At 37.4% G+C, this 127,332-nt stretch overlaps 3 protein-coding genes across 10 annotated transcripts in view; all 3 read left to right on the top strand.

Moving 5' to 3' along the window:
* Positions 1-8,322: 8,322 nt before the first annotated feature.
* USP45 (ubiquitin specific peptidase 45) lies at positions 8,323-78,850 on the top strand (the record flags this gene model as incomplete). Of its 6 annotated transcripts, none has more annotated exons than XM_079716814.1 (17): positions 8,323-8,422; positions 19,397-19,566; positions 20,835-20,938; positions 24,791-24,891; positions 37,364-37,503; positions 37,895-37,990; positions 43,592-43,722; positions 50,940-51,027; positions 63,517-63,598; positions 65,494-65,585; positions 67,276-67,332; positions 68,101-68,244; positions 69,550-70,222; positions 71,845-71,942; positions 75,041-75,127; positions 77,986-78,139; positions 78,720-78,850. In XM_079716814.1, the coding sequence occupies 17 exons, from the start codon at positions 8,323-8,325 to the stop codon at positions 78,848-78,850; spliced, it is 2,448 nt and encodes an 815-aa protein (XP_079572940.1). The 6 variants fall into 6 exon arrangements, with proteins under 6 accessions (XP_079572940.1, XP_079572939.1, XP_079572941.1 ...); XM_079716813.1 differs by having other exon boundaries at positions 19,394-19,566; XM_079716815.1 differs by lacking the exon at positions 68,101-68,244 and having other exon boundaries at positions 19,394-19,566.
* Positions 78,851-89,271: 10,421 nt separating this feature from the next.
* On the top strand, positions 89,272-114,355 carry PNISR (PNN interacting serine and arginine rich protein; the record flags this gene model as incomplete). 3 transcript variants are annotated; one of them, XM_079716329.1, is made up of 11 exons in its annotated part: positions 98,220-98,322; positions 99,772-99,960; positions 101,336-101,559; positions 103,229-103,400; positions 104,764-104,954; positions 107,827-107,964; positions 109,122-109,221; positions 109,948-110,001; positions 111,076-111,246; positions 112,694-113,780; positions 114,027-114,355. In XM_079716329.1, the coding sequence occupies exons 1-11, from the start codon at positions 98,235-98,237 to the stop codon at positions 114,055-114,057; spliced, it is 2,445 nt and encodes an 814-aa protein (XP_079572455.1). In that variant the 5' UTR covers positions 98,220-98,234. The 3 variants fall into 3 exon arrangements, with proteins under 3 accessions (XP_079572457.1, XP_079572456.1, XP_079572455.1); XM_079716330.1 differs by lacking the exons at positions 112,694-113,780; positions 114,027-114,355 and having other exon boundaries at positions 98,204-98,322; positions 109,935-110,001; XM_079716331.1 differs by lacking the exons at positions 103,229-103,400; positions 104,764-104,954; positions 107,827-107,964; ... (3 more) ...; positions 112,694-113,780; positions 114,027-114,355 and adding an exon at positions 89,272-89,327 and having other exon boundaries at positions 98,204-98,322; positions 101,336-101,583.
* Positions 114,356-118,305: 3,950 nt separating this feature from the next.
* The window catches only part of COQ3 (coenzyme Q3, methyltransferase), a gene marked incomplete at its 5' end in the record, with an annotated part of 23,197 nt that continues 14,170 nt past the window's right edge, over positions 118,306-127,332 (top strand). The window contains one exon of the mRNA XM_079716582.1: positions 118,306-118,414. Coding sequence (XP_079572708.1) covers positions 118,306-118,414 — 109 coding nt within the window. The remainder of the gene's footprint in view (positions 118,415-127,332) is intronic.

The following is a 127,332-nucleotide window of genomic DNA, read 5'->3' as shown; positions in this document are numbered from 1 at the left end:
TAATCTCATGCTGCCATCTTTTCCCCACAACATGATGATATTTGACTATATTTGATGATAACTCAGGTCCAACTAATTTATAAAATGTGTTAGTTTCCAATTGCTACTATACCACAAACTTATTGACTTAAAACAACACAAATTTATTATGTACAGTTTTGAAGGTCAGAAGTCACTAGGCTAAAATTAAGGTGTCAGCAAGCCTGTGTTCCTTCTGAAGGCTGTAGGGGAGAATTTCTGTACTTACCTTTTCCATCTAGGAGAGGCTGCCTGCATTCCTTGGCTATTGGTCCGTTTCCCCATCTTCAAAGCCAACAGTTTGGCATCTTCAGATCTCTAATTCCAACCTCTGCTTGTGCTGTCACATCCTGTTCTCTTCCTCTCACCCTTCTGCCTCCCTTTCATAAGGACCTTTGTGATTACACTGGGACCACTGGGATAATCCTGATTTAATCATATGCACAAAATCCTTTTGCCATGTAAGGTAACATATTCATAGGTTCCAGGAATTAGAACACCTTGGTGTGTGGTTGTGGAGGGAGCATATTCAGCCTACAGCATATAAAGTTTCTTATTACCTTGTTTTTACTTTATTCTCAACTTAGTTCATTACCTTATTTTTAATTTATTCTCAATTTGGTTCCCAAGGATAATGAAAGCCATATTTAACTGCAAATGGATTCACAGTGAAATTTTTAAAAATTAGTTTCCAAATGGCATTATTAAAGAATGTGTTCAAGGGATAATTTCATTAAGCATGCACTTTTAAATTATTCAGCTTTCAATAATTTAATAATTAATAAAACGACTTCAGATTTCTATAACAATGACAACATTTACAGTTATGTTTTCCAAGTCATTTGAAGTTTAACCATAGTCTCTGTGTAATCTACTTTGTGGATTGACTTTGAACTAAGATGTCATTAAATATTGTAGATTCATGTACTCTCTGTGGTATCCATATCATAAACCACAGGTAGTATGGACACAGATATGGAAACAATGTACTTGGCCTCAATGAATCACATTTAATCTAATTTACACTTTTGCAAGAGCACATATTACTGAACAATTCTTTTCAAGTGTTCATGACTGATTATTTGAGAAATATTTTTCTGTAGGATTTCTTATTCTGAAAAGATGAATATGTCCTCCTATAACTAGCACAGTGCCAAACTTGGTTTATTTAAGAGGGCTTAGAGCAAAAAGATCTTGTCAAACAGGAGCACTGATCATTGCTCCTTGGACAAATGTCCAAGTTCTTCCTTCAGAGTCAGTGTGGCCGAGGGAAGTAAGGCTTGAAGTGGAATGAAAGGCAGAGAAATAATGTAATGTTTTCTGGGAAAGGTCTACTAGTGCTGAGTTGATATGAGTCATTAATTCTCAAACAACTCATTTTATTTTTCACCACAATGCAAGAGAAAGACAATTGGAAAGGAGAGGATTTTTAAGAGACTTGAGATTTTTCCCATTTCTTTCTAAATCCACATCAAGCCCCCAGATTTTAGACAGATCAAATGAAGAATTAGGAAATGTATTGCCTTTCATGCAACGTTTTTTCCAAAAGTTTATCAAAACTTGAACATCTTTTTTTTTAAATTAATTTATTTAATTTATTTATTTTTGGCTGTGTTGGGTCTTCGTTGCTGTGCGCGGGCTTTCTCTAGTTGTGGCGAGTGGGGGCTACTGTTCGTTGCATTGCGTGGGCTTCTCATTGCGGTGGCTCCTCTTGTTGCAGAGCACGGGCTCTAGGCGCGTGGGCTACAGCAGTTGTGGCTCACGGACTCAGTAGTTGTGGCGCACAGGCTTAGTTGCTCCGCGGCATGTGGGATCTTCCCGGACCAGGGCTCGAATCCGTGTTCCCTGCATTGGCAGGGGGATTCTTAACCACTGTGCCACCAGGGAAGCCCTTGAGCATCTGCTGACTCAGCACTTTCACCGCTAATAGTTTATCTACTGAAAATATCTGCACAAGTAGGCAAAGATAAATGTACACTAACAGGGAACTGATTGGGAAAAAATGATACATCCATTCACTGGAGTTCTGAGCAACAAGTAAAAAGAATGAGGCTGGTGTGGAGATATGTCCAAGATATACGATCAAGTGAAAAAAAAATCAAGTTGTAGAATAGAAAATAGACCGTAATCTAACCTGTGTTCTCTTTTAACAAATGGTAATCATATAAAAATGTAGTACAAAGGCATATTGTATGTGCAAAGACAATTCCTGAAACTATACACAAGAAACAGAAAATAGAGGAGAGGAAATGTTACCTCTGAGGAAAGCAAATGGGAATGAGGGAAGGAGGAAAAGGTGAGGAACTTTATGTGAAACTTTCATATATTACTTTTATAATAAAGAATGTATCTTTTAAAATACATGCTAAAAACTTAATATATGTATAGCTTAGCAAAGTATTCCATACATTTTCAGACAGAACAATGACGGTAAAATTAAGATACTTCACATTATTTGAAATGTATACAGAGCTGACCTTAAGCACATTTATATTTCTATTTGATGTTTTGTCATAATGTCTTTGCAATAGCACTAAAAACATACTTACTAGGTACTATTTAAAAATAATTTCCTGGGATGTGGGAACAGATGTATATGTATGACTGATTCACTTTGTTATAAAGCAGAAACTAATAAAATAATAATAATAATAATAATTTCCTTCCTTTGAAGAATCCATCAAATAGGAATCCAAGGCTCTTTCCATAAGGCCACACCTGTCCCCTGGCTGAAGAACTGTGAAAGATTACAAGAATCGTAGAGTTTATCTGTAACTAGTGTTGATGTCTGCAATATCATTCAAACAAAGTATTTTTCAACCAATTACTAAACATATGCAAAGTGCAAACCACTTTAACGGGTAATCGAGCTTCGAAGAGGTCTAGGTATAGGTCAAGAAATTTTCTAATAAAGAAGTGAAGGAATTCCCTGGTGGTGCAGTGGTTAAGAATCCACCTGCCAATGCAGGGGACACAGGCTCAAGCCCTGGTCCGGGAAGATCCCACATGACGGGGAACAACTAAGCCCATGTGCCACAACTACTGAGCCTGTGCTCTAGAGCCCGAGCTCCGCAACAAAGAGAAGCCACCGCAATGAGAAGCCCGTGCACCACAAGGAAGAGTAGTCCCCGCTCGCCACAACTAGAGAAAGCCGGAGCGCAGCAACGAAGACCCAATGCAGCCAAAATAAATAAATAAAAATAAATTTTAAAAAAATTTTTAAAAGTGAGAACGACAGGTAAGACGACAATAATGAGAAAAAACAAGACAATATATGATGTCTGATGTGATTTTATTGCACAGAAGAATGTGACGGCGAGAAGTCGGAGGCTGTGCGGGCACGCTGTCCAGCAACAAGTGGGACTTAATCCTGACTCCAAGAACACCCCAGCTGCGCTAACTCCAGGCCACTATCAGGATCCAATTAACAGTCTACTTACCATTTTTCTAAGATTAGCCGGGGCCTACCTATTCCTGCACACTTACAGGACGCAGGCGCGACGCGAGCCGGCCCCTGTCCACGCCCAACTCCGGGTGCGCGGCCACGCGAGGGGCGGACCCAATCCCCCTCCCACCGAACGTGGGGGCGGGCACACGAGGCCCCGCCCCTGCCAGCGGGAGGGGCGGGCGCGCAGGCGCAGTCTCTTCCGGTTGTAGAGGCGGCCGCCGGGCCTGGCAGGGTGAGTTGGGGCTCGGTGCTGGGGTTGCCGCAGTTTCTCCGTCTTCGTTTCCGCAAACCCGGGCCCTTGTGGCTTGACTGACCTAGGAAAGAACGCCCCCCGCCCCTCCCACGCTCCCTCGCCTTCCCGATCCTTGGGGACTCCAGGCGGTCACCGAGGGCCGCGTGAGCGTGGCCGGGCTGGCCGGGTGGCCGGGCGGCGGCGGGAGGAGCCGGCGAGGTGGGGCGGGAGAGGGGCCGCCTCACCTTGACCAGGGTCGCGGCGACCCAGCACCCTTCCGGCCTCCTTTCCGCGCTCATCCTCACGGCGCATTTTCTCTTCAGAAACTTGGGATGTTTTTGTTAGAGACCAGAGGACGAGTCTTACTGCGGGTGTCTGGCAGCATCGTGTAGTATGAGGAACCCTGGAGGTGGACTGCCTGGGTCCAAATCTCCATCCACAGCTTACTGGCTCCTGGCTTCTGCAAGTCACCTAACTACTGTGTGTCTCAGTTTTAAGTATAAAATGGGAGAAATAATAGTCACCTATCTCATAAGGTGGTTGGTGGTTGGGAGGATGAAGTGGGTTAGTCTCTCTTCAGTGCTGAGAACCGAGTGCGATGCACAAAAAAGTCTGTAAGTGCTGGTCATCTTTTTGAGCCTCTAAAAAAGAGAGTTTTGTCTCCCCTCCCCCGGCATCCCCGCCGAAAATAATCGCCCAAGGGTAGGGAAAAAAAGATTTTTTTCTTTTTTGAGAATATGGGCTTTTGTATGCACGGCCTTTTAAAAAAATTAAACATTTGTAAACAGTTGCACATCGTACATTAGAGAAAAGACAGGTGTAGGTAAACGCGGAAGTTGAAAACGAAAGTTTTGTTTGGGAAACCACGTGAGAAAAATGGCCAGAATTTGTGCTGAAAACACTTAACATAGCATGCCTGAGACTGCTGTCCTTAGAAAGGTTAGCCCTTGCTTGGCATCTGGGAACAACATGTTTTATGTTGTAGGGTACGGTTTATGCAGAAGTTTCTAGCCCCCCTAAAAATCTGCACCAGTGAGTCTGTAATGGGCTTCCCTGAGCAGAAACATTTCATAGACATTACTGGATTTTACTTACTGGGGGAAGAGTGTGGTGACCCCTCTTGGGAGGGAGAGAATGGTAAGGAAACCTGCACTTGGATTCCTCTAGACTTCACCTGTGTCTTTTTCATTATGATCAAGCTGTACGTCCATACTACATTGCTGTAATAAGTGTTAGGCATGAATACAACTATATGCTGGGTTTTGTGAGTCCTTATAGTAAATCTCCAAATGAGAGGGTGGTCTCGGAACTCCCCAGACACAATATTGATGATAGACAGTATTTGAAGCTCCAATAATCGGACTTTAATTTTGTCTCTTTTTGCCTGAACGGGGAATTGAAGAAGAAAGCTATACAGATAAGTGGCTGCTAAATAGTGGGTTACCATCCAAAATAACTCTGTATGTTTAGACATAGTACATGTGTCAGAAAAATCACTGGAAATTGACTCTACATTGCCAAGTTAAGTATGAGTCAGTGTTTTTGAAAAAAGGCATAGGTGTTTTATAGATTCTAGGTCAGCTACCTGGTTCTTTTGGTTATTCTGCCAGTATTAGCTGTGTGTTAATGCTCATCTTTATCAAGAGTTTACCTGTGCAGAGGGTGTAAAAATATGACCAGTTTCTCATGGGCCATTTTTCTTGGATTCTCTTAGTTACGCCTATCTCTTTCCAAGACATCAAGTTAAAATAGTTGGTGGTAAGTTTGTAAATTGGGGGGTAGAAAGATCCGATTTGCTATTTGATGACATCTCTTTTCTCTCAATCAAGTAGAAGACCAGATGATAATTTGGAGGAGTAGGGAGAGGAGGAGTTGGAGGTTTGGGAGAGTGAAAAGGATTTCAGAAGGCTGTGTGAGTATATAAGTGAGTTGGCCAGAAGGTATAGTAGATAATGGGGTGTCTTGATCCGTTTGCGGTTATGATTATGAATTTAGTGGACCCAATCTCCCTTCTTACAAGACTTTCTCCAGCCTGATTGGATGCATTCATGGAGAAAGTGGTTAACTGGATTTGTCTAGGATTGGGGTTCTGTTAGAGGGGTGGTGTGGTAAGTCATTAAGGCTGTGCACACATATTCTGTTCTTTCTGGGTACATGTTAAGGTTGTACTCTTTGTACATTACCCCCCCGTGCCCCTCCCCCTTTTGTCTGTTTGAAGTTAAATGTGGCCATATGACTTGCTTTGGCCAGTAAAATACACTTGCAAGTGAAACTTTAAGAACCAGCACTCGATTTGCCACTTCCCTTTCTCCCTTCCCTGCTACAGTGATCATGGAAGCACTTGTTGAGATGCAGCCTCTTGTCAGCCTGGGCACTAAAGGAGTATTGGAGTGGCTGATGAAGCAAGCCGGCAAAACTTGAAGTTGTGATCAGAATACTTGAATTAGTGATTTTGCAAGGTGGAACTGTAGGGATAAGTGGATGAGGCAGTCTGGAGGGTGAAGGCAGTCAGAAATGAAGTGGTCAAGGAACTTGGAGACCTTCTGCATCTCTGTAACCCCTAAGGCCTTAATTTATTGCAGCCTTGTTCAATAGTGATGATCCTTGGACTTAAGGAAATGGCTCTTAAAATGGTAAACTCAAAAGCTTCCTTATGTGGAACATAGTATGACTAAATCAGGATTCAGAATTTGTTATTGAATGGAAAGATTCTTCCACCTTGATCAATGAAAGCAAATAAACAACCACAAAAATTACAGTATAGCTTAGCCATGGAGTAGCATGGTATTAGGTAGGATTTAGGATATAGTGGTTTAAAAAAATGCATTAACTTGTATCTAAAATCTTTAGAATTAACTTTGAGTTTTTAAGAAATAGAAGGGATTTCTTAAAAATATATTTAGAAGAGCTTCCCTGGTGGCACGTGGTTAAGAATCTGCCTGCCAATGTAGGGGACACGGGTTTGAGCCCTGATCCGGGAAGATCCCACATGCTGCGGAGCGTGGAGCAACTAAGCCCACGCGCCACAACTACTGAACCTGCACTCTAGAGCCAGTGTGCCACAACTACTGAGCCCGTGTGCCACAACTACTGAAGCCCGTATGCTTAGAGCCCGTGTTCCACAACAAGAGAAACCACCGCAATGAGAAACCCGCACACCGCAACAGAGTAGCCCCCGCTCGCCACAACTAGAGAAAGCCCGCGCACAGCAACAAAGACCCACCACAGCCAAAAAAAAAGTTTTCCTTGTGATAAACCATAATGGAAAAGAATATAAAAAAGAATATATATATATATATATATATATATATATATATATATATACGCACATATATATATATGTCTCTGAATCACTTTGCTATCCACATTTTAACAAGATCTCCAGTTTGACTCAGGCACTGGCCTGATCTCTTAAAAAAAGCCGGTGTCTTAGGAAAGTAAGACAGTATTAGTTCTCCATTTCTTATGGGAAGAACAGTTGTAGATTAAAAGATACTGACTGACATAACCAGTACAAAGTGCAAACCTTGATTAAATCCTTATTCAAAAAACCAGTACAGATGATACTTTGGGTCAGCTGAAGAAATTAGAATATGATAGGATATGAGATGATATTAAGGAATTACTGTTAATTTTCTTAGAAGTGATAATGATAGGACTGTATAGGAGAATCTCCTTAAGGCAGTGGTCCCCAGCCTTTTTGGCAGCAGGGACCGGTTTCGTGGAAGACAGTTTTTCCATGGGAAGAGGGGGGATGGTTTAGGCGGTAATGCGAGCGAGGGGGAGCGGCAGATGAAGCTCCGTTCGTTTGCCCCCCACTCACCTCCTGCTCTGTGGCCCGATTCCTAACAGGCCGCGGACCGTTAGCAGCCCAGGGGTTGGGGACCCCCGCCTTAAGGGATATATGCTCTCTGCAACTTACTTTTAAATAGTTCAGCAAAAACAAACAAACAAACATACATATATAGATATGTCTATATACACATTGATATTTAGATAAAACCAATAGGGCAAGATATTCAAGATGTGGAATCTAGATAGTATATGGGTGTTCATTATCCTGTTCTTGTAACTTCCTTGGAAGTTTAAAATTTTTCATAATAAAAAAGTGAGGGAAAAACTCACAAAAAATGCAAGAGCTTAAAAAGATAGGAAATGTATTTCTCTTTCAGTAGTCCAGTGCTGGGCCGCCCAATGCAGGGCCGCTCAGTGCAGGTAGGGCGGCCCTGCTGTGCTTGGCACTAGGCCTCCACCCCTGGCCCGTTACGGCTCTTCCAGCTCCGCCTGTCTTCTAGCTGGTGAAACGAGAGAAAGGGCAAGGGAAGCACAGGAACCAGAAGCAGCGTACACCTCAGGTTTTTTGTATTCACCTGGACATCATACATGTAGGGAACCGTTGGTAAAAGTCAAATGGAGTTTGACTTTTTGTATAAAAAAAGTTTATTGGTTTAATAAAGATTTCTTTGGTTTCAGCTGGTGCTCCCTTCTTCCTCCTCTGTTAATTTACTAGGCCCATTAAACTTGAAGTCATTTCCATTTTAATATGCGTTAAGTAAAATACATAAAGTTTTACTTTTGAGGATTAACGTGTATTTTTACCCCCAAACTTTTCAGTAAGTAACAGATGCGGGTGAAAGAGCCATCCAAAGCTTTACCTGAGAAAGCCAAAAGAAGTAAAAGGCCTACCATACCTCATGATGAAGACTCTTCAGATGACATTGCTGGTAAATTATCATGTCTGGCATCCTGAATAGTGTTGCAGAAGAGAAATAATAATATATGTTTTTAATGACCATTTTCTGCATGAACTTTAAAATCAGCTTGTCTAGATCCTGTGGGCATTTTTTTTTTTTATTTTTTTTTTTATTTTTTTTTTTTTTTTATATTAGTTTCTGCTTTATAACAAAGTGAATCAGTCATACATATACATCTGTTCCCACATCCCCTCCCTCATGCATCTCCCTCCCTCCCACCCTCCCCATCCCACCCCTCCAGGCGGTCACAAAGCACCGAGCTGATCTCCCTGTGCTCTGCGGCTGCTTCCCACTATCTATCTACCTTACGTTTGGTAGTGTATATATGTCCATGCCTCTCTTTCCCTTTGTCACAGCTTACCCTTCCCCTTCCCCATATCCTCAAGTCCATTCTCAAGTAGGTCTGTGTCTTTATTCCCGTTTTACCCCTAGGTTCTTCATGACATTTTTTTTTTTTAATTCCATATATATGTGTTAGCATACGGTATTTGTCTTTCTCTTTCTGACTTACTTCACTCTGTATGACAGACTCTAGGTCTATCCACCTCATTACAAATAGCTCAGTTTCGTTTCTTTTTATGGCTGAGTAATATTCCATTGTATATATGTGCCACATCTTCTTTATCCATTCATCCGATGATGGACACTTAGGTTGTTTCCAGCTCCGGGCTATTGTGAATAGAGCTGCAATGAACATTTTGGTACATGTCTCTTTTTGAATTATGGTTTTCTCAGGGTATATGCCTAGTAGTGGGATTGCTGGGTCATATGGTAGTTCTATTTTTAGTTTTTTAAGGAACCTCCATACTGTTCTCCATAGTGGCTGTACCAATTCACATTCCCACCAGCAGTGCAAGAGTGTTCCCTTTTCTCCACACCCTCTCCAGCATTTATTGTTTCTAGATTTCTTGATGATGGCCATTCTGACTGGTGTGAGATGATATCTCATTGTAGTTTTGATTTGCATTTCTCTAATGATTAATGATGTTGAGCATTCTTTCATGTGTTTGTTGGCAGTCTGTATATCTTCTTTGGAGAAATGCCTATTTAAGTCTTCTGCCCATTTTTGGATTGGGTTGTTTGTTTTTTTGCTATTGAGCTGCATGAGCTGTTTATAAATTTTGGAGATTAATCCTTTGTCAGTTGCTTCATTTGCAAATATTTTCTCCCATTCTGAGGGTTGTCTTTTGGTCTTGTTTATGGTTTCCTTTGCTGTGCAAAAGCTTTGAAGTTTCATTAGGTCCCATTTGTTTATCTTTGTTTTTATTTCCATTTCTCTAGGAGGTGGGTCCAAAAGGATCTTGCTGTGATTTATGTCATAGAGTGTTCTACCTATGTTTTCCTCTAAGAGTTTGATAGTTTCTGGCCTTACATTTAGGTCTTTAATCCATTTTGAGCTTATTTTTGTGTATGGGGTTAGGGAATGATCTAATCTCATACTTTTACATGTCCCTGTCCAGTTTTCCCAGCACCACTTATTGAAGAGGCTGTCCTTTCTCCACTGTACATTCCTGCCTCCTTTATCAAAGATAAGTTGGCCATATGTGCGTGGGTTTATCTCTGGGCTTTCTATCCTGATCCACTGATCTATCTTTCTGTTTTTATGCCAGTACCACACTGTCTTAATTACTGTAGCTTTGTAGTATAGTCTGAAGTCAGGCAGCCTGATTCCTCCAGCTCCGTTTTTCGTTCTCAAGATTGCTTTGGCTATTCGGGGTCTTTTGTTTTTCCAAACAAATTTTGAAATTTTTTGTTCTACTTCTGTGAAAAATGCCAGTGGTAGTTTGATAGGGATTGCATTGAATCTGTAGATTGCTTTGGGTAGTAGAGTCATTTTCACAATATTGATTCTTCCAATCCAGGAGCATGGTATATCTCTCCATCTATTTATATCATCTTTAATTTCTTTCATCAGTGTCTTATAATTTTCTGCATACAGGTCTTTTGTCTCCTTAGGTAGGTTTATTCCTAGATATTTTATTCTTTTTGTTGCAATGGTAAATGGGAGTGTTTTCTTGATTTCATTTTCAGATTTTTCATCATTAGTGTACAGGAATGCCAGAGATTTCTGTGCATTAATTTTGTATCCTGCTACTTTACCAAATTCATTGATTAGCTCTAGTAGTTTTTCGGTAGCATCTTTAGGATTCTCTATGTATAGTATCATGTCATCTGCAAACAGTGACAGCTTTATTTCTTCTTTTCCAATTTGGATTCCTTTTATTTCCTTTTCTTCTCTGATTGCTGTGGCTAAAACTTCCAAAACTATGTTGAATAAGAGTGGTGAGAGTGGGCAGCCTTGTCTTGTTCCTGATCTTAGTGGAAATGGTTTCAGTTTTTCACCGTTGAGGATGATGCTGGCTGTGGGTTTGTCATATATGGCCTTTATTATGTTGAGGAAAGTTCCCTCTATGCCTACTTTCTGCAGGGTTTTTATCATAAATGGGTGTTGAATTTTGTCGAAAGCTTTCTCTGCATCTATTGAGATGATCATATGGTTTTTCTCCTTCAACTTGTTAATATGGTGTATCACATTGATTGATTTGCGTATATTGAAGAATCCTTGCATTCCTGGAATAAACCCCACTTGATCATGGTGTATGATCCTTTTAATGTGCTGTTGGATTCTGTTTGCTAGTATTTTGTTGAGGATTTTTGCATCTATGTTCATCAGTGATATTGGCCTGTAGTTTTCTTTCTTTGTGACATCCTTGCCTGGTTTTGGTATCAAGGTGATGGTGGCCTCGTAGAATGAGTTTGGGAGTGTTCCTTCCTCTGATATTATTTGGAAGAGTTTGAGAAGGATGGGTGTTAGCTCTTCTCTAAATGTTTGATAGAATTCGCCTGTGAAGCCATCTGGTCCTGGGCTTTTGTTTGATGGAAGATTTTTAATCACAGTTTCAATTTCAGTGCTTGTGATTGGTCTATTCATATTTTCTATTTCTTCCTGAGTCAGTCTTGGTAGGTTGTGCATTTCTAAGAATTTGTCCATTTCTTCCAGGTTGTCCATTTTATTGGCATAGAGTTGCTTATAGTAATCTCTCATGATCTTTTGTATTTCTGCAGTGTCAGTTGTTACTTCTCCTTTTTCATTTCTAATTCTACTGATTTGAGTCTTCTCCCTTCTTTTCTTGATGAGTCTGGCTAATGGTTTGTCAATTTTGTTTATCTTCTCAAAGAACCAGCTTTTAGTTTGGTTGATCTTTGCTATCGTTTCCTTCATTTCTTTTTCATTTATTTCTGATCTGATCTTTATGATTTCTTTCCTTCTGCTAACTTTGGGGGTTTTTTGTTCTTCTTTCTCTAATTGCTTTAGGTGCAGGGTCAGGTTGTTTACTCGAAATGTTTCCTGTTTCTTAAGGTGGGATTGTATTGCTATAAACTTCCCCCTTAGAACTGCTTTTGCTGCGTCCCATAGGTTTTGGGTCGTCGTGTCTCCATTGTCATTTGTTTCTAAGTATTTCTTAATTTCCTCTTTGATTTCTTCAGTGATCACTTCATTATTGAGTAGTGTATTGTTTAGCCTCCATGTGTTTGTATTTTTTACAGATCTTTTCCTGTAATTGATGTCTAGTCTCATAGCATTGTGGTCGGAAAAGATACTTGATACAATTTCAATTTTCTTAAATTTACCAAGGCTTGATTTGTGACCCAAGATATGATCTATCCTGGAGAATGTTCCATGAGCACTTGAGAAAAATGTGTATTCTGTTGTTTTTGGGTGGAATGTCCTATAAATATCAATTAAGTCCATCTTGTTTAATGTATCATTTAAAGCTTGTGTTTCCTTATTTATTTTCATTTTGGATGATCTGTCCATTGGTGAAAGTGGGGTGTTAAAGTCCCCTACTATGATTGTGTTACTGTCGATTTCCCCTTTTATGGCTGTTAGTATTTGCCTTATGTATTGAGGTGCTCCTATGTTGGGTGCATAAATATTTACAATTGTTATATCTTCTTCTTGGATCGATCCCTTTATCGTTATGTAGTGTCCTTCTTTGTCTCTTCTAATAGTCTTTATTTTAAAGTCTATTTTGTCTGATATAAGAATTGCTACTCCAGCTTTCTTTTGATTTCCATTTGCATGGAATATCTTTTCCCATCCCCTTACTTTCAATCTGTATGTGTCTCTAGGTCTGAAGTGGGTCTCTTGTAGACAGCATATATATGGGTCTTGTTTTTGTATCCATTCAGCCACTCTGTGTCTTTTGGTGGGAGCATTTAGTCCATTTACATTTAAGGTAATTATTGATATGTATGTTCCTATTCCCATTTCCTTAATGGCTTTGGGTTCGTTATTGTAGGTATAGTCCTTCTGTTGTGTTTCTTGCCTAGAGAAGTTCCTTTAGCATTTGTTGTAAAGCTGGTTTGGTGGTGCTGAACTCTCTCAGCTTTTGCTTGTCTGTAAACGTTTTAATTTCTCCATCAAATCTGAATGAGATCCTTGCTGGGTAGAGTAATCTTGGTTGCAGGTTTCTCTCCTTCATCACTTTAATTATGTCCTGCCACTCCCTTCTGGCTTGTAGAGTTTCTGCTGAGATATCAGCTGTTATTCTGATGGGGATTCCCTTGTGTGTTATTTGTTGTTTTTCCCTTGCTGCTTTTAATATGATTTCTTTGTGTTTAATTTTTGACAGTTTGATTAATATGTGTCTTGGCGTATTTCTTCTTGGATTTATTCTGTATGGGACTCTCTGTGCCTCCTGGACTTGATTAACTATTTCCTTTCCCATATTAGGGAAGTTTTCAACTATAATCTCTTCAAATATTTTCTCAGTCCCTTTCTTTTTCTCTTCTTCTTCTGGAACCCCTATAATTCGAATGTTGGTGCGTTTAATGTTGTCCCAGAGGTCTCTGAGACTGTCCTCTGTTCTTTTCATTCTTTTTTCTTTATTTTTCTCTGCATCAGTTATTTCCACTATTTTATCTTCCACCTCACTTATCCGTTCTTCTGCCTCAGTTATTCTGCTATTGATCCCATCTAGAGTATTTTTCATTTCATTTATTGTGTTTTTAATCGATGCTTGATTCATCTTTAGTTCTTCTAGGTCCTTGTTAACTGTTTCTTGCATATTGTCTATTCTATTTCCAAGATTTTGGATCTGGGAAATAGAATCTTGGATCAGCTTTACTATCATTATTCTGAATTCTTTTTCAGGTAGACTGCCTATTACCTCTTCATTTGTTAGGTCTGGTAGGTTTTTATCTTGCTCCTTCACCTGCTGTGTGTTTTTCTGCTTTCTCATTTTGCTTATGTTACTGTGTTTGGGGTCTCCTTTTTGCAGGCTGCAGATTCGTAGTTCCCGTTGTTTTTGGTGTCTGTCCCCCGTGGCTAAGGTTGTTTCAGTAGGTTGTGTAGGCTTCCTGGTGGGGGGGACTAATGCCTGTGTTCTGGTGGTTGAAGCTCGATCTTGTCTTTCTGGTGGACAGGTCCACGTCTGGTGGTGTGTTTTGGGGTGCCTGTGGCCTTATTATGTTTTTAGGTATCCTCTCTGCTAATGGGTGGGGTTGTGTTCCTGCCTTGCTAGTTGCTTGGCATAGGGTGACCAGCACTGTAGCTTGCTGGTCGTTGACTGAAGCTGGGTGCTGGTGTTGAGATGGAGATCCCTGGGAGATTTTTGCTGCTTGATATTATGTGGAGCTGGGAGGTCTCTTGTGGACCCGTGTCCTGAAGTTGGCTCTCCCACTTCAGAGGCACAGCACTAACTCCTGGCTGCAGCACCAAGAGCCTTTCATCCACCCGGCTCAGAATAACAGTGAGAAAAAGTAGAAAGAAATAATTAGTAGAAGAAAGAAAGAGAGATTGAAAGAAAGGAAGAAGGGAAGTAAGTAAGGAAGGAAGGAAGAAAGAAAGAAAGGAGGGAGGGAGGAAGGATGGAAAGAAAGGAAAGAAAGGAGGGAGGGAGGGAGGAATGAAAGCAAAAGGAAGAGTGAATGGAAGAAGCGAGGGAGGGAGGGAGGAAGGAAAGAAAGAAAGAAAGACAGAAGGGAGGGAGGGAGGGAGGAAGGAAAGAAAAAGAAAGTGGAAAGAAGAAGGGTGGGAGGGAGGGAGGGATGGAGGAAAGAAAAAGAAAGAAGGAAAGGAGGAGCGGAGGGAGGGAGGGAGGAAGGGAAGGGAGGAAAAAAAGAAAGAGCAGGTAAAGTAAAATAGAATAAAGTATGAAATATAGTAGCGTTATTAAAATTAAAAAGTAATTATTGAAAAAGAACACGGACCGAAAGAACCCTGGGACATATGGTGGAAGCAAAGCTATACAGAGAGAATCTTACACAGAAGATTACACATACACATTCACAAAAAGAGAGCAGGGGGAAAAATCAAAAATCTTGCTCTCCAAGTCCACCTCCTCGATTTGGGATAATTCGTTGTAAAAAGAGGAAAAGGGCGAAAAGTCTGAAATCTTGCTAAGTCCACCTCCTTAATTTGAGATAATTCGTTGTAAAAAGAGGGAAAAAAAAGGGGGGAAAGTCTTAAATCTTGTCCTCAAGGTCCACTTCCTCAATTTGGGATGATTCGCTGTCCATTCATGCACTCCACAGACGCAGGGCACATCAAATGGACCGTGGAGCTTTAATCCGCTGCCTCGGAGGCTGCACAGAGAGATTTCCCTGTCTCTGCTCTCACAGCTCCCGGGTCTCAGCCTTGGACCTGGCCCCGCCTCTGCGCGTAGGTCGCCGGAGGGCGTCCGTTCTTCGCTCAGACAGGACGGGTTTAAAGGAGCCGCTGATTCGGGGGCTCTGGCTCACTCAGGCAGAGGGGAGGGAGGGGAATGCCCTCTCCTCGCGCACCAGGCAACAAAAGGGAAAAAAGTCTCTTGCCTCTCCGGTAGCTCCAGACCCTTTCCCCGGACTCCCTCCGGGCTAGCACTAACCCCTTCAGGGTCTCTTCCTGCCGCCAGCCCCAGACCTCTCCCTGCGCTCCGACTGAAAGCCGATACCCGAGCCTCAGCTCCCAGCCCCGCCCGCCCTGGCGGCCGAGCAGACAAGTCTCTCGGGCTGGTGTGTGCCTGAGGGCACCGATCCTCTGTGCCAAAATCTCTCTGCTTTGCCTTCCACACCCCTGTTGCTGTGCTCTCCTCCGCTACTCCGAAGCTTTCCCCCTCCGCCACCTGCAGTCTCCGCCCTCGAAGGGGCTTGTAGTGTGTAGAAACCTTCCCTCCTTCACGGCTCCCTCCCACTGGTGCAGGTCCCGTCCATATCCTATTGTCTCTGTTTATTCTTTTTTTCTTTTGACCTACCCAGGTATGTGGGGAGTTTCTTGCCTTTTGGGGGTGTCTGAGGTCTTCTGTCAGCGTTCAGTAGGTGTTCTGTTGGAGTTGTTCCACGTGTAGATGAATTTCTGATGTATCTGTGGGGAGGAAGGTGATCTCCGCGTCTTACTCTTCCGCCATCTTCCTCCGGCTCCCTGTGGGCATTTTTATTGAGATTTTGTTTATTTTATATTTGACTTAGAATTGGCATCTTGTTGTTGTTGTTTGTTTCTCCTGGCTGTGAAAACCAAGCCCTCAAGCCAGTGAGGTTGGCAGATGACCCTGGGGAACTGCTAGCTTCCTGGCTTGCTTTTCTTTTTAACCTCATGTCTTGGGTTTTAGCTTCTTAGGATTTTCCTTACTGACCTACCAGTTCAGTTCTCCATTAAAAAAGAGGTTTTTAATATATTATTTCCATTTTTAAGTGTTTTTTAACTTGGATAATGTTTCAGGATAGATTGCTGTATTGAAGGAAGTCTGAATTATGTCTTTAAATATTTGTTCTATTCTGTTAATAAGTTTTCTTCAGGGATTCTTATTATTCTTACGTTAACTCTCTTTTGCCTATCTTCCATAGTTATCATTTTTTCTCAAATCCTCTAAAACTCCTATTTCCTTTTCGCTTTGCGTGCTGTTTTCGTTTTTATTTTTTACTGTGTGTTCAGCAGTGTTGCTTTCACCTTACACTCTTTTAGATTTTGCATTCTTTTGTGGTTTTATTTATTTATTTTTTTATCCTAAACTCTGCTAGTCACTTCCTATTGCCCTGCCACCTGAGCCTAAAGTGTTTGCTTCTTTTTTTGTGTTTTTATTGCATGGCAGCGATTGCTCTGCCATTTTTCCTTTTCCTTCCTTCCTTTTTCTTATATTATCTTAGGGTAGAATTTGTGGCTTTGATTTTCTTTGATATAGGGTTGATTTTCTTGGGCTAGTTCGTTTTAGAATATTTGTGTAAGAAGGAGGGCCAGAGCTCTGTTGAGACCTAACTGTTGGATTTGAGCTCATATAGGCTTTACTTCTTTCCAGCCACCAGGATTATGCAGCCCTGGGTTTTTTTTTTTTTTTTTTTTTTTTTGGTGGTACACGGGCTTCTCACTGTTGTGGCCTCTCCTGTTGCGGAGCACAGGCTCCGGACGCGCAGGCTCATCGGCCATGGCTCACGGGCCTAGCCGCTCCGCGGCATGTGGGATCTTCCCGGACGGGAGCACGAACCCGTGTCCCCTGCATCGGCAGGCGGACTCTCAACCACTGCGCCACCAGGGAAGCCCAGCCCTGGGTTTTTTTTTCCAGAATCCAAATGATCTCTTCTTTCCAACTGCCATAGAGATAAGGCTGTTCCCTGCAGTTATGGCTTGCTTTTTTCTTTTCACTTAGTGAATGAGAAATCCCCTTCTTTCGATTCTTCTCAAAACAATATTGGATATAGGGGTGCTCCTGCCACTGTTTTTGCAGCACAGAGATTTAGGTTTTGTTCTATGTCTGCAAAGCATGCCTTGTTCTCTGTGAAATCTACTGCTGCAGTGTTCTCTCTGCTTCCTTCTGTGCGCACCCCTGTTTGATCTCTGCTGCTTTGAGGTGGGAGGCTTTCCCCTTAATTTGTGACTTGGGGCTTCAGCTGTCTCCCGGTTTCTCTGAAAATGAACTCTGTATTTTTGTTTTCTGTTCTTTTTGCCCTTGGATAGTTTTGGGGAGGAGAAAGGGGAAGTGTTAATTTTATGGCACCATTTGCAAACTGGAAGACTCCTTGTAAAATTTTTATTAATATTTAAAGTAAAAAATATGGAGATTTTGATTATTGTTTTTGATTTGTTAATGTGAAACAACTCTAGGCTTTCACACATTTTTATATTTTTATTTAGGAATCTCTAGAGGACCTATTTGCCAAATGAAATTTAGACAATTATATGATTAAATGAATTGCAGAAAACTGAGGAAATTTACTTATTAAAGTAGAAGGATATTTTTCACATTTTTCCCCCACAAAAGATAGTGAATGCTGTTTAAACACTGGTTAGCTTTTGTAGGAAAACCTCAGACTTTTTAATTTACTTATAAGAAGTATATATGGTTGAGATATTTAAAAGCTAATAGATTTAATTTAGGGGTCTAGAAGCTTTTTTATCTTGAATTCACTTATCTCTGAATTCATTAACAGTTTCAGTTTCATAAGTCTGAATTGTAGAATCAGAGAATGGTTAAGTTTTACTCTGGCGAGATCCCACGCCAGAGATGATATAGAAGGTGTGTGGAATGATTTTTCCCTTAGAATTTTAAATTATAAAAACTCAAAGCAATGACATTTGGTAAACCATTTCTAGGTCCTGTACTTGTGTGGTCATTTTTGTTGGTCTTGCCCTGAACAGCCCTTTCTTTAATGGCATGCATCCTTGCTTTTCAAACATAGGACTTCAGAATTACTCCTTTTATGTCTATTCTTATAACTTACTCTTGGTATAAAATTAGAAGTTTTAATCTTTTATCGATTTACATATTATTTTTGTTGAAACTATTTATTATAAGTAATTTGTCAGGAATCACATTCTTTATCTTAAGAATGAAGTGGAACTAATGCCTAGTCCCTAGTTAACCAGTAGGTGAAAAGGAATGCTTTGCATTCAGAAAGGGAAGTGGAGAAAGTTGAAATGTGCATACTCCTTTTGTTTCCCTCTTCAAGGTATTCAGTCTCTGCTTGTGTTGTTTGGTTTTGGCAGATAGCTGTAGATTTCGTGTTTGGGATGTTTGAGGGTTAGAAATTGAAGTGTTCAGGTATTTGGGAGGAATGGAAGTGTTATTGAGCCCTTGAGAGAAGAATATAGTTATTTGATAAATTAAAAACATATTTGCTCATTTTGGCCATTTGTCTCCACACAGCGCACGCAGTAAGAATCTGTTATAAAGGATAATGAAGGACCATGCAAAATCATTTGTTATTTGGGAATAGTCATTAAGGAGAATTCTGATAATTCTTGCTCCTGCAAATTATGCCTTTGTTTGTTCTCCTCTTTTCTTTCTCGCAACAATGGTGAAAATAGTATCATAGCAGAGCTAGCCCATGGGAAGACTTTACTTGTGTATCTTAGTGAAAGAAAATACATTCAAAATGCTTGATACATGGTAGCTGCTCAATAAATAATTTTCTTATTTATTAAACTTTTAATTTTTGAATTAATCTTAGATTTACAGGAAGATATAACATGTATACAAGGAGGTCCCATGCAACCTTCATCCAGTCTCTCCTGTTGTAACATCTTGTATTTCTGTAGCACAGTATCAAAACCAGGAAACTGACATCGGTACAATCCTTAGAGCTTATTCAGGTTTCACCAGATATACATGCACTTGTGTGTGTGTATATGTGTATGCAGTTTAATTACATGTGTAGCTTTCTATAACCACCAGTCAAGATACTTGATTACAGTTTCACCACCTTGAGTGCTAGTTATTTATAGCCACACCACTGCTCCCCATCTAAAGCCCCTGGCAACTGCTAATCTGTTCTCCAACTCTATAATTTTGTTATTTCACAAATGTTTTGTAAATGGAATCATGCAGTATGTATCCTTCTAAGTTATTTTGTTTTTTGAATCTCTGTGCTTTTTAGTTATAGCATTTTAATATTGTTGACTTTTGCTTGCTAATGGTATCACTTTGGTTTAGCAAAGAAAATGTTCAAATTTTTTGTCTTATTCAGTAGGTTTCACTTGCCAACATGTAAGTCATGCTATCAGTGTGAATCATGTGAAAAAAGCAATAGTTGAGAATCTGTGGTCAGTTTGCTTGGAATGTTTAAAAGAAAGAAAATTCTATGATGGACAGCCAGTACTTACTTCTGATATTTGGTTGTGCCTCAAGTGTGGTTTTCAGGTGAGAAAAGTCTCTTTTATGTGAGAGTTTGTCTTGAATATTTTCCTTAAATCTTACTGTGAGCTCTGACTGTTGGTAATGCTTAGAACTTAAGATTAACTTATTCTGTGTTTAGATAGAACTCTCCAAGGCCGAGCTTAGAAATGTTTAAGGTAAAATAAAATGTATGTATGTTCAGAAATTAATCATGTGTGGTTTATAAATACTTCGAAAGGGAATCCAGCCCACTTGCAGTAGTTCTCATATGTGGCCCTGCCTTTACCTATTTGTATTTACTTAGGAAATGGATCCAAGTTTTTGGGTTTTTAAAAAATCCTTTTGGATTCATTTTTTTCTCTATGAAAAGTGATTATTCTATCTTTTCTTTCTTTTTTTTTTTTGCAAAGTAATTTCTCTTGAGAGCTTAGAAGCTATTGGTATCTTTTTTTTTTTTAAATTGGAGTATAGTTGTTTTACAATGTTGTAGAACCTATTGATATCTTTAATAAAGGATTTTTTAAATAAAATTAAAAGTATATATATATTTTTTAGAATAAGAGGCATCTTTATTATCTCACATAGAAAGCCAGAAGTAGGGCCACTTAAAGTTAGTTGCTTCAATGAACATTCAAAAGAACATTAAAAACTGAGATTTCTTCCATTTTTCTGCTGTGCCATCCTCAGTTTCATGGTTTCAGGATGGTAAAAGATGTTTCATGCACTCACTGTGTATCACACAGCAACCCTCAAAGGCCAGAAAGAGGTCAAAAAGTACCTCCCTTCCCTGTGTTCTTTTTTAAAATACGTACAACTTTTCTAGAAACATCCATGAGACTGCCCCTCATGGGACATTGACTGGCATTGAATCTCATTTCTTTACTTACCTGGTGATGGAAGTTACTGTGATTGGTCTGAGTCTCACTAGTTTTCAGTGGAGTTGGGTGGAGGTGTGTAGGGTATTAGGAAATGTGTGTATAGGGGAGGGGCACTACTGGCCTGTGAGGATGCTCAGTGTCCCACCATGCATCAGACAGAGAGCGTGGACACTTTTAAATGGTATGGAAATTAACTTGGCTCATGACTGTTTTACTATGTAACAAGAAGCAAGTTAGCCTCTTTGCAAGAAATTGAATTTAATGAGAATCCTATTGTTTTCTGAAACTTTTCCCTCCTGCTTGAAACTAAAAACAAAACAAAACTTCTAGTGTGTTTGAGTATGATTTAAGTTTTGATTAATTTGAAATAAACTTGTATGTAAATCATACAAAGAGTGTTCTGTTCATCTTTAGGGATGTGGTAAAAACTCAGAAAGCCAGCATTCATTGAAGCACTTCACGAGTTGGAGAGCAGAGTTTCACTGTATTATAATTAGTCTGAGCACATGGATCATTTGGTAAGTTAGATTTCGTTAGTACTGGTGTTCACTATAAAAACTGTCTTTGAGTTTTATAAGGTACGATATTTAAAGATGATATACCAGCTTATACTTTTTAGCCTAAACACAACCTATGGAATCATTTAAGAAAATTAACATTATCCATGAATATAAAATTTAAGTAAAAAATTTAGTCATCCCTGTAGTTTTTTTTAACACTTTCTTTGTACAATAAAGAAAATTGTTGCTAGTTGACTTTTTGGTAACGAACTTGCTAAATTAGAATGTCAGGGTTCTAGCGGAGGAAGGTACTTCAAGCAGTCAAGCCGGTTGGCCATTCTCTGCAGGGGACAAGGAAAGCCTAGGCATAGATAGTTTGTAAAAACTTCTCAGGGGATTCTACTACTTAACCCTGGTTGGGATAGATAGTTTGTAAAAACTTCTCAGGGGATTCTACTACTTAACCCTGGTTGGGAACTAAGTCCAGTTCCCTCATTTTATGTGTTAGGACACTGAGTATCATTTATTTACCTTTTTGTGGTTACAAAGTAAAGATCCAGGCACTAAAACAAGTCTTTTGATTCTTTAGTCCCTTACCAGCATACCACACTGCTTCAGTGGTTTAACTGGACACTGTATTGAAAAGCTTTTCCTATATTTTACAGCAAAATTTTTCTCATGAATTTATAGACTCCTAGGGTTATTCAGATGAATTTTCAGGAGTTTTCAAGTTTTAAGACAAAAATATTTTAACTTTGTGCTTCATTTCAGGGTTCTAAAATTAATATAAGGATATTTTGGTTTGTAGGAGAGACCATCATCCTATAATTTAATTCAGCCACAGGGTTGGACGCCTGCTGCATTTGTGTTTTGTTATTGGAAGTAATAAAATTGGGGTGAATGAGGAAAGAATTGCTAGAACTTAATATGTAAATGAAGCATTGGAGCCAAGGGAGAGGGGTATGATCCCACAGTGTGGCGGCTCAATAAACATTTCTCTGTAGTCTGAATAGAGCAGTGGTCTGCAACGATAGGGTGTATCAGAATCACTGGGAGGCTTGTTGGAATAGCTTGCTGGGTCTCAGGCTTAGAGATTCTGATTTACTAGTTCTGGGGTAGGGCCTGAGAAATTGGATTTCTAACAAGTTCCCACGTGTTGCCAGTGCTGCTGGCCTGGGACCATAGTTTGAGGACCACTGAAGTAGAAAAAGATGGTGGGAGAATTGAGTGGCACCTGGTAAAATAGGTTCATCTCAAGTGAATCTGAATTGGAACATCTGTTGTAGCTCTTAGGACCCCAATTATGGTATGAATCATGATTTAATTTCAGCAAAAAAGCCTTACCTAGCATAATCAATTAGGGTTGTTTTAATTTAATTGTTTTTAAAATTTTATTTTATATTTAATTGTAATTTTGCTTTTATAGTTATATAGAGTTACAAGGATGGTGAATTTATTGAGTTTTGTGAGATGGATTTGTGAGATTTATATTATACTGAAAATAATTTTAAGTCACGTTTGGGGATCCATAGAATTACTTCTCTTTCAAAGAAAGAAATTCAGGTTTGTCACATGCATTTATAGAAATTTAAAGGTTGTGACTATTTTCTTTTTCCCATCTAATTCTTAAATCTTAAAAAGTTTAACAATATCAGTAGAAAACTTCACTAATCTGGATTAGAGAAGGCCAGCTGGAACTAGAGGAAAAACCTGAAAAACCTGAAAAAAAGAAAGGAATATTGTAGATTTGATAATTTAATCACAACTAACAAAGTGTTGCTGGATAGTGGATTTAATGCTGCTTAAACAGATAATTATTAGTATAATAGTACAGCTGCTTCTTACCTCTGACTTCACATCAGAATCACACAGGTGGAATTTGAAAAACCCATAGGTACCAGTGGTCCTCTATTAAATCAGGGCTTCTGTATTTTTAAGTTCCATAGGTGATTCTTATGCCTAACCAGGGTTTAGAGGCACTGATTTAACACTTAGAGATAATATGTAAATGTGTGCTTTTAAATCATTCAAAAGTTTGTTGAAAGGTTTAATATTTCCCTTGTACTCTTATTCTATTACTGATTTGTGATCCCTGTGTCTGTTTCCCACCCTTAAAAAGAAAATATTACACTTCTATAAAGCTATTTATTTTAAAATGATAATACTTTTCTGATTGTTGTGAGGAATCAAACCAGAAAATGCATGTAAAGTTCTTAGAACAGTGCATGGCACATAGTAGGTGCTCAATTATTATTTTGGTTATTTCTAATGGAAACAGGTAGAATTAAATTACCTTGAGCTCTCCTCTTTTCTCCAAATTCGCTGACATTGTGCAGTTTTTATTTACTTTTTTTTTGTACTCTTAAAGTTACAATATATTTAATAACAAGTAAAAATTAAGTCTTAATCTCAGTAAAAATTTGACATTTCAATATTTTTCAAATGAGCAATTGTATTTTTATTATTTTTGCCAATCATTACATCACAAAATATTGAACATCTATTATAATGGAAGCCTGATAACTGTAATTGCTTAAATTCCATCATGATCCATTGGAAAGGTTGCTTTGGGAATGTTTTTTGTGACTCGATTCCTTCACAGATTTATCTATGTATCTGTGTATTTCTGTGTGCAAAGTGATAGAGTGAACACTCAGTAACCATTTGAATTTTGAGCGCTGTTTAGAAAAGGGACCCAAACCTAGTTTACAGCCATTGATTCCAGGACCACTAATAGTTATAAGCAAGAAGATTGTGAATATGTAAGGTCATGTTGGTATAATGCATTACATTTATAAAACACTTTCAATATGGTCAAACACTGTTCTCATTGGATCTCATTAAGATGAGAATAGATAGAAGAAACCTTTATTAACTCTATGCACTAATGAGGAAACTTAGTGGAGGGTAGTTTTCTGAAAAGGAATGTGCTTTTCAAAATCTCTTCTCTAACCCCCTCTTCACAAATAAACTCCAAACAAAATAAAACACCTCATCCAGTCTTCCCTGTCTCTGTATGTGGAACCTCCATCGCTTAAGTATTCAAGCCAGGAGCCTGGCAGTTGTTTTCTCCCCCTTTTTATCTTATTTTATTTTTCAACCTTTTAACAAAAGTAAACATATGGTATAATGAATTCCTCTATATCCACCACCCAGCTTTAAACACTATCTGCTCACAGGATATCTTGTTTCATCTAGACCAGGATTTCTCAGTCTCAATACTATTGTCATTTGGGTTGATAATTCTTTGTTGTGAGGGGGACTGTCCTGTGAGGGGACAGGATTAGCTCTGGCCTCTAACCACTGGGTGCCAGTAGCAGCTTTCCCAGTTGTGACAACCAAAAATATTTCACAACTCTGCCAAATGTCCCCCGGGGGACGAAACTGCTCCTGTTTGAGAATCACTGATATACCCACATCAGCTTCTCCCTTTCCTCTTCCTTATCTTTTATATCCAATTCGTTAACTGCTTCTACCTGAAAATATATGTCTGTTCATTTCTCTCCAGATCCACTGCATCTGCCCTGATCTCTCTCTATTCCTGATGCCATCCAATCTGACATTAGTCAGAGTGATGTTTTCAAAATGTAAATTGGATCTTATTACTCGCCTGCTTATAAGCCTCTCATGGCACTCCGTTACACTTAGGATAAACCACCAAAACTCTAATTTGAATGCTAAGGCTCTGTATGAACTGCCCCCTGCTTATTTCTGTAGACTTATTTACCTCATTTCTCTTGCCTCACCCTAAGTATCCCCCTTACCCCATGACTTAAAGACAAAAGTGGATAAATACCAACTTTATTACCTGATGTGCAAAATTATTGAAGATGCTTTCATAATATTTGCTTACATTTTATATTTTTTCAGGTGTTATGAGTGCGATGAAAAATTATCGACACATTGTAATAAGAAGGTTTTGGCTCAGATAGTTGATTTTCTCCAGAAACATGTTTCTAAAACACAAACAAGTAAGTTAACAGCAGTTGCTAAAGAAATTTGTATTAAAGTATGATATTTCATTTATTTTATTTTTTAATTAAAAAAATTTTTTTTGTGGTACGTGGGCCTCTCACTGTTGTGGCCTCTCCCGTTGCGGAGCACAGGCTCCGGACGCGCAGCCTCAGTGGCCATGGCTCACGGGCCCAGCCGCTCCGCGGCATGTGGTATCTTCCCGGACCGGGGCATGAACCCGTGTCCCCTGCATTGGCAGGCGGACTCTCACCACTGCGCCACCAGGGAAGCCCCTAAAGTATGATATTTTATAATTCTTATAAAGAGATAATAAATTCATAAAGAGTACTTTGGATTTTACTGTGACCTCTCAGTACGAGTGCCATGAATTCTTAAGTAGCAGTTTTGTGATGTTATCTTGTGTTGTATTTACATAACTAATAATGAGAAGCTGGAGAGGATAGTAACTGGATTGTGGGCTTTTGAATCAAACAATGCTGAATTTGAATTTAGGTTCCACCTAAATTACCTACTGTCTGTGTGACTTTGACTCCTTAGTTTCCTTATGTAAAAAATTAGTACGATAATTCTATCAAGTGGGAATGTTGTGAAGCTTAGGTATGTTTTCTAAAGATTTAGAAATAATGTGTGTAAAAATACTTGCGTAGTCCCCGACACATTTATGAAATGATATCTGTTATTTGTTACATCATTGGAATACTGTTCTGACACTAACTACCTGGAATTAGGCTAACCTTGCAGATTAAGGGCTCAGTTCCCCCAAAAGATTGCCCTCACTTCAGACACCATTCTCAAGCTAGGGGTTCTCAGGATCCTCCCCCCCATTTCCGACCAACTGGTTACAGGGGTTCCCACTGTCCTCTTAATTCAATAATTTGCTAGAATGACTCAGAAAACACTGGAAAGTGCTATACTTACAATTCCAGTTTCATTATAGCAACAATAACAAAAAGAAATAGAAATCAGGACCAGTCAAAAGAAAAGACATGTAAGGTGAGATCTGGGAAGGTACCAAACATGAAACTTTTCTGTCTTCTTCCTGTGGGGTCAGGATGCATCAACGTCTCAGCACATTGATGTGTAACAATACACACAGACTGTTGTTAACCAAGGAAGCTCACTGGAGTTTTGGTGTCTAGCGTTTTTATTAGGGTTTCATTGCATAGGCATGGTTGATTGAATCATTGGCCACATGATGTAACTCAGTGTCCAGGATCCCAACCCTCTAATCACACGTTTGGTCTTTCTGGCATGGCTGGCTCCCATCCTGAGTCATCTCATTAGCATACATTGTCTAAGGTCCCACAATGAATTAAAAAATACTTTGTTAACATAAACTAACAAGCGTGGTCTGAGGGGCCCACCATGAGTAAAACAGACACTCCTGTCACTCTGGAAATCCAAGGATTTAGAGGGGGCTTCTCAGGAACCTGGGACAAAAGGCAGCCAAATCCTTTATTATACAATAATAACGTATTATATATTGTACTTTGTTGTCTAACATATAAGCAGTATATAATACACATTAATATAAATTACAAATATATAGGGAAGGAGTTTCTTCATTCAAAAATATTAAGTGCCTACCACATGCCATGCTTTATGCTTTATTTGATTTGCAGTGGTAAAACAAAAATAGTTTTTATGTTGCCTTCATGAAGTTTAGAGTATAGTGGGAGAGACAGACAGAAACATAACACATATGTAACTTGTGATAAGTGCTACAAAGGAAAAGAACAGATTGCAGTGATAAGTAATAATCTCATGGTCATAGTGATCAAGAAAGGCCAATATGGCTGGAGTGTGGTTTGCTGGGAGAAAGCAGAATGTGGTAAAGTTAAGATGTATGTGGGCAGGTCATGAAGGATACTGTAAGGAATTCCATAAATAATACCCCTTGGTATTTTAGAAGTAAGTTTTTTGGGATAGTAATGTTTTTATAAGATACTTTACAAATCAAATATGAAAGTTGCTATTGAGGTTTGTAAGAATGCTGGATATGATTATGTAGCTATTTTAAATGATAATCATGAAGATTGTATAAATGTAAAAATGTCTGTATATGGTAATTCAAAAAGACTATGAAACTGTATATATTGTGTTCAAATGGCAGGATGAGAGTGATTTAAATGGAGCCTTTTTATATTTTGCATTAAGTAAAAATAACTACTGAGAGGAAAGCCTGTACCTGTACCTTAAACATGTTTTTAAGGTATACAGTGCCTGGGCTAATTTCACGTCTGATACATCTAATTCAGCTTCTCTGCTCAGTGAATCTCAACTTTTGTTCCCAGTAGCCCTTTAGACTTTTAAAAAATTATTGAGGACTTAAAGAGCTTTGGTTAGGTAGGGTATATCTATTAATATTTATCATATTAGAAATTAAATATAAAAAATTAGAATATTTATTAATTTACTGAAAAATAGCTGTAATTCCATTACATGTTAACACAAATAACATATTTTTAGAAAAGATAACGGTTTCCAAAACAACACAAACCTAATGAGTGGCATTGTTTTACATTTTTCCAAATCTCTTGAATGTCTGGCTTAATAGAAACAGCTGGATTCTCATATCTACTTCTGCATTCAGTCTGTTCTGATATCACATGGCCTGCAGCCTCTGTAAAACTGCATTGTATAATTGAGAATGAATGAAAGTAAGAAAACCAAATAACATCTTGGGCTTATTATGAAAATACCTTGGAGCTTAAGGACACCCAAAAGGGGGGGCTTGTCTTCAGATACAATTTGAGAACTGCTAAACTAGCACATTTCTGTCTTTATAATTTCTGTCTTCAGTCTTTCTTGCCCTGAGGCTCAGCTCAGATCCTACTTCAGTGACACATTCCCAGTCCTTTGTTTTATCTCTTCTATGTAGCATACTTTAGAATCTTAACACTTGATTTTGTGGTGTTCAGCTTTCATATGTATCTGTGTCTTGTTTATAAAACTGTACATGCCTTGAGGATTGTACCCTGGCTTATATTCTTTTTGATTCTCATATGACTAGGTAGTAAATACTGCTGAATTGAACTGAACTAGCACGTGAGCAGTTTTTACTGAGGAAGTAGATACGCTTTGCATTTTCACCAAAACACCCCTGAATATTATCAAATTATTTTATTTATTCATTCAGTCTATTAATATACTTGAGTTTCTACCTTGTGCCAGACACTGTGCTAGATATTGGAGATACGGTGGTGAATGAGACAGATCTATTTCTCAGTTCCTGCCATTATTGATCTTTTGGTTAGTGAGGGCTATTGACAAATCACAATTATAATTGCTGTTTAAATAGTGCTGTGAGGAGCAAGAACAGGGGACTGTGAGAGCACTTTGGAGTAGTATCTAATCTGGACTAGAGGATCCAGGAAAGCTTTATTGAGAGGAAGAGATTTCTAAGCTGGAATCTGAAGGATAGCTAGATGTTAGGTAGGCAGAGAGGGAAGGGGTGTGTGCTCCAGGCAGAGGAGATAGCTCATTGATGAGGGAGCCTGATACGTTCAGGGGATTGTACAGAGCTGCAGGGTTGAGTTTTGTGATGATGGGTGGGGGTGGGGGTGAGAGGTGAGACTCTGGAGGTAAGTAGAAGCAGTTATTGAAGGGCCTTGTAAGTTTAGAGTGTATCCTGGAGGCAATGAAGAGCCACTTATAGGTTCTAAGAGGAGAAGTGGATGATCAGTTTTGTACTTTAGAAAGATCACTTACTGTACTATGGAGATACACAGGAATGCCTTAATATGTATACCTGCCCATTCATATGTCAATATCAATTTATTATATGACCAAATAAAGATTTCTAAGGCTAATGGTTAACTAGGAGTTAGTGGAATTTTGAGAACAAACATATGAGGTAATTCTTATTTGGTTCCAAAGTAGACAAGTAGTGGGATAGCAAGTTTTTCCTTTTTACTCTTTAAAGATTAAACTTCTTTTCAGCTGTAGAAATGGGCAAATTACATTAATGCTACATGACTGGTTTAGGTAATTGCATTAAACAGTTGAGGGAATCCCAGTGCTGGTTCCCAGAAGAATGCTTACAGCTGTGTAGATGCCACATCTGATGCTAGGATTTGCTTTAAAAAAAATAATCTCTCCACACTCTCCCCCTCAAACATATATAAGAAAACTAAAAACAACAAATAAAATCCCCATATAATGAAAAGGTCATATAACACAAGATTGAAAAAGAGCAAGAAAACTTTCTTGTGAGACCCACCCAGAAATATGTATTGTTAAAAGTGGGCCAATATTCTCTGAAGGGCTTATTTCTCACTTTGGTAGTCTAGTAAATGTCATGTAAGTGTTCTACAAACACTTACAGAATACGGGAATTCCTGTTGAAATTATATCATTGAATATTGGTTTGCTATGTATGAACTAGACAGATGATAGATAATCCCACATTCTTTTCTAAACCAATAAATTTGGCCCATAATTTTAATACTGGTGGGATGCCATTTTCAAAGAACTTAAAGAGAGCATAAAATATTATATTCTGTTAAATTCATTGAGCTTATGCTCTTGGTATAAAAAGACATGTTATGTTGGTTCTTTTGGTTTTATTAAGTATAAGTTTGCTGTATCTTTTTTTTTTTTTTTTCGCGGTACGCGGGCCTCTCACTGTTGTGGCCTCTCCCGTTGCGGAGCACAGGCTCCGGATGCGCAGGCTCAGCGGCCATGGCTCATGGGCCCAGCCGCTCCGCGGCATGTGGGATCTTCCTGGACCGGGGCACGAACCCGTGTATCGGCAGGCGGACTCTCAACCACTGCTCCGCCAGGGAAGCCCTGCTGTATGTTTTTGAAATAAGAAAGTATGGTACATTTGGGATCTGAAATAATGTATCTGAGAATAAATAATATTGACTCTTCTACAGTAACAATTTGTAATGTAACACTTTGACTTTTCTTTATAAAGTAATACATTTTGTTCTACTATAAAGTGACAGTCCATATGCCTAAGAAATTTGCATTTTCATAAATAAGTACTAAAAATAGTTATTTCCATATATAAAAGGGGTTAGGGACAAAAAATGTTGAACACTTCAAAAACAATTTGTTTTACCTGTATGGATGTAAATCTGTGGTTCCTCATCTGAACTACAGAACACAGAGTTACTTGAATGACTGTTCTCTCAGTTCTCCCCAAAATGGCACTAACTTGTGGATATATATAGGGAGAAGTTAATTGGATACAGTGGGTACCTATGGCATTAGGGCTTAATTTTTTTTGAGGAACCCTTTGAGAAGGGCTACTATAAACTTTAATAAAACTGTAAATTCACACACCAAAGACATCCAGCAATTGATTACATCCAGCTTTTGCTTAAAAGAAGTGGTCTTTTCTTTCATATCACTACTAGCATTTCATTAGTGTCTTAACTTGTCACACTTATCAACCTTATCATCCACTGTTATACAGACAGATAGCAGATCCTAATGGTTAAGTGTGTGGATTCTGAACCCAGACTACCTGGCTTTAAATCTACTCCCTACAAATAGCTGTGTGCCTTCGTTTGATCATCATCTTTACAGTGGGGAAAGTTACCAGAGGAGATGATGCTCTCAGACTTTTTCTTTAAATAAGCAAACTGCAAAATAAGTTTGCTTTCCCTGTGCCTATGAGAAACTTGGGATGCACCAGTGTTCCGTTTCTGGTTTAACCAAGGCAATTCACAAATATTTATACCTTTGAAAAAAGAGAGACATTTAACATTACTTGGCAACAAATCCACAATTGGTTGTTTTCAGTTTTCTCCAAGATGAGCAAAGCTGCATCTCTGTGTACTTCTTCTTACGTTTCTGTAGGTTAAATTTTTTGGAATTTCTGGCCAATTTATAAACACATCTTAAATTTTGATTACTGTTGTTTAGCTGCCCTCCAGAAAGATTATACAGAGAGTATAGTTGACAAGAATACTTGTTTTTCCATGTTTAACTTTGTTTATAGTTTTTAGGGTTTTTCGTTTGGTTTTGGGGGGGCAGTAATGAAGTTTTTAGTGTCATTGTTGCCAAGTCCATCAGTCTTTTCTGTAATGGTTTTTTAGCCTTTGGGGTCATGCTTTGAAAGTTTTTTGTACTCCACGTTTATAAAGATATTCACCCACAGTTTTCTGGTACATTCAGGGTTTTTTTAAATTTATAACTTAATATCTTTAAACTTGGTTTAAAAAAATAATTAGAGGATCTTTATGTTGGAGTCGTTTTTATGGTAGAAAAATTTGAGGTACTTAAGGTTACTTTTTAGATATTAAATAGCCTTAGTCTTAGCCAAGTGTGGAAACAGTGGTTTTTTTCTCTTTATTTTGGCTTTGCTGGTGCTTCAGCCAGTTTTCTGTCTTATAAGACTTGAGTTATGTACAAAGCCCATCAGGTCTGCTCAATTAACCAGCTACTCTTTGAGTACTCAGATTATAGGCTTAAAGGTAAATGACAGAGATATAAAAGACCTATAAAAAATTTATCTAGAATGCCTGAAGTTTCCTCTTAATGTTCTTTGCATTCTGGGGTCTATGTTATTTTATTACATAAGTGCAATACCTGATGACAGTGTTGGTAATATAAAGGAGATAAGGTGAGATAATGATATATATATTTATATATTTTATTATAAATATCTTACATAGATAATATTTATATATGTGATATATATTATTGATAGCCTTCTAACCCCGAAATTCTGTGAAGATTCTTTTTAATTACAGACATTTCATGGGTTCAGGTAAAACTTGAGGAAAACAAAACAAATGATCAAAATTTTGTATAGTTTATCTTTTTTGTTATCGCTGTAGCAGCTTTGTCCTTTTAATTATATCACACTTCAAAACATCTTGAAGTTCAGTCCTTAGTGCATTCATTCTGTGTTTGTAAAGGAAGAGTTCTTAAAGTGACTATGATCTAAAATCACTGCCATATTGAGAAAGCTTTGTTGTCTCTGAAGACAAAATGATCAAAAATTATTCTTCATTGGAAGTAACAAATTGCATTTTATTAAAACACATACCTGTTTGTAGGTCAGATAATTGAGAGACTGATTCAAACATGCTTGTTTTAAACTAGAATCTTAAAACTCTCAGCCGACAGTTTCTTAGTGAGCAAATGTACATAAGTACTTAGTTTCTAAAAGTTTTACCAAGGTGTTATCATGAATTTAAGGCTTAATATCTCTATGCTGTTCACTATATGTCCTTATACTCTAGTCATAAATCATAGGCAATTAATTATAAATAATTACAGATAGTGGTTCATATAGTACCTGGTACACAGTGGACATTTGATAAATCCATTTTATTTGAGTTGTTAAATTTTATAAACATGCTACTTAGTATTAATAAAATGAAAAACTTGCACTTTAAGATACATATAAATAGTTCTTAGAAAATGTCATTCTATTTTCTAGTTATATTATCTGATCTATTAATATTCAAGTCTAATAGCATAATTAATTTTGAGCATATTCTCACAGACTTAATACATGTAAAAGTCAACAAACAGACTCTTGCCACTTGTGTGAAGTGTCTATTTAACCATGAAATAAACTATTTTTATTGCCATTGCCCCGTGGATATGCTCTTTCTGGCAGTGCTGTCCATATTTGGTGGCTATATGCATGGAGAGCCAGGTGGTGCTGAAAAGCATCGCACAGTGAAGCGTGGATATATCTAGGTTTGACATTTGTCATCCCTTACTGCTGAAGGGAAGGGTAAAATCTGTTTTTCCATATGCTTATGCTTTTTTTTGCCTGCAGTTTTGACCAGATGGTCTTATGAACATTGTTTACTTTAGGATGCTATCCCAGATGTTTTGAAAACTGATGGGTAAATGTGGTACACAGATACGTAAATCATTTGCATGTTATGGTTTAAAAAATGCTATTTGGTCTTATAAGACTAAAATATAATTTATTTCTGGAAGTATTTTTCCAAGTGAATAATAAATATATATTTATGATATATATTATATATCTATATATAGTTAATATAATCTATATAGTTTATTTTCCCCAACCACTCTGTTTTCATATTAATAAGCTAAAAATATTATGGCAGCATTTATTAAGGATGTTAACGAAAGGAAATACTTTTGAGAAGGCATATTTGTTTGTGGTTGCATATACTCGAATCTGTAAGAATCTTTCCTGCTAGTTTTTGTAATTCTTCTCATTGTGCATAAATCACTGAAGAGAAATTACCTGGCAAAATGACAGTGGATTTATAATCAAAAGATTATCATTACAACTTTGGTCAAATCACTTAACCTGTTGGAAACTGAGTTTTGTTAACGTAAAATCAGAGTAACAGCCTTGCCCCAAAAGATGGAGCACTGCTTGGATTTAATTACTCTTTCATCTTAAATCTCTTAAAAATCACTGTGGGCTTCCCTGGTGGCACAGTGGTTGAGAGTCCGCCTGCCGATGCAGGGGACACGGGTTCGTGTCCCGGTTCAGGAAGATCCCACATGCCGCGGAGCGGCTGGGCCCGTGGGCCATGGCCGCCGAGCCTGTGCATCCGGAGCCTGTGCTCCGCAACGGGAGAGGCCACAACAGTGAGAGGCCCGCGTACAGCAAAAAAAAAAAAATCACTGTGAAACTATCTAGTGGCAACAGCTATAATGTGAGCCTGAAACCGGCTAATTCTGGGCTTTAGTTAGAATCTCAGATATAATTAAGAGGTGGATTGCTGTCATTTGCAGACCCAGCCAGGATCTGTACGGGGCTTCCTCTTGTTTGTGTAGTGCTTCTTACGCACTGGCTGGCTTTTTTCATTTGCTTTTACATCCCCTTGTAGGTTTGAATACTGTCTGGCCTTTTCCTGCTTTTCCTTTTTTCTGTGCCTGGACTCTGCACCTCAGTGACCTTCTCCATTGATTGTACCAGCCTTTGTCCCCAAGCTCTGTAATGGGGTTTAATTTTTATCACTTATTTTAATATCTGGAGGACAGGAGAAGACATCTATTTTGCTAGTTCTTTTCTATGTTAACTCAGAATTCTAGGGTTGGGCGTTAAAAACATCTCTTCATTATCTAGACAACAGATACCCAGTAACAACCAATAATGTTTAAAGAATAAACAAACAGGGGGCTTCCCTGGTGGCACAGTGGTTAAGTCCGCCTGCCGATGCAGGGGACACAGGTTCGTGCCCCAGTCCGGGAGGATCCCACATGCTGCAGAGCGGCTGGGCCTGTGAGCCATGGCCGCTGGGCCTGCTCATCCAGAGCCTGTGCTCCGTGGCGGGAGAGGCCACAACAGTGAGAGGCCCGCGTACCACAAAAAAAAAAAAAAAAAAAAACAGGAATAAAGGGGAAAAACAGGTGATAGAGTTTATGATAAAATATTGCATCACAGGGGGCTTCCCTGGTGGCGCAGTGGTTGAGAGTCCGCCTGCCGATGCAGGGGACACGGGTTCGTGCCCCGGTCTGGGAAGATCCCACATGCCGCGGAGCGGCTGGGCCCGTGAGCCATGGCCGCTGGGCCTGTGCGTCCGGAGCCTGTGCTCCGCAACGGGAGAGGCCACAACAGTGAGAGGCCCACATAACGCAAAAAAAAAAAAAAAAAAAAAAAAAAAAAATATTGCATCACAGGATAAAAGTTAAGAGTTGAAAGAAAATTTTTTTCCTTGTAATAGATTTGCTTAATGAAAGAAACATCTGAGAAACCACCAATTTATTTCTCTCAATGAGAGGTTTCCACGTGTCAGAAAGAAAAGCCAGGATCATGAAAACCACAAAGTCAATATAAAAGGCAAAACTCATATTAGCAATTCAGAAAATCCAGTTAGAAATGAGATAAACTTGAGGGGAACACCCCCAGAAAATATAGGAAATGATTAAAGAGAGAAAAGTGAGAGCAGATAAACAGGGGACATGAAGGATAGTTCATGAAGGTATGGATTTTGGCACAAATAACAATTTCGGGGGCCTCTCTGGACTGTTTTTCACACTCTTAAATAGTGCTTAGCATTCCAGGTGCTTTGCAAAGCAAATATAACTCATTTGGGGCTTCCCTGGTGGCACAGTGGTTAAGAATCCACCTGCCGGGCTTCCCTGGTGGCGCAGCAGTTGAGAGTCCACCTGCCGATGCAGGCGACGCGGGTTCGTGCCCCGGTCCGGGAAGATCCCACATGCCGCAGAGCGGCTAGGCCTGTGAGCCATAGCCACTGAGCCTGCGCGTCTGGAGCCTGTGCTCCGCAACGGGAGAGGCCACAGCAGTGAGAGGCCCGCGTACCGCAAAAAAAAAAAAAAAAAAAAAAAAAAGAATCCACCTGCTAATGCAGGGGACACAGGTTTGAGCCCTGGTCTGGGAAGATCCCACATGCCTCAGAGCAGCTAAGCCCGTGCACCACAACTACTGAGCCCACGTGCCAAAACTACTGAAGCCTGTGCGCCTAGAGCCCATGCTCTGCAAGAAGAGAAGCCACCGCAATGAGAAGCCCACGCACTGCAGCAAAGAGTAGCCCCTGCTCGCCGCAACTGGAGAAAGCCCGCATGCAGCAACGAAGACCCAATGCAGCCAAAAATTAAAAAATAAATTAATTAATTAATTTAAAAAAATTTAGCTCATGTAATCCTTATGAAAACCGTATGAGGGCTTCCCTGGTGGCGCAGTGGTTAAGAATCCACCTGCCTAAATAAGACCAAAAGACAACCCTTAGAATGGGAGAAAATATTTGCAAATGAAGCAACTGACAAAGGATTAATCTCCAAAATTTATAAGCAGCTCATGCAGCTCAATAACAAAAAAACAAACAACCCAATCCAAAAATGGGCAGAAGACCTAAATAGACATTTCTCCACAGAAGATATACAGACTGCCAACAAACACATGAAAGGATGTTCAACATCTTTACTCATTAGAGAAATGCAAATCAAAACTACAATGAGATATCATCTCACACCAGTCAGAATGGCCATCATCAAAAAATGTAGAAACAATAAATGCTGGAGAGGGTGTGGAAAAAAGGGAACACTCTTGCACTGCTGGTGGGAATGTGAATTGGTACAGCCACTATGGAGAACAGTATGGAGGTTCCTTAAAAAACTACAAATAGAACTACCATATGACCCAGCAATCCCACTACTGGGCATATACCCTGAGAAAACCATAATTCAAAAAGAGTCATGTACCAAAATGTTCATAGCAGCCCTATTTACAATAGCCCGGAGATGGAAACAACCTAAGTGTCCATCATCGGATGAATGGATAAAGAAGATGTGGCACATATATACAATGGAATATTACTCAGCCATAAAAAGAAACGAAATTGAGCTATTTGTAATGAGGTGGATGGACCTAGAGTCTGTCATACAGAGTGAAGTAAGTCAGAAAGAGAAAGACAAATACTGTATGCGGACACATATATATGGAATTTAAGAAAAAAAATGTCATGAAGAACATAGGGGTAAGACAGGAATAAAGACACAGACCTACTAGAGAATGGACTTGAGGATATGGGGAGGGGGAAGGGTAAGCTGTGACAAAGCGAGACAGAGGCATGGACATATATACACTACCAAACGTAAGGTAGATAGCTAGTGGGAAGCAGCCGCATAGCACAGGGAGATCAGCTCGGTGCTTTGTGACTGCCTGGAGGGGTGGGATAGGGAGGGTGGGAGGGAGACGCAAGAGGGAGGGGATATGGGAACATATGTATATGTATAACTGATTAAATTTGTTTTAAAGCAGAAACTAACACACCATTGTTAAGAAATTATACTCCAATAAAGATGTGAAAAAAATAAAAATAAAAAAAAGAATCCACCTGCCAATGCAGGGGACACGGGTTCGAGCCCTGGTCCGGGAAGATCTTCTTTTTATTAGTTGGCATTCTCTTGTAAGGAAAAGTTTTTTCTTTTATCCTCACTTAAAAAATCTATTATCAGGTCAGACTCATTCTCATTTTGTTCAGTGAATAGTAATTTATCAGTGCCCTTCTTTATTTTGATATTCAAATTGTTCCAGGGTGGACCACTGGGAACCTGTTTAAAATGACGCCTGTGTGGTTTGACGTACCGTTTTTTTTTTTTTTTTGAGCACTTCCTTATTTTCTGGCACAACAAAAATGTTATAGGCTCATTTGCCTCTTTTGCTGCCCCAGGTTTAGAATCAGCCTTTCCTTCAAGGCGTCTTCATTCCTTTTAGTGGCAATAGTGTTTAGAAACCAAGATCTGGTCTTTCCTACTTTTTTTTTTTTTTCACTTCATTTAAAAATATTTTATTTTTAAATTCATCTGGAATTTATTCTACAATGTGGTTTGAGATACGGATGTGTATATTAAGATTAATTAAAATTAACTGCTTTAGCAGTAGGATACAAAACAGGAGATACTTATTTGCATTTGTATTCTTGCCCTTCAGGAACATTGATTCAGAGGAAAATCTTATTTATTTTTAAATAATACATTTAAATTATGTCAAATGATATGTATTTAATTCTAAATCTCGTGTCCATTATGTTTTCTCTAACTTAGATGCATTTTCTAGAATCATAAAACTTTATGAAGAAAAATGTGAAACAGGTGATAAAAAGGGAAGAAAAGACAGCAGTGTAACATCTGTAAAAGGAATTACAAATTTAGGAAATACTTGCTTTTTTAATGCAGTCATGCAGGTAAGAGCCATGAGAAAGCTTTGTAAAATGTAAAAGTTTATATTAATTAATTTCTGTTTATTGGCACACCTGTGGACTGTCACATGACTGCTAAATGTTCGTCTAGAAGTCTGTCTGTTTTCTTTTTGATTGGTTAGGCTATCTTTAGCCATTGTCATACACATACATACACCTTTTTTTCCACAGTGCTTCTGAAAGATCTCTGTATTTTACCATGGCTCTGTCAGTAGTAGTGACATTTATTAAATGTTAAATGCATTCAATTAAATTTTCTAAAACTTAAAAGTATTTTTGCTAGGCCAGATGATATTTGAAGCTTTGGGAGAGTATTCTGTAAAATCAGAGGCATAGTATAACTGAATCAGAAGATGTTGCTTTTGTTTTCTTTCAGAATTTGGCACAGTCTTACATTCTTACTGAACTGATGAATGAGATCCAGGAACATGGTACAAAACTCAAGATTGTTCCTTCCTCAGACTCTCCACTGGTGAGAAGTACAATTAGCTGGATAATAGCTCTGTTTAGATAAGCCAGTGATGTTGCCAAAACCTGTTGCCAAAACCTATCTTTCTTATTTCTCACAACTATCAATTGAGATGGTAGTCAGAGAATTTGAAAAAATAATTCAAAAGCATTTTGTGAAAATAAACGATAAGATTTAAAACTTCTAGGGCTTCCCTGGTGGCGCAGTGGTTGAGAGTCTGCCTGCCGATTCAGGGGATGCGGGTTCGTGCCCTGGTCCGGGAAGATCCCACATGCCGCGGAGCGGCTAGGCCCATGAGCCATGGCCGCTGAGCCTGCGCGTCCGGAGCCTGTGCTCCGCAACGGGAGAGGCCACAACAGTGAGAGGCCCGCAAAAAACAAACAAACAAACAAAAAACTTCTAAAGTCATAGCTTTAAGGTATGTTATAGTTCAAACATATCATGGGTCAGACAGCACAAAAAATGTTGAGGCAGCTTTCAAACAGATATACTAGAATAGACAAATGGTTTTGCCTTTGTTGAATGAAGTGTCTAGGATTCCTGTTTTGTAGTTACTGGTGACAACTACTTAAATGCAGCATTTTTGTTCTTTAAAGGTAGATTTAATTTTAATAGTGACCATCTAAAGGTTTTTTGGAGCCTAATTTGATACTGGGTTTTTAAACTAATGAGAAAGGGGAAAAAGGCAGCCTTTGACATTCAGAAGCTAGCCTGACACCCACAGTTTGGCCATGTTATTCAAACAATCTCACAGAATACCAGATTCGAGCTAGGTTACTCCAAGCCTGTTACAATGAGACAGAACAAGGCCACTTCATAATTTTCTCTGAACACAAACTCTACCACTTAGAAAATCCCAAACACCCTCTTTTGGCCTAAATGAGTCAATGTGACTTTTTTTTTTTAACTAGTTACAGCTTTATCCTCATTCTAGCCTCCTTTTATTGAGATATCCAATTGTAGAAATACCCTCACTTTCTGACAGCATCCAATTGAGAGCAGACCTCTGCTTCCTTAGATTAACTTCTTCCCTAAATCACCCAACTAAAGCCCAAATTCTACATCAGTTCTTTTTTTTTTTTTTTATTATTCTTTGCGGTACGCGGGCCTCTCACTGTTGTGGCCTCTCCTGTTGCGGAGCACAGGCTCTGGATGCGCAGGCTCAGCGGCCATGGCTCATGGGCCCAACCGCTCCGCAGGATGTGGGATCTTCCCGGAGTGGGGCACGAACCCGTGTCCCCTGCATCAGCAGGCGGACTCTCAACCACTGCGCCACCAAGGAAGCCCTACATCAGTTCTTTTGAATACCCTCTGAGAGACACTCCATGGTTCCCCATTGTGTGTGTTCTCCCTCAGTGGAACAAGTAATAAACCCACCTTGTTCAACTACAGATGTGTTCCTGGTGGTCTTGGGCTGGAGGGCATTTACACTAATAGTTATGATTTCAGTTAGCAATTGATTTGTGTGTGTGTGTTTTAGAGGAACAGAGAGTGAATGTATAGCTCATGATCTGGCTTTTGAAATACTTAAGAAAGAGGAGTTCTAAAAATTCTTAGCCCAGTGTAGTAATCTTAGATTTTTCTTCCAAGGAGGCAATTTTTAAAGGCAATATTGTTGTATTTTTTTGTTGAAAAGGCAGTCTGTAAACTCATTGCCTGTTCAGCCTCTTAAAGTTTTTATGTTAGAGCCCAGTGCCCTCTTCTAGATTGTAGTGAGATAGTGAAGACTACTTTACTAAATGGAAGTTAATGCTAGTCATTTGAAAAGATTTCTTATTAACTGTGATTGGATGTTAGGTTTAAGTATTTCACATGTGGAGCTGTGAAATTACTATATATGGCAGTCATATTATAGCTGATCACTGTAGGTTTGTATCATTCTAAGAGGGAAATTTTCAATCTTAGGTCTTGTTTTTTTAGGACATACAGCGGACCTGGGCTGTGGGACTATCAGTGTAGATCACTACTCTTTCAGTCACCAGTTTTATTTGATCCTTCGTAATCTGTATGCCTTTTCTTTCTTTTCCTTACTTTATTGTGCTGGCGCGAGCCACCAGTAACATGTTGAATAGAAGTAATGAGAGCAGGCATCCTTGCTTTAATCCCAAAATTAGGGGAAAAACACTCAGCCCTTCATTATAAAGAGTAGGTACAGGGACTTCCCTGGCGGTCCAGTGGTTAAAACTCTGCACTTCCAATGCAGGGGGCATGGGTTCTATCCTTGGTTGGGGAACTAAGATCCTGCATGGTGAGGCCAAAAAAAGAGAAAAGAGTAGGTACAAAATAAGCTACAAGTTATATTGTACAACATGGGGAATATAGCCAATCTTTTATAATAACTATAAATGGTGTATAACTTTTAAAAATTATGAATAATAATATTGTACACCTGTAACTTATGTAATATTGTACACCAATATACTTCAATTAAAAAAAAAGGATTTAAGACTAGACACTGCACTGAAAAAAAAGAATGAACTTAACTGTAGGTTTTTCACAGGTGTTCTTTATAAGGTTGAGGACATTCCCTTCTATTCCTGGTTTTCTGAGCATTTCATCATGAATGGATGTTGAATTTTGTAAAGTGCTTTTCCAGCATCTACTGAGATTATCTTATAGTTTTTCTTCTTTATTCTCTGTTAATGTGGTAAATTACATTGATTGATTTTCAAATGTTAAACCTATCTTGTATTCCTGGGACAAACCCCTGTTAGTTATGATGTATTCTTCTTCTGTGTTGCTGGATTCAATTTGTTAATATTTATATGAATATCAGCAGTGTGCTTACTTTTTTTTTTAACTTCCTTATTGGAGTATAATTGCTGTACAATGTTGTGTTAGTTTCTGCTGTATAACAAAGTGAATCAGCTATACATATACATATATCCCCATATCCCCTCCCTCTTGCATCTCCCTCCCACCCTCCCTATCCCACCCCTCTAGTTGGTCACAAAGCACCGAGCTCATCTCCCTGTGCTATGCACTAGCTATCTATTTTACATTTGGTAGTGTATATATGCCAGTGCTACTCTCTCACTTGGTGAGCTTCCCCTTCCCCCTCCCCATGTCCTCAAGTCCATTCTCTACATCTGTGTCTTTATTCCTGTCCTGTCCCTAGGTTCATCAGAACCTTTTTTTTTTTTTTTACGTTCCATATATATGTGTTAGCATACGGTGTTTGTTTTTCTCTTTCTGACTTACTTCACTCTGTATGACAGACTCTAGGTCCATCCACCTCACTACAAATAGCTCAATTTCGTTTCTTTTTATGGCTGAGTAATATTCCATTGTATATATGTGCCACATCTTCTTTATCCATTCATCTGTTGATGGACACTTAGGTTGCTTACATGTCCTGGCTATTGTAAATAGAGCTGCAATGAACATTGTGGTACATGACTCTTTTTGAATTATAGTTTTCTCACGGTATATGCCCAGTAGTGGGATTGCTGGGTCATATGGTAGTTCTAATTTTAGTTTTTTAAGGAACTTCCATACTGTTCTCCATAGTGGCTGTGTCAGTTTACATTCCCACCAACAGTGCAATAGGGTTCCCTTTTCTCCACACCCTCTCCAGCATTTATTGTTTGTAGATTTTTTGATGATGGCCATTCTGACCGGTGTGAGGTAATACCTCCTTGCAGTTTTGATTTGCATTTCTCTGATGATTAGTGATGTTGAGTATCCTTTCATGTGTTTGTTGGCAATCTGTATATCTTCTTTGGAGAAATGTCTGTTTAGGTCTTCTGCCCATTTTTTGATTGGGTTGTTTGTTTTTTTGATATTGAGCTGCATGAGCTGCTTGTGTATTTTGGAGATTAATCCTTTGTCACTTGCTTCATTTGCAAATATTTTCTCCCATTCTGAGGGTTGTCTTTTGGTCTTGTTTATGGTTTCCTTTGCTGTGCAAAAGCTTTGAAGTTTCATTAGGTCCCATTTGTTTATTTTTGTTTTTATTTCCATTTCTCTAGGAGGTGGGTCAAAAAGGATCTTGCTGTGATTTATGTCATAGAGTGTTCTGCCCATGTTTTCCTCTAAGAGTTTCATAGTGTCTGGCCTTACATTTAGGTCTTTAATCCATTTTGAGTTTATTTTTGTGTATGGTGTTAGGGAGTGCTCTAATTTCATTCTTTTACATATCGCTGTCCAGTTTTCCCAGCACCACTTATTGAAGAGGCTGTCTTTTCTCCACTGTATATTCTTGCCTCCTTTACCAAAAATAAGGTGACCATATGTGCGTGGGTTTATCTCTGGGCAGCAGTGTGCTTACTTTTAAAAAACTTTTTATTAAAGTATTCACACAGAGGAGTGTACATTAGAAATGTAGAGTTGATGAATTTTCACAAACTGAATACACTGAACTGAAACTAACCAACATTTTTCTCAAGAAACAGAGCATTACCAGCAGCTAGAAGCCCCCTTCAGGTTGCCTTCCATTCCCTGCTTTCCTGCCTCACAAGGATAGCCACTAACCTGGTTTCTAAAGGGCAGATTAGTTTTGCCTGTTTTAATATTATATATAAATGAAGTTATACAATATGGACTCCTTTACATTTGGCTTCTGTCAACATGTTAGTGAGATTCACCCATGTTGCATTCTCATCAATAAACTTGCTTTTGTTTTCAAAATTTAAGTATACTTTTAAAAACAGGTTATTTACTCACTCAGTTCTGAAGTTTTTAAACTGTCTCAGAATACTTAAGTTGGGAGCAGGGGATACTGCACCTTAGTGCTTGAGCTTTGAAACTGCCTTAGATTTTACTTTTGACCCTCGAGGTAGCTTTCAATTTACTGAACATTGCAGAAATACTTATGATATTCAAAAGCTATAGAAAATTATAGCCTGTCTTTTCTGTGGTTTTAGCCAGATGGCTGATTTTTAAGGATAGTTGGTATGAAATATATATGTAATTTGTATTTCATGAGTATATAAATGAGACAACATATGTGATAGTTGTCTTAGAAGATAACATTCTATAGTGTCTGAGGATTATATTTGGGATCTGCTTTTTATTCATTGTCTGTAAGGAGAGGGGTTACTAGCAAGGATAATATTTTAGAAGATAAAACTTGGTGGGGAAAAAATTCTAGAATAAAGAGTGTTGCTCCTTCACACAGTTGTAGCTGCTTTTGTCAAACTGTATGTCTCTCTCCTTTAAAAGAGGGAGATAGTGTACCAATTTGTGACTTAATTTCTCATTCCTATTTTGTTAGTAAAATATTTGGGGAAAAGAAGAGTATGGGGTTTTGCTCATAAATATAATTTATGATTATTTGTGAATTTGTACAAATATCAAGTCGAGTAATTTTATTTTAGGAGAGCACATTAAGGGACAGTTACAAGCAACAAAAGATTGGTTTTTCACTCTTAAGCTAATAGCTTTATTAAGTAAAGGGCAGAGGATATGAAAATACCTGTATTTTTCAAGGTAAGGCATTTACTTTCATTTTTTATATATTCATCTTATATACGAGGGAATAAAGCTTCTTAATACACTTGAGGTGATTTAGTCATCATTTAAACAGAGTGTAACTTAGATTTTTAAAAATATTTTATTTAAAAATTGTGTATTTCTGACATAGAGTTGATCATGTTTTTAAAGGACCCATTAGTGGTGGAACTTTCAAGCCCTGGACCATTGACCTCAGCCTTGTTCCTGTTTCTTCACAGCATGAAGGAGACTGAAAGAGGACCACTTTCTCCCAAAGTTCTTTTTAATCAGCTTTGTCAGAAGTGGGTACATCTACATTCTTAGTATAAATAATCATGAGTTACAAAACACTAATGTGTTTATCACTTAATATGAGTAGTTTGACTCTGACTGTGACATGGCTGTTATTGCCTAGACTACCAAGAGAAAGAACTAACATTCGTTTAGTTGCAGCTGTGTGCCTTATCTAAATTATATCTCATAATACTCTGAAGAAGTGATTGTTTATCCCCATTTTATATATAAGGAAACTGAGACCCCCCAGAAGTTGAGTAGCTTACCTTGTTTCATGGTGACAAAAATAGGGTTTAAATAGATATCTGTCCTGACTCAGAAGCCCATGATGTAATACCATAAAGTGAGAAAATTATAGAATTATAAAATCTAAAAGTGCTATAATAAATCATCTAACCTAGTTTTCTTATTTTTAAAAATGAGCTTTGAGGCATGCAGAATTTAAGTAAATTTCCCAAGATATTTAAAAACAAAATCCTTGTGTGCCTAGAAATAAACACATGTCATAAGGGACCTGACATTCATTTATTCCTTTATAGAAATTTGAGATCTTACTTTGTGTCAAGTAGTTGCTAGAATCCAGGGGTACACAACTTATAATTTATTAAAAACAGACCCTTTCAGGAGCTCATAAACTAGTCCAGTCCACAATTAGTAAAATATGTAGAAACAAAATTCTTTAAATGTGAACTTGCATTTTTGTATATCTCCAGGTTTTAAAATTTCATTTTAATTTAAGCTAGTTACCTAAGCCATGGTATTGTATTATATTTTACTGCATTTTATTTTATCTCATAGTATTGTACCAATGTTAATTTTCTTTTTTTAAAAAGTTTATTGTGGAAAGAACACAACATGAGATCTACCCTCTTAAAAAAATTTCAAGTGTACAATGTACTATTGTTGACTGTAGGTACACTGTTGAACAGCAGATCTCTAGAGCTTATTCATCTTGCTTGACTAAAACTTGTTCATTAATTAGTAACTCCTCTTTTCCCCTCCCCCCTTTCTAGGTACCTCATATAATTGGAATCATGCACTATGTGTCTTATTGTAACTGACTTATTTCACTTAACATAATGTCCCATGGTATTTTAAATGTAGTCCAAAATATGGAGGGTTTATTATATGTTTCATTTGGTTGCCAGGTGCTGTTTTTTCAAAGCCTGAAGAACAAAAAAAGCCTTTAAAAGTCTCAGAGACATGGGTGCCTCATAGAGTTAAAAAGTTTTTAGGACATTATATACTTTAGAAATTTGTTTTTGACTCTCCCCAAAATAACTTTGTTTTGTGTCTTTTTTTCTGGTTTTATAGAGATTTATAAACATTTTCTAATTATTATTAAAATGATAGGTGCTCATAGATAAAAATTCAGACTACTGTTGTCTGTTTTCTTTATTCTATCTAAAAGTGATTATGCATACATAGACATAAAAATAAATTGTTTGCAACTTGCTTGTTTTGCTTAATGTGTTTTGTACATCTTTCTATATTAGTACATGTAGATATAACTTATTTGATTTTACATATAGATATGTGTGTATATGTGTGTGTGTGTGTATATCATTGCACTTATGAGAGTATGTCTGTGGGATAAATAGAATTACTGGATCAAACATTATTTGAAAATATTTTTAAATTGCATTTTCTTTTGCTTTATTGTATTTACTTTAAAAAGAGATATGTATATATTAACAAAAGTGATTTGAAAAAAAAAGTCAGGTGAAGATTTAAGCCATATATGTTGGGTCTATTTTTGGACTTTGTTCTGTTCCATTGATCTATATGTCTGTTCTTACCCCAATACTGTACTGTCTTGATTACTATAGCTTCATACTAAGTCTTGGAATTGGATGGTATGAGTCCTCAAATTTTCTTTTTTAGGAGGGGTGGGTTACTGCTCTAGGTCCTTTGCTTTTTTATGTGACTTTTAAATTAGTTTGTCAGTTGGGATTACATTGAATGTGTAGATCAGTTTGGAGAGAAATGACATCTTAACAATGTTGAGTCTTCCAATGCATGATTATCAGATACCTTTTCATTTATTTAGGTCCTTGATTTTTCCTCATCAAAATTTTATGTCTTTCATCCTATGAATCCTGCACCCATTTTGTTAGATTTACCTTAAGAATTTCATGGTTTTTTTATTGGTAGCTAATTGTAATTTGGTACTTAAATCTTTTTTCAATTTCTAGTTGCTCATTGCTAATACAGAGAAATACAATTGATTTTTGTGTATTGACCTTTTTCTTGCTTCCTTGCTTAATTCACTTACTGGTTAGAGTAGCTTTATGTAGATTCTTTGGGATTTCTTATGTAGACAATAATGTCATTGGTAAACAAAGACCATTTTATTTCTTCTTTTTCAAGCTGTATCCTTTTATATATATTTCTTACCTTATATTGCTGGCAAGGACCTCTAGTGTGGTGTTCGAGTGGTATAATAGACATCCTTGCTTTGTTCCTGATATAAGGGGCAGAGCATTCAGGCTTTCACACATAAGAATGATAAGAGCTGTAGGTTTTTCATAGATTCCTTTCATCAGGTTGGGGAAATTCTCATCCCTAGTTTTTTCTGAGAGATCTTATCAAGAATGGGTATTGGTATACCTTGATTCCTGGTCCAGAGAAAATGAGATAATAAATGTTTGTTGTTTTATAAGAAAAAAGAATGGGTATTAAATTTTACTGAGTGCTTTTTCTGCATCTATTAAAATAATCATATTTTTTAACCTGTTGAAATAGTGAATTGTATTAATGGATATTCTGAATAGCTTTAGTGAACATATTTGATTTACAGTAAACTGTATGTATGTAAAGTGTAATATCAGTTAAGTTTTGAAATATGTATACACTTGGAACACCATTGCCACAGTCAATATGATGAATGTATCTGTCACCCCTAAAAGTTTTCTTGGGCCCCTTTGTAATCCCTCTCTCTGGACTCCTTCCCCAAGCCCCGCCCCAGGGCTACCCCTTACCTATTTTTTGCCACTATAGATTAGTGTGCACTTTTTAGAATTCTGTATACAGTTGACCCTTGAACAACACAGGATTTTGGGGCACCAACCCTCCCCGAAGTCAAAAATCTGCATATAACTTTACAGTCAATCGGCCCTCCAGATCCCAGGTTCCACATATGTTGATTCAGCCAACTGAGGATCGTGTAGTACTCTAGTACGTATTTACTGAAAAAAATCTGCATGTGAGTGGACCCATACTGTTCAAACTTGTGTTGTTCAAGGGTCAACTATAAATAGAATCATACAACATGTACTCTTTTTTTGGTCTGGCTTCTTTCACTTGGCGTAATTATTTTGAGATTCTTCCATGTTGTATGCATACATTGATTGATTTTTGAAAGTTGAGCCAATCTCTTGAAGTTTCTGTTATAATGGTGATTGTCAGACACTTTGACCACTTGTGATGAATTGTTGGGAGCGAGTTCTTCAGCTTTCCTCTGGCTTTTTTTTCCCCCTTCAGTATCTTATTTTGCAATAGTTTTGAGACTCACAAAAAGTTACAAGAAGAGTACAGAGTTCCTCTGTACCCTGCATCCTTCCATCAGTGATAATATCTTATATGATAGCAGTGCATTGTCAAAACCAGGGAATGGACATTAACATAGTACTATCAACTCCGGTATAGATCTTATTTGGGTGTCACTAGTTTTTACATGAACTCTACCCTGAAAAGTTCAGAGATGCTATAGAGTGATTCTATGTCTCCATTCTCATTCACGCCCATTTTTAAAAAATATCTATTTATTTCATTGCATCAGGTCTTAGTGGCTGCAGGCGGGCTCCTTAGTTGAGGCTCGAGGGCTCCTTAGTTGTGGCATGCAAACTCTTAGTTGTGGCATGCATGTGGGATCTAGTTCCTGGACCAGGGGTCGAACCCAGGCCCACTGCATTGGGAACTCGGAGTCTTAACCACTGTGCCACCAGGGAAGTCCCTCATTCACGCTCACCTTTTTGCTTCCTTTATTCCTTCATGTTGCTAACTAGTATTGATGTGCTGAGCTTTCTTGTGTTTTGTCCATGAACAAATTACACACACACACACAATATATATATATATTCCTAGTTTTGTGATATTCTGTGGTGTGTCATGTACCTTAAGGATGCCATCAAAGTCTCAAGATAAGTTGAAAGTTCAGGGACTTCCCTGGCAGTCCAGTGGTTAAGACTCCTCGCTTCCACTGCAGGGGGCACGGGTTCAGTCCCTGGTTGGCCTGGTCGGGGAACTAAGTTCCTGATTGCATGGCGGCACAGCCAAAAAAAAAGATGAAAGTTCAGTATGCTATAGTATTCTGGGTATGTTCTTCAGTATTATCTTCTAATTTACTAATTTACCCTTCAACTGTGTATAGTTTAGAGTTTATCCTATTTTTTGTATTTTTATATCTGTAGTTTTATTTTCTTATTTCTAATATTTTAATTTGCTATCTTATATCTACATGTTCTTATTTAAATGTTTTTCTATTTTTTGTAGTATCTGGGCTTTTATTGGCAGTTATGCCTTTATTTTATGTTTTTGGACATTCTCAACATATTTATGGCAACACCTTTGGGACAGTTCTATACAATTTATTTGGAGTGAAGTAAATTCATTTCAGTTGTTTTTAACACTAGATTTCTTTATGTGTTTTATAATCCTGGATTGTAGCCTTCTTTGGAGTGAATTTTTTGTTCTTTCGCTCCTGTCTTCGACTCCTTTGCTTTCTCCCATCCCCTCCTTTCCTCATATCCACCTCCTCTTTCTGCCTAAAAATTTTAAATTTTATGATAGCCTCACCCCTTCCCTCCAGGCTGGCCTTGGAGATCCAGCTCTCTTAATGATTCAGTTACCATGCTCCCCTGGTTAGCAGATGGGAGAAGAGTCTGTAGAAGGTTTGGCTTAGGTTCAGGTCCCTAGGCTGTGCCTGTGTTCTGTTGTAGCCTTAGGTAACACTTGCCTAAGGGCTTCCTTTCAGGCTCTTGGTAAGATCAACCATCCTTAAACAATGATCCTGGCTCTGGTCTCTGTCTGAAGTACTTTTAGTTTTCTTTACCCTTCAGGGCTGAGCTCTTTCAGGCCTAGAGCCCGTCAAGTCTGTGTTTTAGTCTGCCTACAATTTCGTGTTCTAATATTTTTGTTCTGTGAGATTTTTTTTGTATTGAATCCCACTTAAGCCTTTTTTGTTTGTTTGTTTTCTCTTTTTATATTATGTTTGGAGCAGAGAGAGTTTTTGGATTATGAACAGACTGATTCATCTGCACCCAGAAGACATCTCCATGAAGTCTCTCTTGTTTTAAATTTCTTTGTCTTGGCAGTCTGTTCCTGTTTTATGAGTGTGTGTACATTTTCCTCTTAGAATTTGAGATTTCTGAAAGTTCTCAACTCTTTCCCACAGTAACACTTTTACTAAGGCACAGTTCCTGTGAATGTTTAGAGTTTCCCTTGTTTTGAATAGGGTGAATTTTTTCATATATTTAGTGATTTTTCTATGTTTATCCTTTAAGTTTGAAGGTCTCTTTTGGTATTTATTGGTAGCTCAGATAGACTCCATTAGAGATTCTATAAGTCATCATATGATTTGTTCCCCAGACCTAAGTAAAAGAAGAAAGAAAAAAATCTAGGTTTATTAAATTTTCTTCAGTGGTTTAGAAGGCAGTAAGTGCTTTGTGCATGGTTGAGATGGAGCTATAGGTAGAGACATGGTGGAGACAGTTTCTCCTTTGTTTGGGAACTATTTCTTCCTGTGTGTCTGCTTCGAAAGCCATCAACTATCTCCCCCTACCTGCCACCTGGCTGGTGAGGCTCTCTGAAGGATCCCCATTTCCCCTCCCAGTCTTTTTCCACTTCACAGACCTTTCCTGATACCTACAGCCTAAGTGTAGTGTCATGCAATTTCTGCCTTTATGAGTTCCAACTGGGGAGGCCCTAAGGGTGTTGGAATTTGTATCCATCTTGGTTTCTGTCCTCATCTCTGATCTAGGAGGTGGGCACTATCCACCACACGCAGAAAGGGAAGCCCACCAAGGGAGTAAGTGAAAGTGTTCTCTACATCATGCTGCTATTTGCTACTTCTTAGCAAGAGTGAGTAACTGAAATGATGGTTCCTGTTTCAGGCTAGATTCGCTAGTAGTTCAGAGAGTGTTTTAGCACCAGGGACTCATACTAGTACATTACTAGGATGAATATTCATCATGAGATAATGAGGAATAATGCTTAAAGTACTGGACTCAAGAATCAGAAGAACTGGATTTATGTCAGTGGCACTCAACTTGTTCTTCAGTTTTCTCAAGCGTAAAACGGAGTTCGTATTACAGTTGTCCCTTGATATCCACAGGGGATTGGTCCCAGGACACCTGAGGATACCAAAATCCATGGATGCTCAAGTCCCTTATATAAAATGGCGGAGTATGTATTTGTGAATTCCTTAACAGCATTGTTGTGTACATCAAATGAAATATGTGGTATATGTCGTAATAAGACCATTGTAAACTTGTACTACCATGAGATAGTCTTACTATTTTGTATTATTTTGACAAAATTCTTTCTTCATCTTAGAGTACTTTTTAAATTTAGTAATTGTTTGCATTTAAGGCAAAAATATTCATTTTAGCATTGAGTTAATTGCAGTAAATATTACTTTTTAAAGTTACTGAAATCAGCTAAACATTTGCTGTGATTTCTCCATGAATAACCCATTATCCTTTTATTTAATTAATACACAGGAAATCTGATTGTCAAATTCATAAAATGAAAACCTTTATAGAGATAACAGTTTATAGTTCTTTATACTAATATAAATAATCTCTTGCTTTTCTTTTGGTTATATAAGGTAGGAAGATAATAGATCACAGTAGCTTGGGTTTAAATACTGTTTTTTTACCTGCTGTGTGACCTTGCAAATTAAATAGTCCCTCTGAACCCTCATATATAAGCTAAAGAAAATAGTACATTCCAAGCTTGTTTCAGGATTATGTGAAGCTTAACATATGCACTGTACTTGGCATGTAGTAGTTGCTTAATAAGTGTTTAGCCGTATTATTCTCAGTGTACTGAAGATCTCATCCTAATTGGAACAGTAATCACATTTTGTCTTTCTATTTATAGAAAGAGGAGTAAATTGAATCTTTGAATATATGTTATTTCAAGGTGATTTTAAATAATAATAATATATTGTTGATAAAATGATTGTTCTTTTTTTCTTTCCTGTTTTGTTTTTAAATCATAGGGCCCCTGGATTTAAAAGTTTTCAACAACAGGACAGTCAGGAGCTTCTTCATTATCTGCTCGATGCAGTGAGGACAGAAGAAACAAAGGTCAGGTTTCTTTGTGTTTATCACATATTCTCTCTAAGAAGAGGGTACAAAACTGAAGGAATTTTTACCAAAATTTTAATGTACGGTTCAGAGTAATTTGATTTTTTTAAAAACTTCTATTTACTTTTCTCTTCCCCCCACTTTTTTGCCACTTCTACCAGAAGATTATTTTTTCACTCTTTCACAACTCTGTTACCCTTTATTAGTTAATGCCCTTTGGCTATAAATAACAGAAATTAATTAATACTAGCTTAAAAAAAGAAAAGGGAATCTAATAATCCAAATAAAGGGGGATATAGGACAGGAAGGTTCTCAGGAATCTGGAAAGTATTCTGCTTTTTCCCCCAGTTTCTATGGCTCTATAGATTTTCTTTACCCATCTCTCTCTGGACAGAGTAGTTTCTTTGCTTCCCTGTCTGAATGGTAGCACCTGACCACCATGGCTTGCTGCTTGTGAATCCCAATTCTAAATTCCCAAAAGAGAGAAGTCCTATTATCCCATGTTGGATTGCAGTCCACTCAGGAACCAGGAAATTGGGGTCCCAGCCTCCTGGATCAGGGACTGTTCCTGAGTAAAAAAGGTCTGGTTAGATTTCCCAAACAGGGTTTATTGTAATCCTGTCCCTTAATTGATTTGCTGTTGGTTGACTTTAATATTAAATTAGTTATATTCACCTTTTTTGGTGGGGTCCTATGCAAATAGTATACAATTTTTCAGAGAAACTACAAGATATTAAAGATGCAAGATATCAAATACACGGCACATATCCTCCACATCCTCCCTTTCTCTCTCATAGCAGACCCTGCTAATCATTCATAACAGTTCCACTGAGTCAGGGTTCAGTCTCAGAATCATTCTCAACATAGCACTCTGGGCAGCCCCTGCCAATCATAATTGTTAGTAACAGGTGAAATCCTGTTTTCTGTTCAAGGTGAATACCCTTCTTAATCTAAATATTAATGTGGTAGTAGAGCAACCAGGTGAAAATGAAGTGCTGATATGTTTGTGGTAGGTGTTTACTATGTTACTAGGCAGGGTGGACCCTCCTTTTTTTTTTTTTCTGTATGTTAATTGCTGTGAAGCGGATTTTATTTTATTTTTTAAATTTTTTATTTTTTTAACATCTTTATTGGAGTATAATTGCTTTACAATGGTGTGTTAGTTTCTGCTTTATAACACAGTGAATCAAGTATACATATACATATATCCCCATATCTCCTCCCTCTTGCATCTCCCTCCTATCCTCTCTATCCCACCCCTCTAGGTGGTCACAACCTCCTTTTTTTTTTTTTTTAAATTTATTTATTTATTTTGCTTTATAACAAATTTAATCACTTATACATATACATATGTTCCCATATCCCCTCCCTTTTGCGTCTCCCTCCCACCCTCCCTATCCCACCCCTCCAGGCGGTCACAAAGCACCGAGCTGATCTCCCTGTGCTATGCGGCTGCTTCCCACTAGCTATCTACCTTACGTTTGGTAGTGTATATATGTCCATGCCGCTCTTTCACTTTGTCACAGCTTACCCTTCCCCCTCCCCATATCCTCAAGTCCATTCTCTAGTAGGTCTGTGTCTTTATTCCTGTCTTACCCCTATGTTCTTCATGACATTTTTTTTTCTTAAATTCCATATATATGTGTCAGCATACAGTATTTCTCTTTCTGACTTACTTCACTCTGTATGACAGACTCTAGGTCCATCCACCTCATTACAAATAGCTCAATTTCATTTCTTTTTATGGCTGAGTAATATTCCATTGTATATATGTGCCACATCTTCTTTACCCATTCATCCGATGATGGACACTTAGGTTGTTTCCATTTCTGGGCTATTGTAAATAGGGCTGCTATGAACATTTTGGTACATGTCTCTTTTTCAATTATGGTTTTCTCAGGGTATATGCCCAGTAGTGGGATTGCTGGGTCATATGGTAGTTCTATTTGTAGTTTTTTAAGGAACCTCCATACCGTTCTCCATAGTGGCTGTACCAATTCACATTCCCACCAGCAGTGCAAGAGTGTTCCCTTTTTTCCACACCCTCTCCAGCATTTATTGTTTCTAGATTTTTTGATGATGGCCATTCTGACTGGTGTGAGATGATATCTCATTGTAGTTTTGATTTGCATTTCTCTAATGAGTAAAGATGTTGAGCATCCTTTCATGTGTTTGTTGGCAGTCTGTATATCTTCTGTGGAGAAATGTCTATTTAGGTCTTCTGCCCATTTTTGTTATTGAGCTGCATGAGCTGCTTATAAATTTTGGAGATTAATCCTTTGTCAGTTGCTTCATTTGCAAATATTTTCTCCCATTCTGAGGGTTGTCTTTTGGTCTTGTTTATGGTTTCCTTTGCTGTGCAAAAGCTTTGAGGTTTCATTAGGTCCCATGTGTTTATTTTTGTCTTTATTTCCATTTCTCTAGGAGGTGGGTCAAAAAGGAGCTTGCTGTGATTTATGTCATAGAGTGTTCTCCCTATGTTTTCCTCTAAGAGTTTGATAGTGTCTGGCCTTACATTTAGGTCTTTAATCCATTTTGGGCTTATTTTTGTGTATGGTGTTAGGGAGTGATCTAATCTCATACTTTTACATGTCCCTATCCAGTTTTCCCAGCACCACTTATTGAAGAGACTGTCCTTTCTGCACTGTACATTCCTGCCTCCTTTATCAAAGATAAGGTGACCATATGTCCGTGGGTTTATCTCTGGGCTTTCTATCCTGTTCCATTGATCTATCTTTCTGTTTTTGTGCCAGTACCATACTGTCTTGATTACTGTAGCTTTGTAGTATAGTCTGAAGTCAGGGAGCCTGATTCCTCCAGCTCCGTTTTTCGTTCTCAAGATTGCTTTGGCTATTCGGGGTCTTTTGTGTTTCCATACAAATTGTGAAATTTTTTGTTCTAGTTCTGTGAAAAATGCCAGTGGTAGTTTGATAGGGATTGCATTGAATCTGTAGATTGCTTTGGGTAGTAGAGTCATTTTCACAATGTTGATTCTTCCAATCCAAGAACATGGTACATCTCTCCATCTATTTGTATCATCTTTAATTTCTTTCATCAGTGTCTTATAATTTTCTGCATACAGGTCTTTTGTCTCCTTAGGTAGGTTTATTCCTAGATATTTTATTCTTTTTGTTGCAATGGTAAATGGGAGTGTTTCCTTGATTTCACTTTCAGATTTTTCATCATTAGTATATAGGAATGCCAGAGATTTCTGTGCATTAATTTTGTATCCTGCAACTTTACCAAATTCATTGATTAGCTCTAGTAGTTTTCTGGTAGCATCTTTAGGATTCTCTATGTATAGTATCATGTCATCTGCAAACAGTGACAGCTTTACTTCTTCTTTTCCGATTGGATTCCTTTTATTTCCTTTTCTTCTCTGATTGCTGTGGCTAAAACTTCCAAAACTATGTTGAATAAGAGTGGTGAGAGTGGGCAACCTTGTCTTGTTCCTGATCTTAGTGGAAATGGTTTCAGTTTTTCACCATTGAGGACGATGCTGGCTGTGGGTTTGTCATATATGGCCTTTATTATGTTGAGGAAAGTTCCCTCTATGCCTACTTTCTGCAGGGTTTTTATCATAAATGGGTGTTGAATTTTGTCGAAAGCTTTCTCTGCATCTATTGAGATGATCATATGGTTTTTCTCCTTCAATTTGTTAATATGGTGTATCACGTTGATTGATTTGCGTATATTGAAGAATCCTTGCATTCCTGGAATAAACCCCACTTGATCATGGTGTATGATCCTTTTAATGTGCTGTTGGATTCTGTTTGCTAGTATTTTGTTGAGGATTTTTGCATCTATGTTCATCAGTGATATTGGCCTGTAGTTTTCTTTCTTTGTGACATCCTTGTCTGGTTTTGGTATCAAGGTGATGGTGGCCTCGTAGAATGCATTTGGGAGTGTTCCTCCCTCTGCTATATTTTGGAAGAGTTTGAGAAGGATAGGTGTTAGCTCTTCTCTAAATGCTTGATAGAATTTGCCTGTGAAGCCATCTGGTCCTGGGCTTTTGTTTGTTGGAAGATTTTTAATCACAGTTTCAATTTCAGTGCTTGTGATTGGTCTGTTCATATTTTCTATTTCTTCCTGATTCAGTCTTGGCAGGTTGTGCATTTCTAATAATTTGTCCATTTCTTCCAGGTTGTCCATTTTATTGGCATAGAGTTGCTTGTAATAATCTCTCATGATCTTTTGTATTTCTGCAGTGTCAGTTGTTACTTCTCCTTTTTCATTTCTAATTCTATTGATTTGAGTCTTCTCCCTTTTTTTCTTGATGAGTCTGGCTAATGGTTTATCAATTTTGTTTATCTTCTCAAAGAACCAGCTTTTAGTTTTATTGATCTTTGCTATCGTTTCCTTCATTTCTTTTTCATTTATTCTGATCTGATTTTTATGATTTCTTTCCTTCTGCTAACTTTGGGATGTTTTTGTTCTTCTTTCTCTAATTGCTTTAGGTGCAAGGTTAGGTTGTTTATTCGAGATGTTTCCTGTTTCTTAAGGTGGGATTGTATTGCTATAAACTTCCCTCTTAGAACTGCTTTTGCTGCATCCCATAGGTTTTGGGTCGTCGTGTCTCCATTGTCATTTGTTTCTAGGTATTTTTAAATTTCCTCTTTGATTTCTTCAGTGATCACTTCGTTATTAAGTAGTGTATTGTTTAGCCTCCATGTGTTTGTATTTTTTACAGCTCTTTTCCTGTAATTGATATCTAGTCTCATAGCATTGTGGTCGGAAAAGATACTTGATACAATTTCAATTTTCTTAAATTTACCAAGGCTTGATTTGTGACCCAAGATATGATCTATCCTGGAGAATGTTCCATGAGCACTTGAGAAAAATGTGTATTCTGTTGTTTTTGGATGGAATGTCCTATAAATATCAATTAAGTCCATCTTGTTTAATGTATCACTTAAAGCTTGTGTTTCCTTATTTATTTTCATTTTGGATGATCTGTCCATTGGTGAAAGTGGGGTGTTAAAGTCCCCTACTATGATTGTGTTACTGTCGATTTCTCCTTTTATGGCTGTTAGTATTTGCCTTATGTATTGAGGTGCTCCTATGTTGGGTGCATAAATATTTACAATTGTTATATCTTCTTCTTGGATCGACCCCTTGATCATTATGTAGTGTCCTTCTTTGTCTCTTCTAGTAGTCTTTATTTTAAAGTCTATTTTGTCTGATATGAGAATTGCTACTCCAGCTTTCTTTTGGTTTCCATTTGCATGGAATATCTTTTTCCATCCCCTTACTTTCAGTCTGTATGTGTCTCTAGGTCTGAAGTGGGTCTCTTGTAGACAGCATATATATGGGTCTTGTTTTTGTATCCATTCAGCCAATCTGTGTCTTTTGGTGGGAGCATTTAGTCCATTTACATTTAAGGTAATTATCGATATGTATGTTCCTATTCCCATTTTCTTAACTGTTTTGGGTTCGTTATTGTAGGTCTTTTCCTTCTGTTGTGTTTCTTGCCTAGAGAAGTTCCTTTAGCATTTGTTGTAAAGCTGGTTTGGTGGTGCTGAACTCTCTCAGCTTTTGCTTGTCTGTAAACGTTTTAATTTCTCCATCAAATCTGAATGAGATCCTTGCTGGGTAGAGTAGTCTTGGTTGCAGGTTTTTCTCCTTCATCACTTTAATTATGTCCTGCCACTCCCTTCTGGCTTGTAGAGTTTCTGCTGAGAGATCAGCTGTTATCCTGATGGGGATTCCCTTGTGTGTTACTTGTTGTTTTTGCCTTGCTGCTTTTAATATGATTTCTTTGTGTTTAATTTTTGACAGTTTGATTAATATGTGTCTTGGCGTATTTCTCCTTGGATTTATTCTGTATGGGACTCTCTGTGCCTCCTGGACTTGATTAACTATTTCCTTTCCCATATTAGGGAAGTTTTCAACTATAATCTCTTCAAATATTTTCTCAGTCCCTTTCTTTTTCTCTTCTTCTTCTGGAACCCCTATAATTCGAATGTTGGTGCGTTTAATGTTGTCCCAGAGGTCTCTGAGACTGTCCTCTGTTCTTTTCATTCTTTTTTCTTTATTTTGCTCTGCAGCAGTTATTTCCACTATTTTATCTTCCACCTCACTTATCCGTTCTTCTGCCTCAGTTATTCTGCTATTGATCCCATCTAGAGTATTTTTTATTTCATTTATTGTGTTTTTAATCGATGCTTGATTCATCTTTAGTTCTTCTAGGTCCTTGTTAACTGTTTCTTGCATTTTGTCTATTCTATTTCCAAGATTTTGGATCTGGGAAATAGAATCTTGGATCATCTTTATCATCATTATTCTGAATTCTTTTTCAGGTAGACTGCCTATTACCTCTTCATTTGTTAGGTCTGGTGGGTTTTTATCTTGCTCCTTTTCCTGCTGTGTGTTTTTCTGTCTTCTCATTTTGCTTATGTTACTGTGTTTGGGGTCTCCTTTTTGCAGGCTGCAGGTTCGTAGTTCCCGTTGTTTTTGGTGTCTGTCCCCAGTGGCTAAGGTTGGTTTAGTGGGTTGTGTAGGCTTCCTGGTGGAGGGGACTGTGTTCTGGTGGATGAGGCTGGATCTTGTCTTTCTGGTGGGCAGGTCCACGTCTGGTGGTGTGTTTTGGGGTGTCTGCGGACTTTTTATGATTTTAGGCCACCTCTCTGCTAATGGGTGGCGTTGTGTTCCTGTCTTGCTCGTTGTTTGTCATAGGGTGTCCAGCACTGTAGCTTGCTGGTCGTTGAGTGAAGCTGGGTGCTGGTGTTGAGATGGAGATCTCTGGAAGATTTTCTCCGTTTGATATTATGTGGAGCTGGGAGGTTTCTTGTGTACCAGTGTCCTGAGGTTGGCTCTCCCACCTCAGAGGCACAGCACTGACTCCTGGCTCCTCAATTTGGGATGATTTGTTGTCTATTCATGTATTCCACAGATGCAGGGTACAACAAGTTGATTGTGGAGCTTTAATCCGCTGCTTCTGAGGCTGCTGGGAGAGGTTTCCCTTTCTCTTCTTTGTTCTCACAGCTCCTGGGTCTCAGCTTTGGATTTGGCCCCGCCTCTGCGTGTAGGTCGCCGGAGGGCGTCTGTTCTTCGCTCAGACAGGACAGGGTTAAAGGAGCAGCCTCTTCGGGGACTCTGGCTCTCTCAGGCCGGGCGGGAGGGGGGGCACGGAGTGCGGGGCGAGCCTGCAGCGGCAGAGGTCGGCGTGACGTTGCACCAGCCCGAGGCGCGCCGTGCGTTCTCCCAGGGAAGCCGCAGTGGATCCCGGGACCCCGGCAGTGGCAGGCTGCACAGGCTCCCGGAAGGGCGGTGTGGACAGTGACCTGCGCTCGCACACAGGCTTCTTGGCGGCGGCAGCAGCAGCCCCAGCGTCCCACGCCCGTCACTGGGCTCCGCGCTTTCAGTCGTGACTCGCGCCCATCTCTGGAGCCCCCTTAAGCAGTGCTCTTAATCCCCTCTCCTCGCGCACCAGGAAACCAAGAGGGAAGAAAAGTCTCTTGCCTCTTCGGCAGCTCCAGAGTTTTCCCGGACTCCCTCCTGGCTAGCTGTGGCACATTAGCCCCCTTCAGGCTGAGTTCTCGCCGCCAGCCCCAGTCCTCTCCCTGCGCTCTGACCGAAGCCCGAGCCTCAGCTTCCAGCGCCGCCTGCCCCGGCGGGCGAGCAGACAAGCCTCTCGGGCTGGTGAGTGCCGCTCGGCACCGCTCCTCTGTGCGGGAATCTCTCCGCTTTGCCCTACCCAGGTATGTGGGGAGTTTCTTGCCTTTTGGGAGGTCTGGGGTCTTCTTCCAGCGTTCAGTAGGTGTTCTGTAGGAGTTGTTCCACGTGTAGCTGTATTTCTGGTGTATCCGTGGGGAGGAAGGTGATCTCCGCGTCTTACTCTTCCGCCATCTTACCCGGAAGTCACAACCTCCTTTTTTTAAAAAAAAAAATTCTACTTTGTTTGAATTGTACATAACATTGTAGTGTTTCTTTACTCCTAATGGCCAGTTTTCAGTGAAGAGAGAGTTATGGTTATAATATTTTTTCGTAAATTATCATAAAGAATGAGTTAATTATACCCTCCTGCTACCAAACAGTGTATATTACAATCCTATCCTTAATTGGCTGTTGTTAGACTTTCATATTAAATTAGTTGAATTCAACTTCTGAAGGTGTCACTCTCTTTCTGCCATCTATTTTTATGTATTTTGATTATGAACCCTACTACCTTCTATTTAGATTTACGTCTATCATCTCTCTTAGATTGTGGTCTCCTCAAGGCATGGTATCCCATGTGCCTTGCACACAGTAGTGCTCAGTGAATGTTTGTTGAATATGTTGTCTGTGCTTACCCCCTGCGCCGCGCCCTGTTTTTTTTGTTGGCCATGCCTCATGGCTTGTTGTATCTTCGTTCCGAGACCAGGGATCAAACCTGTGCCCCTGGCAGTGAAAGCACCGAGTCCTAACCACTGGACCACCATGGAATTCCCTGTGCTTACCCTTTAAATGGACAGTATTTCTTGAGAATTTTTATTGGGAAGAAAACAGTCTCTTAAATGATTTATACTAGCTAGTTACTTGGGGATTTGCTGTTATTTTGAATATGTTATAATTTGAATAAACTGTTAAATTGACCGGGTAATTCTGCCTTATGTTTTACCTGTAATTTGTTTTGAAAAAAGTCAGTAAAGAGATTTGTAATTAGTTAAATAAGTTTGGGGACAATAACACAATCCCCCTGAGCTAATATTTGATCACATTTTCTTAGATCTAGAAACTGATATCAAGAATGGAGATTCAAACTTATGTCTTTCTGACCTCCAAACTAATTATCTAATTTTATCCAATACTGCTTATTAATTTTAATGCTTGGTCATCAGTGACTAGTATAAATAACCCATTTTTTAAGCTTGCTATTTAAAATTTAACCATAATTATTTCACTATTTGAAAAAAAGTATTAACTCTGATTTAATAACTCTGATATTATTGATACTCTTATTGAAGGGGTCAATGCAAGGTAGTAAGGTGGAAAGAGATGCTCTGTCTTTGTGTTATGAGTAGTAACTGCATTTTGACCTTCTGAGCCTACAGATGACATAGTAGTTACTTTAGGATTAATTCAAACCATCAGTTGCTAGAATAATTTTTTTTCCCCTATGATTTGCAAGATACATTTGCTACATGGTGGTCATGTATCATTGTAAATGGAATTAAAAGTCACTCTTTACAATGTTTTTCTCTGTTGATATTACAAATAAAACAATAAAATCTATCCCTATAATTTTTTTTTCTGTTTTACTTTTATTACCTGATGGCATTCTTTGTTACAATTAAATTATTCTTTTGTCATAATGATGCATTATGATGATTCACAGTATCTTGAAAACTCAGGCAGTATAGCAGGAAACATTGGTTTTTGAAAGCTCTTATCTTTCTTCCTTTATTTGAGGGTTTTAGATGGTGTGGCAGAATTAAAATGTCAAGTCCGTGGATCTATTCAGTCTCGTAAGCAAGGACAGTCGTGCCAGTCAGTTACAGTGAGTACCCAAGCAGGAGCTGCATTGTCTGTCCTGGGAACTCCACAGCTGTTAATCGGGCTGCTGTTGTAGTTTGTCTCTGCCATGTGTTTTTTGATTGAAGGAAGGCTACAGCGGTATGTCTGCCACCAGGCTCTTCTAGTGATGATTAAAAACTACTGACCTCTTTTCATATTGTTTCATTAGGGTCTTTTTCTTATGACTCTGAAGTTGAGGAATATAACTCGCTGAGTAGAGAGCTAAAGGGATCATTTGTGCAAAAATTCTAAATTTTTTATGTGTGAAATAAAATCAAATTCACAATAAGAACTTCTTTTATAGGCAGCCTTTTACCTTAGAAATATATGCTTCTTTACTTTTTTCCTTTTAATTTGAGCTATCTCTAAATTAATGATAATTACATTTGCATTATCAAAGATATATTGCTTTAATACATTACTGGGTAAGATTATTTTAAAGGTAGAATATCTCAGCTAACTTAAATTATGAGTGTTTGCATTATTCTTGAAAGAAGTTTAACATGGAGATTTGAACTAGTCGAACATGGGTACTGCTAAATGATTAATGTGCCGTGGTTGTTAGTCACTCCCTAACCAAAGTCTTTTTTTTTTTTTTTAAACCTAAATGGTTCAAAGCACAACAGTCAAAGGTTGGAGATGGACCTAAGCCTATTTATTTTATTCAGCTTGATGAACTACCTATTAACTAACTCTTTAACAGTTTATAGCAGAGAATATAAATTTGTGGCTAGGATAAAATAAAAAAGCAAAAGTCTAATAGTTTAGAAGTCAATAATTTAGGGCTTCCCTGGTGGCACAGTGGTTGGGAGTCCGCCTGCCGATGCAGGGGACACGGGTTCATGCCCCGGTCTGGGAGGATCCCACATGCCACGGAGCGGCTGGGCCCGTGAGCCATGGCCGCTGAGCCTGCGTGTCCGGAGCCTGTGCTCTGCAACGGGAGAGGCCACAGCAGTGAGAGGCCCGCGTACCGCAAAACAAACAAACAAACAAAAAACAAAAAAACTGGGTAGCAAGCACAAACCTATTGCCATTATTGGATGAAGCTTCCCCCAAAAAAGATGAGAGAATCTCTGAACATAGTCTGGCTTTGGCTTCCCAGAGTTTACAAGAACTCTTTCTGGGGAAGTCAGTAGGCAAGATCATGAATGTGTTCTGAGCCACGCCTGTCAAAGTCAATTGGCAGAGGTACAGAAGAGACCAGGTACTAGCTCTCTGATCCCAAAAGGTTGGAGACTGCTCTGTATTGTATTTTCTGCTTCTGAGTTCTCATGGCCCACCTCATGGCTGTCAGGTATAGGCCCGAGCAGAACAATTCTGAGGGGTAATGTGTATCCTCTGCTGATCCAGGCAGCAGGGCATGGAGGGGAGAATAACATTAGCAGCTCATTCTCTGTATGTTCTGTTCTCAGATTAAAAACATGGTAAAATGGCAGAAGAGATCTTGGTGTCAACAATACGTCCATATCCTAAGTGTCACTGCGCCGTTCTGGATTGGTTGCCTCCCACATTAGATGTGTAGGCATCATTCTGGAATTCTTCCTTATTGTGGTCCTGAAAATTCCCTTTGCCTCTCCTATGTGTTGGCCCTGCTGTTGCCTGTAAACCACATTATTGTCTTTCTTGGTTTATGCTCTCTTTTGGTGGTGTGTATATATATATTTTTTCCTTTCTTTTTTCAAAAAGTGGCATTTACTATATATGCCCCTTCCTTTTTATCAGGTAGGATATTGTAGCATTCTTTCCATATCAGAAAATAGGAAGTGTCCTTTTTTTTTTTAACCAATTCTAACCATTTCCTTATCGATTATCGCTTATATGTTGTTTCCAGTGTTTTTGCTTTTATGAACAATGCTATGATGAATAATGTATATATGTTATTTTGCATGTGTGTAAGTATATCTGTATAAATATAGAAACGAGATTGCATGTATGTGGAATTTTGATAGCTATTACCAAATTGTCCTCCATAGGCATACAATTTTCACTCTAGCCGCAACATAATGTATGGAGAGTGTTTTCCAATAACCTCACCAAAATACTGTTGTATCAACACCCCTCACCCCACTGTTAAAATGTGAATTAAAGAAGATTAAATTCATCCACTAAGTAGGACCATAATTAGTGTAAAAGATGATAATTTATTAGCTTAAATGTGTTTATTTTTGGAATATATATAGTTTTATTCTGAGAGTTTTTTGTGAGGTTGGATCTTTCCTAAAACACATGCAAGAGATGTGGAACCATAAACCTTATCATTTACTAAAAGCTGCTAATGACTTTAACACATGATTGTTATTGACAACTAAATTAAAATAAAACAACAATTAAGATTTGGGCTCTTCTTCTTGCTGTGGAGAATATTCTGGACTTTAGTCATCTATGTATATAAGTAAAATAATCTGCATGGAGGTCATAGTGACCAGTTTAATAGCTTCTTATATATTTATACTAAGATTTTCTTCATAGGTAAGAAATTTCCTATGGTCTATTTGTTACTTTTTATCCTAATTAAGGAGTAAATCATTTTAGGGACAGAGTAGGGGAGAGGGAGGGAGGGGGCAGGAGACCGGGAGAGATAGGGGAGAGAAGGGAAAAGGAGAACTTACTCTAAACCTATAAGCAAAATGAGACTAGGCTGCTTGCTTTTTGTCGACTGAGGAAAATGCTTTAAACCCAAGAGAGAACCTAAACTTGGGAATCTTGACTTTTGTTTGGGGGAGAATTCGGCATTAGAGCATTATTCATTAATGGAATTTTAGAACTAGAAGAAAGGACATATTTGATTTTTTTAAAAATTCAGTCATTTTATTTTACTAGGGAACTGAGATCCACTGTACCTTGCTGTTCGAAAGTCCTCCTCTTATTAAGAGGATGAGGCTTGAGTTGATTGGCACTAAAACCAGATTCTATTTACAGGAACATAAAATAATGCTTTGAAAGAATATATTCTAGTATAGATTCTTAATAAATTCTTATTACTTTGTTTTATAGCGAATACAAGCTGGCATTCTCAAAGCATTTAACAACCCAACTACTAAAACTGCTGATGATGAAACTAGAAAAAAAGTCAAAGGTATGTTGACTCTTTCACTATTAAAACTTTTTTCTAGAAGAAAATATTGTAAGTTTCTTTTCGGGGCAGGGAAAGGAACTGAGCATTATGTGAACTAACGGCCTTAAAAAGAGGGTGTACTTATTCCTGTGGCTTCAAGATAGTCTAATGAGTCATCGAAAGAAAATGTTAGAATCCATGTGAATTTTAAAAAGTAAAACTAATATCAAATATACAGATTGACACTGATGCCCTTAAGTGAAGTATCTTATGGGAGACTTGAAAGGTTGTTGAAAGTAGCAACCTCTCTTAGAAGTTCACTTTTATCACATTGTATCTTTTTGCAGTTGAAGTGTGCTTAGATAGGTGGATTTATGGATATTGTCTAGTCTTAACTAGACAAAATGCTTCAGTGCTCGAAAAATTCCTGCAAGGAAACTATTATTTATGAGAGTACTATTAAATCAAGCATACATGTCTACTTCTAATGTTGACTCTTCATCAGCCAAAATATGAGGCAGAAACAATGATTAACTAATCAAAGATGATAATTTACAGTGATCAGTATTTAAGTGTGGATTTATATCCCATGTTATTAACGATTTACCTTGTCTGGAAAGTATATTCTGCCTTGAGATAGTAACTAGTGGTAATGTGTAGTCATCATTTATAGAAAATGTTTAAAAATATTATTTGTATTTTACTCTCTTTTTTAACATCTGGTTTTTTTTGGTAGCATTATGTGTACATACTACACGTCTGTAATTTATAAACAAATATACATACATTATGATTGTGTATGACAAAACTTGATGTGCAGTTAAAGGTTCAAGATTTTGAAAAATACACACTCTCAAGTATACTTGTTCTCTTGTTTTCAGATAGTGCCATCTAGTGCATGTTTAGAATAACTGCTCATTTATTGCTTCACTTCTTTCCAGTTTTGTAATCTTAACCTATTTTCAATCCCTTGTACAATTTTTGTTAATGAAACATCTTAGTTTAACATAACTTCTAAATAGTTATCATCATAATTAATAAATATTTATTGATATATCCAGATAAAAGTCTGCTCCGTCATTCAGTGCTTCAAGTAATGTTCTAAAATGATTTAAAACGTTTGCATGAAATTTGAAGGTAGAGATCCAAAAAGGATAGAAAAAAAGTTTGAAAGAGGAGTGAATAGGTTTTTTGAATATGTTTTTCCCCATGGTTTACTATGGAAAATTTCAAACTTCCATTAGAGAGACTAGTATAATGAAGACCATGTACCTGTGTGCCCATCACCCCGCTTAAATTACATTCAATTCATGGTATATTATGTTTCATCTGTTCTCCCCCAACTACATATTATTTTGAAGCAAATCATAAGTATAATTTTCTTTTATTTATAAATATTTCCCAAAGAAAATAATTTAAACATTTTTATGTAACAGGAGTTACATATATAACTGAGTTATTAATTGCCATGTTAGTTCTTTATCCTATGCAGTGTTTACTTGTCTTTTACTACTCTGTTGTTGCCATAGTTATGGTCCTGGCATCTGTAGTCCTAAATCATAATCTCTTTTCCCATCCCTCTATCTACCTCTAGGATAGGCACAGAGGCTTTAAAGGGTTTAGTTGGAGCAGTTGAGTGTGGTATGAATAGTGGTTAATACTCTACTTATTTTACCTCCTAAGTTTAAGAACAGTTTGCTATTTCTTTGAGACTACAGTAGTTGATAGTCACATTTTCTCTGTGGAATTGTAAAGGAGAAACACATTATAACATCATATAGTGAAATATATTATTAAATATGGTCCTGGATATCTGCCTTATTCAGATTTCTTTTGATTCAATGGAAAAAAAAGGCTGTTACATTGTTAGGTTAATGGTTGACATGTTTTTTGCATTAAAAGTATTATTTTTACAGCATATGGAAGAGAAGGTGTGAAAATGAACTTCATAGATCGTATCTTTATTGGTGAATTAACTAGCACAGTCATGTGTGAAGAATGTGCAAATGTAGGTACTTTGGAATTCACTTCAACATGGAATAGATTATGGTCACACTGTTTTTATTGTTTTCTTTCACATGTAATCATCAGCAGTCATTTATTTTTATTTGTCACACATGACTACACGGTAGTTTGTAAGTCTTTTAAAAATATATCCTTCACTTCTAGAAAATAAACATAATGTATAATTTTTTTAAGTAAATGTGTTATCTAATTTTTCCTCTTGACTCACCTGTGAAGTTCATTTAGCCTATTTTAATATGCTGCAATGTGTTAGCTACTCATTTGGATTGAAAACGAAAGAGAAACTTCTGCGAAGAGAGTAACTATGTTAATATAATTATGCATTGCCCTAAATTGTAATCCCAAGAGAAATAATTTAATGTCATAACGTAATTTAGGCTGATCTACTTTTTTTTTTTTTTTTTTTTTGGTACGCGGGCCTCTCACTGCTGTGGCCTTTCCCGTGCGGAGCACAGGCTCAGCGGCCATGGCTCACGGGCCCAGCCTCTCCGCGGCATGTGGGATCTTCCCGTACTGGGGCATGAACCTATGTCCCCTGCATCGGCAGGCAGACTCTCAACCACTGCGCCACCAGGGAAGCCCCTGGCTGATCTACTTTTAAAGTTTACATTTATTTGACTTGTTGGAGTTGTTTTTAAGCAGACTTGACTCATCTTTGAATTTAGTGATAATTTTCATTTTGAATGCCATCTGTACTTTAATAACTTCTTAAAGAATGTATAAATTTTTATAGGTTTCCAGTTGCTTGGTAAGGAATATTTCTGAAAGCATGTGGTGTATGATAGGTTTCAACTTCTGTCAGATTTTAATCATAAAAGAGAGTCTATGTCCATCTTCCTGTCCCAGATTATGGAGTACCTTTCCCCTCTAGTTTTATAAAGTCAGGATTATATAATATCTCCTTCTAGCCTGTCATACTGAAGCACAGAATGTGTCATCATGATATTACGGTTGACTCTTGAACAACATGGGTTTAAACTGCAAGGGCCCACTAATACGCAAATTTTTTTCAATAAATGCTATCAATACTGCAGTACCACACAATCTGCATTTGGTTGAATCTGCAGATGCGGAACCCTGGATACTGAGCACCAACCGTAAAGTTATACTCTGATTTTTGACGGTTGGGTGGGATGGGGATCAGCATCCCTAAGCCCCACCTTGTTCAATGGTCAAACCCCATTTAAATTTTTAGTGTATTCAACATAGAAGTTGATTTCTTTTTCACAAGCTAGAGAGTATTTTTTAAAATAGAATTATCCTAAAGAATCTACAAAACACAGTCAAGCTCTCTGGCTTTTTTCATGGCTTTTTCTTAACATTTCATATTTTATTTATGTTATGGCCATAATTTCACCAAAAATATGTTTATATCTTCAGTTAATCAGTTTTATTAAACACAGTTTATTTTAAAGTTACTTTATGTATTACAGGTTAGTCATATTAACAGTATTATAAAATTCACCTGGGTTGCATTTATTGATGTTTTGGGATATCTTGTTTTGATTAACAATATGTGTTGCTATACCCAATTAAATTACTGTTTGTTCCAGGAACATTTTTTAACTTAAGATTTTAGTTGCCTGGGAAGTTTGATTTCTTTAAGACTTTACAAAACTACATTGTCTATATTAGAATTCTAACTGAAGTTCTTAATATGTTTTCTTTTTAAGATCTCCACAGTAAAAGATCCTTTTATTGATATTTCACTTCCTATAATAGAAGAAAGGGTAAGGAGAAAAAAACTTAAGTCTTTTTGTGAAGGGCATTTATAAATTCATACATTTAGGCATTTGTTGAGTATATTATCAGCTATCTGAGCATCATTACTTTTTATATACAGTAATTGAGTTTGTACAGTGTACGTGATATTGGAGTTTGTATGAATGCGTAAAGTATGATATAGTTCTTCTTTTATATATATATAAATTTATTTATTTATTTTTGGTTGTGTTGGGTCTTTGTTGCTGTACGCAGGCTTTCTCTAGTTGCGGCGAGCGGGGGCTACTCTTTATTTCAGTGCGCGGGCTTCTCATTGTGGTGGCTTCTTTTGTGGCGAAGCATGGGCTCTAGGTGTGCGGGCTTCAGTAGTTGTGGCACACGGGCTCAGGAGTTGTGGCGAAGCATGGGCTCTAGGTGTGCGGGCTTCAGTAGTTGTGGCACACGGGCTCAGGAGTTGTGGCTCGCGGGCTCTAGAGCACAGGCTCAGTAGTTGTGGCGCACGGGCTTAGTTGCTCCGCTGCATGTGGGATATTCCTGGATCAGAGCTCAAACCCGTTTCCCCTGCATTGGTAGGCGGATTCTCAACCGCTGTGCCACCAGGGAAGCCCCTATGATATAGTTCTTATTCTCAAGGAATTTAAACCTTTATGCTTCATATTTTGAGAATTAATGTTTAGGAAATAATATTTCAAATGAATTAGAAATTTTAAAAAGGAGATGATATCCAGAATTTATTTCCTAAAGAAGTTTTGTGTTATATATATGGTATCTAATAGGTTTCAAAACCTGTGCTTTGGGGAAGAATGAGTAAATACAGAAGTTTACAGGACACAGATAATGGTCAATACAGTGGCACTATTACTATAGAACATACTCAGCAACCTAGAGCCACCAAGAAGCATTCTTCATCTAAAGATAAGGTAAGATTATATGCATTTGTGAGACATCTGTTTTTTAAAACTTTTTATTAAAAAATATCTCAAAAGTACACAAAAGTAAGGAAGTATGACAAACTCCCATGTACCCATTTCTCAGCGTCATAATTATCATCTCACAGCTAACCATGTTTTATCTGTATCTATCCCACATTTTCCTCCTCACCATCCTAGATTATTTTGAAATAAATCCCAAATATATCATATACTTAAATGTATATCTCTAAAAGATGCTTTTTAAAGACATAACCATTGTATCATTACTGTACCTAAAATCTTTAAAACTTCTTAATAGCATAAACATCTAGTCATAATTAAAATTTCTGCAGTTGTCTCATAAAATACTTGTTTCTGCTTTTGAAAGCATATTTGAATTTAGGATCTAAAAAAGATCTATAGATTGCCATGTCTTTTAAAAGTCTTTTAATCCACAGATTCCACCTTTTTTTTTTTTCTATGCAATTTATTTGTTGAAGAAATCATATCATTTTTTTCAGCAGTCTCTCACATTCCCACATCAATAGTGTTTCATTTTGCATGTTATAGTAATTCAGTTTTCATGTTGTGGTAATTCATTTTGCATGCAGTAATGCATCTGCATGTTGTTAAGAGGTGCCTCTGTTCCTTTTGTTTCCTCTCTAAGGCAGTTAGGGCCTTATTAGGTTTAAGTTTGATTACTTATTTAATTTTTGGCAAGAAAACTTTTAAATGGTGGTGTATATTTCCATCAGGAGGTGCACATCATGTTTGATGTTTCTCTTTCGGTAATGTTATCCGTCATTGATGACCATTGTCTAGACCCATTATTTCTCTAGGGACATACCTGGTTGATGAATTATGCCGTATACATTTAAAGACATCAATCTGAATTTGCACCTCATTAAAAAAAAACTTTTTTACATATGATTTGTATTAACTTGGCAAATTGATGTATTACCAGATTTAACTTACTCTGTTAGAAGGTCCTTTAAGGGGCAAGACTACAGAGATTATGCAAAGGTTTACACTTGAAAAGCCTCCTTCATAGCACTGTTCTACCAAAGTCCTGTTCCCTCTCCATGAATAGGTAACCATGATTGTCGGTTTCTTGTGTAAAAGTTTATTTTTAAATTAAAGCTTTTTGTTAGCATATCTTCTGTTGATTGTAGTTTGGGTAGATTTAGGAAATGGATTTCAGAGGTACTAGAAATAGTATTTTAGAAATTGTCAGATGTTTAAATAAGACTTATTGGCATTTATTTTCAGTAAGGTCACAAGATTCTTTTCTCTGAAAACACTATCAACTTACAGAATCAACTAATTCATGGCAGAAAACGTACAAGAAAATTGTCATCTGGAGAAGATAAAGCTGTTGTCATATACGAGAAAAATGAAAACCTTGAAATGAATAGAGACTCTTCATTGTTTGCAAGCATCGTGAACACTGAGTCGACTCTGACTGAAAGCCCTACCGACGGCAGTGAAAAAGAAGCCCGCCTTTCTGAAAGTAGCGTTGATGCTGACAGTGAGGCTTCAGAGTCTGAAAGTGCTCCTAAGCAGACTTTGTTGTTGAGATCCAGCTGTGGATACTATGTGCACACAAATGGACACCTTCGCCATCTGTCAGAGAGTGAACCACTCACCAAGGAGGGTGACGGTGGTGATGCGGGAGCGGCTGAAGCTATTTCTGAACTTCATTTGAGCAGCACTGTAACTGGAGATAGGGATTTTGACAGAGAAAATCAGCCACTAAACGTTTCAAATAATTTGTGTTTTTCAGAGGGCAAGCATATGGTGTCTTACAGCCCCCCAAGTGCTTTTCAGACCCTTTCTCAGAGCTATATAACCACTTCTAAAGAATGTTCAATTCAGTCCTGTCTGTATCAGTTTACATCTATGGAATTACTAATGGGGAACAACAAGCTTCTGTGTGAGAACTGTACTGAAAAGAAACAGAAGTACCCAAAGGAAACCAGTTCTGCAGGTAAATATTTAGCTTAATTTTTTTAAAGTATTCATGGATTATCTGATAAACAGTGACTAGTGGGTTATAGATCCCACAAAGAGGAGCCTAAGAACCTTGTCTGCGTACTTTAGCTGCTTGGAGGCGGGGTTGTCTTATCATATTTGTACCTCAACACTGAAGACACTGACTGGGCAGAGTAAATTTTAAGTAGATTTTTGTTGAAATAAATTGAAGGACAGGAAGTATCCATCTCTGCCTCGAAAATGCAAATCCACATAATCTTATTTCAGGGAACTAGCTATCTGAAATCTCTCCAGAAAAAATTTCTGTAAAACTTAAAATTACAACACTAGTGAGATTAATGTTCTTCATAAATCCCATCAATCTAGTGTGAAGTCATATCATAATATATAAATTTGAAGATTTTAAGTAACTATGTTATAAAGCTAGCAATATAATAACTGTGTTTTGTTGACCAGAGAAAAGTAGAAAAGGGGAATTTGTCAAGTAAGAAATTTCTGGTGTACCTCTAGCCTTGATTAAATGGAGAGAACCACTCTGATTACTTAGTGACTAGTTGTTGCAAAATACAGGTTTTATTATTCAGGTATGATGAGTCTAACAGATAAGGAGATGATTGCCACTGAAAAGATAGTTTATTACTTATAGTTCCCAAGAGGAGGGGGCATGCTAAGCCACGCCACACAGGGCCACAAGGGGAAGCACCAGGTTGGTCAGGAGACAGAGAGAGCAAGGGGGAAAATGCAGGCAAGAGCCTTTATTGTGGTTTCTATGGGAAGGAATGAATGCGGCAGGATAGACAGGCTTAGGATTGACTAGTTTTGAAATTTTCAGTGGACTCTGCCGTTTAGGGGCTGTCCCTAGCTGTCTGGTACCTGGCTCTGGTGTGATTAGGGCAGGTGAATAGTGGCCTAGAGTTATTAGAGCTCAATAAAGGAGGTGGTTGGGATATGGACTTTGGATTGGTTGGTTTGCATATGAAAGGCACACTTAAGTTGTTTAGTATCTAGGAATTAGCTAGACCTGGGAAAGTCCCTTTCCAGCGTCAGCAAGGCTCCAGATGTCAAAGCATCAGAATAAAGACATAATTAATACATTAGTAATTAAAGAAATGTCTAGATGGGAGAGGAAGAAATGCCAGCTTACATTAATCCAAGTTAAATATGCAATTGGCCATATTCAAATACTATCACAAGTCTTTTCTAACAACCTCTTATTGAAATGACCCATCATTCCCATGATACATGATCTCTTTTCACTGCAATGAGTAATGACCCAGTTTTTTCAACTACAGGTGTGTTTCTGTTGTTCTTTGACTGGCGGGCGTTGACATAAGTCACTACTGGTCTATTTGCTTTCCAGTTTCCAAAGTTATGTTTCAAGTGTCACCGCCCCTATTCTTTCTCCTTATAAGTGTGTGCCTTAAAAAAAACTCCCTTTCATATTAGTGGAGTTTTGGGAACAAGTAGAGGCTTCCTGTAATCAGAGGTCTAATTTCTTTTTTAACATTTTTGAAAATGTGGTATGATGCTTCTATTTAAATGTTTACTGTATTATAGGGTAGATAATGTATAAGATGGAAATTTACAAGTAACTTTGTTATCTTGTATTTTATGCAGAAAAGAAAGCAGGAGGGGTTTATACTAATGCCAGGAAGCAATTGCTCATTTCTGCTGTTCCAGCTATCCTAATTCTCCATCTTAAAAGATTTCATCAGGTAAATTCCCTTTAGTAGCACTATACAAATTTTCATCATATGTTTTGCAGAGCCCTAAGTCTTGTAAATTACTGTCAAGGATTAGACAGTAATTTATTGAGTTTAAAAAAATTGTCATATGAGGGACTTCCCTGGTAGTCCAGTGGTTAAGACTCCGTGCTCCCAAGGCAGGGGGCCTGGGTTCCACCCCCGGTCAGGGAACTAAGAGCCCACATGCCGCAACTAAAGATCGCACGTGCCGCCGCAACAAAGACTTGGTGCAACCAAATAAATAAATAAATATTTTTTAAAAAATTTGTCATATAAGATTTAATTGCTTTTTCATCCATAATAGCTTACAAGACTTTTCTAAATAAGGTTGTTCAATTCACAATATTTGAAGATTTAGGTGGTCGGAACCTCAGTGGCATGCGTGCGTGTGCACGCGTGTGTGTGTGTGAATGGAAAATAAGATTTATTAAGAACCCTTAGAAGCAGAGAAATAACAAGGTGCACATAACTTTCTGAGCTTTCATTCCAATGAGAGTGGTACTTGGGCTGGGTGTGGTTGGCTGGGACCAACTGCAAAAAGGGCTTCAAGGTAGGCCCCACTCTTGTAGGACTAATGGGAGAGAACCTAAATATAATGTATCAAGTTTTTATCTAATTGTTTATAGTTTTAATTCAATGCCTTGTCTCTCTGTTTTTGTTTGTTTTTTTTTTTTTGCATTTGATAAAACGATTTTAAAGTTTCTCTGGAAGAAACTTTAATAATTAAAACAGTATGGTCAGAATTGTCAATAAATAAAATTTGAGTATAATTTAAAGCTCTTTTGTTATGATACAGGATGAATCTCAAATCAGTTGGGAAAGAGGCTAGATTACTCAGTAAAGGACTTAGGAAAGATGGGTGTTTGAAGAAATAAAAATTTAGAGCTTCCTTCCAGACCATATATATCAATACTATTTTCAGATAAATGTTTTTTAATTGTATGAAACAAATTATCAAAAGACTAGAAGAAAACTTGATGAAAATTATTAACCTGACCTCTGTGTGAAAGATTTTCTAAGTATAAAACCCTTGAAAGAAATCTCAAGGGAAAAGATTGAAAGCTTTGATTATATATTTGCAACATTTCAGGTGGGCCACAGATGAGCTGGAAGAGATTTTTCTCTATACCCCCATCCCTATCCATGGAAATTCGATTAAGTTCTTGATTTTCTATAGCCAATATTGCAGAAACCCAGTGGAAATGAAATGACCATGGAGAGCAGAAGCAGATGTATTGAGTCTCATTACATCAGAATGTGAAATAGAATGTGTATATCTGCAGTGACTCTGTGTGAATGAGATAGGGTCTTGCCAGATCTGAGAATGATGTAGCACAGTTATTTTATATTTGGTACTTGCATCCCTTTTAGGAACAACTTACAGAAAGAATTCATGCCCTTCAAGGGAGATTTTTATAGATATCTCGGTCCCTTCTTGTTCTCAGGCTAAATGTAATGTCTGCAAAGCCACGTTCTCATTCTCTGGGACTGTGAATTTTAGGGATCAGATTCTCTAAGCAATGTCTTTGCTTCTGGTTTTTCAGTGTCCCTGAAAACCTGTTTCCCTGTAGTAACTTTAGAGTTGTATATCAGAAACATCCACAACACTGAAAGGCAAATCTTAACAAGATAGAGCTCTTTGTCATAAATATGGCAAATGATTAATATTGTAAATATGTAAAGAGCTCTTAAAGATCAATAAGAAAAATATCAAGACTCTAATAGTAAAATGGTAAAGAACATGAATTGACAGTTCATAGAAGAAGTAAAAATTCCAAGAAAGTATGAAAGAAAGGTCCATTCTTTCCAGCAAAACAAATGCAAAATAAAATGACAGTGAGATTCCTTTTTTAGCCTGTCCAAATTGGCAAAGATTATAATAGTGTTGATAGAAGTCTCTTCTAATAAGGGGTAATTTCTCAATAGCAAAGTACCGTCTGGGGAGGACACATTAGCCTGGAATGATCTCAGACAATGCTGGTATCAGCTGCTTATAGAGGTCACCTGATGAGAAGAAAGGAGGCAAACAAATTAAATACATATTAAATAATTATTCCTGACATATGACTTCATAATTTCATGTCTGATATCATGTTAAGACTTCTAAAGATTACTTGAAAATACAAATCACTATGTGGCTATATTTTGGTCAAAAAATAAGTTTTGTTTTGTTTTTTTCTTTAAAGGTAAGAAATAGGCAACAGAACTGTAGTAAAAGTTATGTGATTAGTATGCAAATAAAGACTAGTCGTTGAAGTAAGTCATGAAAGCTTTGCATAAAAGGTTGCATCTGTTAATTTTGTCTACCCAGACATCTCAGATTTAAGTATCTTGTTATTCTGAGAGAGTCTATTTCTATTTGTGGGTTTCTTATCCAATATCTTTGGTGGTCTATCAGCAAATTTTTATCATTACTTAAATGCAAAGTGTACATTTTTCAAGGCCTGCCTTTGGAAACTAAAAATAGGGAAAGAAATAGAGCTTGCTTAACAACATGAATATTCATTTTGATTTATATAATATGTAATGTTTACTTTTACTGTTAAAATGACTTGAGTGTTCAGATTTTTCTCTTTTTAATGAATGAATATCACTGAATTTTAGAACTGAAGGGACCTAATCTAATCCATTTATACCCGTTTTATGCCTTGTTCTAGATGAGGTTGTCTAGAGTCAAGACAACGGTTAACCAGTCGTTCAGTTAGGCCTAGAACACCAGACTCCTGACTCTTCAGTTGAGTACATTTTTATGATAGCATATGTGTCAGTAGCTGAGCTTTTATCACATTGAATTTATTTTCCCGTAAGTGTTGAAAGGCACAGTGAAAGCGATTATTTTCGTATTGTTTGTGGTAAAAATACCCATGTAAATGAATGATCTTTGCAATAACAGTTTATGAAACCTAATTGAGAACTTAGTCATATATCAGTTTTGGACTGTTCATTAGTCATATTTTTATATCTATGAAAAAACTTCTAGGATTCTTCTTTTGGTTTTAATTAACAAACGCAATGATCTAGATTAAGTTTGTTACATTAAGAAAAATTTTTTTTGGCTTTTTTTTGAGGCTGGCCTGAGTCTTCGCAAAGTAAACAGACATGTAGATTTTCCACTGACGCTTGACTTAGCACCATTCTGTTCTGCTACTTGTAAGGTATAGTATATTATTAAGATATTGTCTTGCAAATAATATGCTTCAAAATATCCTATGTATTGTTTATTAGGCCATGTCTTCCTCTCTCCCTCCCACCTTCTCTCTCTCTCTCTCCCCCTCTCCCCTCCCTTTCTTCCTTCCATCCAACATTTAACACACTGACCATCACTTTTGTCTTTTGGGAGATAGAATAAGTTGAAAAGATGCATAAAGCATGAGTGAGGCACGATGTTCATGAAGATCAGAGCTGCTTGTAATTGCTACTAGAATCAGATAGCTGCTGAGAGAAGAAAGCAGATTTTGTGCCCTCTCCTGTTCCTTGTGAATGGTGGGCTTAATTGACAGTAGTTTTAGCAGTTGAAGAGTTCTTTATCTTTTGTAAATCAATATACTAGTTCATTGTTTTTCATGCCATTTCATGTACACTACTGAGAATAGTGTACTTGTGAGCTGAGTATGATACTTTAAAATTACTAATACTTTAATACTTAGATATAGAAAGCAAATTGGTTTATAATTGCTCGTACTTGTATGTAAGAACTCTGTAGGTGAAATTGATGACTTTGCTTTCCGTGAGGGAACTACACAGTTCTAGGGTAACTAACATGTTGTCCTGCTCACAATTACTGGTTAGCAGTCTAGGATTTGTGGTACATAAACTTACTGAACTTAATACTTTCAGTACATTGATCAATGAAAGCAAAATATCTTAAATGCAATTTTTCAGTGAGTCCAATTCATCTGCTATGGAATACTAGCACTATCTGTCAATTATTCACATTCAGTATTCATAGAATTTGATAGTGTGGTAAACAAAATATCTAGCAAGCTCTGTATTAAACTTACAAAAACATATTTTTTAGAAGTACCTATTATGGAGAATTTCCAACATACACCAAAGTAGACAGAACAGTGCAATGAACCTCAAGCACACATCACCTTGCCTCCAAACCTTAGATATATGGCCAGTCCTGCCCCATCCACATGGGGCACATCTACTTCCTCCTCTTATATTATTTTTTTTTTCTCTTATGTTATTTTGAAGCAGGTATCAGACATCATTTCATTCATAAATCTTTTCCTATACGTGTCTCTAAAAGATAAGAATCACCCCCACCTTTTAAAACATAACCACAATACCACTTTCACACTAAAAAAATTAACAATAATTTTTTCATATCATCTAGTGTATATATTTTCAGTTGTCTAATAAATGAAATGTTCAAAATGAATGAGTATCAAAGTAAGGACTACACATCATGATTGAAAAATATCTTTTAGTCCCTTTTAATATACAGTGTCCCTCTCCCATCTCTGCCCCTTGCAATTTATTTGTTGAAGAAACTGGATCATCTTTCTGGTAGTTTCCTATAGTTTAGATTTTGATGATTATTCTTCTATCCTCTTTATTTCCTGCGGATAGGTAGTTGGATCAAGAGAGGCTTGAACAGATTCAGGTCTGATATTCCTCCCACTCCCGGTAAGGCTATTTCATAGGGAGTGTTCTCTTCTTTCATCAGTGGCACATAATGCCAGTTACCTTTCTGTGATACTAGCAACCAGTGTTGCTCAATGAGTTCATTAAGAATTACAGAATGGTAATCCTGTTATTCTTTCTTCATTTATTTGCTAGAATACTTCTACATAAAGAGAAATTCCTTTCATCTATTTAGTTATCTTATGGTATAGTTCTTATAGAAAAGGCAGGGTAAATGCTCAGTTCTCTCCCCGTCCCCCTTTTAAACCAGTTTTCAGAATAATGAATGAATTCACTGTCATCCTCAAACTGTGATCAGTTAATTTATCATTATGAATTCATGGATTTAAACACATTAAATATATTTCAGTTTACTGCACTTTTCTTTTAATTCATGGTCTAATACGTTAGTCTAATGGTCTCTGGTTGGCTACTGAGAGCCACTTCAAGTTGGCTCCTGGGTTCTTTTGACATGACCCTTGTGGTTGCTCTCTGAGTGATTATGCCACCAACTGGATATTGATTTGCTTAATTTTAAAATTTTCATTTTTAGGGATTGTTACTTAAATTAAAAATTTTTTGTTTAATAATTACATAAAATATTTACATAGTTCCAAAGTCAAATATATAAAACAAGGTAAATTCAAACAAGTGTAGTTTTTCACCATGTCTGTTCTACCTGTTTCTTTCCTCCCTTTATAGATAACCATTTTTTCAAATTATTGTTTATTCATCTATTATTTTTTAAAAATGTAAACAAATAGGTATATATATATGCATCTCCCCTCTTTAATAATTATAGCTTACAATATGTAAACTTTTTTCTACCTTATTCTTAACATTGTATCCTGGAGATTATTTCATAGCAGTATTTAGAGATAGTCTGCACTCCATTTTTCAAATAGTATAGTACTCTATTGTATGGATGCATTATAGTTTATTCAACCAGTCCCCAATTTATGGACATTTGAGTCTACTCCAGTTTTTTAATATTACAGATAATCCTGCAATCACTAGTATGGTACATGTCTTTTTACATATTGCTCATGTTCCTGTGAGATAGAATCCTAGAAAAAGGATCGATAAATCCAAGAGTAATACCTGTGTAACTTAGCTAGATAACATGAAATATCCCTGAATAGGGGTGTACCCCTTTGCGTTCCCATATGAGAGCATTCTTTTCCCTACAGCCCAGCCAACAGAGAATGTTGTCAAGCTTTTTCATTTTGCTGGTCTAATACAGGTGGGAACGTATACCAGTGTAGTTTTAATATGCATTGCTCTTATTTTAAGTAGGACTTGCATTTGGCTTAATTTTCCTTATAAGAAGAGTTCACTAAATATTACTAATTAATTTGAGGTTTTTTTCTTTGTCTAAAAGAATGTAAGTGTGGGAGATAAAGTTCTCTATGGTCTCTATGGCGTAGTGGAACATAGTGGCTCAATGAGAGGAGGCCACTACACCGCTTACGTGAAAGTGAGAACACCCTCCAGGAAATTACTGGAACATATCACTGGAAAGAAAAATGTACCTGGTATGCCACCCTAAGTTTATTTTATTCTTAAAAACAAATGAATTCATTCTTCCTTTTCTGGAAGAGGTAAGTTCTTTCAAGGATACTTCAAGTGGATTCACTTTAAGTGAGGAAAACCTTTAAGAGTACCTAGATAATCTTAAATACCATAAAACTGTACCCTTCAGGTCACGTGAAGTGACACCCAGTTTTTCAAGGTGTTAAGTCATCGTGTATTGCAGTGGAATAGCATTTTATTTAACAATACCAATAGTTTTTAAAGACATACCAGGTCCGCAGACTAGAGTTGGAGTTGAAAATTTGCTTCGGCAAACTAACTGTATATTTTCTTCCTTCTCTTTTAGTGCAGATGCACTTTTCCTTGAGTAAATAAATATTCATAAGACTATCTAATATTTCACTAGATATTTAAAGTAAATGATACTAATATTAACGCTTTGAAAGTTCATTTTGGAAGATGTTTAGCCCAAGAAGCCTTATGCAATAAAGTCTAGCATTAGAGTTTGTGATAAATGTGTTGTCTTTAATGTAAAGTCAGAACATACTTATTGTAAAATTACATTTCTTTTTGTTTTGTTAGGTTTGAAAGAACCTGATAGTGAATCAGCAGGCCAGTGGGTCCATGTTAGTGACACGTACGTGCAGGTGGTTCCAGAATCAAGAGCACTTAGCGCACAAGCGTACCTTCTTTTTTATGAAAGAATATTATAATTATTTGTTAATTGTTAATGGTAATGATTATTTAGATCACTTTTATTTAAATGCTGCAGTGATAACCATTATATGCAATGTGTCTTTGTAGTCTTTTCTGTAGGAATAGCATGTCCCTCAAATGCTCCTGGACATGTTTACTATTTTGGTGAATCCTTTTAAAGTAAATTAAATTTACTAAATGCTTTCAAAATTATATTCTTAAAATAAATGTAAACACATGTTTTTAAAAACATATTTGTCCTGGAAAAAAAAACCCAGAATTTACAGTAGTAGAGGAAACTCCTTTATAATGTGGCTTATTACTATCAGCATTCAGAAATGATGCTGGCTAAGTCAAATCATTCCTTAAAACAGTGTTTCCCAAATGTGAGTCAATACCACCTTTCTGTTTTCATATATATATGTATATATATCTCCTATGCCATTGTTTACTTATTATTATTATTATTATTATTATTATTTTTTTGCACTACGCGGGCCTCTCACTGCTGTGGCCTCTCCCGCTGCGGAGCACAGGCTCCGGACGCGCAGGCTCAGCGGCCATGGCTCACGGGCCCAGCCGCTCCGTGGCATGTGGGATCCTCCCGGACCGGGGCACGAACCCACGTCCCCTGCATCGGCAGGCAGACTCTCAACCACTGCGCCACCAGGGAAGCCCCTACTTATTATTTTTAAGCTTATTTTTTAGCCTTTTTAAACCATAGTCTTATTTTGAGCATATTCTACATTTTATGTGCTAGTTACATTTTTTTCTAATAAACATTAAAATAAATATATAACTAAAGAAAAATTGCTCATTCATGTAGCACTTCACTAAAAATCATCTCAGGGCTATCCAGTAGTATATTACACTGCTGTGTCGGACACATTGCTATAACATATACTTACACAATTGGCATACTGACCTTGTCATATATTTTGTATGATTCAACCATATAAAATGGTACCACTGTAGCTTCAGTAGTATGGATTTACAAATAATATACTGGTTAGCTTATTGCTTTGAGGTTTTGAGAACTGGAAAAATGCTGAAATATTTTATCAACATATTATTTGCAGCCTATTCATGATGGAGTTGAGAATAATTTGCAAGTGATTAGCCAAAGTCAAAATATATTTCTAGATAATTGTTACATGCAGAATTGGTAAATAGAAGTTGTTAATCCATATGGGACCATAGGATACCTTTGAAATGTAAATTACCAAATCATATTTGTAAATGATATAGAGAATTCTATTCTTATTATGCTTAATAGGAAAATGTAATACATTTTCTAGTTCTGTAGATCAGTAAATATTAATCATGTTTTTGGGGTTTTGAGATCACCTTTTGTCTTCAGCAAGCATCATCAGTAAGTTCAAATAGGTTTAGTTTTTATTTTAATGGAGCATAAAGTTGGCATTTTGGATTTTCTTTTAAAATAATTAATAGCAAACATGGTAGTTTTTCCCCCCTAGAAAACAAATTATTAAGCTGTCAAAACTTGGCATGAAAATGTTACCATTACTTAGGCTTAAATTTTTTAAAAATGACTACTTTGGTGTTACATTATTAAGTCAAAACACATAACTGCATGGTTCAAGCATCCTAATCATTAGGGCTAACGAATGATAGTACAGGCAGATGCTGGGTAAGTGCCTGGTCCTAGTTCATTCTCCTCTTGTTAAGGAAGGATAAGAATAATGGCTGTAGTTAATGTGTGGAAATATTTAACGAAGACTCTCACCCTTCTTAATATTTAAGTATATGTAATATTATCAGGGTTACCAGTGCCGCCTTTTGATATATGGATGAATGGAATTGTGATTAGTGTTAAAGATGGTAATAATATACGAAATTCAGAGCTTAAAAATGTCATTGCATAAATTGTATTTTTAAGCTGTTGAAATTTCAATAACAGTGATTTTCTTGATTTTTAACAGTGAAATGATGGAGAAATGTATCTTTATAAGTTAACCTGTAAATTCAGGTTGTGTCCTGTAAAAGGTAAACAGTGTTTACAGTGTTTTCTGTTTAATTGTAATGCGTTAACATTGAAGACTTTAGTACCAGAGCAGTGAAATTCTTTGAAAACTATTAGTTAATCCTCTTTATTCAAGTCAACCGTCTTGGTAATGACAGTTACCATCTCCTGCCCCAAATGTAAATATTACATTGTCTCATTTTTCTCCTAGAAAAGATACCATTAAGAGGCATGCACTTTTCATTGGATGGTCACCTGCTTCTTATTTCATTGATAGATGGATAGATGAAAGAGAGAAAGAAAGAAAGAAAGAAAGAGGGAAAGGAAGCAAGAAAGGAGGGAAAGAAACAAGACCATTCTTTTCTGTTGCCTCTTGGGTTATCCCTTACAGAGTTAAGTAGAGATGGTAAGTGATAGGTGAGGGCAAGAATCAAAGAAGGTGCCTGGTTCCTCTTTTCATTGGATGCCAGGAAATGAACTAGTGCTGAATTTATCAAATTAGGAGATCTTTTAAGCTTTATTCTGAATACCAGTTAAGACTGATTTTTCATTAAGTGAGTGATATATTGTAGCTTCAGAACATTACCTCAGTACTCAAATACTACAGTAGTTTTTATGCTTAACTTCACATTTATTCATTAAGTATATATTTATTGAACATCTACTAAGGGTCAGGCCCTGGGCTGACACTGTTTTAACATGTTTTAAAATGAAGAGGCCTATGTAAGTTTTAGACATTATTCTAGAAGTAATAAGATACTTTTATTTTCATTTCCACGGTGTTAAATGAGTTAATTCTGAAATCTGTTTTTTTATGGCCTAAAGTTTATGAATGCTTTGCTTGTCCAGGTCTGCTGGTAATGGAATAAATTTGATTTTGAGATCTAAGAATTTCCTAAAGATAGCTTTTGTAATAGAGAAAGTATGTTAAGTTACACATGGATCTACATTTAAATTTTTGTTTTTATTTTGAATATTTCCAAAGCACATTTGCAGGGGTACTAAATGACCCCTTCCAGATGACCTCAGGAAACAGTACAAATCAGTGAGAATGTTTACAGATCCTCAAAACAACTACTATAGTGTTTGGCGAAATGAATTTAAGAAGTAAAACAGGAGTTTAACTAGCTTTATTTAGAAACTAGTTTATATCTAAACTCGGGTTCCCCTAGTTTTTCCATGTTTAAAATGATACATTTTTTGACTATATGCCAATTATGTGAATATTTTTGACATAACCAAATGTATGTTTATATTTAAGATTTTGGCATTTAATGTTTTTAAAACTGATGTGAAGGCCACCTTTTTGAGTGGCCAGGGAGAGTGGTGTCACTTCTAAGAGCAGTTGATACCTGTTTTCTTACTGTAAATGTGCCAACAAAACTATTTTACTATGATATGTATTTAAGAGCTCTTAGTTCGCATGTTTGACTTCAGTCAATGATTTTATATGATATCTGAATAAAATTTCCTGAGGATTAAGCTGTGAAATATATCACCTTCATCTAATTTTTGAGGTATAAAATAGTATCTTGCCTACTTTTATTAAATTCATACTCATAATTTGTCTGCGTGCTACCTGAAAAAATAAGCCTAAACCAGATATGTTATGTGCAATAAAAGTGATTCTTTATATGTTATCTGCTGAATTAAGAAAGACTATTTTTAGATATTTAAAATGTTCTGGTTCATGTAGAAATCCATCAATTCAAATCTATTTAAAAGATAGATGACTATATTTTTAATTTTGAGTAATAATTGATTATATATCATTCCTACCATTTTATCTTTTTTTTGCAGTGCTTTTGGAAAATAGCTATGTAACTTATGGAGCATTATTTTGATGTTACTATGTAAACATGCATAAAATATTAAATTCATATTTACTTTATGTTTCAAGATTGGTCCTGGAGTTTTTTTCAATGCACATTATTGACAGAATATTTTGTGTACAAACACTGTATTTGCTTACTTAGCTATATGCAAAATATCCTTCCTATTTCAGAAGTTTATCGTTTCCAAATAAAATATCTCATGGGCCTCCTTCATTCAGATTTCAGTGTCTGCCAAGGGTGAGTCTTCATCCTTTCAGATGTTTCTTTGAGTTTTTTAGGCAGGATAATTCATTAGGAAACATTTTGTCTACCTTTTTGTATTTAACCCTTTTTAGGTCATGAAGCTCTTTGGGATTATAATGAATGTTATAGACCATCTTTCATATTTATTGAATATCTGCTGTGTGGTAGGCATTGGGGATACAGCATTGACCATGGGAGATAAAAATCTCTCTAAGAAGTGAGGAAATAGACATTCTAAGCAGTGAAGATTAAATAAAAGATATTTCAAATGGCAAATGATATGGAGAAAAATCAAGCAACATTACCCACAGAGCCATATGGGAATTAAGGTCCATGGGATGAAGGATGTTCTAGGGATAAAAGGTGTATGATATTAGTCCTGATAGTCCCAAAGAGAAGCTATGAGTGTTGGAGAAAGTGGAGGGTTTTAATTCTGGGGCCCTCTCCTCACTCCTGCTAATGGCAATAGAGAGGCTGGGAAGGGAAATCTTGGCACTTACATCTTCTTAGAAAAATATATGCCCCAGATTTTTGTATGTAATTTCAGAGGCTCACAGACCCCCTGAAGCCATTTTCATACATTTTTTTTAAGTTACACTCAGGCAGAAATATCTAAAATGTTTGCATTCCCATATGTATTAGAATAGGCTGGGCTATGCTGCAGTAACAAATAACTTCACATCCCAATGGCTTAGCACGACAAAAGTTTATTTCTTCCTCACCCAAAACCACTGTGAGTCTAGGCAATCTGCAAAAGCAACTGTTTTCCAACTGGTGACTCTCTAATCCTGGCTGACTGTCTTCTGGCTCTATCATTTTAACGCCAGGCCTCTTCACTGGCAGGGGAGGAGAACACCAAAGGTCTTGCGTCGGCAATTAAATTCTTCATCTTGGATGCGTTGCGCACAACCCGGTGGCCAGAAGTAGTCCCATTGGCCCTGCCTAACTGCAAGGAAGGATGGGTAGGAAAGAGTAAGTCTCCCAGGGCTCAGAAGCAAAGGAGAATGGCCTAGAAGTCTCTCACAGTCTACACTCTGGTCACCAAATACTCAGCTCTTCTTTCTACACGTGGAACACAGTGACTCCCCAACAGCCCCAAAGGACCATCCACCATTCCAGAACCAGGCTCTTTGGAAGTGCTATGTCAGGTCTGGATGTTGCTCCCACTGGTCTGGAGACCCAGGAGCCAAAAGAATATGTTCTGTTTTCCACAGACTTACTGTACAGTGGTGAAACCAGTGGAACTATAACCACAATAAACATTCCAGTTCAGAAAGGGGAAGAAGAATGGAGATATTGTCAATCTCTTACCCTGGGCATGGGGAATGTTCATTGTTAGACCTTTCCTCTATTCCCTAAGAATTCCCTTCTCCACTGTTCTCTGTGACTCCAGACTTCACCCCTTGGAAGAATCTTTTTTTTATTATCCTTGGCTACATCTGAATGGCTGTTGAGGAATATGCCATCCTTGGAAGTTGCACAGCTTTTTTTCAATCTGTTTCCTAGATAATTGGGGGCTGAAGTTGTTTGTTTGTTTAAAGTTTGGAATAGTCACAATTTCTGTTAGCCAAGGCTTATGGTTTCTTTTCCAGTACAACTCTTAAAAGCTTAGTAGGCCTCTTTGTTTCTGGTCAGATTTATATGTCAGTAACCATACCATTTTTTTTTTGAGACAAGTAGTTCTTGGGTTGGTTGTATTTCTTTGATTTCCTACCTCCCTACCTCTCTCCTGACCTTATGGCAGGTACCTTCTGTCTATAAGCTTTGATGGGAGAGCTATCCTCTTAACCACATTTCCATCCTTAGGTTTTTTTTTTTTTTTCCAAGTGAGAAAAAAATTAAGGTTACCTTAATTACATCCTTAATTAACCCACTGAAAATTTCCAAAATAACTATGATGTTTACACCCTTAGTTATGATCTTTGCTGCAAGGCTGAGTTTTAATGATCCTTTGTCATTTAAAGGCTTTCTCAAGTTTATCTCCTACTGCTTGGAGTTGAAAAACACAAACGTGAGGCTCAAATTCTGGTTGCCTCTATTCCCTCGTGTCAGCTTTTACAAATCAACCATTCCTCTCTGAGCTCCACTCTTTCTCATAATACCGTGCCAAATGCATCCAATAATACCCAACACACACTTATTTTTCAACTTCTTCCCCTAGCTCAAAAATCAGTAGGTACATTTTCTGCCTCCCAGGTTATTGGGGGTGACAGTTATATTAAATTTACCATTGCATAATGTGATGTCCCTGTTTCTAGCCTCCAATATTAGTTTCCTATGTATACCAACCAACCTCTAAGCTAATGCCACATATTTTCAGTTCTTTGAGCAGCACCCAACTCCTGTTACCAATATCTATATGTGTCAGGCTAAATTAGGCTTATGCTTTATTAACAAATGTCTCCAGAATCTCAGCAACTTATTTTGTGGTCATTGCAAAGTCTTCGCTGATTTGGGGCTCTTTCTGGCCACTGTTTCCCATAAGGCAACTCAGTGATCGTGGCTGACAGAGAATATACCAACCTGTAGCTGCCCCTTTATCTGCCTGTAGACTTCTTGGTTGATGTGACAATGCTTACAGTTCTTGTAAGCTTAGGTCCAGAAATAACTGTCATCACTTAACCCACAGCCCATTGGCCAGAAGTAATTCACTGAGTACTACCTAAACTTTAAGGAGGCTTAAACCTTCTGTGTGCTGTAAGTCAGTGGAGAATCAGATATTGGTGAATACTAATAATGTCTACTACATCATACAAGGGACTTAAGTATAGAAACAGTAGTTTGAATCACAAAATATTTTTAAGTAAGAATATGCCAGTCAGTGAACATAGTAGGTGTACCTTACTTTCTCTAATCTGGTCTAAATGGTCATTACATGCATGAAGCCCAGTTTGGTCCATTGTTTTTTTTGGATTTTTTTTCTTAATTTATTTTATTGACGTATAGTTGATTTACAGTGTTGTCTTATTTTCTGCTGACAGCAAAGTGATTCAGTTACATATTTGTGTATCTTTTTCATTATGGTTTATTACAGGATATTGAATATAGGTTCCCTGTGCTATACATTAGGATCTTGTTTATCCATTCTATATATAATAGTTTACATGGTCCATTGTTAAATAACTGAATTATTATTGTATGTTCTCCTCATATTTCATTATGACACATATTCTCACTACTTTCTAGGAGATGCTTAAGTAAGAATCAAAAGAGTTGTAATTTATTAAGAATTTAAACAGTTGTTTTAAGAATTATTATTATTTAAGAATTAAAAGAGTTGTAATTTTTAATAATTTGCTTGTAGCGTATTAGCTTTATATACTTTTTAATCCTCCATTGTAGTTCTACTGTGGTAAAGTAGATGTAACATAAAGTTTACCGTTTTAACCATTTTTAGGTGTATAATTCAGTGGCACTAAGTACATTCACAATGTTGTACAAATATCACCATTTCTAGAACCCTGTCCTCATCCCAAACAGAAACTCTGTGCCCATTAAATAATAACTATTCCTCTCTTCCTCCAACCCCCAGCAACTGCTATCTGTCTCTATGAATTTGCCTATTCTAGGGACCTCATATAAGTGAAATTATACAACATTTGTCCTTTTGTGTCTGTCTTGTTTCACTTAGCATAATCTTTTCAAGGCTCATCCATGTTGTAGCATGTATCAGAATTTCATTCCTTTTTAAGGCTGAATAATATTTGATTGTATGTATATACCACAGCTTTAAATAATTTTTTATTATATAAGTTTAATATATACAGCATTATAATTCAACATCTGTATACACTACAAAGTGGTCACTACCATAAGTCTAGTTACCATTAAATAATTTTTATTCTTAAATTTTAAGATGGATGTGATATGGAACGTAATAACACCTTAAAGTTTCAGATCTCAAGAAGTAGGAATATTTCTTAATTCTGTTTCTTTTCCACATCTCATTTAACTTTTTTTCCACTTTACCTTAAGGATAACTTGTTTTCATAATAATGCAAAGTACTAACTTGAATATATCCTCCCCTTCAAACGCTCTGCAATGAGGGCAAGTTAATAAAAAATTTAACTTACGAAGCGCCCTGATTGTTAGTCATAGACAGCAGATTGCTAAGACTGGCAAGATGGCAACTGTTACTGCACTTCCTAATCAAGGTGCAGAATGACTAGACTGCAGCAGCTCATGTACACAATAGCTGCTCAAATAGACACTTTAACACAAAAATACATTGTGAGAAAGTCTGGTGTTGAAATACATGTAAGTGCCTGGTGTCTCCTTCGAATCCTAAAGTTACAGGGAAATCCTGGGTGAAAGTAATGAGGGAAAGGGAAATATGGGACTGTAAAACTCATTTCCTGGTCTGGCAAACAGTGATTGCTGAGAGTGCCTCATTAGACTGGCAGAAGGAACAAACGTGAGTTATTTAATAATTCTCTCATTCGACAAATGGAGAACTTTCTGTATGCTAAGCAGTACGCTAGCCAGCTGGAGAACAGAGATGGGAAAAACAAAAAACAAAAAACTACCAGAAAACTGCTTCAACTTTACTAGGGAAACAAGCAAACAAATACAAGATGATTATAGAAAGTAGGAACATATGAAAGTTTCTCTAGGGCAATCAGGTTTCACAAGGAAGATAGAATGTTTCTCTGATTAGAATGTTCCTCAGAGAAACTTGAAAATCAGGCCCTGGGCAAAAACTTGGAAAATGATCACAGAGCAAAATCAGAGACGACCACTGATAATACGTGGTAAATGTCCTAGTTTTTGTTCCATAAACTGATTTTAAAAAACTAGGGTATTTCCTGGCGGTCCAGTGGTTAGGACTCCATCATTTCACTGCCCAGGGTCCAGGTTCAATACCTTTTGGGGGAATTAAGATCCCACAAACCGCAGGGCTGCCCAAGAAAACCCCAAAATAAATAAAAATCGCACTAGACTGTTGTGTCGTCCTTTTTTGTGTGTGTGTGCTTTTTTTGGTGAAATTATGGAAAGGGTCAAAGGAACCAAATTTTCTTTTTGCCTCCAGTAGTACTATGCACTCACATTATTGTGTTGGTAGAGGTGTAATTAGTTATCGTTTCTCCCAAGATGAAGTTGTATTTTGTGGGCCACTTGGATTTGAGGACCAGCGAATCTTTAGCTATTGAGGACTCTGTTCTAACGCTGATGCAGGAGAATCTGGGTTTCAAGTGTTTCTTCAAGAAGACTGGATTTCATGCAAACAGGATCTATTCTCACGTCTATCTTTATCTTCTTTATCCATCTAGATGTATTCGTAGTATTTTATTTCCACTGTTATTTGCTATTTCTTTTGCACAATTCCCAATGAAACAATTTAGATACTTGGTGCGCAAAAGTTTCATGTTACTCTCTAGAAAGGCACTTTCCAATATTTATTTCCAATATTTATTTTCCAATGTATCTTCGGAACATTTTTGTTTTCTTTGTAGCTTCTAGCCTGGAAATCGATACTTTAGATACCTGAACGTCGTTCATATTAAAACACCATGGAATCAAAGTATTCCATTCGAAGAACTGAATTGCATAAGTCCTGTCGGGAGGCCATCTTGTGGTTGAGAGAATGGGGCAGCAGGACGGAAACGGGACGTCTCCGCCACTTTACCCTAAAGGTCCCGGGGAAGGAACGAAACAACAGGACTAGCAGGGTGAGGCCGAGCTGAGCAAGTGTCCCCGGAAGGGGGCGCTATGTTTTCGAGGTTAACAAAGAGTGACCGCTGCGGGGGTCAGCTAAGGTCTCCGCTATGGCTACCATCTACACCGGTCACTTCACCAACGTCCGGTCTCCCTGGATGCGGAGCCCTCGGAGGCGCTCCGTGAGACCCAAGTCGGGAGTATTCCGGAAGTTCGGGCCAGACTCTGGTCGGTGTGAAATACGGCTAAGGGCGCACCGAGCAACCCGCCGGAGTTGGTTCATTTGACCCTGGGGCCCCTCCGTAGTCTGAAAGGAGTGCCGCGAACTCAGTCACCTTTTCGGAAGGGAACATACCTCCCCTTGAAGCAGGATCATGTTACTAAAGTAAAAATTTCGAGCGCGCTCTGTACAGAACACTCAAACTCTTGGCTTTCTGCCCACTGTAAAGATAAAAGTGGGTCGGGCATGGCGCTGGCTACATTAAAAGGTAACGTACAGGAATGTCCAGACATTTGCATGGTGTTGACTACATAGTCGAGGTGGTTTTGCCCATAACAAACATGGCGTCGAAACATGTTAACCGGGTACAGTCACGTGGTCAAAGACCTGGCTGGGGGACAGTATGGCTTCAGATGACAAACGGATGTTATTATTCACTTCCGGGTGAGACTAATCGGGCGCCATCTTGTCTTGTTCGCGAAGAAGTAGAAGCATCGAAAGGGTTGGAGAGGTGTTATAGGAACGGTGGCGGCACGGTGTTCCGGAATCAGAGTGGGTAAGTGGTGGAGAACGATTAGGCGTGGGGACTTGCCGGGTCATTAGAATCTTCTTGGTTTCTGTGGCGAAGGTAGCATAACTTAAACACGTAGGCTGCGTACGCTGCTTGGCGCGACCGCTGGAACCTCATCTCCCTTAAAGCGGTGGCGTCCGCCTGACTTGGTGAATCACGGCGCTGCTCCCGGTTTAAAGGAAATGTTCGTATTGAGGAGACTGCTCGCGATCTCTCCTTCTAACTGTGAGAGTTCCCTCTAGGAAGAGAAGGGAGTGATTGTTGGGCTCCCGACCGGCCGTTAAGCACTGCGCGTGCGCAGTGGGAACCCCCCGTATGGGGAGGGGGTGCAGGGGAGCAGAGGAGGCGGGGGCCCGGAGCTGGACCTTCTTTGCTGTGCACCTCCGACTCCGCAGGCGCAGCGAAGGGCAACTGTGTCCTTTTAACTAACTACAGTTAGGTTCCTTAGTTTGTATTAACCTTGTGTTTTTAAAGTCATAGACACTATGTGTTAGGTTAGCTTCGGGAAAGAAGGAGGTAGCTTCCAATGTTTCAATTTTATTATCCTGTGATGGATATCATTGTCATCTGAACATCATGGGTACTCGACACATTTTGGTTGTTGGTGGTTAATTCATAGAACAACAAAATAAACTTGGAATTTCTGGTTTGAGTGCATCAAGGCAAATGCAACAAAAACCAGAACCTTGAAGGTGTTTTGTAAGGTGTTACGTGGCTGTAGGTAAGGTAACAGTAAATCAGTTCTCTTAAGATGGTGTTGATTGAGACTCGGTTAAAATTTTGTTGTTATTGTTGTTAATAGACTTTACTTTTTTAGGACAGTTTTTGATTGACAGAAAAATTGAGCAGATAGTACAGAGTTACCATATAAACTACCCCCCAACCCCCCACAGAGAGTTTTTCCTGTTGTTAACATATATTAGTATGGTACATGTACATTTGTCACATTGAATGGACCAATATTGACACATTATTGTTATTTAAAGTCCATAGTTTATTCACGTTTCCTAAGTTTAAACCTAATGTCCTTTTTCTAGCCCAGGATCCTATTTAGAACACCCTATAACATTTCATTGTCATGTGTCCTTAGTCTTCTTTGGTTGTGACAGTTTCTCAGGCTTGTTTTCTATGACTGTTACAGGCTGAAAATTCCTACAGTGAAGACCTAACTTCAGTGCCTCAGAATATGACTCTATTTGGAGATAGGGTCTTTAAAGAAGTAAAATGGGGTCATTAGGCTAGGCCCTGTGTGCTATAATGGTGTCCTTATAAAAAGAGCAGCAGTACACAGAGGGAAGACCACATAAAGACAAAGGTAGGAGACAGCCATTTACAAGCCAAGAAGAGAGGCCCCAGAATGAAACCCACCCTGATGACAGTTTGATCTTGGACTTCTAGCCTCCAGAACTATAAGGAAGTAAATTTCTGTCGTTTGAGCTACCCAGTCTGTGGTACTTTGTTATGGCAGCCCTAGCAAAGTAATACCGTGACCTTGACAGTTTTGAGGGGTGCTGGCTAGGGATATTGTAGGGTGACCTGCTATTGGAATTTGTCTGATGTTTTTCTCATGATAAGACTGGTATTAGAGGTTTTGAGGAAGAAGATCACAGAGGTAAAATGCCTTTTTCATCACATTCTATCAAGGCTACATACTATGAACATGACTTATCATGTTGATATTGACCTTGATCACCTGCTTGAGGTAGTGTTTGTCTCATTTCTCCACCGTAAAGTTACTCTCCTCTGTCCACTCCCTCCTTTCCATATTGTACTCTTTGGGAAGGAAGTCCCTTTGCACAAAGCACACTAAAGGAGTGGAGAGTTAAGCTCTCCCTCCTTTAGGGTGGAGTATCTACATAATTTATTTGGAATCCCTCCGCATGGAAGATTTGTCTCTTCCCTCCAATTTATTTATGTCAGTAAGGATTCAATAGATATTTATGTCATAATTTGTGTTATAATCCAGTACTACTTTATTTTGTTGCCCAGATTGTTCCAGTTTTGGACATTGGTAGCTCCTTCAGTTGTCTACTGTGCACCTTTGCCATCTTCCCCCTCCCCCCTTCCCTCCCTCCCCCTTTTTCTGAGCATCTTCTTACTTCCTGGCACTACAAGATGCTCCAGGCTCATTTTGTATATTTCTTGCCCCAGTTCTAAGAATCAGCTATTTCTCTAATGATCCCTGATCCCTCTCCTTTGTTAGAGAATGGTATTAGAACCAAGGTAAGTGTTCTTGTCGCCACTGAGGGGTTGTTTCCTTTAGGCTTTTTACATTTCTTTTTCTTTTTTTTTCTTCCAAATTTATTTTTCAATTAATCACTTTTTTTTTGGTATCTATAACCAAAGTATTCAATTCTCCAATATTTTTTGACTACCTTTCTTGAGCTGCAGACTACAAAGTATTTCAGTATATACTAAAATGCATGTCACATCAAGCATCAAAAAGTTACTACATTTCAAATAATTACAAGATTAACTTCGTTAGTGCCATTTCCACCTAATCTGAATTGATCCAAATGATTTCTTTTTGTCTTTGAGATCCATTACCTGGAGTGTAAGACTGAAATGGCAGGGGAGAAGAGGATTGTTGCGTTTTGTGGTTTCTAAACTTTGTGTTTGATATGAGAAACATTTCATTATATGCACCAAAGGATGGGTGTGTTACTGTATTTCTTTGATTTTGCAATTGATGCTTAAGGGCTTTAAAACAAGCACTACAGTTTCATTCTCATTTATCTGTCACACAGTCTAAGGGATGACTTTTGCAAATATTAATGATTGTCATTTAAGCAAGTAATTTTAAGAACCTCAAAGCAATGAATGTTCTAATATAGAGTCATGTAAGAAATAAGATAAATGACAGTCATTTCTGGTTGTGTTAGTTTCTTAGGGATGCTGTACCAAATTACCGCAAACTGGCCTTAAAACAACAGAAATTTGTTCTTTCACAGTTCTCCAGGCTACAGATATGACTGAAATAAAGGTTTTGGTAGGTTCATGCATGTGTGCTCGACAGCCCGCCCTCCCTCTCTCTCTCTCCTTTTCTTTTCTTTCTTCTCTCTTCTGTCTCTGCTCTAGGGGAGGATCCTTCCTTGCCTCTTTCTAGTTTCTGTTGGTTCCCAGCAATCTTTGGCTTTCCTTGGCTGTAGACACTTTATTCCGGTCTCTGCTTCTGTAGTCATGTGGCATTCTCCCTGTCTTGTGTCTTCTTCTAAAAGCACTAATCATTACTGGATCAGGACCTGCTTTAATCCAGTATGACCTCATCCTAACTGGACTATGTTTGCCAGGACCCTATGTCCAAATAAGGTCATGTTCACAGTTACTGGGAGTGGAGGTAGGACTTCAACATATCTTCTAGGGGGACACAAGTCAATCCATAACACTGGTCAAATTCATAAACTAGATTTTTATAGCTCTGTGTGATAATGTGCATAATCTGCAGCAAATCCTGGTTGTTGATCTTTCTGTTCTTCCCAAATCCCAGTTGTTTCCAAGGAAATAGAAATTAATTTAACCCTGTAAAGGGAAAGTCTTGTAGCCTGGCTCATCAATAATCACATTTCTCTAAACTTGAGAAATGGAGCTTAAGAATCTTTAAAATTAAGGCTAAAGGAAGAATGAATAAATTGGAATTGATTTTTGATGTTATAAAGTCAGAGTAGCAGTACTAGAGTGTCATCTTCATTGTTGAATATTAATATATTTACTTGATAATAAATTTCAGTGACTGAGTAAAATATTTTACCACTTAATATGGGCAAAGCACTTTGGAGAATTCAAATAACTATTAAGACATTTCCTCTGCCCTCAAGAAGATTCTCGTTTGAGCCAAGACAAACACGTGAAGATTTTCATGACCAGCTTCCTGATTCTTTGTATCTTTAAAAATCTGTAGTAGATTTATTTTTAAAAATACGCACTCGGGCTTCCCTGGTGGCGCAGTGGTTGAGAGTCCGCCTGCTGATGCAGGGGACATGGGTTCGTGCCCCGGTCCGGGAAGATCCCGCGTGCCGTGGAGTGGCTGGGCCCGTGAGCCATGGCCGCTGAGCCTGCGCATCCGGAGCCTGTGCTCCGCAACGGGAGAGGCCACAGCAGTGAGAGGACCGCGTACCACAAAAACAAACAAACAAAAATACACACTCATGGTTAAATAATTCAAAGAATATAGAAAGGTAGAGAATAAAAAATTAAAATTAACTCATCTCTGTTTTCCCTCTCCAGAGCTTACCAATTTTAAGAGGTTTTTGGTAATTTAGGAATTTTCTATACTAAATTGTGTTCTTTAAAAAAAAGGAACTTAAAGTGGCATCATTATTCATCCTGTATCACATGATTTTTTTCACTATACAATTCATAATACAGTTCGTACATCAGTGTGTCAGCATATAAAAGTCTACTTTATTCATTTTAATGGCTGAATAGGAGTCCACTGTATGGTTCACTCTTATCTCACCTACTGCCCTTTGAGTGTCACTGAAAGCAGATGTTCACTGTTACAGACATGCTGCAGGTTTTTGAGTTACATGGTGTGTATGCTCATCCATGGTTTTAAGTCCTTGAAGTGGAGTTGCTGGGTCAGAGGGATGATTATTTACAATTTTGATAAAATACTTTAATGCTAACTTGTCTTCCAAAAAGACTGAACATTTGGTGTTTTACCTACACCCTTGTTCAACACACCCTCTGTAGCCAAATAAAGTTTCTCAACCGCAGATTTAATTGAAGCATTTTATTGAATAGCTTCTAACTTCTTACTTCCTTGACTTTTACTGTTACCTTCTTTGCTGCGTTTTATTCTGCTCTGTTTCTCACAATTTCACATCCTTTCCATATTTTTCTCAGCCTAAGTGTATCAATCATTGTATGTGAATAATAGCCTCTATAAAAACTTTAGGGGGAGGGCTTCCCTGGTGGCGCAGTGGTTGAGGGTCTGCCTGCCGATGCAGGGGACACGGGTTCGTGCCCCGATCCCGGAGGATCCCACATGCCGCGGAGCGGCTGGGCCCGCGAGCCATGGCCGCGGAGCCTGTGTGTCCGGAGCCTGTGCTCTGCAACGGGAGAGGCCACAGCAGTGAGAGGCCCGCGTACAGCAAAAAAAAAAAAAAAAAAAAAAAAAAAAAAAAAAAAACTTTAGGGGGAAAAGAGCTTTGGAAAGCATAGTAAAACTAGAAGCGGTTGGTTCTAGTTTTACTATGTAGCCATCAGAAAAATGGCTACAAATAATACAGATCACTCTTGAAAATATGCATGTAAAACCTCTTTGTGCGTAGGAAAACATGGAAGTTTTTGTTTTGTTTTAATAAAAGCTACAACCTATGATATTGTGAGAAGTAGGGACATTCCAAAGATAAAATGAAATCTGGATAAGTCTTAGATTGCTTTAAGAGAAGAAAATGGAATTGAGTAGAAGTGGATTGGCTTGATCACCCGTCCCCACCCCCAGTTGTAAACTTGAGTGCTATCAAAAACAATACTGAGAAAGTCTTAGTGGTGATATTGACCACTACTTATTGAAGCTTTCTGGGCCAAGTCTTTATATGTTTCCCATTTAATCCTCACAATAACCCTATGAGGTAGACATTTATTACATTCACCACTTTACAGATGAGAAAACCAAGGATTAGAGAGTAGTTAATTTGCACATATTCACACAGCTAGTGAGTGGTATAGGCAGGCATCATGAACCAGGGCTTGTGTCCTTAAGTCTAGGTGACAAGTGGTAATCAGAAAACTTAAAAGGGGAATTGGAAACGTTGGCCGTGATAACCATTAAACAGGAGTAAGTAAAAGAAACTTAGTTTAGAGTGATTTCTAGAAAAGTAAATCTGTGTATTGGAAATGATGATAGGGAGTCAATATACATCATTTTCATCATTAAAAGTGGTTTTATTGTGTGCACATCTATTTGCAACTCCAGTAGGCACTGTGTAGCGCTAGTTATAATGCCTACATTGTATGAGTTTACAACCTACGACAGAAAAATCTATGCACTGAACTCTGATGTGCCATTAGAGCTTTGGAAAACATAGCAAGCTCTGCTTACACCAGCTTTTTTGTTTCTCCTGTATATAGGTCAACAGCTTTCTTATCATTAACCTTTAAAAGTAAACAGAGGGAAAGAAGAACCTATAGATCATTCATTTATTCATTTGTTGCTTAGTGACTGCTGGTCACTTGCTTTAGGACAGCAAGAAGCTGTCTGGTACCTTTGGAAAGTAAAAAGATGAATACATTTGTCTTTCTATCAGCTTTAAAAAGGTATTAATCTGGGGACTTCCCTGGCGGTCCAGTGGTTAAGACTTTGCCTTCCAGTGCAGGGGGGTGCAGGTTTGATCCCTGTTGGGGAGCTAAGATCCCACATGCCTCATGGCCAAAAAACCAAAAGATAAAAACAACAGAAGCAATAATGTAACAAATTCAATAAAGACTTTAAAAATGGTCCACATCAAAAAAAATCTTTAAAAAAAAAGTATTAATCTAATGGAAAGAAGAAACCGTTTGAGGGACAAATTATTCTCACCTTGCTGATATAATTTTTAAACTTAAAATTCCATAGAAAAATCTGAATTTATTACCTTATTTGTACCATTTAAGTTCATATCAGATGGATGAAATCTTTTAAAATGTTTGTTCCTTTTTTTCTCAGCATATATGACAATTCCTAAATTTCTTGACATTATTTTGTATTGTTAATTGTTCAAGTAAATAAAAAAGATTTTTTTGAAAGCAGAATGTTTTTAAAGCTTTGCCTTCTCATTTCTGATGTACCTGTTTCCCTTAACTTTATAATGGTAAATCTTTTCTCATTATAAAATTAATGGAAGAGAAAGTTCAAATTAATTTGGAGATGATCACACTTCCGTGTTGCATCTCTAGAATTTATTTTTATTAGTTCAAATAGCTCTTCAAAATTTAAGTGCAAACATACACTTTTTTTTTTTTCAGGGCATAAGTAATCTTGCTGCTATGCTTCCAAGCTGTAGTTCTGAATCAACCTAAATTTTAAACAGAAGGTGAACCTCTGAGGTCAGTCAAAATAGCAGTTGGTATTTCTTCTGGGTGTGTTCCTCTTTATTTATTTGTTACCTTTTAATTAAAGTTAATTGAAGTTTTCAAGAGTGCTAATGAGTTATTGGTCTTTAAAGGGCTTTAAAGGTATAGTTGGAAAAGAGGAGAGGGAAAAAAGAAGAGAGAAAATCGGAAGAGAGATTAGAAAAAGAAGTATTTTTAGCTTGGAATTGATACCCAGTACAGTTGTTGGCCTCAAGTGTGGTACTATTTAATGCCTATTTTGCCATATTCTAATAATCCCATTATAATAGAATATATTAATACAACTAGAAGATAAGTGCACTTGACTCATAAGTAAACAAGGTATAACAGAGGAATGCATCTTTTGTAATTCAGTGTTCTTCAATTGAGAGGTCAGGATCTGCCATTGACAGAACTATGTAACATTCTGAGAATGCTGCAAAGACTGTGGTTGCAAGCTCTAAGAGCCTGGATGGTAGTAGCCAATTGTCGTATTAAAGTTGGTGTCTGTTACTTCCTTAATATCTGGCTTTCCCACTTTTCGTGACCCTGCAATAAATACTAAGGCGTAGTTTTGTATTGTTTTTAGAATAGAGGAAAGGGTCAGTCTGAAAGGATTCATTTAGTAAACATTTATTTAATGCCTGCTATGTGCTAAGCCCTGGGGTACAAAAATGAAGAAACACACTCTGCTTACTATGTGTGTCATTGGTTCTTGAATAGGGTTGTATATCAGTGTTGGATGAAGTACAGAGATAAAATGACTGTAAGCATTTAAAACTTTTTATTATGGATGTTTTCAAACTAGATTACAGATAAGTAAACTAGTGTGATGAACCCCCCTGCCCCCATACTCATCACCTAGATTTAATAGGTATTAATGTATGTTTTTCCCCTCTACTTTTCCATGTTAATTATATGTTAAGAAACCTGGTCTTGGGTAGTTCCCTGGTGGCCTAGTGGTTAGGATTCCGGGCTTTCACTGCCGTGACCGGGTTCAATCCCTGGTCGGAGAACTGAGGTTCCACAAGCTGCACGATGTGGCCCCCCCACCAAAAAAAAGGAAAGAAAAGATAGCTGGTCTTGTGGACTGTCTCACCTTCTAGATTTGTCTGATTGTTTCTTTTGATACTATTTGGCCAGTACCTTTGTCCCCTAATAATTCCTTTACACTGAAAGTGAGAGCCGAAAACTCAGTTGGATTCAGGTAAACATTTTTGGTGAAAATATTCATAGTGATTCTGGGATGTAATTTTGTATCTCGTGAGGAGACACTTAATAATCTGTAGGGATGATATTTTGGCAACCTTTGAATTTTTGATTTCCCATCAACTTTTCTTTGAAGACTGCCTGAAACAGCTGTTTTTATTAGGTTTGACAATATGGTAATTTTCTAAATCTTTTCTATCTTATGCATTCATTAACTATAATTTATAAGGAAGAGTTTTCCTTCATTAGCTAGAGCTATTTGGTTACCCTCTTCAGTGAGCCTTGGTTTGAGGGAGGGTACATCACTTTTTTTTAACATCTTCAAAATAATTACATTTCCAGAGAGTTATATTGGGAAAAATTAGATTTTTTTCCCCCTTTTGAGCTAAATTGAATAGAGCTGTGCTTGCCCCCAAACTCTTGACATCAGCATTAACATGAAATTTTCTCCTCTTGTTTGCCAACTAAAAAATTCCAGTTGCCTTTGGCAACCTTTTGAGCAGAATTTTAGAGCTCTGATCACATAAATGTATCATCATATAATAATTTCTGATGTGTGAGCTTTAACATTAAAGAACACTCATTCTCATTTTTAAGCTATGTTTATTTTGTTGAAGACAGAAAATCAGATACACTTTAAGAGTCAGGATGTGGGATCAAGGAGGACAGCCTTGGCAGCAATGGCCCTTGAATCAACAACAATGGATGCAGTCATTCCAGCACCAGCAGGATCCAAGTAAGGAAACAAATTGAATTTGGGGAGTGGGGGAGGCGGGTGTATAGAGATGAGTGGGACATAGGCACTGGAATTAACGGAGGTAGAGCTGGGATTGGTTTATTGATCATTTTATGGTCAGATTTTAATTTTTTCTTGTAAATAATCTTACCTAGCATACATATTAGGGCATGGATTTCCCTTTGGAAGATTTCCTCAAAGAGTAGAAAGCTTTATGTAGATTTTAATATTTTTAAAACTGATTTAGTTCTTGTTTTCTAAAGAAAGAGGAAAGTCTTAAATGTGTTGCTTAATCATACTTTTGTTAATTCGGAATCTTAAAATTCTATGTAGATCATAGTCAACTGATGGTATGCTCTATCATTTTAAAATTTCTCTTTAATATGGAATATTTCAAGCATATACAGATGTAGAAACGAGTATAGGGAGCCCCCATTTATTACTTAGCTCTAGCAGTGGTTAATTCGTAGCCAATTTTGTTTAACTGATATGATCCCTTCCACTGTCCTGCCTTTACTGGGTTAATCTTATCCTATTTCTTTTTTTTAATAGCTACATAGCATTCTGTTATAGGACTGTACTGTAATAAATCCACTTTTAGATGATAGGTTGTCTGTGAGTTTTTGCTTTTTGAAGTCATTCCCATAATTTTGTATATGTACCATTATTACTTGTCCAATTATTTTCTTAGGAAAAAAAAATCTAAGAGATTTGATAGAGCACAGTTGTACATTTAAAAGTTTTAGATGTACATTGTCAAGTTTAACTTCATTTTCATCAAAAGGTATGAGAATATTTATTTAATCTTTGCTAAACTGAGATGTAAAAAACTATCTTAATCTACTTTGTTTACTTTATTAATAGAATTAGATCTTAAAATGTTAACTATAGATATTTGATGAAAGGAGGAACTTTAAGATAGCAGAAACAATGAATTTTGAATAAAGAATGGCTAAGAAGTTGTTAAGGAGATATATTTTGACTAGAGAAGGGAGTTAAAGATGTTAAGAAGAGTGACTGAGAAGGAACAAGAAGAGCTATCTATATTCACGTGAGGTGTATAGGATCCAGAGTTGGGATGGGACCTGTTAGAGAAAGAGTGAGGTTAATCATTTGTTTTTATAGTGGTTTAAAAAAGGAATAAGAGTTTTAAAAAATCCAGTAAACTTAAGGTGCAGGGAATAAATTTTCTTATGAGTTAATATTAGAAATTGGTTAAGAGTGTTTTTGTGGATGTCTTAAGTAATTTTCTGAATGTCTTATTAAGTAATTTTTATTATTTTATAGCCTGAATATGGGTTATTTTTATGTATTTTTTTCAACTATAACCTTCTGTAATATTTAAAATCTCTAGTAAGGAATAACTGAGAAGCTTGTTTTACATAGAGACACTGTTCTTTTAGCTCCTACATTCTGAATGCCAAATTCTGCTATGTTAAATTATGTTAGGCCAGATTGACTGGGCTGCATTGGCTCAAGCTTGGATTGCCCAAAGAGAAGCTTCAGGACAGCAAAGCATCGTAGAACAACCACCAGGAATGATGCCGAATGGACAAGATATGTCTACAATGGAGTCTGGTCCAAACAATCATGGGAATTTCCAAGGGGATTCGAACTTTAACAGAATGTGGCAACCAGGTTTGTTGTTTATGTTTTCCAAATTTTAGGACTATTTTTAAAATAAAATGAAGATTAAAATTAAATTGTTTAATTTGCTTAGTTTTATGACTTCTTGAAATTAATGCTTCTTAAAGACTAGGCAGTTTCAATTAGATTTGACCTTGAAATTTTGTGGTTAAAATTATTCTATACTCATCTGCTAGCATTGTGGCACTCAGTTTGATTCTTTTCTTGGTTCTTCATTCCTAGGCTGACAGGGGCTGGGAACACTGGAAACCTCACTTGGCATCTAGGGAAGAGAGCATTCTATGTCTCTCTGTTGCAACCTCTGGCCTTTTCAGCAGCAGCACTGGCAGAGCAAAACATGTCTAGTCTCTAATTAAGGAAAAATTGTGTCACTATGTGACAAATTAGTCTGTCAAATATACTCTGCCCCTACCATCCACCCATCTCTCTCTCCCCTTTTTTTCAGATAGTGAAGATCTTCCATAAGTTTTTATCTGTTTACTTTTTTTGTTTGTTTGCTTTTTTACTTCACAGTATGACTAGGTTCTTTGATGCTAGTTCACAGTTTTCTATGACTTGTGTTATTAATTATTTTTAACAGTCACTTCACATTTTTATAGGTGAATCTTATTTTGATTATGCTAATGGTGAAGTCATAGCTCCTTTTCTTTATTAGTACTTATTATTGTTTCTCAATGTAAGAATGGAAAACTCAGGAAGTAATCCTCTAATATCACTTTTAAAAGAATAATGAATATTCTAATCTTTAATACTGGGAAATAGTTCATTTCTAGTTTTCTGGAGTCTGTGCCAAATTTTCCCACATTTGAAAATGTTTTGGTTCCTAAGTTCATCAGTGATTCACCCTGGCATTCCCACTTCCCCAACTTTACTCTGCTGGTGTTCTTTGTGTCCCAGGCAAGTGATTTACCTCCGTGTGCCTCAATTTCCCTTCCTGAAATTGGCAAAAATAGTACCTGATTTCTCCCTACCTCACAGGGATGTTGTGAGGATAAATGTGTTCATGGAAGAAAGGAATTATATAAAAATCTCAAGGTATTATTTTTATGGTATTGTTACTGAACAGAAATAGAAAAATTCAACAGAAAATTGCTTTGGATTTTGTTATGTTCATTAAAAATAATTTTGGGCATTTGATTTCCACTTGTTTAGGATATGAATTAGAGTGGAAGTTAGCTCATTCGAATTATTTATTAGATTAATTCATTGCTTATGTTTAAGATATGCAAAAGAAATTGGACCAAGAAGTCATAAATTTTTTAATCTGTTTCTTTACTGAAAAATATAGCGTTCTTGAGATCTTAAAGATGTGTGCTGATTTTGTTATAACCCCTGTTGAATGTTTTTATGCCTAAATCCTGAATAGAATGGGGAATGCATCAGCAGCCCCCACACCCCCCTCCAGAGCAGCCATGGATGCCACCAACACCAGGCCCAATGGACATTGTTCCTCCTTCCGAAGACAGCAACAGTCAGGACAGTGGGGAATTTGCCCCTGACAACAGGCATATATTTAACCAGAACAATCACAACTTTGGTGGACCACCCGATAATTTTGCAGTGGGGCCAGTGAACCAGTTTGACTATCAGGTGAAAGATATTTTGTTGCTTTAATATTGTAGATGTGCACGTAATCCATTCTTTGGAGGTGTCTCATCAAGAGTACCTAAGATATGTGTTTCACTTTTCAGTCTTGTACAGATAAGCACATATTATGTCTCAAAAAAAGTTATCAGTTTTTGAGTATTAAAATCATGAGACTTTTATTTTCTCGTTTTTGATTTGCTTAGGAAAATGGTATAAAGGATTGTTAGGGAAAAATTTGGATAAAATGAAAAATGTGTAAGTGCAATAGCTATATGATGTTTTGTTTTCTAATTTATAATTTCAAGATGGTACCTTTAAATATTAAATAAAGTTTAGAAAATGCACGGTAGTTGAATACATTATTTATCAAAAATAGATTATGGTTAAAACATGAATAAAATACATGAAGAACATAGATCATCTTCCTAAATGCAATTCCTTCTGCTGTGTAGAGTTAAGACATTTTCTAGTGTTGTCATTTTTTTTCCATTCTGACATGACATGTTAATGGAATTGTACATAATTTTCTTTGTAGCATCTAATTCATTCCTAGGGACATAGAACTCTATGGGGAATAGTGTCATTAAGAGGGGCTATATTTTCTCTAATCACTGTGCCAGGGTCCACCCTTAAATTATAGTGCTAGGTGTCATTTTGAAATAATTGATTGCAATCGTTAACTTTAAACTGAGCTATCATTTAAAATTTTGGAAAAAACTCATATGTTATTTCACTAATTGTATGGATAATGGGCATAATCGTAAACAGTATTCACCTTGAGACAGTAATCCTCTTATTCATTCAGATACTTTATGGGGCTTCCCTGGTGGCACAGTGGTTGAGAGTCCGCCTGTCGATGCAGGGGACACGGGTTCGTGCCCCAGTCCGGGAAGATCCCACATGCCGCGGAGCGGCTGGGCCCGTGAGCCATGGCCACTGAGCCTGCGCATCCCGAGCCTGTGCTCTGCAATCGGAGAGGCCACAACAGTGGCGTACCGCCAAAAAAAAAAGATACTTTATGAATATTTGGTATACAGATAGGACAGTTTCTGTTTGTTTTGAAAAAATGTAGTAGTGGGGAGCTTCTACTTACACAACATTTGCTTGGTAGATCCCCATGCTAACAAGACACAGCTCTGTTGGCATCTGGCTTAGAAAAGCCTCTGAAAATGGCAAAATTACAAAAATATATATATATAATGTAATGATTCAGTAGCTTTTATCTTAGCTTAAAATAGATATCTCTTGCAAGATGATAGAAATAAGTTCATAACTAGGAAGTTGGAATTGATTTAAAACTTTTTTTTCCTGTGATTTTCTAGTTACAGAAAAACTGACATTTGATTTCTTGGTAGTGGAAGGATTAGTTTATAAATGGATTCAGAATGAAAAACCTCATTTATATATTCTTTTTTATACTTCTTGAATATAGTATATTATCAGCTGGATTTTATATGGCTCTTTGCATTTACATAGGCAGAAAATCTTTATCTTTCTTAAGAAAAGTAAGCCTAGGTTCTTGGGGCTACAGAAATATCGGTGGATATTAGAACATGGAATTCTTGGATTTGCTGCACACATGGATTTCTACTGTCCCAGTTCATAACACACGTGTGTCCCAGAGAGTATATTGTATTAATGTGAAGAAAAATAAACTGCAATACTCTTTCAGCATGGGGCTGCTTTTGGTCCACCGCAAGGTGGATTTCATCCTCCTTATTGGCAACCAGGACCTCCAGGACCTCCGGCACCTCCCCAGAATCGAAGAGAAAGACCATCATCGTTCAGGGATCGGCAGCGCTCACCTATTGCACTTCCTGTGAAGCAGGAGCCGCCACAAATTGGTAGCTATTTAAGTTTAGTGAACCACAATTGTCATGATTTTTTGATCATGTAAAAAGGATGTTTTATTTTCTTGAATTGTTGTAATACTCTGATATGTTAGGAAATGATACTTTAAAATCCTATCATTTTATAGTCATAAACCTTAAAATTACAAAAAAGATGCTATCTAAAATCTTTAAAGTTTTGAATATTTTTCTTTAAAATGAATCTTTTACCTTAAACTCCAGATTTTGTGATGAAATTTAAATTTATTGTGACCATAGCATGTTGATATTTCTTCAGTGTTGATAGCTACAGCTACATTATGCCAGTATATGATCAGTTCCCCCTTTAAAGCCTCCTGTTTGTTCTCTGTCTATGGACTCTTTCCACTCTCAGTTCATCTGATAATACTGCTGTCAGATTAATTTCTTTATTTCACTTTCCATAGTGTTTGGCAGAAAATATTAATTTTTAAATAACATAATAGAACTAGTTTATTGCAACTGACAAATTACGTATTTATGTTCTTTTTTATCTGGAAATCCAAATCTAGCACTTAATGGACATTTAAGCCTTTCTTTTTTTTTTAATCACAAAGTAGACATTTTAGGAAGATTCTAACTTCTGTTTTAACTTAAGGAATAATATTAGTTCAAATGAATTCTTACTGGGCTTCCCTGGTGGCGCAGTGGTTGAGAGTCCGCCTGCTGATGCAGGGGACACGGGTTCGTGCCCCGGTCCAGGAAGATCCCACATGCCGCGGAGCGGCTGGGCCCGTGAGCCATGGCCGCTGAGCCTGTGCGTCCGGAGCCTGTGCTCCGCAACGGGAGAGGCCACAACAGTGAGAGGCCCACACACCGGAAAAAACAACAACAACAACAAAAAACTTACTGTGAAGGCTTGTGATTTTGTTTAATTCTGTTCTGTTTTCACATTTTAGGAAGCAGCATAGTATAACAGTTGGCTCTGAATTAGCCCACATCACTACTTTTTGTCTTTGTAACCTTGAGCACATCACTTAATCTCTTTGAGCCTCGATTTCCTCACTTAAAAAGAGATGGAGTAATAGTAGTGCTCTTTTAGGGCTTTTGGGGATGAAGTGAGATGATGGACTTCCCTAGTGCCTTGGCACATTACAAGCATTAAGGCAGTGTTCACTCTTGCTATTAAAAGTGATGATTTTAAAGAAAAGCATTTAGTGGATTGTTTTTATTACCACTGCCATTCTGGAGAATGATAGTATTTGTCACTAGCACTCAAGTGGCACCAGAATTATTTTTTTTTAAGTTACAAAGATTGTAGAAACTTACGAATAAGAAACTCATGCATTTACAATTTTTACTTAGCTGACTTATGAATATTTTGTCCCACATGAAACAGATGCAGTAAAACGCAGGACTCTTCCAGCTTGGATTCGAGAAGGTCTTGAAAAAATGGAACGTGAAAAGCAGAAGAAGTTGGAGAAAGAAAGAATGGAACAACAACGGTCACAATTGTCCAAAAAAGAAAAGAAGGCTGCAGAAGATGCTGAAGGAGGAGATGGCCCTCGTTTACCTCAGAGAAGTAAATTTGTAAGTAGACACTCCTGACATAAAACTCCTTGTGACATCTGTGTGAAAAGTTAGTTGACTTTTTCTGTCTTATTTGACTTGGTATGATAATCTCTAGGTCCATCCGTGTTAGTGTAAATTGGCATTATTGCATTCTTTTTTATGGCTGAGTAATATTCCATTGTGTGTATATGGCATATTACACATGCACACCACGTCTTCTTTATTCATTCATCTGTCAGTGGCCATTTAGGTTACTTCCATGTCTTGGCTACTGTAAATAGTGCTACTGTGATCATCAGGGTGCATGTATCTTTCTGAATTAGATTTCATCTTTTCTGTATATATGCCCAGGAGTGGGATTGCTGGATCATATGGTAACTCTATTTTTAGTTTTTTAAGGAACTTGCATACTGTTTTCCATAGTGGCTGCACCAATTTACATTTACAATTCACAAATATCATATGATATCATTTATATGTGGAATCTAAAAAAAAAGATACAAATGTAAAACAGAATAGACTCACAAACATAGAAAAACTTATGGTTACCAAAGGGGAAAGGTGGGGGAGGGATAAATTGGGAATTTGGGATTAACAGATACACACTACTATAAGTAAAATAAACAACAAGGACCTACTGTATAGCACAGGGAACTTTGTTCAATATCTTATAATAACCTATAATGGAAAAGAATCTGAAAAAAATATATGTATACTGAATCACTTGCTGTGCTCCTGAAACATTGTAAATCAACTATACTTCAATTTTTAAAAAGTATTGAAATAAATAGATATTAATTTAGCTTATAAAAAAGTATTAGAGTAATGTCCTAGAGATTACTTTCAGTAAGTATATTGGAGATTGTTTTTATGTATGTATTGTTGAGGGTAGTAAGGAGAAAGGGGACAGCAAATTTATAAAACATTTCATTCCAGAGAGAAATTATTCACTGGGGTGCTAGATGATAGGTTTTACCTTGACAAACAAATCTGTGTTCTTTTGTTGTAGTACAGCAAACTGCCTAGCGATGGACTATAAAACAAAACTATACTTACACCAAAGGATGTAATAACTTTCATAGTTTTTGACATAGGCACTGAAAGTAACATAAAGTTTTAACTCTTTAAATCTCCATCAGTGGGCTTCCCTGGTGGCGCAGTGGTTAAGAATCTGCCTGCCAATGCAGGGAACACGGGTTCGAACCCTGGTCCGGGAAGATCCCACATGCCGCGGAGCAACTAAGCCCGTGTGCCACAACTACTGAGCCTGAGTTCTAGAGCCCGCGAGCCACAACTACTGAAGCCCACTCACCTAGAGCCCATGCTCCACAATAAGAGAAGCCACCACAGTGAGAGGCCCACCTACCGCAGCAAAGAGTAGCTGCTGCTTGCTGCAACTAGAGAAAGCCCGCCTGCAACAATGAAGACCCAATGCAGTCAAAATAAATAAATATTAAAAAAAAGAACTCCATCAGTTAGATGGCATGAGTGGCTTAGAAATTTTTTTGTTTAGCAACAGTATGCTTCTAGATGGTATGACAGCCACAGCATTGGCCAGTAATGCAATTCAGGAAATGGTTCTTCCTCCCAAGGCCATTTTCTGCTTCAGAAATAAGTATCAAAGACAGCAAATTAACTAGACTTAAGCAGATTGGCTTTGCTTAAATTCCATGAGTGCCATAAATTACTTTTATTTTTTAACAAAAGAACCATGCCAAAGATATGATTTTATTTTGAGTGTTACACCAGTAAGAAACAACAGACTGCCACTATTAAAGTTTACCTTTAACAAAGACAAAAAATTTTTTTTCAATCTTTACATGAAATAGTGGATTTTCAGGTTTGATGTTTTTTTTCAAGTGTCAAAAAAACTGTTTGGAGATTATCCTCCCTCTCCTCCCAGATGCCTTTGGACTTGTGTCACATGTATCTTCCCCTGGTTCAAATAGTCTTTCCATAGTTGTATTTAGGTGATCACCTTGTCTTTTACTTAGTAGGATTGTTAAGAGTGACTATGGAATACTTCTTTGCCTAAAGAAGAGTCCCCTTTTTAAGGTATGCTATCTGGATACTGAAACCCTAAAATCATTCAGAGAGACAAACTGCTGGTATTTCCTCTATCTGAAGTAGACCTCATTTCTTGCTTATCTGTCTGTTACGTAGCTAAAAAAAGCAAATTTCACTGGCTAGCTGATGTCTGGAAACTGACTTTAGATTTTTAAGTCACATGATTTTAGGTAAATAGCTTACATTTACAGCTGTAAAAGTTACACCGAGGGCTTCCCTGGTGGCCCAGTGGTTGAGAGTCTGCCTGCTGATGCAGGGGACACGGGTTCGTGCCCCGGTCCGGGAAGATCCCACATGCCGCGGAGCGGCTGGGCCCGTGAGCCATGGCCGCTGAGCCTGTGCGTCCGGAGCCTGTGCTCCGCAACGGGAGAGGCCACAACAGTGGGGGGCCCGCGTACCGCAAAAAAAAAAAAAAAAAAAAAAAAAAGTTACACTGAATAATATGACTGTGGTGCATTTATCCAAAATTCTACACGCCACTCATGTCTGTACCATCATATATAATGGATATTAATTAAATCAGTCTCTGGGCCTGATGTGCTTCTAGTTATTTATAAAATAAGGTAAAATTTTCTTAACTAAGGAAAGAAATTGAAAAATAATAGAAATTGATTCTCATAAGTCATCTTGTAGTCTTAATATTTCCTCTCAGATAACATTTTAAATTATCAAATGAAATCTATAGCACAAAAATGTAATTTAGAGAAATTTCATTTTTATATATCTGTTTCATAGACTTTAATTTGGGTTTTAAAATATAGAATATATAATTGTATTATAAGCATGAATTTGGGCTACCCGAAAGTGCTATTACTTTTTTTAGGATAGTGATGAGGAAGATGAAGACACTGAAAATGTGGAGGCCGCAAGCAGTGGAAAAGTCACCAGAAGTCCATCTCCAGTTCCTCAAGAAGATCAAAGTGAACCAGAAATGACCGAAGAAGAGAAAGAGTATCAAATGGTAGAATGTTAAATTTCTTACTTTTACCATGTACAGACTTAAAAAAATTTTTTTAATTGAGGTATAATTGACATGCAACATTATATTATAGGGTTTATCTTGTTTATAATTTTTTAAAATTATTGGTTGGCTATCTTAAACTTGAGAGAGAACTTGTGAAACTGTTACACAATGTATATTTGCTGGGTGATAATGTCTGCAAAATCCAAGTAACATAATACAAAATCACAGCTTATAAAGCAGTTATTTAAGCACATTTTTAATTAAACGGTGTTTTACTACATGAGACCCAAGAGAACATTTATTATTTATTATTTTTCTAAAGTGTGTTTTTTGAATACTGAAAAAAGATTAAAAGGCTACATAGAAAAATAAATTTAGGAAGCACTGGATTGAACACAGTTAAACATATTTCTTCATTGCAAGATTTCTCAAAGCCTTCAGTGCCTGTCATGTGTATTGTCAGTTTCTGAGATTGGGAATATAATGTGCTGCGTTTCTCATATTGAAAGATCAGTGATATTTGAAATGTCTTTAGATGAAGCTGATTCAGTATACTCTTATTTTAGTAGATGAGTAATCTGAATCCCAGAGAGGCCCACATTTGAAACAGCTGTTGGTAGCCAAACCAGTGCTAGAATCCAGCTCTTATTTCAAGTCTATTGTACGCTGTGCTATAGTAATCAAGAAAAAAAGGACTTCATCTCACAGAATGGAATGACGGCCTTTTTGTTATTTTCCTCGTTTTTTTCCCCTCAAATTTTACTTTGAGCTGAGGGTTAATGTAAGTTCCTAAGTGACATAAGAAAATAGTATTGTGCTGCTTACTAATAATATTATTAAGTGAAGGGATATTCCTCTCAAAACACTTGTGGAAACTTTTATTAATAGGGACTTTAAAAAAATATTTTGTCTCTAGAATTAGAATTCAGTTTCTCTACTATACAGATGTAAATTCGTATATATATTTTTTAATCCACATGATTTTAAAATTTTTAAAGTTTTGATAATACAATAATTTTCAAGATACTGTATTCCTTGGAATAGCTGGTCTGATCTCTTCTCTAAAAATGACTTTGCCTTTTAATTTTTTTGAAAATGTCAAACTGTATCAGTAACGATAATAAATTAGAAAAAAACAAAATATCCTTCCTTAGATGTTGCTGACAAAAATGCTTCTGACTGAAATTCTACTGGATGTCACAGATGAAGAAATTTATTATGTAGCCAAAGATGCACACCGGAAAGCAACGAAAGGTATATTGTGGGTGTTCTTGGTTCTCTTTTCCTGGGGGTCTTTTGGTTTTGGTGGCTACTTTGGACTTTTTTTGTTGTCCTTGTTGAATTACTAGCAGATTTTGAATATTCTCTTGCATGTTTTAACTCTTTGGGAAAGGTTAGATTTGTAGACACCATATTAAAAACTATACAGATATTTTTGTTTTATCCAACCTACCTGAGCACAGATTAGCAGTTTTGCTGTTGTTTTATAAAATGTATTGTGGAAAATTCTTGATGTTCAATTTCACCTGATTTTTTTTATATATATAGATACCATGGTATTGGTATATGATTTCTAATACAATTAGTTTGCCTAATGAATTATGAACCTTCAGAATTTTCACAGTTTACCACTTATAATTTTTACAGAAGCAGCTAATGTCCCCTCCCCCCCATATTTTTAGTAACACTTAAAAAGTATATTGAAAGAAAAATTTAAATTATGGGCCATACCTCAAAAAAAAATACCAGTGTACTGGTCAACATTTTTCCTCATTATCAACCAGTTTCAGCTCACATCAGAATTATAATTTCAAGGCCAGACATGCTACTGGTTTAAAATGAATGTTATGTTTTTAATGTTTCTTCTCTCCCCAAAAAGCAGCAATAGTAGTAGATTTAACAATACCGTAGACTCTCATGACTATGAAATCGTGGCTATTTGTGTTAACATGTTGTTCCTGTTGTTGATGTGATACAAAGCTCCTGCAAAACAGCTGGCACAGTCCAGTGCACTGGCTTCCCTCACTGGACTCGGTAAGTATTCTCCTTATTTGTGAGAGGGCCTTAAAGGGAAAAATCACACTTACCTTGTCTCTCTACGTGTTCTGTTTTGAAACTGTACTAGTCCTACACAGTTTATAAAATTTAGGTTTTAGGGTTATAGCCTCTAAAAGGTTTGCTTTTTTTTTTTTTTTTAACTAAAGCATTCACAGTGGGATTATTATAAATGTGGTGGCTAATTCATAGTTTATTAGTACAAGTTATAATAGTTCATAATTTAGCCATGATAGCATTTAAGCTCACTTTCAGAATTATTACATACATGCCTTAGGGAAAAACCTATCCACTAATGCTCTTAAGGACCTTTATTTAGATTGTGTTGCAGCAAGTCAAGTTTTTACGTAGAGGAAAGGGTTTATCTTACAGCATGATAGTAGTGATGTGTTCGTAATTTGCAATTTGCATGATATATTATCAAGTATATAAGAGCTTGACTTTGCCTTTTCCACATCATCATTTCAAATTAATATTTGTGAGGGTCAACAGAAATGGGTAAAACCAAGTGCCCATGTGATTTTGTTATGATTACTATTTAGATCACTTCAGGGTGGGGAGCAGTTTTAGCACCATACCATTTCTGTATCAGTGAGAATTACAGTATTCCAACTTTGTTAGGAAAAAAATATTTAGCATCCCTTGGATTTCTAAGCTTTGAACAATGAAAGAGTTAATTTTAGAAATATTTTCAGGATCGTCATAAATTTGAGTAAGGTAGTTTGAATTGACTATGCTTTAGTAAGGCTTTGTTACTGCCCTATTAAATGGTTTTGTTGGTTAGCATGGACAGTAAGACAGTCATTTTCAAGATTCCCTTATGGTAAGAAATATATGAAATATTCTTGAAAGAATAAGATACTAAGTATCAGTTTTCTTGAGGATTCTGTGTTCTCCTTAAGCATTGTAATTTATACTCCTCCCCACCCCGAATAAGCATATTCTTCCAAGAAAAGGCAATGAAAAAGAAATGAGCTTTCTTCTCGGACCTTAAAAAGTTTTTAGTGCCTAGAATAATTTTTACATATGATAGACTGGGCTTTATGCACACAGGTGGACTGGGTGGTTATGGATCAGGAGACAGTGAAGATGAGAGGAGCGACCGAGGTTCTGAGTCATCTGACACTGATGATGAGGAATTACGGCACCGAATCCGGCAAAAACAGGAAGCTTTTTGGAGAAAAGAAAAAGAACAGCAGCTGTTACATGATAAACAGATGGAAGGTACAGTTCTGTTCATATTTCTTCTTATTTTATAACCAACTTAAAAATACCAAAAGATAGAATTAAGGCTAGATTATAAATAATACGTGATGTAACTGAAACTAAGGTTTTTTGGCTCATTTGCAGTTTTTATCAAAGTTAAAGCCAAAATTGATTGTAAAAAGTGATAGTTTATAAAAGTTTTTTTGTTTTGTTTTGGGAGACATTAGTTCCCTTGGCTGTAAGTTAAGCTATTTAGTGTATTTTTATTTCTTATTAAAGTTCTTAACGTGACTACCCTGGTGGTCCAGTGGTTGAGACTTCACCTTCCAATGCAGGGGGTGCAGGTTTGATTCCTGGTCAGGGAGCTAAGATCCCACGTGCCTCAAGGCCCAAAACCCAAAACATAAAACAGAAGTGGGCTTCCCTGGTGGCGCAGTGGTTGAGAGTCCGCCTGCCGATGCAGGGGACACGGGTTCGAGCCCTGGTCTGGGAAGATCCCACATGCCGCGGAGCGGTTAGGCCCGTGAGCCATGGCCGCTGAGTCTGCGCGTCCGGAGCCTGTGCTCCGCAACGGGAGAGGCCACAACAGTGAGAGGCCCATGTACCACCAAAAAAAAAAAAAATTAAAACCAGAAGCAATATTGTAGCAAATTCAATAAAGACTTTAAAAATGGTCCACATCAAAAAATCTTTAAGATAAAAAAAAGTTCTTAAAATGAAAAGACTTTTGAAAGGGGAAATATATTGTAAGCTATTGAAAAGTAATTTGTAGCTAGCATATTTAAGGATAATAGAAGACCTTTTAGAAGGTTTTTTATGTAAAATGCTGTACATGTGTACAGTTCTTAGTTTATATAATGATACTAGGAATAATGAAAGAATATTTATTTAGAATTTCTTTTTTGAAAAATCTTATTTGGACAATTTGAGAAGGAATTATTGAGTTAACAGCCAAAAATTTCCTATAAATTACTTACTTACCTTCAAGTTGCCTTATTGTACAAAAGGGAAATCTTCTTACTTGCTTTACTGTACCTCTACACTTTGGTACTCTATTGCTGTACTGTCCAGGAAGGCAGCTAACTGCATGTAGCTATTGAGCATTTCAAATGAAGCCAGCCCAAATTGAGATGTGCTGTAGGTATAAAATACTCACTATATTTCAGAGACTTTGCATTAAAAAAAAAAAGGTGCAGAATATCTCAATATTGTTTTTAACTGATTACATGTTGAAATGATAATATTTTTTCTATGTTGGGTTAATAAAATATGAAAATTAATTTCACCTGTTTCTTTTTACTTTTTAAATGTAGCTGTTAAAAAGCCCTGAATTGCTTATTGCATTCTATTTCTGTTGAACAGTGCTGCTGTATTTTTGTAGTCTGGTAGCTTGAAATTTGGTAGCATGGGAGTTTTTTCATTGCACATTTGCCTTTCTTACTGTTTTTGTCTTTTTCTGTTTCAGAAGAAAAGCAGCAAACAGAAAGGGTTACAAAAGAGATGAATGAATTTATCCATAAAGAGCAAAATAGTTTATCACTACTAGAAGCAAGAGAAGCAGATGGTGATGTGGTTAATGAAAAGAAAAGGACTCCAAATGAAACTACATCAGTTTTAGAACCAAAAAAAGAGCATAAAGAAAAAGAGAAACAAGGAAGGAGTAGATCAGGAAGTTCCAGTAGTGGTAGTTCGAGTAGCAATAGCAGAAGTAGTAGTACTAGTAGTACTGTCTCTAGCTCTTCGTACAGTTCTAGCTCAGGTAGTAGTCGCACTTCTTCCCGATCTTCTTCTCCTAAAAGAAAAAAGAGACATAGTAGGAGTAGATCGCCAACAATTAAAGGTAGGCGTAGTAGGAGTAGAAGTTACTCTCGCAGAATTAAAATAGAGAGCAATAGGGCTAGAGTAAAGATTAGAGATAGGAGGAGGTCTAATAGAACTAGCATTGAAAGAGAAAGACGAAGAAATCGAAGTCCTTCCCGAGAGAGACGTAGAAGTAGAAGTCGCTCAAGGGATAGGCGAACCAATCGGTCCAGTCGCAGTAGGAGTCGAGATAGGCGTAAAATTGATGATCAACGTGGAAATCTTAGTGGGAGCAGTCATAAGCATAAAGGTGAGGCTAAAGAACAAGAGAGGAAAAAAGAGAGGAGTCGAAGTATAGATAAAGATAGGAAAAAGAAAGACAAAGAAAGGGAGCGTGAACAGGATAAAAGAAAAGAGAAACAAAAAAGGGAAGAAAAAGATTTTAAGTTCAGTAGTCAGGATGATAGGTTAAAAAGGAAACGAGAAAGTGAAAGAACATTCTCTAGGAGTGGTTCTATATCTGTTAAAATCATAAGACATGATTCTAGACAGGATAGTAAGAAAAGTACTACCAAAGACAGTAAAAAACATTCAGGCTCTGATTCTAGTGGAAGGAGCAGTTCTGAATCTCCAGGAAGTAGCAAAGAAAAGAAGGCTAAGAAGCCTAAACATAGTCGATCGCGATCCATGGAGAAATCTCAAAGGTCTGGTAAGAAGGCAAGCCGCAAACACAAGTCTAAGTCCCGATCAAGGTAGTATACTTTTTAAAGTATTTTGTCTGATTTAAAAAAAAAAAAATTTGACTGAATTTATGCAAAGTTGAAAGTGTCCTTTCTCTCTCTCTCTTTAATAAACTCAGTTTGGTACTTGATAAATGATCATAGTCTTAAGTAATTTTAGAAATCCTATATAATATTATTTATTTGAAAATTGCAGATTCTTTAGTATAAAATACATTTTTATTTTTAAATTTTATCTTTTCCCTTTCTTTTTTTCAGATCAACAACCCCTCCCCGTCGTAAACGCTGAGGAATGATGTGGCAAGAATGCCATGATGTTTAAAAAATTCCATGAGTTTTAAGGGCTTGTCTCATTATAGAGGCACATTGTGGCTGTGTAGGTGAAACCAGAATTTTTTTTTTTTAATCTGTAAATAGGTGTACTTTTTCCAAATGCTGCTCCAAGTTACTTAATAGGATTTCTTTGTATTACATTTTTTCAAAAAATAGTGCATAATAAGACTATAAACATGCCATTCTCTTTCAGCTGTAATGTTCTTAAAATTATTCTTGAATGTACTGTGATGTCAATAAAGCTCTTTAGTTCATTTTTGTTAACCTCTTGCACATTAATTTTATGATTTTAATCTAAGGAACGTACTTTTATAAAAAGGCAGCTGGAGTTTTGTATAACAGGTTTTAAAGGTACTTCCTCTCATCTCCCCCAAAGAAAATGGTTTTAAACTAATAGTTTGTCAAAATCTGTAAATTGTACCCATGGATTTTTGTCAAATTTTAACTATAAGGGTGTAGAAGAGGGCCAGAAATAGATCTTTACGTTCATTTGGAAGCATTTGACAGCTTTCTAAACTTTTCTTCCTGTTTTGGGGATTTTCAAGTAATATGTTCTCTGTGTGTATAAAGTATGGTTCACTCCTGTAAAATGAAATTGCTGGAATCAATCAGAGCACTGCACCATTAGAATTATTTATAACGAATTACTGTGTTTGACAGTAGCAGCAGTGCAAGTCTGGAACTATATTCTGCAGTTTCCCACTTCTGTTTTAAAGCATATTTTAAACACTTTGGGGTTACTATAGAACTAAAACTCACAATTTGATATATTTATTTATATTTTTAAAGTATAATATGACCTCAGCTCAGTGGAGGAATACTGTATTATTCAGGTTTCTGTCAGTTTCATAACAATAAAATGATTTGGTTTTGTCAGTTTCTTAAAATTATGATCAGTGAGTAGTCTAGCAGTTTAAGGCAGTCATAACTTAGGAGTAAAATGAGGCTCTGCAGGCACTGAAATGCTCAACTGAAACGCTTTTAGGGTCCACTTTATATGATTACTCACTTATGCCACAATAGATAAATCTTTGAAAACAAACGCTTTTAAATTTTAATTTAAAAAGGAAAAAGCAGGTGCAGGTCGCAAGAGTTTTAGAGTATGCCTTGTTACCAGCAGTAGTTCATTTTAAAGTAAGCCAGGTTTTTGCCAAGATCAGTGTTTCCTCAAAATGAAGGTAGAAATAGACTTATAATAGTGTGCTCTTGTACCTCTACATAGGTTCTTAAATAATTTTGAGCAGTTACGCATTTATCTAGAGGAAATCAAACTGTGAATAAGTGCATGTTTACCAAAATGATTGTTTTACAGTGCATTTAGTTCTGATATTTATTAAGTTGACATTTCACACAATAACTTTTAAATAGTTTAGAATTCTATATAGTTTAGACATCAGTCACATCTGAGATAAGTAAAGGAAAATGTGCAATATTTTTTACGTAGGTGAGCTAACACAGTGTACCTAATTGCGGAATTATCTGATTAATTTGTAATAGATAAGTTGTATAACATTTTCATATCTAAAAATGTCTTTTAGATCAATCTCAAGTGAAGTAATATTTTCAGAATAAAATGATACAGAAAAAGTCTACTGGCTATGATATGCACATTTTTAAGCAAGATATGAACTAGAGCCAAAAGTAGCATTTGACAGTTTGATTTACTCTGCCATAATATGCAAGCTTCTTATCTGTAGATATTTTTAAAAACATAGTCATGATGTATGTGATTATTAGTAAATACATCAGTATTATAATTAGATATTTGGGTTTTCAGTTTAGAAAATACATCATTTCACTGACATTAATGGAGTATGTTTACCTTGAATGGTAAGATTTTATAAATAGGGCTTCCATGATTTGGGATGTGAATGCTAAAACTTATACGTAAGTTAATTAGATGTGTAATTTGGTTATGAAGTCTTTTCTAAAATGATACCACCAGAAAATTAATAGATTAATTTTTTGAGACAATCATTGGTCTGGATTGGTTAATAAAAACTGTCTTAAGAGGTTTTCTTTTCAAATATTTCTAGTGTATTAATCATACTTGTTTTTGTGGAATGGGGGTAAACCACACCATTAAGAGTACAAAATGTAATTTGGAAAGAGGTAATTATAAGATTTGTTTCAGGCCCCAAAATATAAATAAAGATTGGTGTGGAATTTCAGTGTATATGTTTCCTGCCCTTGTAAAATATCTTTTTAAAAAAGCATCTATTTCTAATGGTATAATACACAATAGGTGAACTTTCCAAACATCATCTTTTTTTTAATGTCTGAGTTATTTTGTTTCTTCAAAGGAAGACATGAAGTATAAATAGTATTTTTAATTTATTGAAGTTTCTAAAATGTGCAAAGCATGGTTTAGTGGAAATAGTATTAGATTCATTGGATTGTCCTGCCTCTGCTGTTTGATATATTTTGGGCAAATCACTTAATCACAATGGAACTCAGTTTCTTCAGCTGTATAAGGGTGGGATTAGATTATCTCTAAGGTCTTAAGTTCTTCAGTTTTAAGTAGAATTTGGTTGTAATGTCTAAACCTTATATGAGAAAATGGGCTTAAAATAACTTAATAGCCCTTAAAATAACTCGTATGATGAGTTACATTGATACCATGAAGGTTTACTATAGGTGTCATCCATAGAGTTTTCCTATAAAAGCACATAAATCTGCCACATTCTGATTATGGTAATGTTAAGATAAAATTATCTTAGGTTACCAATTTATTGAATATATGGAATTTTGTAAATACAAAAATTTACCAGTTAAACCTAAGTGGATGTAGTAGTGTTATCATTTCAAAGAGGTCAAACTGTTAGCTGTAAGGGAGCACTTAACCCTTAACTTGAATGAAAAAAGTTTATATAAAATTATAAAATTGAATTTCAAAGTATTAAATCTTTAGTTTTATAGCAAAATAAACTGTAGACTCTATGACACGTTTATGGGTGAGACCATGGGGATGATCTGAGAAATATCTCACAACAGCCATACATCGCATTATAGCTGCCTTTCCTCCAGTACAACTTGGGTTTAAGTGTCATTGGAAGAGCCTTTTATTGATATTTGTAGAGAAAAGTACTGCAAGCTAATTTTGCTTATCTGAGCCAAACTAGTGGGTATTCAAGAGGCTTTTGTTTCCTGTTGGTATTAAGGCAAATCACTGATTGCCTTTGTTGTTGAACTGAAAATGTAGTGGAGAGGCTCTGAAGCCCAGTGAGGGGAATCATTCAAAGAAAGTACACGTAAATCAAGCTCTTAGAACTTTAATCATACTTGCACTTTGCTTTTTCCTGGGATCTGTCACTCCAGCAGATATAACACATGCTAAATGTTCTTCTGTGCAGAGCTTTCTGCCTTCAGTTGGAGAGATGGTCATGCATCTTGAGGAGCTCCGAAGACAACAACTGAAAAATCTGCAACCACTCTTAGGAGGAGGTCAATATTTTACTAAGAAGCCATAAGGGAAAGACCATTACTGAGCAGTAAATTTGACTAATTCAAAGAACCCTTTACCAGTCTGATCCTGCCTGTTAAAAATGTATAATGATTTTGTTTGTCTTTGATGTTGGACATTTATTATTGTTCTTACCCAAGGAAAGGCTGTTACACATTTAGAAGTAAAATGTTAGGTTGCCTGTTGTAACCCTTAAGTGAAGTTTGCCTAGCCTGAGTGATGAACAGTTTCCTGCTACATAATGTGTGCCCTGTCGGGAACATTATCAAGTCACTCACAGAAAACAAACTTTCAATCTAGACTTCTGGCCCTCTGACATTTGAGTGCCTTGAAATGGGAAACAATTCTCTTAGGGAAGAAATGTTTCGGATCTTTTGTGATTATAAGTTTCGGTCAGTGTCTTACAGGAGTGTCCTTGGGAGACATCTGTTAAATATGAAATAATTAGAGCTACACAGGAATAAAAGCTAGATCACATAGCTCGAAGTGGTATCATGACTGATGGCTACTTTGAGGTGGTCATACAGGAATAGGTGTAATGGAGGATCTTTAAGTTTATGACAGTGGAAACATTCTATAGTTTAACTGCATGCACAATTTGACATGTTGAGCGTGAAGAATAACTACAGTCACACATCTATAACACCCATCACTGCGACCATGATTAGTTTGGCTCTCGGAAACTTTCTGTTGGGGATCTTTTGCGGGAGGGACCGGAAGAGGTGGATCCTTTCTGTCGTGATGTGGGGAGGCCGCAAGCTGAGCTCCTCCGGGAGTCGATATTTAGGAGCGCATAAGTCGGCGTTCCGGGGCACACAGGCAGGCTGTCCTCGCTTAACCACGTCGGCGGGTGAGTGTGTGCTTGGGGGTCGCTCGCACGCAGCCCACGGCGCGGGCCGGCTGTTCTGCGCAGGCGCAGGCGAGGGCGGCGGGCTGTCTCGGGGCTCCGCGCGGCGTCAGCCAAAGACCTGTACGTTGGGTCCTGGGCCTCGCTGTCCGTTGAACGCTCGGTCTGGGCTTTTACAGTCCCTTACCCAGAGGCTGGGAAAAATAGCTGAGAGCTAGCGGTCCTGGCCGAGGAGAGCGCAGCCTGCGGGCCACCGCCATGTATCCGGTGACCTTTGTCTTATTTTCATTGAGCTCCTTCTGCAGGAGCCGGCCGCCACTGTGCCGGCTGGAGTCTCAAGGTCATGTGCCTTTTTCCTTTGCCCCGGTGGGAAAGGACACCAGCTGTCTCATAGTTATTGGTCGCCTTTTATTGGTGTTTTTTTTTTTTTTTTTGCGGTATGCGGGCCTCTCACTGCTGTGGCCTCTCCCGTTGCGGAGCACAGGCTCCGGACGCGCAGGCTCAGCGACCATGGCTCACGGGCCCAGCCGCTCCGCGGCATGGGGGATCCTCCCGGGCCGGAGCACGAACCCTTGTCCCCTGCATCGGCAGGCGGACTCTCAACCACTGCGCCACCAGGGAAGCCCTTATTTGTGTTTTGTTTGCACGTATCTTGCCATGTTTCAGAATTTAAGGCAGCAATATTATTTTTTGATGAATAGGTTAATTCAACACATTGTATTGGCAAATAAGATCAAGAAAGTAACACACCGAACCTGATGCTTGTAGAAGACAGTTTGATTATTTAACTCCCAATATTAACCAGAACGTTAAGTTCATTTTTTACATGAAACTCATTTAACAAATACTGTTTGCCAGGCACTGGGAATATTTAAGGAAGTGATACCTAAGGACCTCTTTAAAAAAACGTCAGGATGGAACTAAGATCAAGCTATAAAGAGCAAAAACTGGGAAACTTAAAGACCTCCAATAGAATTGACAAGTTGTGGGAGTTCCCTGGTAGCCTAGTGGTTAGGCTCCCGGGATTTCACTGCGGTAGCCGGGGTTCAATCCCTGGTAGAGGAACTGAGATTACGGAAGCAGTGTGGCCTGGCCCAAACAAAAACAAAAAAAGAATTGGTAAGCTATTACTCTCAATAGAGTGAAAAATAGTGCAACCAATAAACATGATTTAAATCAACGTGTAGCCACATGGAAAATGATTAGATGTAGTGTTAAGAAGGTAAGTTACAGAAGACCTAAATAGACATTTCTCTGAGGAAGGCGTACAGATGGCCCACGGACACATGAAAATCTGCTCAGTATTGCTAATTATTAGAGAAATGCAAATCTACAATGCGGTATCACCTCACACCAGTAAGAATAGCCATCATTAAAAAGTCTACAAATAATGCTGGAGAGGGTGTGGAGAAGAGGAAGGCTCCTACACTCTTGATGGGAATGTAAATTGGTGCAGCCAGTATGGAGAACGGTATGGAGGTTCCTTTAAAACTAAAGATAGAGTTACCATATGATCTTGCATTCCCATTCCTGGGTATATACCTGGAGAAAGCTCTAATTTGAAAAGTTACATGCACCTCAGTGTTCATAGTAGCACTATTTACAATAGCCAAGACATGGAAGGAAACTAAGAGTCCTTTGACAGATGAATGGATATAGAAGATGTGGTATATATACACAATGGAATATTACTCAGCCATAAAAAAGTGAAATAATGCCATTTGCCGCAACATGGATGGACCTAGAGATTATCATACTAAGTCAGACAGAGAAAGACAAATATCATATCATTTATATGTGAAATCTAAAAAAATGATATAAATGAACTTATTTACAAAACAGAAATAGACTCACAGACATAGAAAACTTATGGTTACCAAAGGGGATAGTGGTGGTGGGGGGGAATAAATTAAGAGTTTGGTACTAACATATACACACTAATATCTATAAAATAACAAGAATCTACTGTATAGCACAGGGAACTCTATTCAATATCTTGTAGTAACCTGTAATGGAAAAGTATCTGTCTGAATCACTTTTCTGTACACCTGAAACTAATGCAGCATTGTAAATTAACTATACTTCAATTTTTAAAAAGGTAAAAAAAAAAAACTTACAAATCAGTTTGTATTACGAACTTGGAGATATATAGCGAGAATAGAGATACATCAAAATTTTAACAGTGATTATCTGAGGTGGAGTTGGTGATCTATCATTTTATCATTCGTTATATACTTTTCATAATTTTTTTCAGTAAATATGTCTTTTATAATCAGAAATTTAGAAAAGATACAGTATAAATATTTCCAAATTTTGGAAGTGAACATAGAAGGAATAAATATTTGGGATGAGGGAAACTTCTTAAACAAGATATTTAGGGAGCTGTCTGGAAATTGTCCAGTTTTAGAAGAAGTTGGAGTGGCCAAAGGACCAGCTTGAGTATCTGTGAGGAGGTTTCTAGGAAACTGCGAGGTGTTCCTTGAAAAGTACAGTGTGGATGGAAGGCTGGAAAAGAGGGCAGAGAATGGCCAGGGATAAGACAGACATTTTAGGCCATGACAAGTACACGAAAGACCGTGTACACCTCCTGGGATTGACTTTATCTTCAAGACAGTGGGAAATTACAGAACGAACAACATACTCAGACTCGTTTTTTAGAAATAACACTTGGCAGCTGTGTAGACAGTGGGTCGGAGGCAGACAAGACTAGGCTCAGGGAGGCCTTAGAGTAATCCAGACAATAAATGATGAATGCTGGAACCACGCCATTGGCACTGTAGAGGGCTTGTTCACTGTCAGCATGGTACCTGATAGGTGTTGATAAATGACTTTTTGAATAAATTAAATGAAAAATTTCCCCATTCCTTTAAAATTTCAAATACCAGAATGATCACAGAATCGAGGTAAAGAAGGAATTGGTAGCATTCTACTAATACAAACTTGATTAGTTTCTCTCAGTTATGGTGAGGTGGATTTTAAGGCTCTTAAGAATTCTGGCCATACTGATGACTGAGGGACTAATTTTCCAGAAATAGGGGAGGTGAGAGGGAGATTGGGGTCATCACTGACCAGAGAACAAGGACTGTGTTGAAATCTTTGAGGCTCAATTTCATGATCATACCTTACACAGTTGACCCTTGAACAACACCAGTTTAAACTGCACCAGTCCTCTTAAATGTGGGGAGTTTTCTTCCAATAAATATGTACTACAGTACTACACTTCCTGAGGTTGGTTGAATCCAAGGACGTGGAGCAGCAGATGTGGAGGGCTGACTGCAAAGTTATACCTGGATTTTTGACTGCATGCGTGCTTTGGCGCTGCTAACCGCCACATTGTTCAAGGGTCAGCTGTAAATCCTTATCTGTGTATCACAGTCTACATAATTCTCTGATATCTCATTTACCTACCTAAAGTCATAAGGGAGGTGATATGTGACCTGGGTCTTAAAAAATAATACAGATAGAAATGGTGGAAGAGAGAATAACTTGAGCTAAAGCCTAGAAGCACAAACTTTTTTTCTGAGGATGTTAAAATGAATTTTGGCCAGGCTGTGAGGTCCTATTAAACAAAACAAAATTTTAAAAACATAAAAAGCTCAGGAGAAAAATGTTCAGAGACTATGAAAAGACAAGACATGAAATATAAATGACCATTTGTCTTAGTCCATTCCTACTGCTACAACAAAATACCACAGGCTAGGTGGCTTATAAACAAGAAAAGTTTATTTCTCACAGTCCTGGAGATTGCAGAGTCCAAGATTTGGTGTCTGGTGAGTGCTCACTCCCTGGTTCATAGGTGGAACCTTTTTGCTCCCTGGGGTCTCTTTTTATAAGGGCACTAAACCCAATCATGAGGGTTCCACCCTCAAGGCCTAATCCTTCTCAAAGACCCCCGCCTCCTAATACCATCCCCTTGAGGGTCAGGATTTCAACATGTGAATTTGCGGGAGACATAAATATTCAGACCATAGCACCATTAAACTTAAAAAAAGACACTTAACCTCACTCATGATAAATTAAAGCTATAGTGAGATACCATTTTCACCTATTGGATTAACAAAGATAAAAAAGTTTGATAATACACTGCACAGGTGACTATCAAAGTATTATCAGTGTGGGGAAACCAACACTAGAAACTCATAGTTTCTAGTGAGATTGCAAATTGGTTCAATATCTAAGAAAGTAATTACCAATTTATAAATGCACATGCCAATTGACACAATTCTTGCGGTTTTACATACAGGTACTCTCAAAAAGAAATTATCTATGTAATTCAATCTTATGTTTTCGGAATAGCAAAAAATTAGAAATAACTTAAATAAATGTACATTAATAGGGCACTGCTTAAGGCAGAAATAGAGACACAGATGTAGAGGAGAAACGTATGGACACTAAGGGGGGAAAGTGCGGGGGGTGGGGGTGGAGGTGTGATGAATTGGGAGATTGGGATTGACATGTATACACTGATGTGTATAAAAGGATGACTAATAAGAACCTGCTGTATAAAAAGTAAATAAAATAAAATTCAAAAAAATATAGGGCACTGCTTAAATAAATGATGAGTTACAGCCATACAATGGATTACCTTGCAAACCTAAAAAAAAGGAAGTTCTTTATGCTCTATTATGAAAAAAATCTCCAAGATACATTGATAGGCGGAAAGAGCAAGGTGCAGAACAATGAGTATACTGTGCTACATTTTGTGTAAAATAAGAGAGAAATTGATACACAAAAATGAAATATGTATAAAATATCTGGAGGCTTACATGCAAATCTAGTAACATTGGTTGCCTGCAGAGAGGGAAGTTGGATACCTAGAGTCAGGGGGAGGAGAAGCACTTTGTAGTGTCCACTTTTATACTTTTTAATTAAAAATTTTTTATTTTGAAATAGACTCATAAGAAGGTGCAAAAATAATACAGAGAGTTTCCGTATGCCCTTCACCCAATTCCTCAGTGATAACATCTTACATAACCATAATACATTGTCAGAGTCAGGAAATTGACATTAGTATGATACCATCAACTAAACTACAGTCCTTCTTTGGATTTCACCACCTTTACATGCACTCATTGTGTGTGTGTGTGTGTGTGTGTGTGTGTTACCACACAGAGATTTGTGTAATAACCGCTACAATCAGGATATGAAACTGTTCCACAGTCACAGCGAAACTCTTGGCAATATTCCTTTATAGTCAAACCCGACCACCAACCTTAAACCTTGATCTATTTTCCATTACATTATATTATTATTTCCATTATAATTTTGCCATTTCACAAGTGTTATGTAAGTGGAATCTTACAGTATATTCCTTTTGAAAAAATGTTTCTGCACTCAACATAAATACCCTTGAAATCCATCCAAGTTTTTGCATGTATCAGTAGTTCATTCCTCTTGATTTCTGAGTAGTATTTCATGATATGAATATGCCACAGTTTGTTTAACCATTCATCTATTGTAGGATATTTTGATTGATTCCAGTTTGGGGCTGTTATGGATAAAGTTGCTGTGAACGTTGATGTACAGGTTTTTGTGTGGACTTAAGTTTTCATTTCTGTGGGATAAATGCCCAGGAATGCACTTGCAAAGCTGCATGATAAATATATGTTCAACTTTATTAGAAACTGCTAAACTGCTTTTCATGATGTCTCTACCATTTTACATTCCCACTAGCAATATGTGAGATCTAGTTTTTTCATGTCCACACCTGGTCCACACCTGGTAATATCAGGGATGGTTAAATTTTAGCCAATTTGATAGGTATGTAGTGGCTTTCATTTGCGTTCGTCTAATGGCTACTGCTATTTAACATCTCTTCATGTGCTTATTTGCATCTGTATATCTTCTTTGATAAAATGTCTGTGTCCTTTTTTTTTTTTTTTTTTTTTGCGGTAGGCGGGCCTCTCACTGTTGGGGCCTGTCCCGTTGCCGAGCACTCCGGACACGCAGGCTCAGCAGCCATAGCTCACGGGCCTAGCTGCTCCGCAGCATCTGGGATCTTACCGGACCGGGGCACGAACCCGTGTCCCCTGCATCGGCAGGCGGACTCTCAACCACTGCACCACCAGGGAAGCCCTGTCTGTGTCTTTTTATAATACCCACAGCCATTTTAAAATTGGATCGCTTATTTTGTTTTTCTGTGGGAGGTTTTTTGTTTTTCTGTTTCGTTTTACTGTTGAGTTTAACGAGTATCTATATATATTCCACATACAAGTTCTTTATGGGATATATGTTTTACAAATATTTCCTCCCATTCTGTGACTTGACTTTTTTTTTTTTTTTTTTTCGGTACGCGGGCCTCTCACTGTTGTGGCCTCTCCCGTTGCGGAGCACAGGCTCCGGACGCACAGGCTCAGCGGCCATGGCTCACGGGCCCAGCCGCTCCGTGGCATGTGGGATCTTCCCGGACCGGGGCATGAACCCGTGTCCCCTGCATCGGCAGGCGGACTCTCAACCACTGCGCCACCAGGGAAGCCCTTTCTTTTTCTTAACAAGGTGTTTTGCCGAGCAAAAGTTTTAAACTTTGATTAATTCCAATTTAATCAATATTTTCTTTTATGGATTGTGATTTTGGTGTCAGATGTGAGAACTCTGTGTGTAACCCTAAGTCAGGAAGATCTTCTCCTATATTTCCTTCTAAAAGTTTTATAGTTTTGCATTTAGATGATTTTGAGTTCAGTTTTGTATAAGATGTGAGATTTCAGTCAAAATTTTCTTTTTTGTCTATGATGTCTAATTGTTTCAACACTATTTACTGAAAAGACCATTCTTTCTCCTTTGAACTGCTTTTGTTTTTGTTTTTTGTTTTTTGCGGTACACGGGCCTCTCACTGTTGTGGCCTCTCCCGTTGTGGAGCACAGGCTCCAGACACACAGGCTCAGCGGCCATGGCTCACGGGCCCAGCTGCTCCGCGGCATGTGGGCTCCTCCCAGACCGGGGCACGAACCCGTGTGCCCTGCATCGGCAGGCGGACGCTCAACCACTGCGCCACCAGGGAAGCCCGAACTTTTTTTTTTTTTTTTTTTTTGCAGTACGCGGGCCTCTCACTGCTGTGGCCTCTCCCATTGCGGAGCACAGGCTCCGGACGCGCAGGCTCAGTGGCCATGGCTCACGGGCCCAGCCGCTCCGCGGCATGTGGGATCTTCCCAGACTGGGGCACGAACCCGTGTCCCCTGCATCGGCAGGCGGACTCTCAACCACTGCGCCACCAGGGAAGCCCTGTGCTTTTGCACCATTGTCAAAAAATCAGTTGGGTGAATTTTTTTTTTTTTTTCCTCTGTCTGGACACTCTTGTTGCATTGATATTTCAGTCTGCCTCTCCTCCAGTACCACACTGTCTTGATTACTGTAGCTCTATTATAAGTCTTAAAATTGGGTATTTGATTTCTGTAATTTTATTCTCCTTTTTAACATTGTTTATTCTGTCTCTTTTGATAGAAATTGTGTCAAACATATAGATCAATTTGGGGAGGATTTATGTTGACTCTTCCAATCCATGAACACAGTATGTTTCATCATTTACTAGGTTGTCTTTGATTTCTTTCATCAGTGTTTTATATAAATTTTCAGCATACAGACTCTGAACATGTTTTGAGGGATTTATACAACAATGGAAGTATTCTTTCTTGGACTGATTTTAAAATTTATTTATTTATTTATTTACTTTTGGCTGTGTTGGGTCTTCGTTTCTGTGCGAGGGCTTTCTCTAGTTGTGGCAAGCGGGGGCCACTCTTCATCGCGGTGTGCGGGCCTCTCACTGTCGCGGCCTCTCCCGCCGCGGAGCACAGGCTCCAGACGCGCAGGCCCAGTAGCCGTGGCTCACGGGCCCAGCCGCTCTGCGGCACGCGGGATCCTCCCAGACCAGGGCCCGAACCCACATCCCCTGCATCGGCAGGCGGACTCCCAACCACTGCGCCACCAGGGAAGCCCCTTGGACTGATTTTAAATAATAGAGCATTTTGAATTTTGCTTTCCAATTGTTCATTGTTAATGTATAGAAACAGTTGACTTTTTTTTTGTGTTGAATTTGTAGTCTGTTACCTTGCTGAACTGACTTATTCCAGGAGCTTTTTATTTTTATTTTTTAAAGATTTCTTGGGATTTTATACATAGACAATCATATCTGCAAATAGGGACCATTTAATTTCTTCCTTTCCATTCTGTATGCCTTATATTTCCTTTTCTTGCCTTATTGTACTGGCTAAGATTTTTAGTAGTACGTTGAATAGGAGTCATGAGAATGGGCATTCTTGCCTTGTTCTTGATTTTAGGTGTAAAGCACTTAGTCTATCACCATTAAGTACTTTGTGAGCTATAGAATTTTTATGGGTGTTCTATCAGATTGAAGAATTTCTCTTCTATTCTTAGTTTGCTGAGAATTTTTAGTCCTAAGTGGGTGTGGAGTTTGTCAAATGTTTTGTCCACATTAATTAGTAAGCTTATGTGTGTTCTTCTCTCAACTATTAACATGGTAGATTACATTGATTGATTTTCTACTCTTGAACTAGTGTTGCATAGCCAGAATAAATCCTACTTGGTTATGCTGTATTTTTCCTTTTATATGTTGCTGGATTCTGTTTACTAATTATTGAGAATTTTTGTGTCTGTTCATGAGAGAAATTGGTCTGTGGTTTTCTTTGCTGTACCATCTTTGTCTGGTTTTTTGCCAGAGTAATTTGTCTTCTTGGTGGATTCTCTCTCTCTTTTTTTTTAATTGAAGTATAGTTGATTTACATCTATATATGTAGATTTATATATAGATGTAAATCTATAGATTTACATCTGTATATGTAGGTTATTACATGTATATATAACCTATATATCCTATATATAATCTATATATCCTTTATAGGTTATTACAAGATATTGAATATAGTTTCCTGTACTATATAGTAAATCCTTGCTGTTTTATCATAATGTAA

The sequence above is a fragment of the Hyperoodon ampullatus genome, assembly GCF_949752795.1.
Source record: "Hyperoodon ampullatus genome assembly, chromosome: 12".
In the NCBI taxonomy this organism is placed as follows: Eukaryota; Metazoa; Chordata; class Mammalia; order Artiodactyla; family Ziphiidae; genus Hyperoodon; species Hyperoodon ampullatus.
The sequence above is the reverse complement of the archived record's forward strand: the minus strand, read 5'-3'. Positions and strand labels throughout refer to the sequence as shown.